The sequence below is a fragment of the Hydra viridissima genome, unplaced genomic scaffold (assembly GCF_058129835.1).
Source record: "Hydra viridissima isolate aposymbiotic clone 2 unplaced genomic scaffold, HvirCarnegie_v1 scaffold_9, whole genome shotgun sequence".
NCBI classification, from domain to species: Eukaryota; Metazoa; Cnidaria; class Hydrozoa; order Anthoathecata; family Hydridae; genus Hydra; species Hydra viridissima.
The window spans coordinates 2,766,307-2,886,136 of record NW_028324308.1 but is presented as its reverse complement, the minus strand read 5'-3'; the positions used below and the strand labels follow the sequence as shown (position 1 = coordinate 2,886,136).

Sequence of the window (119,830 nt, the reverse complement as noted above, 5' to 3'; positions counted from 1 at the left end):
TATAAAGCTTCAATGTCAAAGCTTTTGGTCAAATTTGTATGTCGGGATTTACTAAAGATTATTTTTTAAGTTTTTAGTTTTAAGTAATTTTTCACAAAAATATTTTTTTATTATTTTTTTTTTTTGGAAAGAACTTGAAGTTTACTTTTCAAACGTCATTTCTAAAATTTTGAAATTTTTCACTGGAAGTTCAAAATTTGACAATTTCTCCGATGTTAACTAAATTTTAACTGTAATGAAGTTTTTAAAAAAATTATCGAATATTATATCGCCCATTTTTTTGCAGATATTACCTATAATGTGTCTCTAATCAAAATCTCAAACGATATCATCCGGCTTCGTCCACCTTTTTTCACCACATTGAGTTTTATAATACAGTATCTACATCAATGCACAGTGGGAAAGTCGTTGCTAAATCAGCGAGCTTTTGGTACTGAAAATATATATGTTGACATTTTCTCAGCAAAAAATTAGAGCCTTTTTAACTACTTTAGTTCCTCAGAAATTCAGCAACAAATTTTGAAAATTTTAAGAAATCGGCCTCTAAAAAAAACCCTAAGATCGATAACTCGATTAGAGGTTCATCGATTCTGACAATCGACCCCTTGTCGGAAAGATATTAACAGATATTTTTCGAAAATTAAATAGGAAGAAAAAAAATATTTTTTTGAGGTTCGCAGAGGGCGCCACAACGTTTTTTAGTTTTGTCAAAATCAACCGACTTCGGTATCAAATTTTTGGTATGTTAAAAATTACGTGTCCTCTACATGCGGCCGAAAGATCTTTTGGTTCATGCTGCCAAGTAGAAATGAGAGCAATTTTGGTAGACCAAGTCCTAAAATTTTCTGCTAATTCAAAATTACTTCTAAGAAACTGGACAACCGAAATTGGTGCCATTTACTACGGCTTCATGATAAACATATCTTTGTTCTACTTTTTGTGTTAAATTTAGTTTTCTCTTAACTCTACCTCCTAATTTCATGCAACCTAAATATTTTTATCGTTGTAAAGTATTTACAAGTATTATAAAGTAGTAAATGAGTGTGTATTACAATCTCCCTGTTTTGTAGGCGTAGATTACCCATAACCCTTTAAAATAGTAAATGAGTGTGTATTACAATCTCCCTGTTTTGTAGGCGTAGATTACCCATAATCCTTTAACCGTCCAATTTAATTTTCTTTAAGTACTTGTTAATACCTTTCCGACGAGGGGGGTCGATTATCAAAATCAGCCGAGCTCTTCTCAAGTTATCGATTCTAGGTTTTAAAATTTTCTAAGCGTTTTCAAAATTTGGTGCTAAATTTCTGAGGAAGTAAAATAGTTAAAAGCTCTATTTTTTGCTGAGAAAATTTCAACATAAATGCTTTCAAAAAAATATCAAAAGCTCGCTGATTTACAACCTTTTGATTTTTGTCTGCGTAGTTGTATGGGACTTTCCCACTGTGAGCAGGTCATAAATAACCTTGCGCTTTCGCTTGTGATCCGCTGTGCGGATCACTTTTGCGATTTGCAAACGGCTTTATAACGCATTGATACTGTTCTTTACAGATATGGAAAATAGAATAGTAAATACATCACGAACTGAAAAACGTTTGTTAAAATCTTAGTTCAAAAGAATAGCTTTTTTGCATTTCTAATGATTAATGTTTTTAAAACACCGCCATTTTGGATCTACCATTATTGAATTTTGGTACACTTATGTCAAATTCAAAGTTGGGGATTCAAAAAAATGCTTTACAGAAATTTTCCATTAATTATAATCATTTTTTGACTTTTGGCCAGGTTTTTTGAAATTCCGCCCACTGTGCGACGTCTTACTGACGTGTATATAAATTTTTAAATATTTGTTTGTCAGATCAATTGTTTTTCCAAAAGGGGCCAAGTTTGAGAGAGATTCGCTTATTATTATCAATGTGATGTTTTTTTTTTTTTTTTCAAAGGACGGAACTGAATTTTTTTCAAAGGATGGAAATAGTGTGTGAATTGCAAATTTTTTAATGGCATATTTCTGGCTAAAATTTTGATGTATATAAAGTATAGTCGAAGCAAGATAGATGTTTATCAACACAGCAATCTAACAAAAATAATCATAGAAAGTAAAAATTTATTGTTATCATTGACTTTAAAGCTAAAAGAACTTTTAACAATATGCACATCAAAAGTATCAAGAGTAATTGATGACATATCCATTGATCTTAATAACCTCAGTACATCTACGAGGCTTTAAAGTCAAGCCTCGTAGATGTACTGAGGTTATTAGTACATCTACGAGGCTTAACTTTAAAGCCTCGTAGATGTAATGAGGCTTGATTGATAAGCTTGTCAATTTGTACTTTGCTTCATTTGTGACCAGGCAGTTTGAAGTTCGTCTATCGTTGAGGCATATTTTTATCTAGAAATAGTAACATTTGATTCTCCAGAATTGAATTGTATAAGTATTCGTCTATTATACTTCTATGCGATAGAATGGTCCCAATCTAGAAAATCCTGAAAAACTGCTCCCAACCATCTAGCCTTTACCAATCCCCTTTGTTACACTTTAATAGTGTACTCTTGTTTTAATCGTTTTGCCGACTGGTCTTCTCACTTTTCATTTACCGTCTGAACCTTTCAGGTTAAATTGACTCTTCTGATAACATTCGTCTCCACTGTTCTACCGTCCAATTTCTGAGTCTATGCAAACTTCAAAATTAATGGGTTTTTTTATGATGCATGATAGCTATACAACCCTGCATTTGAAATATCGATTTCTTATTCGCGAATTGCATCTCTGGTAAAGCAAAGGGATTATTTTTGCACTTATCTAATAGTTTTATGATCAGTACGTTAATTTTAGCCACAAACAGCAATGCAAATAAGTATGTTCATTGATTTTTATACTTTTATGCTATGCTAATAGGGAGGTATTTGTTAAGCTACGCATTTTACTACTTTTTAATTGTTTTTGTTTGTTTGTTTATCGTATTTTATATTAATTACAGATAATGATTATGTAAGAATGCATGAAATCTTGAAGTTAACATTGACGTCACCTACCAAAACAGCAGAGATTCTACAAAACAGTTAACATAACTCTGATGAATTAAATTCTACTTATGCTGTACCACCAAACAATTGAAAAAAATTACCTGCTAGTATTCACTTTCAGTTGTTCAAAAAAAGAAATTGTTTAGTTAGCTTGGGCCCAACTAGATCTCTGGGGCCTGATTACAATATTTAAAATGGATGTTAAATGCATTCTGTTGCGAAATTAAAAAAATCTTCGTTATTCAAACTGTGAAAAAAAATTTTGCAATGTTTCTTGATTTACAACAAAAAGCTCTGTGTTGATTTTCAATCAGTGGCCGTAAAGTTGATACGACGTAAAATTTGGAAAATGTGCGTCATTTGCGAAATCCTTTTAGGTTAAACTCCACCGTTACATCAAGCGTTATAGATGCGTGCGTGTACGAGGCATTCTCGAGAGAAAGAACCAACGGTGTTATTAGAGTACACAGTAGCAAATAGTATAACTAATATAATAAAGATTTTTAAGTTAAAAACGTTTTATATTTTAAATGTTTCTCTTTACATGGAAAAGCATTTTATTTTAAAGTTCCCTTCGTTTATGAGGACATTGTAGCAGAATCGAAAAATAAAAATCGCAAATTAAATGTCGATTCTGAGCTAGCATTAATTGTCATACAAGAGACTGTGGTTACTGAGATTTTATTACAATTTGTTGAAAAGCTTTTGGTATTTCATCGGAGAACACAATTATCATCAAATCATAGATTAAATCAAAGATAGTGTTGAATCACGAATTTCGCTAATTCATTGAGATTAATTAAAACATTAGATCCGGTTGAGTGGTTTTTTAAAATTTTTAATTAATTTTCCTAAATAAAGGAAGATCAGATGGATTTGACAGAAATAGAAAAAGTTTTACCTTTTGGAGGATGTCCTTTTTCATACATGAAAATAAATATTTTCTCACCAAATGCTTCGTTGTTTTAAATGCATGAAGAGTTCCATTTTGATAAGCTTCAGAAAATTTGATTGATTTTAAGAGGATAGAATTCGATTTACCTTTAAAAGTTTGTTATTACTCGCTATTATTCGTTAAAAACCGAAAAACCGAACGTCGATGCTTATTATATATGATTTAATACTGAGTTTTTTTTATTTGTTTGTTTATTTTTGTTTTTCTTCTTCTTCTAATTAGCAGGAAATAAAGGAGATTTGAGAGGCGAAGCTAAAAAAAAGCTAAACTTTTTTCATAAAACATGATACTAGATTTTAAAAGGTCAGACTTTTTAAAAGGCTGAACTTCAAAAAAACTGCATAACCATTTTTTTTTTGGTAGAACATGTAATATTTGTTCTGAACATAAATGTGATAGAAATGTCGTCATATGAAAAAATAAAAACCAGATTTGTTATTGGGGATTGTTGTTATTTGTAAGATGGTGCTCTTAAACGATGCTTTATAAAGATTTTATCATGTGTTTTTGACATATTTCAGAAGATTGTTTATTAAGGGAGAATTATCAAAAGGGCGCCGTTTAAAGACGCAGCAATTTGCAAAACAGTTTCATTATCGAACTTTATAAAATCTGGAAAAAGACAAATTGTTGCATGTCATTACAATAATATTAAATACACATACAATTGTTGCTGAAAAATCTCTACTTAAAAAAAAAAAAATATTTAAAATCACATCAACTGAAAACTTCATTCAACCCGTAAGAAAAAAAAAAAACAACGTAAAACTAAAAACTTTGAAAACGTGTTGAACAAAATAAAACAGATTGATTAGCTGTAAAACTTCTTAAAAATACTTCCACTGACTAAAAAGAGCTTAATTCAGTAAAGATAACTCGCAGACAGACAAAATCGTATTAAACAATGTTGATATTTTTTTTTTTAGAAAAAAAAAAAAAAAAAAGGGTTATTTTCGTTGCGGATCCTCAAGTAATAAATACGTTACGAGTTTAGTTATGCAATAAGAGAAAAGCTTTTTGAGATAAATTTTGTTCGATAGCAGTTTTATGAAATTGTACAAAACAACTTTAGCTAATAAATAAAAATCGGTTAATCAAGTCAATACAACGCATAAAGAACGAATAATAAAAAATATTATAAATATTATACATAATTTAAATTCATTAATTTGATTTAAAAAAAAAAGCAAGCAGAATCTAAATCAGGGCACCATTGCAAATGCAACGTATATATGGCCATTGATCGTTAAAATTACATTAAATGCTTAAATTTCATGGAAACAATAGGGTATGATCGAGACGAATGTTTTGCATCCAATGAGACAAATGACAATAACATGCTGCGTGTCAGGTAATACAATTAAAATTAAAAAATAGTTAAAAGTAGAAAATTTTCAGTAAACACAAGTTTTGTATAAAAAAAAAAAACCTAACTTCACGCTTTACTTGTTACGCTCGGAATTTTTTACAGAATTCATTTCAATTCGATTTTAAGTATTTATATTTACATCAACATCAGCGAATAAAAACCATGCTACGCAGACGCTTTCGTGAGTTTCCTTTCGAAATTTTTAATTCTTTTCTTTGATTATTTTTAGGCTTCGAGTCTTTTCGTTTTGCCTATACAAATTTTTCGTTAAATGGGTTTTTGCTCATCGGTGGCTGTGCCCTAAAGGGTTGGTTAGGTGGTGAAAATGGGTTAGCATCTTGTATCAAATTTACAGGCAGTGGTTGATTTACCGTTAGAAGTAGGTCTTTTTCTGGAATATAGCCTGGAGAAAATGGATCAGATGAAACAGGCAACTGTGGAGGATGTGAATCTTCAGTAAGAGCTTGATAAGTAGAAGACCCAGCTTGAGTCTTTTTCGCTCTGTATGGCAATGATGCATGTCGAGTAAAATTAGATGGATCAAGAGTAACACTAGGGCGTGGACGAGCATGCGAAGGGTCAGCTTGTTTAGATGTTGGAGAAGACTTTTGAGCAGTTACTACCGCATTTGATTGTTTGGCATCAATTTCTAATGATTGATTGGCTTGGTTTACACGACCATTGTACTCTTCTTGATTAAGTTTTTGCAGTGTTTCAATACTTTGCTGAGGTAGCACAACACCATTGGCTCTTTTCTCAAATGTTTTACGAGTAGAAGTGTTTCTCTTAAAGAAAAACATCAAATTATTCTGCTCTGAAAATATTTTTAAAATAATCAGATAAAAATCATAATAAAAATTATTATACCTGCAAACTTTGGTTTTGTTGATTTTGTTGTTGTTTTTTGGCAAGACATGCAGCAAATGCGCAACCGACAGCATGGCTTATTCTTTCACCCTGAATTAAACATATTAGTTAACAAAATTGTTTGCCAATAAATGTTTAAAAATGTAATAGTGTTTGAAAAAGAATAAAACTAATTCTAAAAATTATTTTTCTTATAGAACACTTTTTTTTTTCTTCCCAACTATAATATAATAGGCATCCAACATCAAAAAATATTAACTAGCTTTATCATAAAGTTAACAAAAATAAAATTAAATTACTCATTAAATAAAAATATAACTTCAGGGCAAAAAAGTCAAGAAGATAGAGTTGATCAAATAAGTTATTTAAGTTATTATAAAAAATATTTCAACCTACAACATTGATTATATATTTTATATTGTTTTAACAATTATGCTTAAAAATTCAAAACTTTTCTTGTAATAAGTTCTTTAATCATCACAGATTTTGAAGGAGTCAAAAATCTCCATAGGTCATGCGCCTCTAGATATACATCAGATGGGAAGGGAAAAAATTATGACATCCATAAGACCAAATCAGATTACTTTGAAAAACAAAAACAAAGTTTAAAAAGCAAAATAGCAAAAAGAAAATAAACTCACTGAGTCTTTAATTCCTTTAAATGAATGACATAACCATCTTCTTGAAGTTCCATCACGACAAATGTAGGAAAATAGTTTATCATCATGAGGATCAGGAGTACAAAACGAAACTTTTTCAATGACTTGATCAACAACTAGTGACTAAATATAATACTGAGATGTTAGGTGAGCATTTTGATATGCAGCTTATACAGTGATATTCTTTGAAAAAGACATTGGCACATTTTATTTCATATTTCTTGAAATAAAAAACCATTAGTAAATAAGCTAGTACCTCTTAGTATCTAATTTGTTTAATGAACTTTAAACCACAGCCTAAAAATCTTGTGTCAACCAATAATCCACAGTATCCCAATTACATGTATTTATAAAAATGTTATCTAGTCTTACAATACACTCAGCTTTAATGAAATCTGCAATGCACTGCACAGAGGAGATTAGCTTATCTAAGTGTTACTGAATCAAATATTTGTAAAAATCCTGAAATAAAATGCAGTGTCTTTAGCGTTTCATCCTGATAATTGAAACCATCTATTGCAATACTGTTTTCAACATGAAAACCATTTTCTCGCCCATGAAATCTTTGAATTATTTTGATTATTTGGTCAAGACAATTTTTGTTATTACTTTATCTGAAAGGATTTAAACAAGATCATTGGTTATTAACATGCTTGAATAGATCTATAATTCATTTTATGAGAAAACATTACGTTTATTATTTGGGTGTTAAATGAGCTCATCTTATATCATATTTCTGTTGGAGGGAGAATAGTTGTCAACAACCAATGTTATTTTTTTCCCAGAAATAGTCTGTATATATGTTTCATTTCATATAAATACAGTATATAATTGTTGAGATGTTAATATGCAATATAGGAGGAAAAAAAATGTAACAATATAATATATTTAGGTTTATGAATGTATTTATTACTTTAATTATCCTGTGGAATAGTTTCTGGCCACTTTGTACTACAAGAAAAATTATTAGGGCACATGTTCTATAACAGAATTAAAAAAAAAAAAAAAAATTAATGTTAACATTTTTAGTCATACCCTTTGCATTAACAACAGCTACACAATAATGTGGCATTGACTCAATTGATACACGCAAGTGGAATCTTATCCCATTCTTGCTTTAATGATTTAAATAATACAATTTTATTTGAAAATCTATGCTTTCAAACTTGACGATCTAGAATTTCTTATAAGTGTTCTATTGAGTTTAAATATGATGTTGAGATGGCCAGCTTAAAACTCTCACATTTGAAGCAGAAAACTATTTTGTTTAATAACTTGGATGTGTGTTTGGGATCATTGTCCTGCTGGAATCTTCAAATCTGCAGCATTATTTCTTCAGTATAAGATAAAAAACTGTTTTCTAAAATATCCTTGTAAAATATCAGCATACTTTTATCAATCTCAACCAATTGACTGACTCCTTGTGAAGTGAAAATTTCCTAAACCATCACATTTCCTCAACCACATGACATTATTGTACCAATAGGACCATGCACAAAGATTTTCCAATCTTTTTTGAATTTAGCTGACCTTTGGCAAAATTTAATCAGACCTTCTTATTCTTTTTACTGCTTAATGGTTTTTTAATACCTATATGACCGAAAAGTCCCATGTCATCTAGTCTTCTTGTCACAGTGCTATGACTAACATTAGCTAGGTTTTTATTCTATAGCTTGCTTGCTATTTCAGCAGTAGTTTTCTTGACATTTGCAGTTGATTTGTGTTTAATAATCTATCAATTTTCTACTACATTCTAACTAGATGTAAACATTCAACAATCTATTTTTCATAAATGTGCTTTTGAACATCCTACTGTGCCAATCTATATTATGTGCCCAGAAACTTTTGCACATATAAATATAACAATGACAATAATAAATACATTCACAGACATAAAAAATATTATTTTGTTAGATTATTGTTTCCTTTTTATTGGATACCAAGATCTCATAATGATTATAAATCATCAGTTTTTTTTAAAAATAATTTAGATTACAAAATGTCACTGGCCAGAAAATTTTGCATTCCACAGTACACTAAATATCATTTAAATAGCGATAAAGATAGTGAAGCAAGATGTTTGAATATGTGTTGCATTTGATGCATAATGTTCAGGTAAATAAGTTTATATATATAAATATGTATATATAAATATATATATATATATATATATATATATATATATATATATATATATATATATATATATATATATATATATATATATATATTTATATATATATATATTTATATATATATATATTTATATATATATGTTGTGTCAGTCCAATTGCTAGTATAAACTTGACTTTTACAAAATAAAAAAGATATCAATATAGTCATATTAAGGAAGAGAATCATGTAAAAATCCTGTTCACCAAACATACACACCTCATTGAGTATGTGTTGTTAATTAATTTAAGTGAACTTGATGAAAAATCATTAAGCTTTAATAGAGAATCATGTTTGATTGGCAACACAAATTTAAGCTTGAAAAAGTAGAACTTGTGAGCAATTAAAAGATTGATACTTTTTAGAGTGATATACAGTCTATTTGTTTACTTTTCACATGAATTTCTTAACATTTTTAAATTTGAAGTTCAAATTCTAAGTAAAAAAAAAAATTATTTAAAAAAATATTTTGTTAGAATCTTGAAGCATGTATATTAAATCTTTATTAGTTTTAGTTGAAAAAGGTAATAAAAAAAAAAAAAAAAAAAAATCAAGAAAAATAACAAAAACATGTTGATTGACAATTTTAAAAATAGATAATTATATATATTAATAAATATATACATTCAAACAAGCATGTGCATGTATATATATATACACACACAAAATACAGATTAATATACCTTAGTTTCATCATCAGTAACACGCAATGTATCTTCAGTTACCCAGAGCGTAACTCTCTGTTTCTTTTTTCCAGCAGAACTCTACAAAGCAATAATGAAAAACTTTTTTATAATTTCTGCTTAAAAGATTTTCTCCACTATGCCTCTGGAAATATAGCTTTAGCTTTTATTTCAGATATATTTGCTTTGTCCAAAGCAAATGCAAATAGACATTTTTGATTACAAGGAACTCACCAGAAAACCTTTTTTTTTAAATTAATTGTTAAGCTTCAGAATAAAATAGCTTCTTATTTAGACTTAATTAAAAATTAAAGACCTATTGAAAGACTAAAATTAAAACTTAGACTCAGTTAAGACCATTTAATTAATTAAGATAAGACAATTTAATTGATAAAAAATTTGTTTGTATTAAGCAGGGAATAAGTGAACTTAAAATAGTTACAAGAAAAAATAAAATTTTTATTTTTTGTTTTGTGCTTACAAATGTCTAAGATTAATAAGGTGTAAAATGTTTATGAAATGTAAAAAAAAAAAAAAAAAAAAAAAAAAAAAATGAATATAAATATAAATTAAATAATAACATAAATATAAATGTATGTACAATGTTTTAATTACAAAACTCTATACCAAAATATTAATATTGATTTTATCAATATTGCTTTTTTGGTAGAGAGTTTTGTAATTAAAACATTTTTTAATAAAAACATTTTTTTAAAAAACACATTAATACTTCTCTTTAAATCAGTCATTTATGAATGTTATTTGATCATTATTTTTATTATATATTACATTATTACTATTATCATTATCATTATTATATATTGTAATAAAATTGTTCTTTATAGGTATTAGGAAAACAGATTACATAAATCCAAAGTGTAGCTTTAGCAATTAAAAAAATCAAAATCTTGCCAAAAAACAACAACAAAATCAACAAAACCAAAGTTTGCAGGTATAATAAGATTTCTTTTTAAGTACTATATACCAAATCAGAAAATAATATTACTAACAATAAAAAAGTACCATTTTCATTTGATGAGCTGCTTGTGAACAAACTTGTGTTCCTCGAGATTCTGATACCTCCAAGCATCCTAAATACTGATAAAAACAAAACAAAAAATGTTGAGAAAAGTATTTACCATTATGAAATGAAAAAACTTTTATAGTCTCCATAGTTTTGGTCAGACTTTTACATAGGTACTATCAACCATGTAGGTGAATAAAACTGCATAGCCTAGCTGTGCATTTAAAGAAAGTGTTTTTACCTTGTTATTTATCAACTTAGGTTTTAGGCTTGTTACAAGTAAGAAATTTAGGTGAATATGAAACTGACATACAAAAGATGAAAGGTGTCTTGTTTGAGGCTCATAGATTATGATATGGTACTTTGCAGTCACAGCCATTTTTGTCACATTTAATTTAATAGCAAAAAAAATTAAGTATACTATTGCTTTTAATTTTATAGTCACAAGTGCATAATGAGGATTGTATTGAACTTTTTTAAGCAGTAGATGTTTATAAGAAAGCAGACTAAAGAAATGAATTTTTTTAGAGGAAGCAAATTGAGATCTTTGTATGATCTTACTATGAGATAATTTTATTACTATATTTGTAAGGGATTAAGAACGCAAGCCATGCTCTAATACTGAAGAGGTAAATTTCAAATATTTTTGAAGCTGGCTAAAAAATATGCAAAATTTTATCAATCTTTATTATAGCATAAAGTTAATCACTAATAACACCATGAAGTGTTTGATAGTGTTAAGTAGCTGTAGTGTTGTATCTCATCTTGTGCTCTTGTATATGCATGTTACGAGCATGAGAAGAGATAAGTAAAAAGCAAAAAAATAATGAGTAATTCCCATTTTTATTCAAGATATTTTTTATAATAGCAAAAGATTACTAAACATTTATGTTTAGCTATGAGTCACAAGTAATTGAAAATTTTGCTATTTACTTTTTTTCAATTGTAATATATTATGAAGTGTATTTTTTTCAGTCTTTTTTTTTAATAAATTATTTTAGTTATAAGAAAAATTGAACATAGTGCAATTATGTGAGCAGAATACAATTATAAATGTACTGTGTTTATTTTCTTGATTTGCTTATACCAAACATGGTTGACTTTGATATCAAAAATTGTAACCTCCTTAAATTGTTAAAAATACCTTTACAGCAAAACTACAGCCGCCTTGCTGCTTAATTGTAACAGAGTCTTGTTCCCATGTCTGTTGAGATCCTGATTTGGAATCAGCACTTTTCTTACTTTTTCGTTTTCGAAAGCTTAAAGTTCGTCTAATGGCACGAAAAGAACTTCTAAGCATCCTCCTAATATCTATTCTATTGAATCTTTGATCAATTAAATGTTAAAATCTAAAATAAAAGTGCTTGATCACACTTGTCTTAAGTCACTTTTACGCCAAACGTCCATTTTAATAATAAATCTGTGATCCTTAAAGTTAGACGGCAGCTCTGAGGTGAAGTTTTCGGATGTAAGCCAATCAGGATAGGAAACCCATATTATTTAGCTACTTCAAATCTACACGCATAAAAAACTTTAGGTTTATAAAAATATTTGAAGACGGCTTTAAAGTTTTATTTATTTTGCGTTACAGCATATGACATATTTGAAATTAAAAACTAAGTTCCCATTCTTTGTATTTGGACAACAAATAAATTGGATTGCTAACAAACAAGACATAAAAACGATGAGTTTCGATTTCAAAAATTCTTTATGTTTATTTACATGTACGAACGATTTGAGCTACTTACAACCTACTTTGTTTTATTGACCAAATCTATTAAAGTATTAGCATAATTTAAACGAATTAAATCAAAAAATTTAAAACTTCAAAAGAAACTTTTTTTTAGAGACAAATATGAGAGAATTCGCAAAAGGTGATAAAATCGTCAAATACAATTTAAACGGGTTAGGTTTCATGTACGAGTTAGGGTATGGAGGAGATTTTTGTCTACGGATGCGGAGTAAGAGCTGAATGAGTTTGTTTGTTTTTTGTTTTTTGTTTTCTACTATTTCGCATTTTTTTGTCGGAAAGTATAAGTTGTATAGGGAAAAAAAATTTTTCTCGCAAAAAAAAATTAACTAGATTGTAATATTTACAAATTTTATCCATAAAACGTATCATTTTTTTTTTTCATTTATAATATCTATATCAAAATGCAAATTTAATTGCATTTTGTTATAATCATTGACACATTTGTCTCTTACTTTTTCATGTTTTAGGTTTTCCAAAAACTGTAGATAAGTCAGATTATTCAAAGATTATTTCAACAATGTTACCATCAACTGTGCTTTAAAGGCTGCACTCATCAATTCACTGCTTGCAGTGAATCAGTGTGTTGAGCAAGTTTCGGCCGATGGTATACATTTTCAGAACAGGTAAGTAACAGGTCACATTTGGACTCTCTGTGCGTCCTGTCTAGACCATTGTTTGTTAACTATTCAGTAAGAGAGCTGACGTAATACAGTGAAGTTACCAATCTTTGAAAACAAAAAATAAAAAAACAGGGAGAAAAAAAGATATGAAAAAACATCTTTTGCAAAAAAACGGTTTTTTTTTTCACAACAAGGAGTTAAAATCATTAGAAAATGTTTTAAAAATAAAAAACTTAGGACAATATTTCCATTTCTTTGCGGATAAATTGCTTCTAATAGTCGCATGGAATTTAATTATATTTGTTATGGAGTCAAGAAAATGGGAATAGTTGCGTGCTTTAGATTCGAGCCACAGGAATAGTAATTTTATTACATACATATGTTGTAAAATTGTGAAACTCTGGCCCACAGTCCATCCAGTTGAATTGCTGCACTTAACTGTCTGATAGAGGAGGGAGGGAAAGAGAAGCTTCCATTCATCCCAATTTTTACATCTCAATTCTCGTATTAAAAGATAACTAAGATAAAAAAGATGCGCGTTTTTTGGCCATTTAGAAGTTATAACGCGTTTGTAATCATCGTGGTTTTTTCATGGTGATATTTATTCCTAGAACTAAAAATGTATTTCAACTCATAATTTTTTCAAAAACGTTTTCCACTTACTGTTAATGATCATACATAATATTTATGAGAGTTTTGTTTTGTTTGAAGAGATATTTGTTTATCAAGAAATTAGGCCTGGATTAACCATTAGGCAAGTAATGCACGTGCTTTGGGCACCAAGCGTTTGGGGGCACCACAAGCCCTCAAAAAATATTTTTTTTGTGAACAAATTTAAGACCAGAAACAATTGAAACTTGAAGAAGTGCTATGAAAATGAAGAAATACATTGATAAAAATTCATATTCAAGTTTGGTACAATCTTGATTGCTTAAAAATTAAACGCAGAAAAAATTTAAAAACTGCTGATGAATGGACATGATTAAAATGCGGACCATGCGGACTCACCATTCATTCACATTTAAGTAGTTTAATCTTACTCGAACCCTAATCTTGACCCTAATACAATAAAAACCTTTGCTGGTGCTGCTCATTCATTAAATCTTGTCGGTAGAAGTGCCGTTAACTCCTGTTTAGAGGCAGTAAACTTCTTCCTAACAGAGCAACTAATCTATCCTTTTTTCTCAGCTTCAAACAATAGATGGAAGATTCTGAAAGGATGCCCTATGAATGAAATGCTGGAAAAGTCTCTTTCCGATACCAGACGGGAAGCACACGCTGTTGAAACTAAAGCTATTCTAAAGTCTTATCCTCAGATTTTAAAAGCATCAGAATGCATAAAAGAAGATCAGTCACAGAGACAACATCAAGTGTGCCTTTCCAAATGTTGAAATCGCCGTACGCATTTTTTTAAATATTTATGTTTACTAACTGTTCAACTGAGCGCTCTTTTTCTCAGCTGAAACGTACAAAAAATTGAAATAGATCAACAATCAAACAAGAAAGGCTCGATTCCTTATGCCTGCTCATGATTGAGGCAGATATGTTGCGCAAAATTTAACTTTGACGATTCAAAAACTTTTTTTGATGTAAGTCTTGAAAAAAAAAAAAAGTTTTATCGTAAATGACAATATCTTTTTGATTTTTTCATCTCATCAAAAAGTATTTTTGTCTATTATTTTTTCAAAATTTATTAACTATTAATTTTAATACAGAAATACTTTATTGTAGGTTTTATATGAGTGTTAGTAGTACATGCTACAAACATATTTGTTAACAACTGTTTTCTTTGCATGTGAAGGCGGCTTTTTTTAAATAAATAAATTACTTAATGTTTAAGTTCGTTAGTGGTAGTGTGATGATGAGGTAAGGGATTAGGGAGGTTTGGATTCTAGCTTAATGAGGAAGGGTATATGGAGTTTGGGAACAAGGTTGATCGCGTGGGGATTACTTGGTTAGGAAAGAGCGATGTTTAATTGTTAAAGGATTAACTTGTGCTTATGTTTCATTAGTATATTCTATTATACAATATAACTCAATAAAGGTTCTATTAGTGTGTAATGGTTAGCACTCTTTTATTCATTACGTTTGTAAAATTTTTTAAACTTTTTTTTTAAACTTTTTTTTTGGGGACTTTTAAAGTTTTTGGTTGTTTTTCGGTTGCGATACCTATTCATCATTTGTTTATGTAGCAGGTTGATGAGTCTTCGTGTTTACTTCTTTTCCCAGTTGTGTTTTTAAATTAATTCTGCCTCCTCACAACAGTATTGAACATACCGGTGGTCACGGCCTGTGAAAGATCAGGGGTCCCGGATAGAAAAGGTCATCCAAGTAGGTTTGTACCTTAGGCACTAAAATGGTTTAATCTAGTTTTTAATTACATAACTATAACAAAAATACCCACTTTTATTAATTATAATTGCTGAAAGTGAAAATATTGATAAAATAAGTGATAAATTTTTTCCTAAAATCTGTTTATAAGATATTTTGAGATTCTACCAAAACAAATCTGTTTAAATTGATTTAAACTACATAATTTAGCATTATCTCATGGCTCTTTGATTCCCGTTGACTGAGTCTGATTCCCCGTTGATTGAGTTTTGATTCCGTTTAAAAAAATGAAAGCTTATGTTGCTTTTAAATTTACTTTTACTCGCCAGAAAATTATTTTTAAATTGATCTATAAAGTGAAAAATTAGCAGTTAAAACATTAAAAATAGGTTATAAAATAGGTATATACACGCTGGGATAGGTATATTACACGCTAAACCTGAAATCGTGCGCCACGTTAAGAAAAATTCTTAACATTCAGAAAAAGTTTGCAAGATTTTCTCAATTTTTTTTTTATAGTTCAAATGCTATTAAAACTATTCTATCTCCAGTGGAATTTTTTTAGTTTAAAAAACGTTAAAAAACACAAGTAAGCAAAATAAATCAAATGCAACGAAAAATTTCCAGCCTAAATATTTTTGCATTTACTTTTGACTCTTAATAGTAAAATTTACTATTTGACCCCGTTGCTGTTGTTAGTATTTGATCTCCTTGACCCTTGTTGTTGTTGTCAGTATTTGACCCTTTTGACCCTTGTTGTTTTCAGTATTTTGTTTGTATTTCTACTATTTATTTACATTAAAAGCGTACTCTTTTTTTTTTAATTTTTTACTTGTTTGGTTTTAAATGTTTTAGCACTTTGAATTTTTCCAGTAGGTTAGTTCATATGCATTTATATATTAAGTTTTTTTTCTCCTTTTAGAGCTTTGTTATCAAAATTAAAAATACAGACTAGGATTGATACTAGCACAATTTTAGCTCAAAAAAATCGAAGAAGCCATTTTAAATTGTTTCAGAGTTTGAAAGTTTTCCAAACTTCAGAATATTTTTAATAGATGTTTGTTACTTCGACTTTTAGCTCCTACCATGGCCGCCGAGAGGGGGGGGGGGTGGACGGGGAAGATTCCCGGGGCCCCGCGTGTGTACAAACAATTTTTTAAAGTAATTTTTAAAATATTTAAATAGTTTTGACTTTTAAAAGATTTAATTAACTTTTATTTTTCATTTACAATGACCAGAGCATGCTTCTTTTGGTCCTGAGTATGTAATTGATCATAATGAGGGCCCCTTAAGAAAACTTCCCCGGGGCCCGAAATTTCTCTCGGCGGCCATGGCTCCTACTTTCTAAAACAAAAGTTTTTTATTCTTGGCTTTTCAATGGAAAATATTTTAAAAGACATCTGAGAAACCTTAGAAAGGTTCTACTCGAACAAGTTGAGAAAATATTTTGTAATTTTTTTAAACTTTAAAGTTCTTTCAAGTATTTTCAGCTATGTCATTTGAATCAAAAAATTAAAATATGCTTTAAAACTATTTGATACATTACTGGTGCATTGTTTGTTGTTTGAGATTTTTAAAAAATGGTCACCATATTCATATTTGATTTTTCTACATTAATTAGGTAGCTGTTTTGTAGCCTAGAATACCAGAGAACAGCATCAGATTAAGGGTTTTTATTTGGTGTATCTGAATGAAAAGAATTAGTCAACACATTCCAGGACAACAGGTTTACTAGCATGCTTAACAATAACATGCCAAGCTATGATTATTAGAGTCCTTTATCCATGGACATATTTACCAAATATAAGTGTGCTAGAACAATTAGAGCTGGTGCACTTGACAAATTACTATTTTACAAATTTACCTAAGACACTTTTCCTACAGCAAGATTTAAAATTATGATTAAACAAATCTTTTGGATTATCTTGGTCACAAGAAACATTTAAGGAAAAGGGGTAAAAGTTACCCTGAGAAAATAATGAACAAAATTAAATTAGCAGCCAGCTGGTATTTAAAGTAACAGCTGCTAGGAAAAAGTTACCTTCTTAGATTGCTTATAAAGATTGGAAGCTTTGGAACACAGACTGAATATGATCTATTGGGGAAGGGGGGGGGGCTTGCCACAACCATCCTTGGTTGTGGCAAGCCCCCAACTGGTTTTAAAAAATTAGTTCTGCAAAAACAAAACAGTTTTGCTTTTGGGGAACATTCTCCGCTCCCATTTTTCTACTGAAATAATTTAGATATATATGTAGATAATGACATCAGATTTTTTGTTACCTCCCCCTCTCCCCACCCTTCTATGGAGTATCTGTTGGTAAACCACTTGAGGCATACGCTTTTAAAAAATTTTTTATTCAATTTATTATTGCCTATAATCTTAGTCTTCATATATGGGCTTCAAATTAAGCTAAGTTTGTTATATGCAAATATTTAAACCAAAGTAACTCTTTGTGGGGGTAACTTAACCCGCCCCTCTAAACACTCTAATATTTAATCTAATATCTAATATCTAATATTTAATCTCTTAAAAAATTGTCTTTTAACTATTTGTTACTCATTATTTTAAGTTATCAATTCAGAGAAATTATATCACCTGGAATGTTGCTATAAAACAAAAAACTAACAAAACCCCGTCACCTTTCAATGACTAAATGCCCAACATGATGCTCATCGTACAACAGTCTATGCCTGTAGTTTAGTCTGACCTTAATTCAAATTTGCCAAAAAGTCTGACTTTGATTGAAACTTGCCAAAAAGTTAATACCAAGTCATATTAAATTATAGTCATATTAAATTATAGTCATATTAAAAAAATTTGCTTAAACAAATCAAATAATTTTTAACTTTAAACATTTCAAAACATTTAGAACCTTGGATCGTCATTAAAACGCAATACAAGTTACTTACTATTTATTTAGTATAGCAATGGTACAACTTATTGTAAACTAGTTCTAAAGTAATTCTAAAAGTTCATTGGAACGAGCATAACTTCAAAGTATTTTGCTACGATGACTTAAATTTACGTAGGCCATAGAGATAATCTTGAAAGAAAATAGATGTCTGGGGTTATTGCGTTTCCACTTAAATAATATCCGCCTAATGATGAAGATTTTAGGAAAAATTTTGTTGGTAAATAATTAAAGTTTCATAAAATGACTACAGATACATAGATCACACAAAAAAAAATTCAATAGAAGTCAAAACAATTGTTTAAAAGATTAATGATGCTAGTTTTAAAGACGCGGAATGAATAAATAGCTAGCTAAACTTGGCCCTTACTTGTCTGGTCCAGCAAAGTGGGCTTCTAAAGCCATCCCATTCTGCCTGTCTAAATCTTCATTGTTAACTTCGTCCTTCTCCTCTGGGTCTTTAAGCTTCAGAGAAAACCTCTAGTTCTCCAATAAAACCCAACCACAGACAATTCGACAGCATTTACTAGGCTCATACCAAAGAGAAAATAAAAACAAAACCTATGACTCTTCTCCATGATTGCTTCTCCAATGACTCTATGATCACTTCTCGGCCTAATGGCAAGATCAAGTGTAGTATCATAAAGCTTATCCGAAAAAATGACGCATCCAATGTGGTGAATCAATAGGGTGGGCGGCTGGTACTCGCTCGATCAAAAAGCTGCTAAAGTTGGGCAGAGTATTCGGGTCTTATATGATTTCTTTCGCTTTTTCGTTCGTTTTTTGAACACTCGGGGGCCTCGAGGCAGATCTGTTGGGAGATAGACTATCTGTCGCCAAGACGTTAAACGGGGTGACGTAGGCAAGCGTCGAACATCCCACTCGTTGCTTTGGCATTCTAGCCGAATAGAAGTAAAACAAAACAAACAAACAAAACCTATGACTCTAGAGTTATCCTATTGGTGGTATCAAGACCAATATTACCCATAGGACAACTCTAGAGTCCTAGGTTTTGTGCAATAATACTTTAGGACCTTGACAATATGGATATGTGATAAATGTTGGCAACATGAACAAATGTTTAGCGAAACTTGTGAAGGATTTGGCTTAGGCTTTATCTGACCTCTGCTGTGACTCCTTGAAAAAGTTACTTATTTCAGTTCTGATAAATTAATTCAATTGAAGAAGGAAATTTTAAGTCAGAAAAAAACAAATACCAAGTTAAACAAATTTAGAAAAAAACTTTTTGCGAGCAAGAAATTGTAGTTTGATCATAATCACATAGTTGCCAACTATTTTCTTTAGAGATTACTAAAGTAAGTATAAATCATTTGTCTTTGGCTTGGTGAGTATATTTATAAGGTTTAGATCAAGCTTTAATTTGCATAAAAAATTGAGGTCCGTTAATTCATAAACATGCTTCGACTTTTCCTTAACTGGGGTATTCCCGGGTTATATTTTCAATCCCAAATCGGAACAGGAACCGAAATAGGAGCCGAAAATAAGAACTTTTTTTTAAAAAAGTTATCTCTAATTTAAACAAAACATCGAATTTAATATAAATAATTAAAAACGGAATCCAACAACTGGAAGATTTTCTCGACGAAAAAAGTTTTTCCACATTTTCTCAAAGGAGTCTGTTTATTTTTTTTGAGAGAATCTCCAGCTACAGAAAACAGTCTTTCAACATCTGATGTTGGAGATGATGTTAGGTACTTTTTTGCCGCCTTAGCCAATTCTAGCTTGATTTTGGTATTTGCGTTTTTTCATAGTTGTTTTAAAACCCAAGGTTTTGACAATCCAAAAATCATTTAATTCTTCTTTCATTTTGGAATATGAATATGCATTTGACCCTGATTGAGATTGCGCAAAAACCTTTGACAATGTGCGAAAAAGATGGGTTTTTTTTAATTGTCACTAGACAAAATATGATTAGTTTTCAAACAAAGACAAGTCTTATTTTCATTAATTCTCAAGCTTAACATCTAGTTAAAAAAAGAATTTTTAATTATTTTTATTAAAATGATAGTAACGCTATAACGCTAAATAAAGCTTCTTAATATCTATTTTCGGCAATATTTTAAACAGGAAATCCGGTCGGATACGGAATCTTAAATAAATCCAAAACCGGAATTTCGGTTCCGGTCAATATTTTGGCCGGAACAGGAACCGAGCCGAATTTAGGTTGATCACTATTCTTCAAAGATATATACGTATTAATGTAGTAAACTTTTAAGATTCGCAATAAAATAACACATTCGAATAAAATTTATAAAAACTATTTATTAAGTATTAGAGAGTTTGTCGTTTTTATAGATATAATAAAAGTATGTAATTATTCTTTTTTAGTTTTAATAAAATAAGTTTTAAGGAAACAGAGTGGATCCAAAGTTTCATCTCCCAAACGAATTCTATTTTTAGTTGTAAAAAGTCCAGCTGTAGAAAAAGCGCGTTCACACTCAACACTGGTAGTTTTAATAGTAATGAAAAAATCATACGCTCTTTGAAAAAAGTCACCTCGTGTTAGTCCATTTTTTTGCTAACAGCGTCTCATATCGAATTCGATCTTAGAAGTTCTTTTTATGACGTTATTGAGCTTGTCTGAAATACAAAAAGGTTTTTTAAGAGGAAAAGATATAGATTTAGATGGAAGCTCAGGAGAATCAGATACAATTCTGAGATGTGCCTCGTTTGAAGCAGAAAGTTCGACTTCGAACTCCTAAGCTGTTTGTGATTTAGCTGGATTTGAAGCGTCTAGCCTAATGATTAACGCTAGAATGTAAAATAAATTCTTTAATTCGGTTATTTAGTTGTAATTATATGTTTAAAACGCGATATATCACTATTCCACTACCTGTAGTTTTGTAACAATTTTTACACAAACATCAAATAAAAGACATTTACATAACTATTTAAACATAAAATCATAAAAGTTTTTGTAAAATTATCATGACACTTCCAATAAAGCAGATATAATTTACTATCTTTTAAGTTCTTGAACGCCCTAAAATCTCTGGCGCCCCTGAATTTTAATGCATTGAGCTAAAATATAAACATAATCGTTAATGCTGTTTATAGAGAACCAGACTGCAATTTGAAAATGTTAGAAATTTTCTTACGTTTGCTGAAAAACAAAATTTGGAAAAGGGGGGGGGGGGGGAGGATTAGTTTTTTATTTACATCAAAAAATTTACATATAAATATACCTTAGATTTTCAACATAACATAGCGACTAAAAATTCATCCTAGATTACTTTCATTCTTTTAAAAATGTAATTTTTTTACCATCCCTTTTTTTTACTTTGGTGAAAGAAAAGAATGGCGAGAAAGGAGTATATTACTAAATTTTAGTCATTTCTTTCAACACAAAATAAAGTTTGTTTCTTTCGGTCAACGTAAATATAGTAAACAATTTTATGTGCGAAGTTTCCTACAAAATTGAGACAAATCTGGAAATACATTTGAAGAGAATCTGATTTTGAGAGGACTCTAGTATGATCTTCATAGTTGTACCTGTATAAGTTTCTTAGGTTTGAAGAAATTATTAGAATATGACAGAATTACTTTAAAGATATTTAAAAAATATATTAATTAAAAATTGTCCTTATCAAGTTAGCTACAAAATATGAGTTTTTGTTTCAATCCGTTACTATTTATCCTTTGGTTGTGCTGCTCATTTAAATTAAAATCAGCTTTGATTGAACCAGGTTTTCAAAAATTCACATTTCAATTGAGTCCAGATGAAAATAAAAAGGTAAATATTTACTGTTTTGTTTTCTGCATACTTACAGAAGGGGTTATATCCATTCACAAAGTTGTCTCGATTTTACTACACTATATATTACCACCTTCCTTAATCACATAAGACAATTTCACTATTAAAATAATTTTAAAACTCTTCTAGGTTTTTAAATAAAGTTACAAAATACAGTTCAAGCTATAATGAATAATATATGACTCTGTTTTGTGAAGAAAATAATTTTAGAATGTGTTCTTAATATCTATGCAGTTTTCAAAGTTAATACCTTAAGTACAATGCTTGTTTCTTTAAAAATGACTTCATCTTTGGTCTACAAGTTATTTGAAAAAGCTTTTGCACTCAAATTATAATCAAGTAATTTTTATAAAAAGGAAACTTATTTTTCTCCTTTTTGTTATTATTTTGTAGTATATCCTTAAAAAGCATTTAAAGAGATGTAAACTTATACACTTTTTGTGAACAATACAAGTGCTATTAGTTTTTTACTCGTGAAGTCTCAGAGCATCTGTCTTTTTCTCTTAAAACTTTTCTTAAGAACAAAATATTCTTTTGTACAAATCTCTCCTTATATATAGGATTACAATGTTCTTAGTACATATGATATAGCAGAGAACTTATAAAATAAAATTTGCTTTTACTATTATTGTTGAAGTGAAGCTTAAAATAATCAGACTTTGATTTACTAGGTCTTTTTAATACAAATTTTTTACTTCATACAAAGTTTTGCTAATTTAATACTTTATTATAATCATCATCTCAGATTTAACAAAGGTTTTGTCTGACCTCAAATCTTATTGCCCAAATAGTTATTAAGTAAATTATTTGTTAACTTTGTTAGTCTAGATATTTTAGTGTATAGAGGAAAGTTATTAAAATGATAATTTTAATGAAGTTCACTTAATTGCACTTCACTTTGTTGCATTTCACTTTGTTGCATTTCACTTTGTTGCATTTCACATTGTTCCTTCACTTAATTATTTAGTTAATTGCACTTCACTTTATTAACTGAAATTTTTTTTCTAAGGGTGGGAAAAAATGATGAAACAAATTAAAATGAATCTATAAAGATATTTAACTTCTGTTTGGCAATAGTTTTAAAAATATTTTTCAGAATCTCATAAAACAGATGGTATTGTTAAAAAGTAGATAAATTTCAAAAATATTGAAGCCTTAATATTATTCAGAAAATTTCAGTTTGCTATAAAATTAACATCCTTAAAAATATGTTTTATTGTTATCAAAATCTTAACAAAACAAGCTAAATTGTTTTAGCCTACAATGGGAGCCCTAGCACTAATTGAATCTGTTTACTTACTGCAATCACAAAATTATTGAAATCTTTCTCTGGTGTTTCAAAGTTAATTAGAAAAGAATGGCAAAAAAGGAGTATTATGTTTGCAAGACAAAAGTTTGGTTTGAAATAACTGAATTAACTTTGCATTCACTTTTGAAGAGCACAATGAGAAACAAAAATCTAAAATAATTTTGGGTCAAATAAATTTTCAATCAAAAGATAAAGTGCTTGTAATCCTTATGGAAAAGCATGATGCACATTTGTCTGATTTTTACCTACAGGTGGGAAGGTCTAATTATAAGCCACAAATGTGCAAGTGAATTTAGGTGGTCTAAAATTGTTGGTAAAAAGTTCATTATATTCACTATATTTTGATCTATTTTACTTTTTGGAGTGCAGAACTAAATGAAGGAACTCAGTTGTTTTATCTATGTAATACAACGTTATCCTTAGGATGATTCTTTTGATCTACTATCAGGTGTGATAGTATTGTCACTCAGTAGATAGAGGTTAGTATAAAAGATTTCAGAAAATCCACATTCTTAGCAAGTAGTAGTTGGTTCTATCAATTCATATCAGCTTTTGATGATCAAACTTGAATCTTCTTTATTTATCTTCTAAAACCAATCAAATTTGTAAAACAAAATGACATGCTCAACACCAACATTGTTGTAAGTTCCAGATCCATTCTATGTTGTTTGTCAGAAGTTGGTTTATGCAGTTTGATGACTAAAGGAGATCTTTGGAAGGTCTTGGGCTGTCAAGCAACACCTGCTCAGAATGTCTATTTCTTTTTGTTTTATATAGTAAAGTGATGAGTGTATTTTCAAATCCTGGCTCAAATAAAAGCAATAAGACAGTTTTGTAGATTCTCTTTTATATGAATTTCAATAAACTTTTAACTAAACAGAAATAATTTACTTTTGTATTAGAAGCCTTTTGATAGCTTTTCCCATTCAATACTTAGTGATTAAATGAGCTGAGCCATTCTTAGGTGCATAGAAAATAATCTTACAGGTTCACCTTTTCACATTTGTAAAACAGGATTTTTCAAATTGTTTTTAGGTTTAATTGAAATTTTTCAAATGAACAAAATATGAGCAAAAGCCATTAAAAAGCAAAGTATTGCAAAAACTTTAGAATTGCAAAGCATGAGAGGATAGAGCAAGATAAGAGCAAGATAATATTGTTAAAAATTTTGCAAGTTTATTTCATAAAAATTTCCAAAAATCTTTTCGAAGTTTTAAGGATGAAATAAACAATGTCTGGTTTTTAGGCTCACAAAGCAACATTATTTAAAGTATATATATATATTTTTTTAAATGTTGCATAATTTTTACCTTTTGGCTTTTCTACTCTTAATAAATTTTTTTTTTTATATTTGCTTTTATACATAATTTTTTTTTTATTATTTAAGTTGCTTTGTGTGTTAGTGAGATGTATAAAAAATTATTATTTTTTTCTTTAGAATGTTTCATTCAGCAAGTCCATGTTTAATCAAACAGATATTTCATTTAAAAGTACTATTTTAAATATTTTTTTTATAAGTGTGTAATATAAGTTGTATTTATATGAGTGTAATACTAGTTGTGTTTTTTCACTCACTATGTCATTCTATTTTAGTTGTTTGTAATGATCTAAGTGGCAACTCTGGTAACTTTACCCTTGGGATGGTTATATATATGAATAAATGTCATTTACCTGAAATTAATGTTAGTGTTTTTAAGTAAAATTTTATTTCTGTAATACAATGATAATTATACCAAATATGGTTGTGGCTTTTTATAGGGGTTTAAAAATTTGTAAGTAGCAAAAAAAAAAAATAATAATAATAATGAAAGGTTGATAAAAATTGAAATTTGATAAATAACTTATGTTAATGTTTTTTGGGAAAATACATGATTCTAATATAATTTTCTATATTTTAAGGGCTTCGTAAAAGGTTTTCTTAAAAAAACTAAATTAAAGAAGTTAACCTCTTGGCTTTTATTTAACTACTTTGTGTTTTATTATTTGACTACTTTGTGTTTTATTATTTGACTACTAGTGTTTTCTTTCAAAAAGAATCTAAAGTAACTCAGTTGTTATGTAGAAATGGAATTTAATTATCAATAAACAATCCCTTTGTAACTTTTTCTAAAACTTCCTGTTAAGTTTTTCATTATCTTAATTTCTCTTCTTTTTCTAGTTGGACAATAAAGTCGTATCAGAAAACCTTCCCTGTCATAATTATGTTTCAGTGCCTGAAAAAAGTTTATCCAAAGTTGTTGTAAGGAAAATAGTAAATATTTTGTGTTTATAAATACATGTTTAAAAAGTTTTATGAGGATAAAACAGATGATGGCAATTGTAAGCATTAGATGATTAAAGTGATTTTAAGTTGAATAAATATTAAAAAAAAAACATATGTATAAACATAAAACATTTTTCAAAGCCACTTCAAAGCAATCAAGATGATATGTCTAGTGAAGAAAGCAATGAAATATCTTCAAATCAATCTTTGGCAATAAGAAGTTTAAATGTAACCAAGAATCGAATGGTAAGACTTATAAAAGTTATGTTAAAAAAATTAGTTATTTCCCAATCATCTATTATAAAGGAAGGCCAGAAAATATGTTTGTTACCAATCACATGACTCAAATAACCAATTGTTTTTCTAAAATTTTTCCAAAGTTATTTTTTTATTATCTTTTTTTATAATTATTTTATATGCCAGAAACTAAAGCTGTTAAGTTTTAAAAACTTAATTTATATAAAAAAGGCGACAGGAGAAAAAACAGCCACATTTGAAATTGTTAAAATATTGTCTCTGCTTAATAGATTCCAAAAAGTTTTTTCTGAATCAAGTTTTAAGTGAAAAAAAAAAAAAAATGTAGAAAACATTAAAAAAATTAACCATATACATTGAAAAATAATTGGTGAAACTTCCAACATTGATTACCACAAACTGTGTGAAGTTTTTTCCCCTCTGACCTTCATATACTCTTTTATTATCATGTTAATTGATATTATGTAATAGGTTTTATCATTAAAAAAAATTTATTTAGGGTGAGAACAAATTACCAAAAACTCGTCAAAAAGGTCTTTATACAGTATTGTTGTTTTTTGAAGGAAAAGACATGACTTTCGAAGGTGCCATGATATTTTAAAATAAATTTTTCCTGGTTTTCACATCATAAACTTAAAACGTCAGGCTTTTTTTCAAGTAAATAAGCTCATTCAACTTCCTTTTGTCAATCTTTACTTATATGTAAAATTCAAAATTAGTTATAATTTTTCAGTTACAATTAGCGCTAAGCATGATGGGTCCTATCTTTCTTCTATGAACTGGCCCCTATTACCAGTAAGTTGTGTTGAATTTTGATTTTTACAGTCATTTAATTTGTACGTAGAATTCCAAATAAATTTCTTTGTTTTTTGTTAATGAATTTTTTTACTTTTATTGTTTAAATAGTTTTTCATTTTTCTCTGTTAGATGGCTCACTAATGTTGTTATATTTTAAGTTTTTGATTTGCTCCTTAAACTTTATTTAGCAGCATTAATCAGGTTCATATTTTATTTATTTTTCTCTTTGCCTTTCTATTTAGTTTTATGGTGTAATGTCATTAGTTTATCTGACTTTTGCAATTGCTTGGTTCATAGCTTCATGTTGTAATTGGAGAGACTTACTAAGAGTGCAGGTTTTTAGTTTATTTAGTTTTTTGAGTTTTTTAATTTAGCACTCAATTGTTTTCAAAAGTTGATCTCACTGCAAATCAGTTTTAAAAATCAATAGTAAATAATTAAAAGGGATAAATTTTCTATAGGGAATGAGATTAGCCATGCAGTCCATGAAATTTACTATCATCTTTTATTGTTAAGAAACTTTACTTGTAACCTTTGTTTCATTTAAATATTTATGTGGAAAAAGGCAGATGTTATCTTTTCTTGGTCTTGGACTGTGTATTGGTGTCTGTGATAATGATGATTCTTTGGTAATTTTCCTTTTGTGTTTGTTCATCAGGTTTTCAGATCAGGTCAAATTCAATTTCTTTTAAGCAAATCCTTTCTCAGGTCTTTCAGCAGCTCAAACTGCAACTCAAAGATTAAATTACATCACACATTAATTACACTTTGTAAAAATCAGTCCAGATACTTTTTTTGCCATATTTATTTGATCTCTTACTTCCACCTTCTTAGAATATTGAGTTTTTCTGGTTTTAACTTTTATACAGCATCAGCTTAGAATTTTAGATTATAATGTTATCCTTTAAACAACAAGACAAAGCCTTTGTGTTTTTTTTTACAAATACTTTACATAATTGTAGTTTTTTTACATAAAATTACAAATACTTTACATAATTGTATTTTTTATTTATATTTATTTTATTTTCTAATCACTTTTTTTTTATTAATATTTATATTGTTTTTATTTATATTTTCAGTTTTGGATTGGAGCTGTTATTGGCATAGGTATTATAATTATAAAAGATTTCAATAAAATTTTAAAATTTTTTAGTCTAATTTTTTTTTTAACGTTTCTAATAATTATCTCGTATTTATTTAACCAGCATAGTTTTTTTTTAATTAGGAATGCTAGAAAATGCTTTATTTTACACTGAGTACAGAAATATAAGCAGTTATGGAGAGAGTAAGTTTTTTGTTGCAACTTGTTGTATTTAACAAATTTTCAAGAGGAATTTTCTTCTACAAGTTCACATTATGTTTAATTTATTTTTAAATATTTTTATAAAAATTTAGCAAATGGGCTACTATATTTTGCTGAGTTTGTGTCTTGTGTAAAGAGGACATTAGCAAGAGTTCTCGTGATCATTGTTAGTCTTGGCTTTGGGATTGTCAAGTAAACTTTTTTTGTTACTTTTGTATATGTTATTATATACTTTTATTTTTTTTAGTGAAAGTGTTAGAATGTAAAATTTTTTAGACCTCGCCTCGGTCAGATGTTTCACAGAGTGCTCGCAGTTGGATCTTTGTATTTGGTTCTGTCAACTATTGAAGGATGCATTCGCGTTCGCGATGATGTAAGGCTTTTTTTTTTGTTTTTTAAAGATCTTAGTTTCTAATGTATTGCCTGTAAAGGTATTGCCCGATTGTTGCTATTTTACTTTTGTGTCAATTGATTATGGAAAATTTTATGGGTTAGCTCTGTGTAATGGCTCATGATGTTTTTATGGCAGTTAATTTGACTCAAACCAAGTTTATGTTAGTTTGTGTTTGATGATCTATAACTTAAAACTAGTTTCAGTCTTTGATGTAAGTCTTTGTGTTTTGAATAAGATTTGCTAACATAAGAATTAAACTTGTAGTAGTTATGTATATATTGATATGCTCATAATTAATTGTAGTTAATGAGACTGCAAGTCAATTGGTCAAATGTTTAAAATTTTTGTTATTAAATAATGTTACAAATATTTAAATGAATGCAATAATATTTGTTTAAATTATATTGATAATTATTTACTGAAAATATTTATATTTAAAAGTTTAGATTTTATTTAAAAGTTTAGATTTTTTTTAATACAATTTTTTAACCAGTGTTAATGTTTCTTTAAATGACTTTATGATTTTTATGATTTTTTATGCTTAAAAGTTATAAATGTCAGCTAATCATATTATTTAGAGCAAGATTGTTTCAAAAACTCAAATGTATGCATTAATTCCATTGACAATACTAGATGTCTCCATTTGTTGGTGGGTTTTCACTTCTCTTGTTCAAACAACTAGAACATTAAGAATTAGAAAAAACCTGGTCAAGCTGACACTGTATCGCCACTTTACCAATACACTTATATTTGCTGTTCTGGGTAATTAAAAATCTGTTCGTGTGGAATGAATAATCTTTAAGTGAAGAAGTAACTGATTTAAAAAAAGTCCACAACAAAAGCAACTAGCTTTTCAGGCAGTGCTGTTTTATGATTTTTTTTAGTGTTTTTTTTTTTTGTTAATTTCTGGTTTAAATTTCCTTCAATGTTAGAAGATCAAAGAATTTTTTTGCATGAGTTTTACTTCTTTATGTTAAGTTGATGTTCATTATCAAAGATTTTAATTGTGCTAAACATGCTTATATAAATTTGTCGTAGCATCACTTGCTTACATGATTTGGATGATCAAGCAATCAAAACTGACTGAGTGTGTTGTAAGTTTTCTAAATGTTTCTTGCTGACTTTTCTACTTTTTTTGAAATCTAACTTTCTGAAACTTCATAACCTAAGTCCATAAAATTAATGCCCTTAAAAGTCCTAAAATTTAAGGATTAATTATCAAATTTCTAGAATTATAAGTTTTCTTTTAACTATAACTATAAATTTGAACATTTTTCAGTTCATGTCAGTAAGTTTCATTTCTTTATATATGCAAAGCATTCCAAGCACTTTTTTAAAATACAACTGCACTCTTCTGTATCTATCATATTCAAAACAAAGCATTTTTATAAGTACACATTAGAAATAAATACAATAATATTGGAATAGGAAATCGGAATAAAAGTTTTAATATGGATGGGTATTTGTATTATAATTGTTATGACAATGTGAGGGAATGAGACAAAAAGTGTTATTTCCATAAAGCTCTTATAGGCATGTTGATATTGTAAATATCAACATGCCTGTTTGACCTTTGGAAATTGGAGCCAGTTTGATATATTTGGCTCCTAAAAAAACTTGAGGCTTGAAGAAAGAAGATTATAAAAAAAATGTATAAAAATAAAATCTTTGCAAATCTGATCTTGCTGCTTGTTTTTACGATTTTAAACATTTTTTAGGATATTGGAAATATTTGGTTAAGTGAGGCTTTATGGCCATTCCTGTTTAGTGTAATATTAGCTGTAATAATGATACTCTGGCGGCCAAATATAAACAATCAACGCTATGCTTTCACGCCATTAGATCTTGGTGGTAGTGATGATGAAGATGATGATATGACATTATCAGATGCGTTTTGTAAGCTAAATAATTTCTAGCGATTTTTTTTTTTTTTTTTTTCAACATAACGTTTATTGAAAAAAATAAAGAGCTTATTGGGTCTCGTTCTAATTTCGTTCAACAGATTCGAAGTTTTGATTGTGATCCTTTAAAATCTGTTTCAAAAATTGCTAATTTTCGAAGTTCTTACTTCTACTCTGTGACTGTTCGAATTCATTTTATTAGTAACACTTACCTGATATTTTTTTATTTTTAGCTGGAATGAAAATGAGAAACAAAGACAATAGCGGAGTGAAAAACAGAAATCGTGCGGTAAGTGGACTTGAATTTTTAAAAGACTTTGAAAGAAATAAGCATAAAAAATGGAAAAAACAAAACAATGTAGAACAATTTTAAAAATTGATTCTCTTGAAACCACAAAAGAAGTGTCTCGTTTTTTCCTTTGAGGCGTTCAGTTTTTTAACGAAGCTTATGATAAAAAAAACTCGATTCGATTCAATCGAAGCCAAAATTATAACAAAAAAGGCTTTCTGTCAGTTAAACCAACTCCTCACGTAATTCATTGGTTGTTTAGGAAGATGATTTGAAGTGGGTTGAAGAAAATATTCCATCAGTTCCTTCTACGTGAGTCATTGCCAGCCATTTTTGTTTCTTAAAAATTAATTTATAAATAATATCGCTGTTGCTATTTCAGAATATAAATATTTTAATATTCTTAAATGCGTTTTTTTAATTTTTAAGGTTTCTTATTTTATATCACACTTCTGTCCTTTTTTTTAGATTGCTTCCAACAATTGACTCAGACGAAGTATATTATAATGATTTTTTTTTTACTCTTTATAACTTTATTATTTATTATCATTATTAGTGGAACTAGTAGTAGAGGCATTAGTTGATTAAATTGACAGTCGTAATGCATTCGTCGTAATGTATTGAGGTCAAATGAACATCGCGCACTAATTTATACTTTAATAAAAATGAAATATTTCTATTTAGGAAATATTGACGACGAAGTTTGAAATGTCGAAAATGAACTAAATTTCAGGTTTTTATTTTTCGCTAAAAATTTGTAGTGAAACTTGCTGTTAGCATTTTCAATATCTCAGTTTTACTTAGTCGTCTTTTTTTTTTTTAGACCCTTTCGTTTCAAGATGATATCGAATCAGTGAGATGATATCAAATCAGTCAAGAGGGACATTTTGCAATCGCAAAATCTTTTGCTGTTGCATAGTTTACCAAGATGATGATAAACCATAAATGCTAAATTCTTTTGTGTATTGTCTTTTTTTTTTGTTTGACAATTTGAGATCGTTAAATTAATGTTATAACTCATATGTTAATTAAGGAGTCTGGATCTATAAAAGTACCGACGTACTTTTTTAAACATTGATCTCACGTTGTCTGATTTTAAAAACCCGTTTTACTAGTAGATAATTTAAATTAAGTTGGCGAATATACTTAAATCTGACTAAATATAAGCTATCGAGCTATAAATTTATTTAAATATATTTTTCTCGCGGAAGTTTCTTAAGTATATGTAGATTTTGTAGCTTATTTATTATGGAAGTTTGAAAATAATCAATTTTATTCCCAAACAACAACAAAAAAAATTTATTAGAAAGGTTTATCGTGATCTTGTCAATTTTTACTTCTTGTGAACGCCTTCCAGATTTGATTTTTTCAAATTGGTTTAGCCGAAGTTTCTTAACGCAATTCGATTTTTTTCTTTATTTGAATACTGTTTAAGTTATTGTTTTATCTGTTTGTTTTTTGAACTGGAGATCCCCAGGTTTCTCCTTTTATCGACTTTTCTTTTATTCTTTTGTATTTTTAATTTAACTTTCAGTAATTTTCTTGTTTTTGTTTTTGTTTTTGTTTGTTTCTTTTCTTGTTTGAAATCTGAAATAAAAATTTGTCATACATATTTTTAAAATATGTTTAAGGTTCTCATCATTTTTTGCGAATATCTTTTTGCTTTCGGCTACATTGATGGAAAAAAAAAACATTTGTGACGACACAATCTTCAAGTGTCACGCTGCTGTTTGAAATGTTTTTTTTTTGTTTTTTATATCTACTTGTTTTATTTAATATTTATATATTTATAGTTCATATATGTATATATTGTATAATATATGCATATATTGTATAATATATGCATATGTAAAATATAAATAACCCTAAAAGTCTTTACCCAAAAAACGTTTATGTTAACTTCGGTCTTGTGTTGAGAGTCATTTATGAGATCGTAGCTTAGAAAAAAAAACCTTTAAAGCGTTTTACAAAAAGTGAAATAAGTAAACAGAATAGAATTTCGGTTTAAATTCTAACTTGAGTTTTCTTATGTAAATGCTGCCTAAATATCCAGTCAATCGTCGATGCCGAACTTCATTATGACGCACGCGTTTGTCTGCCTAAGTTTACCCCCTGGATCCCCCATCAATGTTAAAATTTAAAACTTTAAGAGTAACTGTTTGTACGTGAATATTTTTGTTATGGGAATTTAAAGTTAGATGTTTATTTAATAGTTTTAACAAAACCGTAATTAAATTCAATCTAGCTACCAAAAGCTAGATTCTGAAAATTTCTTATTTTCATTTTATTAACAAATCGTTTTTGAAACACCCTGTCGTATTTTTCGTAGTTCTTCGTTTGACGTATCTTCTCTTCATTCTTCTTTTCGACTTAGCAACAATTAATTGTAAAGATAAAATAACCGATTATCCTTTTTAAATGTACGTCACTAAAATAGCTCACACTAAGCAGCTTTTTGGAAATGAATTACGTTTTAAAAAAATAATCTTTTAAAATTCATTACTTGTATAGACTACAATTAAAATATATTCTTTAACAGCACCTAGTATTTAAAACCTTAAAACCAAATAGTACATAATTTTTGCCCACAAAGCAAAATCATTTCAGTTTTTTTTTTCTTGCACTTTTGAGACAATGCCCTGTTCAACTTTTTAGCATACAAAAATAAACTGGTACAGTATAACTTTATTTGCAACGCAACCAAAGCATTTAGACTCCAGTTAAATGTACGAAGCACAAGTTTTGGAAATCTCATGCCGTCAGATGCAATTATCCTAAGATATCACTCAGCTCTAAAATCTGTTTTTTATTATATTTAATTTTGTAATCTCTATTTTTACGTTTGGAAAACTAAGTTACATTTTTAAAATAATTGGTTTCGGCTTTGTCATATAAGCGAAACAGAAAGCTAAATTTTCTTGGAGTCATTAATTTTCATTATCAAACTTACAAAGAATTTTTAACCTTAAAATTTTGCAGATTTTTTTTGGTGGTATGAATCTTATAAGATGTATGAGTATAGACAGTGGCGTATCTAGGGTAGGGCAGGCAGGGCACGTGCCATGGGCGCCAGCCTGAAAGGGACGCAAATAGGCTTGGTTGCGATACAATAAGCGAGAATTATATAAAATAAATTAAGAAATAATATATCATATAAAATGAATATATTATATAAAATAAAGTTTGTGTCATCATTTGTTAAAAAATTGTAATTAAGCACTTTATGTGGGGGAAGAGGGGCGCGAGATCGGTGTTTGCCCCAGGCGCTATTTACCCTAGGTACGCCACTGAGTATAGATATTCTTTTTACTCGATTTTTATTGCGTTTTAGTGGAATATTTTATTTAAATTTTATCCAATATTTACAGACGAGATTATGTTTATTAATAATAGCTGAAGCAATAGATTTTAGTAATAACGAATCAAGTCAATTGTCAATTTCTTGAAGCCTTAAAAGAAAGATTTATTAAATTAGATTTATTTAATGAAAATCTACAAAAGATGTAAACAATTTGGGCTCGAATTTTCGAACTTTCCTTTCGAATTAAGAACGCTTAGATAAGTAAAAGATTTTATGTTATATATTTGCTAACCCTAAATTTTGTCTGTGACGAGAGAGTATATGAGATTAAAGAATAGCTTTTCAAGTTTTATAGTTTGTGTTTTTTATTATTATGGTATCCTATTGCCTGAAACTATTGACTCATGCCAGACACTGGCGACAGGCTGTTTCTCAATAAAACATTAGTAAACGTTGCTCATTCAGGTTTTGCTTTTATCTTAATAAATTATCAATTGCTCCAAATCGTCGATCAATAATTAAACTTGTTTTGCATCGTTTTACAGTAAAAACAAGAAATTTCAGAGAGGATGAGAAAAAAGTATGAAGTAGAACTGAGAAGAAAATAAAGAAAAGTAACAAAGTTTTGCTGGTAATAACTTTTTTTTTTTGCATTTTTTTACTTTTTAAGTTATAAATTCTTGCTTGTTTTTCAACTTTCGGTGCTATGATCTGAGAAAAGAAATTACAACAAAAACTCCACGCACAATCAGAAATGCAACTTTTAAAAAACTCCTCTTGTTTATCGAACGTATCGTTTCACCATACAGGTGGCAACATGGTAACTTTTTGTTGAATAAAAACCTTTAATCGAAATCTGTTGACGAGGTTTTATTAAAGGTGAAACATCGATGACCATAGAATAATTATAATTCATCATTCGTAATGAACGCCGTATATAAAATTTTTGATTGATAAGAATCAATACATATCACGCTAGCAAAATTTATTATGACGTAAGTTATATGAATAAATATATCCACATACAGAGAAATCAAGCTAGTTGAACGTTATCTTGTTATTCTGAACTTGACCCTTGTTATGAAGTAAGAGAATATACTTAAAACTTCGTGGGGGGCTTTCATTTAATTTTCGATAGGTATGAACAATTTCTTACTTTTATTTCAAATTTTTTTATACATTACTGTTTTAATATACGTTATAATCCACTTTAATCCATCCAAGTGATGAACTTCAAAAAATTTTTTTTGAATATTTATGTTTTGATGGCAAATAAACTTTAAGAAAAATTAATTTAAAAAAAAAAAGCGTTTTCCACGAAGAAAAAGACCCTCAATATTAAATTTTATTGAAATCATTAAGATGGTAGGGTATTAAAACACAAAATGAGAATTGAATTTGGTTAAAATAATTTTTACTTTAGGGATGAAAAATAAAATAATATGCGGAGCATAATTACCGATTTTTTTTAGATACAAAATAATGAACTCATGATGCAAAAATAGTTCAATGTTCAAGAAAATAAAAAATAAAAAAAATTTCATTTTATTTTTTAAGAGAACTTTAAATCCTTCAAACATTTGACGATACGAGCTTTTTTTATTTTGATTCGCAGATATTAACTTGATTTTAGCCACAAAATGTTAAACCTGGAAAAAAATTACAAGTTTCTGATTTTATGGATATTATTTATTCTGATTTTATGGATATTTAAAAATTGACTGATATTGAGACTGTAGATGTTGAAAATTTTTTCGTCCGAGGTTTTGCTCAAAATGACAAATGTTGTTAATAATTTACGAGCAATAAAACTTATCTTCATGTAAGCATCTTCTGATCAACTGAGTAATCAGAAATTTCTTTATAACAACATCTATTCATTCTCCGTAGCATTTGTCAATTTTGTGGAATTAAAAAAAACTTCTCAAGTCAAAATATAATTGAAGAAGATTGCTGCTTTATAGTAATTTCTTCTTTCTCTCTAAAAACTGATAATAAAAATCAACGCATTAAGCGCGGCAGAGCGATAAAGAGGATATTGAGCATGATTATTCAAAAAGTGAAAACTTTTCTCAAGATCAATAAAAGAATGTTAACTTTGAATTTTCAGTGAAAATGAAGAAATTGATATTTGTGGTTTTTATCATATCGTGCAAATGCCAAAACTTTATGCAAGACTTTGAAGCAGAGGGACTACATAACTTCACTGTCCAAAGTCCTGTTAGAAGCAAGACTTTGTAAGTTGATGGTTAAAAATACAAATTAAAAAAGTAAATTTTTTTTTGAAAAATTGCAGCTTATTTAAATACCATGATGAAGGTTGACGATGAAAGTTGACGATGAAAGTTGCTAATGATTGATAATTGATTATGATTGATGATAATGACGACGGCGACGACGACGACGATGATGATGATGATTTTGATGATGACGATGATGATGATGATGATGATGATGATGATGATGATGATGATGATGATGATGATGATGATGATGATGATGATGATGATGATGATGATGACGATGACGATGATGATGATGATGACAACGACGACGACAACGAAGACGACGTAGTAGTAGTAGTAGTAGTAGTAGTAGTAGTAGTAGTAGTAGTAGTAGTAGTAGTAGTAGTAGTAGTAGTAGTAGTAGTAGTAGTAGTAGTAGTAGTAGTAGTAGTAGTAGTAGTAGTAGTAGTCTTTAAAAAATACGATGAAGAATTTAAAGTATGCGGCGTTTGCGGCACCTACTTTAAATTCATTATCGTATCACCTATTTTTTTTTGACCATTTGATTATTGTTTAGGGAAATGACAATGATGAATTTTTTTTCAATTCCTTCTTCTATTTTGAAAAGTCATCCCGATGTTACCGCTTTGTAAGTAAAAATAATATGCTATTTTAATATTTTTTTTCAACTATTAGAAACATAAAAATTCACCATCTTACATGAAAGAATACTAAATTTTTTTTTTTTTTAGACAACTTCCATACAACAAAATTCGCTACATTGGAAATCACGATTTTCCAAAAAATGCTTGCCGGGAAATCCGATACATGTAAGAAAATAATTTGTTTTTAAATAAACTATAAAGTTGAAGAACTTGTTAAATAAAAGAATTTACGTGCTTCGTAGAAATCTCAATGGCAACTATATCACTCATATTGAAGAGGATGCTTTTTCTAACATGCCGTGGTTGCTAGAAATGTAAGTCAATTTATCGCCTTGATTAAAGATTTGGTAATTTAGTTTTTTTACAAGATTACTTTTAATTTATTTTCAAAGTTATTATTAATATTATATTTGTTTATTGTGATTGTGTTAAAACATCTTCCGTGTTTCTTAAGTCGTAAGCCGAATTTTTCTGCTCGAACAAGCGCCGACAAAAAGACGCCAATTGGCAATTTTATCGGTAAAAAAAAAAAAAAATTGAGTAACCAAAGAATGTTAAAATAAATTTTTAGTTTCATACGCAATTTATTTGAATTCCACAACTATTTTTTTTTTCCCCAACGTCAATAAAAGTGTTAAATAGAAACAAAGCATTTACGTCGGACGCTTTAAAGATAATTTTTAACCAAACGATTAATGAAGCAAACAATTAAGCAAAAGTGCAATTCTGAATGTGATTTTTGTTTATTGAAAAAACCCGCACGAAGTTGCGTAATAAATTTTAAAAGCCTTCTTTGGCGCGTTATTTAATAAGCATCTGAAAAATCTTTTTTACAACTTTGAACATAAAATAATTCAAATAAACCTAGAAGTTGAAAACCCATAAATTGATCATAAAACCCATAAATTGATTAACAATAAGCCACAAAGTTTTAAAACACTTTCATTAATTCTCTTTCAGTCTTGATTGAAGTTTCTATTCTTTTCAAAACAAAATGATTGGTTCTAAAAGAACCAATCATTTTATTTAGTTCTAAAAGAACCAATTTAATGTTCTAAAAGAATCAATTTTTTAATTTATTTTGTTCTAAAAGAACCAATCATTTTATTTTGACTTATTTATTTAGTGATTTATCAAACAATTTACTTACCGAAGTTCCGAAGATCAAAGCTCCGAAACTCCGAAAAATGTATAGAATTTTTATTACTCAATATTATACTGGTTTTTTAAAATTTTTGTAATTTTGTAATCTTTGTAATTAATTAACTTGTAATTTAATTTTTTTTTTTAATAAAGTCACATGGATAAGAACAAAATTAAAACTGTAAGCGCTGAATCCATGAGCCACTACAAAAGTTTGGAGCACCTGTAAGTTCTTAGATCAGTTTAATATCTTCATAAATTGTGGGTGTATGCATGTACAAAAGCGTAATGAAGGAATGCATTTGTACCCATCCATCCCCATAAAATAAAACAACAGTTTAAAAAAGCAATCAGAAGAGTCATAGTTGTTTACACATACTTTTGCGCGTGCGCGCTAAATTTCACGTTGTTAGAAATTTACTTTTTGTTAGAAAAAAAATTTTTTTTTTGTTTTTAATATCCTTATCCGTTTTTATGCCAACTTCAAAAACTTGTTTTTTTGAATCCTTTTTATCTTGGATCCTTTTCTTATGAAACACATAGAGATCTTTTGCATTTTATTGATTGTGGGGGTATTTTAGAACCAGAATCAGTTTATTTTGGTAAGTGAATTAGCGCTTGAATGCCTTCTCAAGGTTTTAAAATATCCTTCTGAGTGTCGCATTAAACTGCCTTCAAGATGATGACCTCTCCGTGCTGTCACGGGTAATTGTAGTGACTGATTTTTCGATTACTGCCTTATCAATATGTTTATGCCACAGGTAGATGGACTACGCAATTGTGTAGATTCTTGCTTTGGAATAATTTTATAGACGATGTTGTGACTCATAGGTCTGATTCTAGCATGCCTTACAGATAGCGCAGAAAGTTTGAAACCAATGAGATGTATTCAGGAATACGTGAAGTGCGTAGTTCACAATTTCGAAACACAAATAGACTAGCTTAGATAGACCAGCACTCGATAAAAAAGTGGAGTTCAAATTTTGTTCCTGATTTTAGATTGAAGAATTGTCTTAACTAACTGAGCGTAAATGTTGCACAACCCCACCTACCCTGGTTACACCTATTTTCTATATATGTATGTATGTATTCTGACTGTAATATAAAAGCTCGTTTTAGGGATCTGGGATACAATGAAATTGAATCTATTGATGCAAACACTTTTGCTGAAAATAAAGAGCTTTACTGGCTGTATGTTTTTTTTATTGTATCACTAAATATGTTTATATTTTGACAGGCATGAATAGAAAATTTTCCTTGGCGCAATTAACTTTCTAATTTTTGATTGTTAATAGCTTCAATTATATTACAACGAATGAAGCCGAATTTCAAAATGTTCCAAAAAAATTTTAATCACTCACTCTAAACTCATAAACTTTGTTTGAATTTTTTAGCGTTCTCAAAAACAATCCATTGAAAAGTATTGCTGACAATGCATTTAAAGGTGCAAAGCGACTCAATACTTTGTAAGTGTTCTTTGAATTCAGTTAAAAAAGAAAAAAAAAATGTAAAACCAAAAAATATTTATGTAAATTTTTTTAAACAAAATTAGATTGCTTCAAAATACTCTCATCTCTCAACTCCCACCACGATATGGTATCAGCACGTTAGAGATGCTTAATATAATGAACGTTCCAAGTTTATTTACGATTCCAGATCCTGCAAATTTTGAGAAGTTGAAAAAGATATTTGTTACATATAGCATGCATTGTTGTGCTTTTAGAATAGAAAGAGAATTACCAAAACTTAACAATACAAAACCTTGTCCTACAGAAACTCTTGAACCGCAAAACGATAAAACAAAACGTTCTCAGGAGAAAAATTCAACTGGCTTCAACGATAAAATTGCAGGAAATTCTTCCTTTGGTGGATTTGGAGATATTTTAAATAATGTATTTGGAGAAATATTTGATGCATTTAATGCCGAACCTCAAAATTATTCTCTATGCTCCGGTTTAGGGGAGCTGGTCGGTGGAAAACCTTTTGATACACACATAAAAATTGAGTGCACACCTGAGCCTGATGCGTTCAATCCCTGTCAAGATGTGATGGGTAGCAACGAGTTGAGAGGTTTTTCTTGGATCATTGCCGTCTGCGCCATAATTGGAAATGTTTTTCAGTTAGTAATTTTATTTTATAGTAAACAAGAATTAACTGTGTATAAACTACTCATGTATAACCTTGGTGTGTCTAATCTTCTCATGGGAATATATCTTATTGTTCTGTGTTGCGTTGATGCGTATACCTTCGGCAAGTATTATAACTACGTGCAGAGTTGGCAGTTTAAAGGAGGTTGTCAGGTCTTCGGATTTCTTGCGTTATTTGCTACCAGTCTTTCTGTGTGCAACCTCGTGCTCATTACTTTGGAAAGGTGAAAGCTTTTTTAACAAAATTTTTTTTTTGAAAAAAGTTCTAATATTTAATTTATAAAAAAACTGTATAAACTCATCTGTGTTCTTTTCAGATATTTGCTGATAATATTCGCATTATCTGTTGGAAATCAAATGAAGCTCCATCATGCAAAAATAGCAGTTGTTATTTCATGGTTGTACTCATTCTTAATAGCAAGTTTGCCAGTCGCTAACACTGTTAGCTCGTACTCTAAAACTGCCATCTGCTTACCAATGGATACGGCAACCAAAGTTGCTGAAGGATACCTATTATGGTTACTTCTTGTTTATATTCTAGCGTTTTTGTTTATTGTCGTATGTTACGTGCGCATTTACTACAGTATAAGCGATGTACGACCTGGTGTTCCTAACACACATAACATCGATATAAAAGTAGCTAAAAGAATGGCCATGATTATTTTTTCTAACTTTTTCTGTTGGCTGCCAATCAGTATAGTTGGCCTAATTGCAATGTATAGTGGCAAAATGCTCGATGTACGCGTCGCAAAATTTCTTATTGTTTTCATTTTCCCACTAAATGCTTGCACAAATCCGTTCCTTTACGCAATATTCACAAAGGTGTTTCGGGCTGATACTATTCGTTTATTAAATTCTTGTGGCTTATTCAGGCAAGCAGAATCAGAAGAGCGTCAGAGAGCTCCCTCTTACTTTAAGTCGAAAAATCGCTCAGGAACTAATATCAGTCATTTTATGCATTTTCAATCACCTGATCAAAATAGGTTTAATTCTCAAAGTTGTAATGAAGATATAGAACAACAGACGGAGTTTGGTAGTCTAGACGCGCCTTTGAATGGTATTGTAGACTGCTCGGTAAACAAACCTCAATCTGTTTTACTTGACGATGGGAACGGTATCAACAATAAATCCTACAGGGAAAGTAATCAAAAAAGATCAAATAGTTATTCGTATGAAGGCAAAAAGAAGGCCGACTTGAGATATAGAAGCGAATCAAACGAAACATCTTCCACCAGAATGTCTCTTCATTCAAATAAAGAGTCTGATGAGGACGAATTCACTAAACTAGGGTGCAGTGTACAAGAAGCCTCTGTATTATTATCATGAATATATTATTCATTTGCGATTTTTTTAAAATACTAAAGTGTAAATAATGTATAAACGTGTTTATAGTTCATTTTGATGTATATAAATAGGTGTGTGACATTGATACTCAACTGTAAAAACTGTATGAAATAAATACAAGAATTCACATTACGTCAGACAACTCAACTTTGTCAAATAAAACATCTTTTAAAGATAAGTGAGAAATTTTTTTCTACAGAGATGTGTGGTTTTTTCCATTTCAATTAGAAATTATTTTCCGTTAAGTAAAATATAAAAAATTCTTTGCGTGATTTTTTTGTTTTTTTCTTGTTCAACTTTGTTGATGTTCGTGGATTTTTTTACTTTTGATGCACAGAAATATTTTTTACTTTTAAAATCGCACTTTTTATTTCAATTCTAATATATTTTAATGAATAAGGAGAGTATGATATATATTTTGCTATATTAGCTATCGTTTATATGAGTAGATCGATTGATCAGTAGACAGATCGATCAGTATATTAATATATATCAGTAGGTGAAGATTGTGAATGGCAAATATTAGAAACATGTAACTTGGAATATTTTAAAAAGTTTTTTGATAATTATCTCATCTATAACAACGATGAATATTAAATGTAACCAATGAAAGGCAATAAATGATTGTTAAATGTAACCAGTAAAAGATAATAAATGATTATTAAATGTAACCAATGAAAGAACTTTGTTATAATGATTTCTTTCAATTGTAAAATATCGTTTTACATTTTGTTTGAGGATGATTAGGTAAACAATCATGCCATTAGTAGCCAAGGTCTATACTTAAACATCCAATCGTGACAGCATCTACTGTACACGTTGCTGTGTGTTGATACAAAGCAAACATGAGACTTTTTTAGGACGTTGACGTAATGCTCCAAGTTCACTTCTTTGATTTTTTTATATATATGAATCAAATCGCGATAAATAGTTGTTTTTAAAGGATCAAGCGAGCAAGGGATGTTCATATCTGCAATTTGATGTCCCATTCTACAGCAAACTTTCCTTCCTAAAAAAAAAAAAACCCGGCGTGGTCCAACTTTTTACATTAAACTCAGAGAAATCATTGACATATTCGAGTTTTAAAAAATTTAATAAATAAGGAAATGCTTCTTCACTTTTTTTAGTTCAAATTTTGAAAAATGTTTAAAATTTTGATTTAAAACATTTTTTTAATTCTTTTTTCTTTAAATATAAAACTTAATAAGAGATTAATCACAAAATCCTCTCTGCGTATTTGACATATTTGTTTAACAAATTCATTCGTATATTTATTTGTAAGAAAGTCTCCATCCATAGTAAATTACCATTTTAACATGTCATTTTACCGCGTTCGATTTCCTTAATTGAATTCGTGTTACTTTTTATCGATATTAATGATAATATTCATACATTTAAGAAGTAGATAGGTGTTCCATAAACAAAACTCTTGTTTTTTAAATTAGAGTTAACACACACACACAATTAAGTGACTAAATATATTAAACATACCACTTTTTGCGTTTTTTGCTGCGTTAGCATCCCGTTTAATTTCTGTTTTTTTAACATTCCGTTTAGTTTCTGTTAAATTCATCATATTGTTTTTCCAGTTATCTTCATTTTTATTGCTTGCTTTAAGAGTCTTGTTAAAAGTCATTAAACAAAGCGAAGCAAACAAAATATTATATGCCAAAATACTATGCATTGCTTGGAGAAATCAAATAAAAGAGAAAGATAGCTCATAAATGGCCCTTTAAGTGTTAAGACCAATATTGACTGATAGTCAAAATGTCAACATCCTTAGGTATTATTGCACCTTTAAAAACCTGGTTTCTTCCTAAAGAACTTTTTCCTAAAACTTATAAAAAGGTATTTGCAATGATCATGATAATCTTGAAGATCAAGGTTGTTAGTTATCTAGAAAAATAACACAGCGCCATTACACGTGATGGGCAGATCACCACAATCAGCTGGTAACAATGATAACGATGATTATGGCAGCTTCAAGAACTTAAAAAAAAAAACCAGATCTAAAAGCGTATTTTTAAATGACAGAGAGTTGGTATCCGTAAATATATTTATAAGAAATGAATAATTCTAATGATTTACGTCTTATTTAAAAATTCGATATTCAAAAAATAAAAAAAAATGCACAGTGACGTTTTTGTGTCAGTAATGTGTCTGTATAAGTAAGGCTAGGGGATGCGGTTGCATAATGTAAATATTTACTCGATGAAAAAATCTAATTAAAAGTTGATTAATAAAATACTAAAAATTTGCTGCTTAAAATTTCATACATTTGAGCTGGAAATGTTAGTTTTGTTTTTAGAAAAACAATGGTCATAAAATATATTTGAAGTTCTTACGAAAGAGGTATTGACTATTTAGTGTAAAAGAACTGCTGCATTTATTTCCTGATATCAAAGAATGTCATTACATGTTATTAAATATCGTAAAACACAGGGTTCTAGTTGCTAAAATATGATTATTAAAGTAGAGGGTAATAAAACGAACGTTCACGGTTTGTTCTTTCTTTTACAGTCTTTTTCTAGCCCTCAAATGTTTCATAAAACTATTGCATTTCATGGCTGCAACTAATCCAATTTGTAATTTTCATTTCTAAAACAAATCAATATTTTTCAAAGAGGAAAAACGTGGCGATAAATCAAAACTTACCAAGTTGTTCATGCGCATAAGAAGTCAACTAATAAAATCAACTTAACATAAGTTGTAAATCAATTCGTGAAATACCAAATAACTTACAGAATAATCTAGTTGTAGCAGTTTTTACTGTGATGTAACTTTAAAAATTAGAAAAATAGTTTTGTTTCTTTGACGCTCAATATAGACAAAGATTTAAAGATATTTGAATGTTAAATTGTCAAATTTTGCAGGATCCAAACTGTACAATATTCAGAAAAGAAATTAAAAAAATGCGTGTTTCATTTAAGAGAGCGTAAATGAAAGCAAAATGAGAAAAGGGATCGTCTGGATTCGATGAAAAACAAAGAGAAGAAACATTTGTAAGGACTAGCAAGCAAACGAAAACACATTTATTAAACCTAATTCTATTTTTGTGCAACCAATTTCCGGTTTTTAAAAGGTTTTACCGACAAAAAAGGAAATTTAATTTCTTTGTATACTCAGCTTTATATTTGATATATCGTGTTTTCTCGCAATAGGAACACACTATTACTTATTTTAATCGATTGTCTTGCTCATTAAGCGTCTTGCTTTCCATTGAAGCACGTCAGTAACTTTCATTTTTTATTTAAATATGCAATAAAACTTCTCACTGAAGTTTGTAAGTTAAAATTTTTACTTTTTGGATCTTTGCCTAATTTTGGGAGGGTTTCCAAAATAGCGGTAAAAAACTCGTTGCAGTATAATAGTAATTATCCATTATCCAAATAACTTTCTTCTGTCTTAACATCGTCATAAATTGATTGCGTATCGTACTTATGAAAAAACTGATTATCGTCTTTTGGAAAAACCCGGGTATGTTTTTGAGTTAAGCTTTCGTTTGTTTTTGCATTAGAACTACGAGTGTAAAAAATCGAATCACTAGTCAGAGGAGCTTTGAGAGATACACTTCGCTGTTTATTGGACATATGAAACAATGTACTTTTATCAAAATCGTCGCTCCTCGTTCTATATTCACTTCCTGCATTTATGTTGAGTTCGGAACCAGCCTTCGAAGGCTGAACTTTATTGTTCTGCTGGTATATACTAATACTCTCATAGTTATGGTCTTCTCGAGCCAAATCGTTGTTATTGTTTTCTTGGGCGTATTCACGATCCTCTTGAACGCTATTGAATGTTCTGACGCTGATGCCGCTGTCGGATCGACGGGGGGAAACGCCTTCATTTTTTTTCCTGCTTTTTTGCAAAGGAAGATTTTCAGTTTCAATTTCTACATGTTGATTTTTCTCGTTATTTTTATTTTTATCATCCCCCTGAAAAATTTTAGAAAAACTTTCATTTTTTAAACAATTTTTTTCCAGTAATAAAGCTTCATGATTTGTACCGGTCCAAGACATTGACCTTGAAGATTCAATTTGTTTGGTCGTATAAGATTCAGGTGGAGTGGAGACAGATCGAGTGTTTTTTAATTTTTTGCTTCTGTTTTCATTGTTTGTGTCCACTTGTAAATCAGATTCATACTTGACATTAGTTTTTAATAAGGTTAGTATTTTTAAATCTGGTATATTATTTACGTTGTAGTCGTCTTTAAAGAAGTCTAGTGTTGAACCTTGACCAGCTTTCGCATTTTGATAACGGATCTAAATACAAGAAAAAAAGAAAATTTTTTTTTCTAAACAAAATTTTTCGTAACTAAACAGTAAAAATGATTTTAATATTTTTAAAAAAACAATTTTTAAACCAACTTATACTTTTTTTAGCGATAACCAATATAACCCTGCTAAATTCCGTTGACACTTCCGCTTTAACCCAGTGGTCAGCAAAATATTTATCAAAGGAGCCAAATAAATATCAGTAGTCAAACGACTCATAAATATTTAGAGGGCCAAGTTTTTTTAAAATTCACTAGTTTTTGAAGTCAGTTAAAACTGAAAAAAAAACACTAAATTTTGTGATGATCTTTTGAGATTATTATATATTTTGAACAATCTAAAATTTGTAGAAATAAAATTTTTAAGAATTATATCTCGCATTGAAGGCTTTGCCATGCTTACCCAGCTTACCTTAGCTCTTTCAATTGCATTTATCCAAACGTCTCTTTCTGTGCACTCGAAGAGAAAAGCGGTCGCTAACAACCCACACTCATCAAGATAAATGAACACTATCGTCTGATTTTGAACCTCTGACTTCATTAATTTTACTTTGTCAAGATAAAACAGTTGCTTGATAACTTGAAGTTTATTAGTCGATTTTTTCATTTTAGCGACAACTACAACGTCAGTGAACAATAGAACCTCCACATTCAACTCTTTCTGCAAGAGGTAAAAATAAGAGGTTTAAACAGAAACACAATAAAAAATTCGAACAAAGCAGTAATAAAAATTTTTGAAAAAAATATAGAGTTACCTTTCCTTTCTTTTCTAGTATCTTCATTGTTCCTCTTTTTAAAAAACATCTTTGTTCTTCAAAAGGTAACGTTGTAATATTCTGCTGCAAAAACTCAACGCTACTCTAAATATTTTTATTATAAATTTATTCATATACGTAAATGTAAAAGAATTCATTCATAGTCATATATCTAATTATTAACGCAATAATTTCGCATACCCATTTAATTTTTTCATTTGCTGCCTTCATATTATTGTAATAGTCAAATTGTTGAAGACAGCGATCTAATTTCTCTTTTTCGTACCTTTTTCGTAGCTTGCAATTGATGTCTGAGATAAACATTTCGGATTGAGAAATCTGTTGTGAAAATTTGTAAAAATTGTTTTACAAGTTTTTCAATTACAGAGTTAAAAAAAAAAGAAAAAAAAAAAAAATTTTAGGATTACAAAATTGTCTAGAATTTCGATTTCTTTCGCATCCTCGCTTTCTTCTCTTATCTTCTTTAACAACAACGGATATCGAGTCAACCGTTGCATAGGTTCCGTTAATAGATCTCTTAACTTCAAGCGGTTGCACTGAGGAAGGTTTTCACACCACTAGAAACAAATAAATCCGAATCAACAAATGCCAAACAATCAGTTTGAGTCCTTTCACGTTTATATAAATCTGAGTTTCACAGAGTCATAGAGATCCTTTTAAACTTCTATTATTTTAAAAAGTTTAATTGAAAGTTACTTCTAAATACTCGTTGAAATTTTTCTGTATTTCATTTCTTTTTGCGACGTTCACGTCTGTGAGACTTCGCAGATAATGTAGAGCGCCATCTTGATAAAGTGAAAACTCTATGTATTGTTTGAATAGAATCTGAAACTGCAAAAAAGAAAAATTGTAAAAATAGCTAAATATGAACTTATGGATGCTGTAAAAATGTGCAAAAATCTTAACATTCAAAAGTGATTGTGAACATCTTTAAGTTTATAACGTTGTTAAAGGCGAAATTAAAGTAGTGACGTTAATCTTTTCAAATTTATCAGCTTGAATGATCCGACATGATGGATTACATATACAACATACATAGCCGCCGAGAGAAACTTCGGGCCCTGGGGAAGTTTTCTTAATGGGCCCTCATTATGATCAATCGTATATCCATGACCTCTAGTAGCGTGCTCTGGCCATTGAAAATTGAAATTTATTAAATTCTTTAAAAGTCATAACTATTTGAATCTTTTGAAAGTTAAACTTAGGAAAAAGTGCACAAAAAATAGTGTTAAACACTGTTTCATAATAGAGCTTTGCGAGCCTTCCGACTCGTAAACAAATTAACAACTTCTTCAAAAATAGTTTTCATAGCCATTTCGGCTTCAATAGATAAAAGTCCTAAGTCATTTAAATGATCTTGTGTCATTGTTGATACAAATGCGTTTTTTATTCTTTTCAACACACTAAAAGATCTTTCAGCTTGAGCAACTGTCACTGGAATTGTGCAAAATAGTGTTATTGCAATGATAATGTTTGAAAACAGCACGTCCAGTTTGTTTCTTTTAATTTCATTTAACAATTCAACGTACTCTGCTTTTGGTTTTGTGTCTGCTTTACGTTTTTTAAATGTTCTTCTAAAAGCGAATCGTAATGACTTAAAAGTTCTAATAATCCTCGAAAATTTCGATTGTTCGAATCTCCAACCAGATGAGTAACACCCTTAAAGGCCAATCCACGCTCAGAAAGAAACGAAATTACATCTAATAATCGTTTTAATAAATATAATCGATTGATAAAAAATTCTAATTTTAGTAATCGATTGATAAAAAATTCTAATTTTAGTTTTACATAGAAAAATAGAAAGATTGAAAGAAGCATATTATGTTATAAACTCATATACTTTTTGTCTTAAAGATTTTTCGTAAGCGCTAAATAAGATTTAATAAGTGATAAATAAGACTTCATGAAAAAAAAAATTAGTTGTATAAACGTGGGGCCCCGGGAATCTTCCCCGTCCACCCACCCCCCTCTCTCGGCGGCCATACATATAACTTTAATATGATAATGTAATATAACTTTAAATATATATAATGCAATTTTAAATACAGATGATATAACTTTAAATTAAGAAAGTAGTTTTGTAAAAAGCTTTTTCTTTATTTGGGAGGGATGTGTTACCTGGCCGATTCCTTCTGGGTGCCCAGTTCTAATTTTATTCAAGTGTTCTATAATCACATGTTCTTAAAGTACACCTAAATTAAATTGGTACTGGATACCAAGAAGGACTTGGCCAATCAACTTTTGACAAAAACGCTGGTATTTTGAAAATTGATAATGATTGATGATTAAAACATGTGTTTTCTATTTATGTTAATGAAAACTTTTATTTCAAACAGGTACTTCCAAAAGAAGCGGGGATTACCTGCGTAAATGAAGCGAGAAGTTCAGTTGCTTTAATCGGTTGCTTTGTCTCTCTAGCTTTGTTAATAACATCTTGCAAGTTCCTGGACCAAAAAAGTTCATTGGCTAAAAGAACGTCCTTGATATTAGCAAAAAGTGTGTGTTGGTTGACGTCAGTTAAGTCTCCTTGGCTTTGTATTATCTTCATGACGTGTTGAAAGACCTGAAAGAATGGGGAGATAATGACAAACGCTAAATAAAAATTGCAGAAAAAATACAAATGGATGCCAGATATGTTGATTAGGGATACTGGCAAAAATTTATATCAAAATATTCTCAAGATAATGTTTAAACAGTATTTAGCATTTTAGAATATTTTGACGAATATTTTAAATATTTTTAGTATTAATATAATATTATGCTAACCTTATAACATCTTCTAACTAACAAGTAATCTTTATAACAGTATACCTCAACAACAATTCTTAGCTTTAAGATATAATTCCTCTCCGTGGTGAGAAACTCCCATAACGCCTGTTGTTGTAACCGTGTTTTTTTAGTTAAATAGAAATGATCGGAGATAACTTCCGACCAGGAATGTTCTAAAAAGTAGCGAAGTTCAGCTTTTTCACTTGTACCTTGGGAATTTTTATCAAACGCCATCGTACCGTAAAACGGAAGACGTTCAGCAAAGTTTGATGCAACCTGAAAAATAAATAGATAACTAATACAAAGCTGTTTTTAACTAGCCAAGTTGATCCTTAACTTCAAAAGTAGTTAACAAAATAAACACCAGAATAAATTATGATTACCTTAGTTTTCTTTCGCTGAATCTGAAACAAAATTAAAAAGAAAAAATTGGTATTTTTTAAATCCATTTAAAAAAGAATTTTTTATTTACAAGGGGACAAAAAGGTTGGTGTGGATTTTATTCGCGTAGCTTAGTTCTAAGTAGGAATATCTTTCACAAAAACATAAAAAAAAACTTTTTTTTTCAAATTGAAGAGAAAATGTAAAGCAGTATAATGGTACACATATTGTTATGAATGTCTCCATAGTAACCTACAAGTTGTCCTATTGCGTTGTTTAACTTAAAGTTAATTTTTATGAGCAGTCGAGTACTCGGAAAATATCGGAAAGTCTTAAGGTGAGCCTTCACTCATCCATTTTAGCTACGGGAAAGGGAAATGGATGGGAAAATTAATCACGTGAGCATGCGCAATGATTCATTTTCAAATTAAATTACAAACTGCGCATGCTCATGTGATTAATTTTCCCATCCCTTTCCCTTTCCCGTAGCTAAAACGGATGAGTGGAAACTCGCCTTAAAGTACTTCAAATCGGAATTTGGATTTCTTGTTGATAAATAAAATGATTAGTTAAAAGTTTTCAAACAACTCCGCGTTAAATAAATTTTTTATCTGTATTTTTTTTAGTTATATAAATAACCTGAAATGGTAAGAGGTAAATTAAAAATGAGTAAAATATGTTGTTAAAAAAAAAATTTCCAGGAAAAAAATGTTTTAACAGTAAAAAAATTGAGGAAGGGCGGGAAATGTAGCTTGGGTGTATCTGAGACTTTTGCCAGATCCAGATTCGACAAATCGTACATAGTGAGTAGCACCTTATACAAAAAAGTATACTGTTGTTGGTGTACAAGTCCGCTGACAAAACGTTACAAAGATAAAGGAATAAAATGGAGGCTTTCAAAGATATTCGTAAAATTTATGTCATTGTTAAATTATACTATATTACATATACTTATGGCCGACGAGAGGGGGCCATGAGTATATGTAATATTTTAAATACTTTTAAGTCATTACGATCCGCCTTTAGAAGAACATTTAAAAAACGTAAAGCAGCCACAAAACCAAAACCAGAGTTTGCAAGTACATTACTTATCGGTAGACATTTAAAATGAATTCATATCATGCTGTGCTGATTACTTAAGAACTTGTATTTTAAAGGAAAGAGAAACTGTGAAATATTATTCCCTTATTGTAGACGCAATACCCGATTCTACGCATATAGAGCAAACTAGGTTCATCTTACAGTTCGTTACAATTAAGTCCAACAAATTCGAAATTATGGAAAGATTTCTTGCATTTGTTGACTGCAATAAAAGGACTGGAGAAGATATTGCTAATTTAATTCTTGAAACGCTACAAAGGTATAATATCCCTATAAATGACTGTCGCGCACAAGGATATGATAATGATATATAGACACAACACCCGATTCTGCGCATATAGAACAAACTCCATTCATTTTACTATGAAATACTACATTTAAAATCAATTTATGATGCTAATATACAAAATATTTCTCTTCGGTACGTTGAATTACTAAATGAAAATAAAAGAAACAAACTGGACGTGCTGTTTTCAAACATTATCATTGCAATAACACTATTTTGCACAATTCCAGTGACAGTTGCTCAAGCTGAAAGATCTTTTAGTGTGTTGAAAAGAATAAAAAACGCATTTGTATCAACAATGACACAAGATCATTTAAATGACTTAGGACTTTTATCTATTGAAGCCGAAATGGCTATGAAAACTATTTTTGAAGAAGTTGTTAATTTGTTTACGAGTCGGAAGGCTCGCAAAGCTCTATTATGAAACAGTGTTTAACACTATTTTTTGTGCACTTTTTCCTAAGTTTAACTTTCAAAAGATTCAAATAGTTATGACTTTTAAAGAATTTAATAAATTTCAATTTTCAATGGCCAGAGCACGCTTTTAGCGGTCCTATATATACGATTGATCATAATGAGGGCCCATTAAGAAAACTTCCCCAGGGCCCGAAGTTTCTATCGGCGGCTATGCATATACTATATATGTGTATAAACCTATGTAAAAACATGCAATCTTTATACTTATATACTATGTAAGTTTATCACATATATTATATACAATATATTATAGCAGTCTGCAAGTGCAACACGTCTGTAAGAACTACTGAACAATTTTGAGAAGAACTTTCCGGACACTATTTGATTTCTATTGTAAAAAGAATCCGACGAGTACGTCATATCTACTAAAAATAATCTTTATAATTCAATAACGTTTGATCGAACTAAACAAGCACCTTTAATTTATTTATTTTTATTACTAAAAATTTAGTTTTATGCTAAAAGTTTTATGCTTTAATTTCAGAATTAGAATATTAAATTTTTTTAATTAAAAAAAAAAAAAGACTTCAGATTGTATTAAGAGATATTCTCTTGAGACAACAAACAAGTAATTATTATTTGGCCATATTGAATGCATAAGTGTAATATTTGAAAGCACTTCATTATTAGGATTAAAAATTTCCGTTATAAAGCTGCCGACCTATTTGTATAAACATTTTTCATTAAGTATTTGTAAATTTTACTTCTCTCAAGTAGCTAGAAGTTTTTCCTTATCAGAGAAACAAAAATATTTAGTTTTATTTTTTGGCATTAAAATGGTTCTTTGAAAACCCTAGTTTTTTCAAAATAGTAGTTCGTTCAAAAACAGTTCTTTCCAAAGTTTCTTCTATATAGTTTGCTTTACTATTACTTGCGTTTATAGGTAACAAAAAATAATTGAGTTTTCTCATTTTTTGAATTTTTTGAAAGTTAAATTATAAACTGTTAACCGAACCACATTCAGTTCGCTCACAAATTGAGCGAATTGAATGTGGTTTGGTTTACAATTTATGATTGGTTGTCTCACTCGGTTCATGAGAGCCAATAATGAGATTCACCCTATCAGTGATCGATACAAATCCTCACTGAAATAAACCAATGTTTTTCCGGCTGATGAGTTTACAAAGACAAATTTAATGGTGAGGATAACGTTGAGCACTGGGATCAGATTGAGTGCGACAAAGAGCTAAGAATTGGTCGGAAGAGTAAGTACACGTTTTGTTTTTTTTTTAAATAAGAAACTAGAAGCCCCAAATTCTTAAGAAACTAATAGTTCTAATTTACTTTTCAATAAGAAACTTTTCCAAATTTCCAAATTTGTGCTCTGTTCAGGGACAAATCTGAGGATTATATTACATTGAATGATCGGAATTCAAATAATTTTAGTTGACTGTAAAACATTTAAATTGTTAACATGTTTTCAAATTGCATTTTATTTACTTTTTCTCTCTTTTGATAATCTGAAACTTAAGAAGCTCTTAAGAAACTTTTATTACTAAAGTTGTGAAAAAGTACCCTTAAAATGAGAAACTTTCTAGTACTAGCCCATTTTCTTGGTTTCTTACTTAAAAAAACATGTATTTGACCTGCATTTAAGCCCAATACGAACGTCACGTAAAACCAGTTTTATACTATTTGTAAAAGCAATTTTAAAATGAACTAAATTAGATAACAAATAGCATCTAAAGATGTTTCCGAGTATTTTGAAAACGAATTAATATGAAGGGAAATGAAAATTATTTGTTGCATCAAAAATTTATGCTATAACGAAAAAATTTTTGTATTTAAAAGTGGAAAAAGTGAGTTTAGTTTGTTTGATCGAAATATTTTTTTTTGGAGGAGTCGTTCTATTGAGATGTTCGTTTTTTGAGAGGTCGTTATGTCAAGATTATACTTTATAATATTTACTATGAGATCAACCAGGTACCAAACATCATCTGATAACAAGAAATATTAGTTTCTTATCATCAGATGATATGTTTGGTACCTGCAGCTCCTAAAGGATGAACATTAGAATGGTGCTTTGCAGTATGATGGATAAAACTATAGTTTATAAGTAATAAAATGACGTAATCTGTTTTTATATTAAAAAGTAATTCCGATTACATATAATTTTTCGCTGAAAAAATACTATACCTTAACACCATTTCTTACAAACATTTCTTATAAATTTTACTTTTTAAATATCATTTCTTATAAGCATTGTTTCTTATATTTTAATAAGCATTTTTTAATATAAAAATTATTTACTATAAATATTGTTTTTTTTATATAACTATTGCATATCATAAATATTGTTTATTATTGTGTTATTTATCATTATATCATTTATAATGAATTTTAGTTAAGTTTTTGTAATTTCGTGCTTTTAAAGATCTTAAACATAAAAAAAAAATTTTGTTAACCAAAGTAAATAAAATTAGATAACGATTGCTTAAACTAAGTTTAAACTAAATAGTTTTAAACGGTTTATTTTTATGACTAAATAATCTTTTCTGTTCTAATTATCCCGGATCCTCACCCCTAAAGAGTCATAACGTCATACAGAGATGCCGTTTTATGTCGCATTTCACTGGTTAATGTATCAGTACTTAACGTACAGCTGATTATCGCATAAATTAACACGCAACAAAACTTATAAAAAAATTCCTTACATCACCAGTTTAAGTGACGAAGCTACGGGTATAACAAAATACTGAACTCGCAGGTATTTGAATCAAACTGTGTATTTGGGAACGTTCTACATTATCGTTGAGCAAAAAACATTTTTATTGGAAACTACATTAAAAGGCGGAGTAGCTTCTATTTTTAAAAAAGTAATTAGAAAAATTATTTTGAAACTTCGGCTTTTGAAAAATACATCTAAGCAATCTAACAGCGATTTGACATTTTAAGTCTTTGTGGGGTTTAATTAAAATCTTTTGGAATAACTTACTTTATTTGAAGATTTATTAGATTCTGTCGGAGTGTTTGTTTGCCTGGGGGCAACAGGGATTGGTGGTGGTCTTGTTGTATCCACAAGTAAAGGAGACTCCCTTCGCTTTGGGGGAAGTGGAGGAGGCGTTGTGAGATTTAGCGATTGAGATCTGGATGCCATTTGAACACTTACAGCTGCCATTTATTTCATATTTTTATTCTGCTAAACTAAAGTAAAAATAAGAACGTTCAATAAATGTACACTATCTTTATTCAACAAATAATATTACGAACAATTTAAAAACTGTTGAGTGACGTAAATACAAGTTTTTTGAGTTTAGAAAACAACTTTTTTATTTAAAAAAACACACAAACAACAGAGTCTGTTTTGATCAAAGAATATTTGTCGTCATCATTTTAAATTTTTAAATAGGTAAAAAGAAAAACAGAGACGACGCAAATAGAAATAAACTTAAATAAAGGGGTTGCTAACTTTGGCCTCGGTAAATATAATTAACAGAGTTTTCAAAATTTCTCTAAGATTTTTGAAAATTTCTAAGATTTTGATAGAATGATTTTAAAACTAAAAGCATTTTTACAAAACGAATAATGAAGCAGCTAGAAAAAAGTTCCGATACTATTAAAATCTAAGTAACACTGACAACACTGTCAGCAAACCTCAATCATTCCGTAAGATTTTCAAAATATTTAAGGTTTGAAATTTCTGCAACATTCTTCTTGCGTGTTTACGCTTTACAAATAAATTTGAAAAACCGGTGTCAGCTATCCCTGAAGCAATTGGTAAAGAGTTTTTTAACGTAGATTTTAGCTATGGGATTTGTCTTTTTCAGTTCCAATTTTTAAAAATATTTCATCTATCGAGATTATTCTTTAAACAAACATCCTTCGCTCTATAAAAAAATCTTTTATGTTTACTTTGCAGTTAAAACCGTTCGAGTGATTTTACATTAACGATGTGTATCACTTAACATAAGATCACTCGAACAGTAATACCTGCACAGTTATCACCGTTCAAGTGATTTTCCCTCTGAAGCAATCCAAAGGTTTCTAAAATACTTAGCAATCCAAAGGTTTCTTGTTCTATGCACATGCTAACTCATTTAAGTCGAGTATTAATTTTGATAAATTTGTAATTATAATATGATCAAAAAATAGAGTCAAATAACAGAAACGATAGCGCCGAAACGATAACACAGCAGGGTAGTGGATTTTTATCATTATATTTAGTGTTTTAACTACAAAAACAAAATTTAACAGTAATATAAATAAAAAGGTAAACAAATTTTTATATGTAATATAAACTTTAAAACTTATATTAATTTTCATAACGTTTCAATTTTAAAAATACGATTTTCCTTTAATTTCAACAATAAAATTTGTTCTTACAAATTCTTCTTAAAAATTTTTTCTGTACCCACAAATTATTTTCTTCTAAGAAAATGGATGCATTTTTTAACTACCATTAATGTAATAATCGCAAAAAAAAAAAAAAAAAAATGGCGTGAAATTATCTGAGCGAAAAACGTATTCGATTGATTAAAACCAGATGTCTAATTTTCTGAAAGCTGAACTTGCTCAGTAGTTAAGTTGTATCCTTTCATGACAATTTTGTAAATGTCGCTAAATAATTGAATTATATCTTCGCATTTCCGAGTTTTATTTTATTGCAAAGTCTGATTATATGAAAAAGCCGCGAGTTGAATAAGAAATCTACAAACATACCAGTGAGAAGCATGCAAGTGGAAACGTGCAACTAATAATTAAGATTGACCGACGATTTAAACTTTGCACGCTAAACTTTGCAAACTGACATAACAGACTAGATATAGCTTGATATTAATCTAATTAGCTCAATCAGATTCAACGGCTAAAAAGGTTCTAATATGCTAAGCAATTTATCTGCAAATGTTGATTAAAAAAAAAAAATTACCCATTAACTATAGTGTTAATAAAGAACTTCCAATCAAAAGTTATATTCTTTGCTTTCTCTCTAAATAGCAAAAAAATGTAACTTTTTTTATTATTCACCTTTGAACGTCAATTAATTATTTGAACCTTGAAATAATAATTATGTTGGTGCGAAAGTTCGAAACGTTCTTTTGTACAAAATAGAAGCAAACGCATAAGTAATTCATTCTAACAAACTCAGCATGATGAAAGGTTTTGGGCTGTTTGCAATCATTTTTCGTATAACAGAGGGGGTGCTTACTTTGCACTTAGCTACTTGACTTTGTTATTTTCAATTCAGCAAAAGGCACGATTTTTGTTTTGCAATTAAAATCTAAGACTGATTGAAATAATGGGTTCGCTCAGTTTCGTGATGTCATGCGAAATTTTTGTAAGCTCAGTTAATAGGCTCCAACCGTGCAATAAAGATCCGTAATTAAATTCTTGCTAATATAAAAAAATATACACAAAGGGCCGTCGGAACGTTTTACGGATTGGAGTGGCAGTAAAAAAGACATTTAAAAAGTGGCAACTTTACGGTCGGAGCTACATTTTTTCTTTAAACATCGAATAGAAAGAAACAAAATTTAAAAGCAAGTGATTCCTTAATTCAAAATTCTCAAACCCAAATGATTTTTACATACTATTTGGCATTGAATCAATTCTTCATGACAAAAATGAGTAGATGATGAAAAAATGAAAAAGAAGCATGTAAACATTTAAGAGACTTGTTAAAACTGTTGAAATCTAAGAATGTCAACATTTTAAAATCCGTTTTTTTTCCTTGTTTATTCTCTATTTATATCGCTAGTTAATGCCTTTTTAACATCGTTTTGTTGACTTTAAAAAAAAGACGGTGGTTTTTGTAATTAATCTGAGAAACAAAAGTCAATTTACATGAATCAACCCGATATATGAATTTTTTAAAACCTTGTTACTTTTCTAATTGAGTTAAAGTGATGTAATGAATACATGAATATGAATTATATACGAATATATATGAATTTTTGTATATGAATTTTTTTTTAATCTTGTTACTTTTCTAATTGAGTTCTAAGTGATGTTTAGGCAAGAGAGATAATGAAGCCTAAAGAAAATTTATTTCAGAAAATACTTGAATTAAAATACTTATAAAGTTCTGAACGCATAAATCATCCTGTTGATGGAACTAAATATTTATATTACATAAAAAACTGTTAAGAGGATGAGTGAGGCGCAGCTCCACATACTTTGAGGGGCTCAGCCTAGGGACTGCCGCAAAAGAGGAGGCAGTTCTCCATTCGCAACCCATCTCTTAAAATATTTTTTTTAGCTTAATATTTTTTTTCAGTTTTTGGGAGTGTCTAAGAAAAAGTTTATAAAAATTTTCTTTCCGATTTAAAAAAAGTTTTACGATTTCATCTGTTTATAAAAAAAAACAAAAGTAAGCAACAGTTCAAGAAGCAAAAACTAAAAAAAATTTTTTTAATTACTCAAGTTCAATGAGCCCTTACCCAGCCTAGGTCCAGGGAAAAATCCCCACCAACTCCAACAATCTCTCAAGAGGCCTGGTAGTATATTCTAAAGCCAGATTTTACCTAAATTTCTATAGATATAAAAATGTTGCTAGGGGAAAAAAATGGAAGCAAATTTCAGGCTGCAAATTTTACAATGATAAATGATTGTATGTTCAAAATTCTTATATTTTAAAATATTAGATTTAAAAATATTCAAAAATGTAGGACGTGTCAGAAGACATAGGGAAGAATTAAATGGACATGAGTGTTGCTTCTTGAGATTTAAAGATTTAATACCAAAGCAAGAACATTTTAAACGAGTTATGCTAGAAAATGTGAGGCTAATTGCAAACTTTTGCAAGCTATTTTTTTTCTCTACCAAGAAGAACCGGCTTAAGTTTTTGTGTATAAATTAGAATTTGCTGCCCTGTTCAGCTTGTCATAAACTGAAATTACTTCAACTCAAACAAAACAAGACGTGCAATTTCAATAAACTTTAGAGATAGCAAAACTAACCCAATAACCAATCAATGCGCTTCTTTTTTATGACGTCTTTCTCTCATTTTTTTTTTTTTTTTTTTTTTTTTTTTTACCACAAAAATACTTTTAACTCATTCGTAGATCTTATTTGCATTAAAAACGCAGCACAACAAATTGCTTTTACTTATTTCTAGCTCTTCACTATAAAAAATAGAAGAATTATACTTCCATGGACTGTTTTACTTAGAAAGGGTTTTATATAATTTCATATTGTAAAAATAATATTTTTTTACCATAATTTCTCCGAAGAACAATGCACAGAAGGTCTGAAAGAAAAAAGAAAAAAAACATTTAACAAAATGAGAAAACTATATTGAACAATAACATATAACAATTACATAAATATTATATTAATAGTATATTTTTGTAATTTGAAAAATTATGGAAGTACACTAAAATAAATTCACTGAAATAAAAAAGAAGTTTTTCAAAAAATTATCTTTTGTAATACTCCACAAAGTTTGTATAAAGGAAAGAAAATATCTAAAAAACAAAAAGGCTTGGGATTTGCCTTTTTTCAAAAAAGATGACAACTTGTCCTGAAACAAATCTTTGGTAAATAATTCTGTTTCCACTCAGAAACGAAATCATTTTTCGCACAAAATGGTATAAATGTTCTTGATCCTTTTTTGTAAATTTAAACTTTTCTAATTTTTTGTTTATTGTCCCGCAAAATATTGTCGATTTTGTTAATATTGATAATATTTGTAAATTCTTTTTATTACCACCGAAAAAAACCGGCTAAAGAACGTTGCAATTCTGTAGCACGTGTTGGATCTCTTGAGAGGCTTTTTTTTTTTTTACTTAATGCACATTTTTTACTTAAGAGACTGTGCTACTTAAAAAGACAGATGTAGATATTTATTAACCTTTGAATACAACTCATTTTGTTTGCGTCATGAATATTTCTTAGGTAAGATGAAACACTTGTTTTTAAACATTTTTGTTGTAACCAGTTTCAGTTTACTGTAACAATTCTTATTTTCTAAACATATTTTCTAAATATTTTAAATTCTTAAAAAAGTTGTCGAGTTAAACTTGATTTCGTTTGAACTTTTGAACAATGACAGCGGCAGATTTTTCTATGGTTTAAATTATCCTCTTTTTACCCATGTTTTATTAGTTTTTACGGTTCATCACAATCGTAGAGAAAAAAAAATTCCTTTTTTTAAAAAACGGCAAACTTTAGGCAACAAAAGTTGATAATTTATGCAACATAAGTTGATAAACGATAGTTTCAATATAATATTTTTAAAATGAATGGGAAAATTTTTCACTCAATAGCAACATAATTGAACGTTAAAAGGTTGAGATTATTTTTTCTGCAATCAAACAAAAACATAACAGAAATTATACAATGAGATATATATATATATATATTTCTTGTCCCGTTGCTGTTAGCAGTGCCGTTAATTTTAGCATCGGTGCCGTTAATTTTAGTACCGGTGTTGTCTCATTTCTATTCGTCACCTTAAACAAATGAAACTGCGAACGTCACTAAGCAAATGAATCATATTTAAAAGGATTTCCTGTTATGTAAGTATTTTTCGGTGATCTTTAAACGTAGTCAAACTATTTTATTTTTTTTATTATTTTTTTTTTATTTCTTATTTTTTTGCTTTTAACTATTAATTGGTAAAAGTAAAAGTTGCCTGTCAATTAAATTCGTGCTGTTTTACTACTGACAAATATTAAAAAATATGATATATTACAATACAATATATCGTATACTATTGCTTTTGATACATTAAAAGGTTTATTTTGACATAGTTCATTATTATATGTTGTATAATGATATATATATATATATATATATATATATATATATATATATATATATATATATATATATATATATATATATATATATATATATATATATATATATAATCATATGTGTTAAAAAATGATTTAAAGGTTTATTTTCATTTTGTTCTTGGTGGATTTTTTTTTTTGTTTTGACAACAGAAGGATTAAACAATTATAAGTAAGCAAATCAAATAAAAATAATTTTAATAAATGATGTCATATCATACAATTGATTGATAAATTTCTCATGAAAATAAGGCGATTAAAATATTCTTATGCTTAAGGAATTTTTAATTTTCTATTAGTGTTTTTTTAGGTGTATCCCGTTGACCAGAACAGTAGCCGGCTAATGTTATTAGTAAATCGTGATGATGGCGATTATCTTGGAAATTTTATTTTTAAAAAATAAAAACATCGTTAGGGAGAATTTTTTGAAGAAATTCTGATCGTATTTTTAGAACCTTGAGAGCAGGAAATCCGTTTTTTTTTTTTTTATCCGTTTCAAGAAGAAAAAAAAAACTTTTTTTTACCTTTTTTTTTTTATTCACAAAAATGATTTTCGTTTGTGTCGCCCACCAACACGAAACACTCAAAATGCAATTCCATAATTATTACATATACCTGGAAAACCAAAGCAAGAAATCTTTTTGTCACTGTGTTTAACAACTGCACTTGAAATAAAAATTGAATTTTTAAAGGTAAACAAACAAAAAGCCAAAACCGGTTCAATTTTCTATTCAAACATCGCGAATCAAATTTCAACCGTAGTTTCTACTTTTTCTAAAGTTTGCTTTGTTTAAAATATCATAAAACAAACTTTTCACAAATATTCGTTGCTGTCACACTCTGTACTTTAAACGAATACAACGTTTATATAAAAAGGATTAAATAAATTGCAGCTACGCATGCGTGAAGAAAATCCTTTTATAATGCTGCATACAATATACATCATAACAAAGTATATAAATTTCTATGTTAAAGACATCCACTTTATAAGTACTTAATATCTTGTCATTATATAAAATGCAAATATGACAAATCCGAAAAAACCTCAATTACAAAACACAGACAACCGGTTTATTTACCTTTGAGGAAAAATTCAAGAATGTTTCATGCGGCAATACTTCTATGGTATTAAGGTTTTTAGATTATGCATCAAACTTTTATTAACTCACAAGCTGATGACGAAATCCATTTTCCTTTTACCTCGATGTCCAGAGAATTTAGGTTCAATCGAATGCGAAGAGATTCGGAAAATACACCAACCCTAAACTTTACTGGTGAAAAGTAAACTTTACTTGTGAAAAGCGATAATCATTGAAAAAATATTTGTTTTTAACTATTTTAAATCAGGCTTCATGCCTAAATTATAAAAATTGCAGAATTTTGTTTTCAATATTTACTATCAATATTGATGAATTTCATTTTAAAATTATGCTTGTTGAACTAAATTTTAATCATGTTACAACAATCATCGTTAACCTGAAGAAAAATATACCTACCTTTTTGTCATCCTAATGCACTGCCATTATCTATCATCCTTGAGCCTTATTCATTTAGTCACTTAGCGAAGAATTTCTTCTTTTCTTTTTCTCCAATAAGTGAATTTCTCCAGCGTCTTCAGTCACGTTAAAATTGCCAGTCATTAAAACCTCATACTATGATGGTTCAGAAAATTGGAGATAAAAAAAAATTATCCGTATTGGTATATGACTGATACTACGATCAATAAAGATACATGAAACAAAAGTAAAAGAAGAAGGATTTAGAAGGAGAATAAAGAAATATAAAGTAAAAAGGAAGAATGAAAGAGAAAAAAAGTAAATTTTTTGTTTGCCTTCACTACTATTTAACATCAGCGTTTAGTTTTTCGGTTTTTGACGAATAACAACGAATAAAAACCAACTTCTATATCAGTCTTTTAAGATAAAAAGAGTTTTCTAAAGTTTTTTGAAATAGACCTCTTTGCATTTATGCATTTGAAACAGCAATACTTTTTAGTAAGACAACTTTATTTTCAAAACATAAAGTTATTAAAACTTGTCATGAAAACAAGTCTAACGGTTTTCGTCAAGTAGCAACTCTGCGTAATATTTTGAAGGGTTAAAGCTACATTTGCATCAGGTATGCGAGACATCGCAAGTTTTTTCTGGAACCTTACAGCTTTGTATGTCTCTTTGTATTAATTGTTTTAAATTCAATTTCAACTCCAAGTAACTGATGTAGAAGCTTGTACTTTATTCGTTACAGTTTGTTAAAAAATCGAAAAACAAAACGCCAATGCTTAGTGTAATCAATTCTTTTAATGCATTCGTTGAATGCTAATTAAAAATTACTCCTCAGTAAAAGCTGTTCATTAATATTATAGCGTAAAACTTATTTTGAAAAACAATACAATTGGTGAATGGTTGTAAAACTGATAGAGACAAACTGATTGAGACAAACAGATTGAGCTCAATTATAAAACGATTAAAATTGTTCAGTGAAAAAAATCGTGAATAAAATATGACAACGGTGAAAGGAAGACGCAGTTTTGAAACGTTAATTATACATGATTTTGAATAAACTTACCTCATTTAAAATAAGTTTAGGCCAGCAATATTATCATAAATATGATAGTTTGTGTTTTATCACGTTCAAAATAATTGTGATACGTTATTTAGTATTGTATTTTAAGAAAAAAATGTTTGACAGAACAGAAATAAAAATAATCCTCGACAAATCCTGTGCAGAAATATACTAAAGTGTAGTTTAATAAAGGTTAGTTTTAGCATACTTTTTTTTGGTATTTGATTTGAAATAATTTTCACATGAGGTGCTGTCACCTTTAAAAAATGTTTGCGACATTTTTTCAATAGTTCTGCAACAAGGTGCAATCTTTTTTTTTAATATATGTTTTCATCCCACTAGAGGTGAATTAATCAATTTAGAAAACTTATTGGTATTTCAATATTCTAATGCTTCTAATAATGTTACAAAAAGAAAGGTTATAGAACCAGGTTTTTAGACAAACTTTAAAATTGAATGACACGAAATTTGCCTAATAGTTATACAACTTCAAAACTTAATACAAACGAATAAATGGGCTTTTCTGTTTACTGATTCTTTTTAGAGTTGCCATAGCAATTAGACCGCTTTATATAAAAATAATGATAAAGATTATGTGTTTGATGAGTTGTTAAAGTTTTGCAGTTTTTTCCATTTTTAATGAAAAAAGTATAAGAACAGTGGCGTCATTAGGGTGCGGCCTGGATCGGGTGACACCTACGCAAAGAGTAAGGCCAAAATTCAAAGGATGATTGTCTATTTAAAAAACTATACGCAAATTATTGCCCAACTACAATGGTGTTTTAAGCCACCAAAATTTAAAAGTATTTCTAAGAGTTTAGAGAAAAAAATTATGAGAATTTCTCAAAGTTTCTTAGAAATCGTTGCAATGGCATTTCCATTAGATGTTGAAAGAGGGGATGGGTGGGTTATGGAGGCGTTATCTCCACCCCTTTTTAGGGATGTTCCCCACCAGATGCCCTCTTCCAGTATGCACATATGATAAACTTGTTTTGAAGATTTCATCAAGATTCCTCTCTTTCTTGGCATGTGAAGCCTACCCCTTCCCTCGATGACGACCCTAAAAACGCCTAAAGTTGGTAGGGAAGACGTGAAGATGCAAACTATTGATGCTTCTTTATAAGAAAATCTTTTATTATTACATTTTATCCGTGATATTGTCAAACTACCTAAACATAAAGTCATTTATGACTAATATTGACATTAATAACCTGGAGCTTCCAATCATAATCACTACAGGCCTCAGATTACGTGATAGTTTGTTGGGTTTGATGACTCACACCCATCGTGCACTTGGTGTGATGCAGGTAAACTTTCACTTTTGTTTCCAACAATCGAAAGCAAAAGTATTTGGCCTTCCACAATTCAGAGTCCTCCATTAAAATGCAAGTCCTCCATTTCAATACATTGTTGCTCTACTTTTTACTGAAAAAAAAATTTAGAATGATTTATATTCTTAAGTTCTTTGTACTCGATTACAACATCACTAATTGTTTACAATATACAGCGTCCATTCCTTACTAGCGATTGATTCGAATGCACGAAGTTCAACATGAGGATAAGCATTATCATGGTGGAAAAAGAAATGGTTCTTTTTTCGTGGTCGTTTCGCTTCGATTGCTGCAAGACGGCAATCAAGCTGAGCTAGATAGAAGTCACTGTTCATCTTGATGAGTTCTTTATATATACTCGCTTGCAATATTACTTCTTGCTTACAATATTGCTATATGCCAAATGTTAAGAACTTGTTTAAAAACTACATAATGGATTTTCTAAACCTTAAAATGCCTTTACCTAGGAAACTGCACAAAAAAATTTGGCATGGGACTTGTCAGTTATGAATAATGGTGGTGAATGATATACTAATTTTATTTTAAATTCAGTAATTAGGAAACAAAAGCTGTGAACTGTGAGCAAAACTTATAGTTTGTATTTTTAATTATTCTTTTAAGTATATATATATATATATATATATATATATATATATATATATAGTTCGAGAAAAGTATTCTGTTTTTTGTAGGACTTTTTGTAAGAAGCAAATTATAATAATAAAAATAAGTGAGAACTTTTTAAAAGAAGAACGTTTTTTGAATATTTTAGATTTCAACATTTATCATTTTATTTATTTTATATATATAAACATTTCTGATGTTTCAACATTCGTGATCGTGTTACTCAATAAAATTATTAAATGTTATGTTAACTGTTGAACTATTATTAAATTTTATGTTAATTATCTAATTATTATTACATAAACTTATGTTTTTATTTTTTAAGATTCTTATCTATTGCTGATTTATGAGGTAAAATGAGTATGAGGGGCGGCAGAGAGTTTTTAGATGATCTTATCAACACTTTTTTTTTGCTGCAGCAGTCAAAATTTAATGATTTTTTTAATTTCTGCTATTTATTACAAATACAAATACAATAATATAAAATTTATCATTCTGGTACTGTTACTAGCATTGGGTTTGTTGCAGCTGTTGTTGCTGTTGATGTTGTTGTTGGTGTTGTTGGTGTTAGCGATGCTGATGTTGTAGGTGCTGACTTTAATGTGTATAGAAAATTATAATATTGGTTATTGGTAAAGATATATTAAAATTTAGTATATCGTTTAGATGTTGTTAAATAAAGGTTAATTGAAAAATTAAAAAGAAATTGAATGCACTTCAGGAAGAAAATAAAATTATATCTGTTGCTGCTAACGTGCTTCGCATTGTATTTTTTGTCAACTCTTGTACAAGACAAAGAGTCTTTGAATTCCTTTCACTACGCTTCGCTTACAAACCGTCTTCTATTTCCTCAAGATTCGGACAAACAATTTTTTCACACTCCAAGTCAAGTGAATATCTTAGCTAGTGCTAAGTTTTTGGAACATCAGCACGTTAAAGAGGCTGAAAAATACAGATTTCATACATTAGAGGATGTTCATAGAGTCATTTTTGAACAAATAACTTCTTTACAAGAGAATGGTCCTTGCGAAAACAAAAAGATACTGTTATGCCGTAACGTGGAGGGATTTGCTGGTTTCGGAGCGATGGTATCGCGTTTTGGGGTTTGCATGCAAGTAGCTTATGGCCTTGGGAGGCTTTTTTTTATCAGTCAGCCAGAATATGCTCATTTTGGCGATATTTTCCATTGGTTAAAGCCGGAATCTGAAAACTGCGCACATCTTAAAGCAAAGTATATGAATGAAGCTTTTACCGATAAATGCAATATGCACGATAGAAGATGCTATTTAGAAAATGGATATGACATCAACAATACGCATAAAGTAATTGAGCTAAATACAAAAGCTATGTTTCCTGCTCCAAGGCACATACCTGGTACATTACCGCTTGAAATTGAAACAGCTTTACTTTCATTCAATATTAAACACCCTTGGTTATGGTTTACCTCTCAATTTTTAGGTTATCTCCTTCTTCGCCCAAACACGATGTTTAACAAATCGTTTCATGAAATGATAAAACGGATAGGATATTCCCGCCATGCTGTTGCATTTCACATTCGGCATGGCGATAAGATTTCTAATGGCGAAGCAAAGTACATAGACGAAAGTGTGTACTTAGAAATCGCAAACCAACATTTCCGTTCGCTTAATGAAACTAAAAAACTTATTTATTTAGCCTCTGATGACTTGAACGTTTACAATATAATCAAATCCAAGGGTGCTGGTTTTGAAATAATCAGGCTTCCACAAGATTATATCTCAAAAGGTTTAGTATCATATTTTGACCATGGATTTCCTAAAGAAGTTATTGAAACCACATTGATGGATATATACTTTATGACTTACTCAAGCTTCTTGGTGTGCGACTTAGCATCGAACCTTGCTCGATTAGCCTTTGAGCTAAAGCAAGCATTGCCACCATATAAACAACAAAACATAATACATTCTGTTGATAGTCAAAGAATTTTTTATATATGGAATGGCTATCCTTTTTCATTTGAAACATTTTGGGTGACCAGTAGAGCGAACAAAAAAGATGAGCAGTTATTCGGCTATGACGTATTGAAATACGAAAAAGGAGAATTATTTGAACACGACTATCAAGGACAGAGAATATTTGGTCAAAATACCTCGCGTCCTTTAATATATATGTACAGCAAATACGTCAGACGAATAGGTCTTACGAAAGGATTAGTATACGCTGATGATGTCACAAAATGGCCTGGAGAACCCGATTATTATTTCTTTCCGAAGAAAATTACTTGAGCTTCTACCAAATAGATTCCAATGTATATTGAAGTTACATAAACAAATAAGTGTTAGAAGTTTTTTAACTTTTTTAAACATCTGTTCAGTTGTGTAACATGTGCAAAGGTTACATACGTGTAGATCCTATACGCAAGTTCGCATGTCTGATGCATAACTATTGCTAATATAACTTTTTTCAACAATTTTTACTTAACAAAAACAATAATAATATTTAACAACCAGAATATTAAATGATTATTCCGGAGCGTAGTCACCATTCACTTCAAGAATAGCTTCCCATTTGCTTTACGGACGGTCGATTCCATTAGTAAAAAATTCACGGTTCTTGGATGCAATTCATACTTTAACATCAGTTACTTAGTCATACAAATTGCCTTTCATTTTGTTTGTTTTCTGGTATTTCAACGAGGGATTGACGAGGGTTGGTGAATATGACGGATATGAGAGCAGCTCCCTTTCCTTATTGGTATTGATTTGATTACATTAGGTTCAGTATGAGAACGGGGACAATCGTGTTGGAAAACGATTTGGCTTTTTTTTCGAGAAGATTATCCAGTGGATGATTCGACTTCTGTCCCAACATACACTTCGCATAGCCTTTGACATCTTTTGCTGTTTCTTTTGGAGAAATACCCGGCCTTTTTTTCATTTTTTTGAAAATTAACCATGACTCGTCACCCGAGACGATATTCTTCAGAAACAGAGCTTGCTAATTAAATGCAGAAACGTTCCGTTTTGTTGTTTCGGAGAGTTCATTAAAAACCCATCTATTAGTCACCACACCTTAGGATTGGTTGACATTGAAGTCGCGGTCTAGCATACGTGTTGCCAGGTTTTCGTCCTCTTCCATGTGAGCTAGAAAAGCCTAGCCGTCGAAATCCGACGGTAGTCCACTTCTTTCCTCATCTGCAAGATTTGTGTCGTCTGTTTTAAACCTCTTGAACGATCTTTTAACGTCTGCTGTTTGTTCTTTTACCAAAAAGTTCGTTGAGATTGCGAAATCTCAACGAACTCTGCCACCTTTCAATCTTTCTCACATCAGTACAGCAGAATATGCCGAACATGAGTATGAGTTTTGATGCGCGTTTTCATTAACTACAACCAAGAAAAATATATAAAAATGATTTTCGCTCTTTTTTTGTTGAAAATGTTTATTAAAAAAAAAAAAAAAAAATGGGAGCGAAAAAAGACGCAACAATTGTGCATCAACCCAATAATTGCTCGCTGTTTTTTTTTTTTTTATCAGCTTCCTATGCACTTTGTGAAACTAAAATTATTGCAAAGATTTTAAGAAAAGTACTAAATAGTAGATTTCAGAAAAGAATAAAAACATTTCCAAAAAATAAAAGAAGCCATACTGGTGCGAAGATGGAATTAAATAGAGCACTGGGCATCTCTGAAACAAAGCGAACGTTTTCTTTTTCTAAAGAAAATAGCTTTACGGTTTTACCAAGAAACATTATTAAAACAGTTTTTTTATTCATTTCGATGAATGATCGTTTACAAAAAAAAAAAAAATCAATTATAATCCGTTTATTTCCTTCTGCTCAAGTAATAGGTATTTAACAAATACTAGAATTTAAGGAAGAAAAAAAAAAAAAAAAAAAAAAATTCATTTTGGAGATGTTTAACATATTGTAGTGCACTCCCATCACTGCGTCGCATCATAGAAGTCACATGTTTTTGACACGTTACATCCTGCACGTTCCTCCAAAGCTCAGCCCTAAAAATATTTCTTTAGCATAATATTTCCCCCAGTTATGTATAATATTTTTTGTTGTATAACGAGCGTTGTATTTTTCGCCTTTGATTTTTCAAACATTTTGATTCGAGTAATTTGATAATTTTAGTTTCATTAGTCCGCAATATCTTCCTGAATTTTGTTTCGGGTCGATTCGTGCGCTCTTTATCAAATTTTTTTTTCTCGAATAGTTTTTTTTACAGTAACAATAGTACTTTATTTGATATACTAGCTTTAAATTGATGCCCAACAAGTCGTTTGCAAGTTGTTAATGCACCACTTTTTAGATTTAGGTCTTTTTTAATGTTGCTTGTGGCTGCAAACGGATTTTTTTTGACTTTAGCGCATAATTTGCACATCTGTTTTTTTTGAATGGTTTTTATTTTCCGCCACAAATCGTCACTGCAGTTTGACATCACCATGACAACAGGTGCGCAATTAAAAAACTGAAGAAGTTACTTTTATTAATTTAACGATGAAGGAAGATTTTATTTGATTCTTCTCCAAACTTTTTTACCAAGACTTTATCATGAAGAGTAACCTGACTGTTCACTATATAACTTGGATAAACAAGCGCAAGTTGCTGAACAGCAAATAATTTTTCTGTTTTGACAACATCTTTTCCAATTTGAAATGAAACTAAATCGTGAACTGAGCTTTTGATTTTTCATTCGATGTTCCAAGACATGTAATAATAAAGACATATAGGGGAAAGGTGCCTATGATGGCATAGCGCCTATGATGGCATACTGGTCATATTTCCAAAAATATTACTTTTGGTGCATAAGTGATTAGACCAACATGTGTATATTAGTAATTCATTACTTCTGGTAAAAATTCATCCCTCCGTCATAAATAATGCTTTTGTAATCAACAGACATAAATTTTCGCATGTGGTGTTGTAGATTTAATGCCCTCATATATTTAGGATTAACATACAGAAGTGAAATTTTCATGCATTTCATCTGAAAGCTTTGTACATTTATTAGAATACTTATTTTAATGCTTTGTGTAGAATAAGGTAGACACAGCTTGTTTTAATAAATATGGTGACTCTTTCCTATGATGGCATACCGAGGAGTTGCCATCATAGGAAAGTCTGCAAAATGAATTTAAAAAAATGCCTGAAATAAATTTTAATGCTCATAAAAAGGTGATCAGGCTAAGAACAAAGATAAAATACAAGAGTTTGAGAAACCAACACATTTGGAAATGAAATCTCCCCCATCAGAAGCTTCCATATGCATTGGATCTTCTGTTTCAACGAAAGGATAAGATCTAGTATACAAAAGTTGTGTCCGGTGCCTTTAGCACCCTCTAAAATTGAATTGAAAACGTGGAAAAAGTGGACCTCCTAATACCACACCGGATATCCAAGAATTAAAAGATAAGGCAAAAGAAAAAGATACCAAAGAAAAAGGAAAAATTTGTTAGAAAAACAAAAAGAAAGACAACTGTTGAAGAAAAATACTGCAGTGAGGAGATTAAAAGAAGTAATAATAAAATGGATTTCGAATCTGATACAGCATTTTTGTATTGTTATGAACTTTATTCGCTGTCTTGCTCTAAAGAACCATGGATTTGTTGTCAAAAATACGGATCTTAGTGTCTTTGTTTATCTGCAAGAATAAAGAGAAGTAGAAAAAAATTTATATGTGAACTATGCTCATAGACCAAATATTTATTTTTAATTTTGTTTTTTTGATAAGTTGTGTTTCCATTAGTAAAAAACAAAAAAAATTCTTGTTTGTCTATTTTCTTTAAAGTGTGCCATCATAGGAGCAGTTAGTTGCCTATTATGGCATACTTGTATTTTTTTTTTTAACGGTATATACTTATAAAAAAGCAAAATAGTAAAAATTCTGAGCTTCATTATTATTCTGCATGCTAGAGGGAACACACCCATGTCAAAAATTATTTTTTAAGTTTTCAGGTAATGACTCAGAGAAACGTTAAAGTTAAGTATGCCATCATAGGCACCTTTCCCCTAACAATAACAGCTATTATCGAGAATTGTTCTAACTTTTAATTCGCAAGAACAAATTTTCTTACCCGTGAACTAAAACCATTCACAAAACGTAACTTTTTAAAAACCACTATCATGGATTTTAAACATTGGTCTCAAAATGTTTTCTATTGGTAAACCGACTACCAGTAAAATTTTAAATTACGGAGAAATATTTTTGTTTATAGGTGTAGCAAATATTTTATTGCAATAAACTTTCCATTTTGAGGAAAATTTTATTGCAGCTTGCAATAAAATATTTGCCATTAAAGTATGGAAGTTTTAAAGCATCAAAAACTAAGTCCTAATACTACTTAAAAACATCCTTAAAGTTTATTCGTCCGGGTCACGTGTTACGTAAGCTTCTTAATCAAATTAGTTAAGGAAGGATTTTCAGATGAGCACCATATCCTCTCTAATGATTTTTTTAATACTATATCATAAATCATTTTAACCAGGTAAGAATGAAAAGTACATGTAGCTGAATTTGCACACAATTACATAAACAACATGAGGAATATTCTTAACCTCAACTCTGAACATGAGTATTTGGAAATCCTTTGGATCAGTATAAAACAAGAATGTGCCGAATATACTAAAATAATACTAAATAATACTAAATTAACTCAGCGTAAAAACATTTCAAAACTTTTTACGTTTGAAGTGCCACTTGTTGGAGCTTGAAAGCGATTCACTCAAAGGCTCTAACACAAATCACACATAAATAAAATAAAATTTAACCAAATCCCCGCCCTCACATTATTCATATCAATAGCTAAAAAAATCTGGTGAAATTCTTTGGAGTATTATAAGCCAGATGGTGATGGTGATGGTGGTGGTGATGGTGATGGTGAGTAGTTAGATGGAGGAGTTACTCAGGAGAGGAAACGTTAACTTTTTAAGATTTTGATGAAACTATTTGAAGATATTAAAAACTAGACACGAAGGATGAAGCTAAACTGGTACGGTTCAAATTCTAATCTGCTTATTGTAAGGAGGGAAGATGAAGAAAATTGTAAACATTATCTTTAAGTTTTACCCGACTCAAACACGTTACATTCGAACGAAGAAAAGAACAAGTCAACCAAAAACACCAGGTGGACACACATATCTAATGACATGAAAAATGAATAAGTCCCACCATTACTGATTAAAAATGTTTTCGCAAACACGACTTGAAACACAATGATATGATTTTAATTAGTAAAGCAGTAGAAAGTTCTGTAGCCACTCTGATGTAAAGACTAATAAAAAGAAAACTAGTAAAATTGTTTTAAAGAATAACATGACAGCAGTTGAAACTAAAGTACTGAACAAACTTGAAGAAAAAAAAGAAATCTATTGTATGGCCGAGAATTCAAAATAACACCTGCGGACAGATAGAAAAGGAACGGTTGAGAAAATCTTTTGGATATTTTTTTAGATTTTTTTTTGGGGAGATTTTTTTACGCCCTCTCTTTGGAGAGATGTTTTCGGGGAGATTTTGAGGAAGTTTTTTAAAGAGAGTTTTGAAGATGTATTAAGAATGAGTTATGAAAGATTTTAAAAAAGATTTTAAGAGAAAGAAAAAGTTTTAAGAAATTTTAAGAGATTATATGAGAAAAGAATTTAAAAGAACTTTAAGAGATTTTGAAAGAGGATTTTATGAGAAAAGAATTGAAAGAGATTTTAAAAGAAGATTTTATGAGAAAAGAATTTAAAGAGATTTTAAAAGAGGATTTTATGAGAAAAGGATTTTTGAAGATTTAAAGAGAATTTAATGAAAATAATTTATGGACAATTTAAAGAAGAACTTATGAGAAGGATTTGGTAAGGAAATGTATTTGAGTAACTTTCAATATGCGTTATTATAATCTATTGTTATTTGTATGAGTTAATATTAAGAGAATATATATATTGATGAGAAATAATTGAGAATATTTATTAAGAAAAATAAGTAAGAGAAGAAAAATCAGTCGTAAGTTTTTTTTATTTTTGCTTTCATTTTGAGTAAGGCAATATTATTATTATTAATATTTTTATTATTGCTTTATGCGTTAAAAATTTTTGTTAAAATGTCTGATGCTCCTATCGCGCTTCTACCATCTCTGAGTTACACACTGATAGTCCTACCTCACATTCTATCACACTCTATATTTGCGCTACCATTACACTTACATAGAACCAACCGCTTTGTCATATCTGCGCCGTACAATTACACACAACCATAATATAAATTTAAACAAAATCCTCACTCTCGCACTCACATCGATGTTGTCACTATCACTGTACAACACTTTTACATCACTCTATAATACTCTGAGCACCAAATCACACATAAATAAAATAAAATTTAACAAAATCCCCGCCCTCACATTATTCATATCAATAGCTAAAAAAGTCTGGTGAAATTCTTTGGAGTAATTAAAAGCCAGAAAAGAAGGTTTAAGTAAAATAATTGCTGACAAAAGAAAGACAATCAACAGAAAATGCTAAAAACTAATGGGTTAGTGTTACTCGTGTGATGGTATTTTTCTTTTTTGACGTAAATCGCACTTACTGGAGGCCTTTACAAGATAAATACTGTTATGTAAGTGCAAAAGATTTTTTTATTAAAACTTTGTATCCCCTGGGAAAAATTTTCTCGTCATGATTTTAGCCCATTTCTCCATTAACAAAAATGATAGAAATGTAGTCTTTAGCAAATTACTTGCATCAAAGTCAGAAACGATCAAGTTTCGTTAGGTTTTTTTACTTTGTCTCTACTATTGTATTTTATGTGTCCTCCTTGCGCTTCTATGACACTCTGCCCACGATTCGACATGGAATCTTCTAAGGTTTCACAAATATTCAAGATTTCTGCGTCCTGAAACCAGATCTAAGGGATAGCTATATTAGGCTCAGTTTTAGGTGTGCAATCATGTTTTCACAGTCTCTTCTTCACAATTCCCCAGAGATTCTCAGTCGGATTGATATCTAGAGAGTTGCTAGGCATTGTAAGTACAGTGATTTTGTTGTTTAACATGAATTTTTTCATTTTTCGGGAGCATGGATCCAAATCTTGGTGAAATGTTCCGTTCCCGTTTTTAAATATATTTAATTTTTCAAACTAATTATGTTCGTTGAAACACTCTATGAGTGTTAAAACTCATCATGCCATTTACTGGGCAGAGTGTACCTAATCCAGCAGCAGAGAAACATCCCTAAAACATCTTCTTTTCAAGTTGCTTGACATGTTGCATTTATTACTTGCAACTTATAAACAACTTAGTTGACAATTAATAAGTGCATTTTCAACTCTTTACTTTATTTAGAGTCATAGTACTTTAGTGAGTGTCGTTAAAATAAGTCCAAAATTTCATATACGATAGGCCTACAAGTAAGAACCATACAATAACAAAATTATATTTAAATCAAAGGAAATTTTCCTATACCACCCACATGTACACAAATTTAAAAAGTTGCTAAAAAATTCAAGACTATCATAAAAATATAAAGCAAATAAAATCACAACCAATATTTAGTAATCCAGGATTTTAAATCAATTAAAATTTTCATATATTGCTAGTTTCTTAAAGAACTTTTTAAAAAAACTGATTACAATCTCACAAGATAAATAGTGCTAAAAGTAAAATCATGAGAAAAAATACTCTTGACATGATGCAAAAGCTTATCATGCTAAAAGAAGCACAAATCTTTAAAGTTATGACATAATAACCAGCATTCTTATTTTCAAAGAAAAAGTTCTCTTGATATTGAGATAATTTTAAGAAACAAACGTTTAAAAAGCATTACTTGTACATTTTCAGGTAACTAATTGTTTTGAATCATTTTTTAGCACATTTTAAGTAGAAAATAAAAATTCTTGGTGTTATTTATATATTTCTATTCAATCCTTCTTCGTTTGCGAAGTAATCCTAGATCTCTAATTACATCATTTCTCCGAATTCTCTGTAGTGCTTCAATTAAATCACCTAAAGTCGCTGTTAAATTTGAATTCGACCAACTTAGCAACATTTTAAGAGATCTTTCATACACAGTATTTTTATCTACCTCAATAGCATCAAGTTCGTTTTCTAAAATGCCTAAAGCACGCCCCAATCTTCTCCAATCAACGCTTACTTTCTCACTTATCGCAATTAGAAGACTACCATCCATTGCACTTTTCTTTCAAACTGTCTAAAAATAGTTTCATTATTCATTGAAAGTGGAAACACCAGCAACTTTGCAAGGAACGCTCACTAAAAAACCATACATGTTATATTATAACAGTACTGTAACCTTAATGTTAACATACACTTGATTTGAAAACAAACAAAAAACAATCAAATGACTGCTTTAATTGAAATTAGTTGATTCTAAGGAGCTTCTGAAATTTCAGGTGATTAGAGAATCAAAAAAATCTGAATATCTTCTTGGAATTCCTGCTAATTCTAAGACTTGTTGTGGGAAAAATGGTTAAAGTGACTCCTATAACAGGTATTCAAAAATGCATTTTTCCATAAGTTTATTGAATAAATAATTCTAGCATTGTCTAAAATCCAAAAAAAACAGCAACAAAATAAACCTCCAAGCGTAACAAGAACGTCACCTAAAGATAAGAGCTACTAAGTAATTAGCATCATTTAGTAATATATCTAAAGAACCATCAGCTAGAACTAATTCAGTTAGTCCTCCCAATGTAAATAAAAATAAACGACCTTTGGATCATAGCATGCGGAAGGGAAGTTTTCTCTTTCCTTAAAAGATGGTTACTAATTAACGGAAAAGTTTTATGCCTGTAGACACTGCAATAATCATAGTAGCTGCTGTTAAATATATCAAGTGTCAATATCCATTCCGATTGTAAATATATGGTATGCTCATAATATAAACCCTAAAAGTAGTAAGGTTAGTTGTGCATAGATCATTTCAAGATAGCCGAAAAATTGACTTTTTGAACTAAACATGGGAATATATTGTGATGTTATTCCAAAGCCAGGAATTATAACAACATATACTTCTGGGTATCCAAAAATTCAAAAAAATGTCCAAAAATCAAAATAGATGATACAGTACAAGATATCCTGCTCCAGAGCTCAGTCAAAGAAAATAGTGTTAAAGTTTCTATATTTTAATAACATTGTTTTAGCGCCTGCTAACACAGGTAAGAACAGTAAAAGTATGAATGCAGTGATTAAGACGGATCAAACAAGTTAAGGTAATTTATCAAAAGATAGTATAACTGCATTCATACTAAGTCATAGATGTGTTTTTTAAAAGTGTAATATCCTATATGATAAAATGATACGTTGTTGCCAAGAATCATCCAGGCAAGTGACACTTTTGATCGGATGTTTGCGGGGCTTAATACAATGCTGTTAATATAAACAGCACATCTCTCATACTATCGTAGCAATGAGACAAATAGCACTTAAATAAGATTTAAAGTTGCTATGTCTACTAAACCTCCAGAATGAGCTAGTGGTTCTGATAAAGGTAAGCATACAGTTCGTCAAGTACCAGCTCCTTGTTCTATAAATAAGAGCCTGAAAACAAAACAAAGCGAAGGAGGGGGTGGGGGTGGGGTGGGGTGGGAGGTGGGGGTTTAATCAAAAACTTAGATTTTTAGTTTAAGAAAGATCAAGTCTGGTGCTCCTATATATCAATAGGAATAAATCATTTGCCTCCTATAAGTACAAGCAAGACACTATTGAGATCATCTCCAATTAAAACAAAGTCTTTTGTTAAATCCTGTTAAATCATTTCAAAACAAAACAATTTCAAAAGATGTATTTTTTCATAACTTTAAAACAATACATGGGTGTCAAAATGTGGAAAAGTTCAATCGTTTTCATTATGTATTAGTAGCTTATAGTGAAGATTTCAGCCTTTCAAATCAACTCTAAGGTAAAGAAGGTAGTTTAGTCAATTTCTATTCAATAGAATATTATATTGCAAATTTATTATTTTGTAATAGCTTTTTTTATGTTCGGAGAATTTAACAAATACATTTTTTTATTTATGTAAATATTTTAATAAAATTATTAGCATAATAATTTTTTAGTTATTTATAAATTTTTATTTATAATGCATAACAAAAATAATTAAAAAATAAAAAATAATTATCAAATAATCTCAAATAATTTGTTAAGTGTAACTATAATAAAAAACAACACGTGTATGGTATGTATGATACGTTTTTTTGTGCTTGGCAAAAAAAGTAACGGGTGGCCCAAGATAAATGTCATAGGTAGTATCTTTATTATAACTTTGTTATTTTTTTAGCTAGAACAGTGAATTTTTTTTAAAAAGATTTATTATTAAATTCTCTATAAATCTGTCTTAATGGGTTTGTTTTATGGTTTTTAACTTTATTTTTAGATAATTAAATCTAAAGATTTGCAAAATCTTGTACTTTCAAATACCAAAATGGTAATGGTCCATCAAAAATATTTGCTGATATTAAGGGTGTCATTGGGTTTCGTACAATAAATCGGTGGTGTCAAATGACAAGAGAGACAGGCTCTATCGAGTTGAAATATCCATCAGGTGGTCCAAGATCAGTTCGAACAAATACAAACATTCAAAAAATCAGAAGTCGTCTGAAAGGTAAAAAGAGGATTTCATCTCGAAAATTAGCTAATGAACTCAATATCTCCAGAACCAGTGTTCAAAGAATACTTCAAAAGGATCTCAATTTGCAGGCATACAAACACAGAGTTGAACCACTGCTTACAAATGTTCAAAGAGTCAAGAGAATTAAATTTGCAAATTGGATATGAAGCCATTTTCGAAAAGAACAAACACTGAAAATTCTGTTTTCAGATGAAAAAATTTTTGATTTAAATAGTATGCACAATGCCCAAAACGATCACATATGGTCCACTAATCGTAATGAAGCTGATAAAGATGGTGGTATTAAACAGAAACAAAAAGTACCTCAAAAGGTAATGCTTTAGTTGGGAGCTTGTTCAAAAGGTGTTACACCACTGGTTATTTTGGACAAAGATTCAGTAAATCATGACTGGTATATAAAAAAAGTGTTGCCAGTGGCCTTGAAATATGGAAACGAGATGTTTGATGATTATTGGACATTTCAACAAGATGGAGCAATCTCACATACGCATCATTTAACTCAACAATGGTGTCATGATAATTTTCCTGCTTTTATTGACAAAAACGACTGGCCTCCAAATTCCCCCGATCTCAATCATTTAGATTACTCAATATGGGATGAACTCGTTCACCAAATGAAATGGAATAAAATTAAATCAAAATTAACATTAATTCAAGTACTTAAACGAGCTGTAAAAAACATTAGAGTAAATGTAGCTTTAGAAAGTTGTACTAGTTGGACCAATCGATTATATCGTATGTCAAAAAATAATGGAGACTATTAACATTGAATAAATCATGTCATTTTGTAGAGAATTTAAAAATAAATCTTTTAAAAAAGAATTCACTTTTCTAGCTTAAAAAATAACAAAGCTATAATAAAAATACTACCTATGCCTTTTATCTTGGGCCACCCGTTATTTTTTAATAGTATTATTTGCTGTTACGAAAAAAACTACTGTACTGTAAGCTATATTTTATACTATAAATTTATAAATATATATAAATTTATAAACTGTACTGTAAGCTATATTTTCAGACAATTGCTAGAGCCAGCTGAAGATTTTAGACAGGCTGCAAGAAAGCGTAGACAGTTTTATTTGTTAGGCTTTCTACTGCAAAGCTTTTCTCCAAATCGACTTCCAACGACTGGAGAAATGCTCAGAAGCTTTTACTGGCTCAACGCTAGAAAAGAAACTAGGTAACGTCTGAAAAATTTCTGAATATATTATCTGTTTATTTTTACTTAACCATTTGGCATTTTTTTAGCACTACCAAGATGAACTGTAAAGTTAGATGTGCCCTTGCTTCTGGAAAAAGTTATGTAAAATGCAGCAAGTTAGCTGAAGGAATGTGTAAAGAGAATTAGCGACAGACAATCAGAGGTGTTTGCATTTTGAGAGAACTAGTAAACTTGTGGGGCAAAGCTGGATTCGAAAACATTTTCATACTCACAGAGCAGCGAATCCAAAACAAAATTACCAGCAAGATCAATAAATACCAATCTCTAAAAAGACTCAAGGTTCTAAGTCTACCAGAAGGAAGCTACTGCAAGAAAGTAAACAACTTTCAGAATGAAAGTAACTTTTTATTCCCTATTCATAAGGCCAACATCTTTTACTTGATAAATAATGATCTAATGAGGAACAGAGAGGCTCCAAAAGAGGACATTGAATTTCTAAAGCCCTGTATCATAAGACGCATGGTCGAGATGGCGGGTATTGATAACACATTTCAAAAAAATGCTTGTATGGCTGTGGAGAAAATAAGAATAATAGAAGAAAAAATATACTCGCTAGATGAAAAGCTCAGAAATCAAGAAGAAAAGAATAAAAGGAAGGTAGAAGAACTAGAACAAAGAGAGTTTGAAGTTTCCTGGTACACAGACAGTGATAGCCTTGCAGAATCTAACGAAGCTTTTATACCTCCTACAAGACCCAAAAGATTTCAGGGGAAGTAAAAGTTAGTCTTATGTTAAGTATGGATGAACTCCGAAACAGTTGGATCCCGATCATGACAAGATATGGTATTGGTGTTCGACCAGGAACCTGCTCATTGACATCTCTTTAAAAAGCTGGCGGCATTAACATTGAGGAGTTGAAGATCTCAAGATCAACTCTGACTAGGAAAGCGAACACTGTAGTAGAGTCAGAAGCCCAGATCATCCGAGAGCAGAACATGGACAAAGTAAGAGGCTTAAAGCTAGTGATTCACTTTGATACTAAAATTGTAAGTCAGTACAACAGTGAAGAAGCAATTTTCACAAGTCATGAAAGGATAGCTATAAGCGTTTCTTCTCCTAAAGCTGACCCTTTAGATTTTTTGTTTGGTATTTTAAAAATTAAAAGCTCCAAGGGAAGCGACCAGGCTGTAGCCATTCAAAGTATCCTCGAACACTATGAGCTATCAGATCAAACCATTGGGGTGTGTGCTGACACAACAGCTAGCAACACAAGAAAGAACAATGGAGCTATTAGAAATGTTATTGTTCATGCTTTGGGGAGGCCTGTTCTTTGGCTAATGTGTAGACATCACATATATGAGAGACACGTGTCTAATGTTATGGAACTTGTTTTTGGTACAACAAAAAGTCCAAGCAAACACCTCTATGTTTTACTTCAGAGCTATGGCCGCAAATACATAGAGAAGTTAATAAACTTGAAAGAATTGTCAAATTTGAACGGTCAAAATCAGGATGCATTTAGACCAGATACTCTTTTGCACCAACTTGCAGTTGAAACTAAAGATTTTTGCACCAATGCACTTCAGAGAAACACTTTCCAAAGAGGAGACTAAAAGTATCTTTGCCAGCTACTGGCTTACTTCCTGGGTGCAGATATGCCTAATTTCTTCTTTAAGCAGCCGAGAGCTCACCATGAGGCCAGGTCTATGAGTGACTGTCTTTACCTTTTTGTTCAGCAGATGACACGAAACTATCATCCGAATGATTCAAAAACAGTAGAGCCTGCTACTTTCAAGAACATAAACACTGCTACAAATTATATTGTGTTTTTCCATGGTCTATTCTTTCTGAAGAGTCCTATGGCAATTCAAGCTCCTTCAAATGACCTAAGAGCTTTTAAGATAGCTTGCCAGCTCCAAATGTCAGATAATTAAAAAGGCTATGCAGAGATTGGGAAAGTTCTCAACAAAAGCCCTTTATGGCCCACTTGGCATCTAGCTCCCCAGCTTGTAGTTTTGTCTCTTGCTGACAGGGATCTAGATGCCGAAGTTAAGAATAACATCCTTAACAAATTGTTTCATTTTGCCGTTCCAGAAAAAGAATATATCGTGCTTGAGAAACCTGAAATCCAGCCAGTTGATGTTCCAATGTCATCTCTTGATGATTTTGTCACTGAGCAAAGTTATCTTCTCTTTTTTCTCCTGGAAATCACTAAGGAAGAGCTTTTGCTGTGGAGGGAGAAAGGTATAGCTGCTTGCGAAAGTGAGAGAGCCCCTAAGTCATTTGTCAAGTTCTCTGCTTGTGCAAATCAGCTTGAAGTAGTAAATGATAGGGCAGAACGTCACATAAAGTTAATCCAAGATTTTATTGGAAGGACATATAACGAGGATAGACTTCAGGATACTCTTCAGGTAGTTACTAAACATTATTATACAGACCTGTAGCGTGTAAATTTTTAGGGGGAGGGGGTCATATTTTAAAAATTAGGCAATTTAGGAGAGCAAACACATATCATGCTCATTTTTAATAACAAAAAAAGGAAGTCAATTGTTCCTAACAATTTACACCTAACAACCACTTACCCCACCCAATGTATGCGCATGCTATACAATAATGTCTGCAAAACTTTTTAAAGTATTTCTATACCATTTTATTTAATAAACTAAACTATTAGTTTCAAATAATAGGAATTATATTACTTGGAATATTTAACTATTTTACAAAATAACTTTTTAATTTTATTTATTATTTTCTAGATTATCCATAAAAACAGATAGCAAGTATCCAAGAACGTTACAAAGAAGTACCTGCAGAACATCTAACAAGTATTGCAACTGTCTTCACGTTTTTGTTCTTTTCAACTCAATTTAGAACTAGTATCTGAAATAAAATGATCACACAAAATCTGTATCTTCCTTATTCTATTAGATATATTTTAAATCAAAACCAGTGTTTTGTGAGTGTTTTAAATTTAAAGCTATTTATATTTAGAACTTTAAAATACAATGCAGGAAAAATTCTATAACATAGAAATTGTCTAAAACCACCTTCTTTACCTTAGAGTTGATTTTGGAGGCTGAAATTTTCACTATAAGCTACTAATACATAATGATAAAGATTGAACCTTTTCACATTTTGATTTTCGAAAAAAATTTTTTTTTGAGAAACCCCAATCTCCAATTACTGTTCCTGGACCTAAAAACTCTATTCTTATTGACATACTTAAAACAGTTCTACCTACTGCTCCAAAGAAAAGCTCTTAAAACTATGTATAAAGTTCCTATATCACAATGGTTTGTTGAAAGTACTAAATATGTGACTCAGATGCTCATTTAATTTTTTAAAAAATAATTCTTTGATTTTTCCAAAAATGAGGATAAAGATTAAAAAATATTAAAAATAATACAATTGTGGAGATAATTTTCCGTTTAAGATATAGGGTTCTAGTACTGCTTCTGACCCAACTTAAGTTTATTAACAGAAATTTAAGTTTATAAACAGAAATTTTAGCTGCGATCAATAAAATGCTTTTCCTTAACATTGAAAACTTAATGATAAAAATTTATGCAAAATTATTATTAAGAAGAAAACCAAAATAATAATATTGCCCTTTAAAATTACAAATAGAAAATATCATTTTGGGATTATAAGAAATGGAGTTATTATGGAATTAGCATTATAAATATTTTCTGGATAAAGTAAAAAAAATTGGAAAAAAATAAAAATAATAATGATAAAAAAAATACACACACACACATACTTCAACTAATAATATTATTGTTAAAGTAAAAAAACCATTTGCCATTTTGATAAAATACAATTGAAATGTAACATTATCAAAGGTAAACTCCTATCAACTCCTAGTGAATTGCAACAATGTAACATTTTCAAAGGTAGTATCAACTCCTAGTGAGTTATTAGATCCTTTGTTATGAAGTAAAATGGTATTAGTAATAAACCTAAAGTTTGTGATAACAGTTGCTGCTCTAAACAACATTTGACCTCATTGCAGAGCAGTTATGATCATTGTAACAAAAGTTATGATTCCTGAAAATCAAAAAAAAAAAATTTTTTTTGTAACTTCAATAACAATATGCTTTTCCTGTATGAAAAAATAAAAATTAAAAAAAAACAAACAAAACACTGAAGCTCCAATAGCATGTAATAATTTTGTAAACTGACATCTCTAGTTATGTGAATTATAGAATTAAAAGGTGTGGCTATATTTCCCTAGTAATTCCTAGCTAAAATAATTCCAGTAATAATCCGAATTACCAAGCATAAGCCTAATAACGAACCTAATTTCATAAGTAACATATGGTTGATGATGAGGGAAAGTCAATTAAAGTAAAATTTATATTATTGACTATAGGACTAATTCTCATAAGTAAGAAACTTGAATGTAAGAACTAAAGATTATTGAACTGATTGTTAAATTTGGATTTATTTCTTAAAAAAAAAATTAAAATAACTGTGAATAACAAATTTTGAAACTCAAAGTTTTCAATATCTCTAATAGGTTTTAAATATACTTAGGTCGTTAGGAAAGTTTGTAGAACTCCCCTATAAAAAAAAAAAAAGAAGAGTTTTTTTAATTTTATTTTATCAAATGTTCAAAATAATGTCCATCGTTATCTATACAAAGTTGCAAACAATTTGTCAAACGTTTTTTTATACTCTTCTTTGGGTATACTTTGAAGTAGCTTCGTTATGCGAGTTTTTTGACTTTCAACGTCAATATCGTCATGAATATTTTTTTTATCAAGTCGAATAGCCAATAATTGGATGGAGCTAAGTCTGGTGAGTATGGTGGGTGACGAATTATTGTAATTCAAAGTTTGGTTTAGACAGTTTGTGACGGTTTCAGTCTCATGGGGTTGAGCATTATCATGGAGAAATTTGAAATTTTGAGTGCCTGTTTTAGGTCTTTGCTTATTTATTTCGCATATAAGAGGTTTCAAACAACTTTTTATATAATATTCGCTAGTAATGTTGTCTCCCTTTTCAATATAACCCAAATGAACAACACCTGTTGTTTTGAAGAAGATATAGAACATGTTTTTTGGCTGAAACCTGTTGCATCTTACTATAGTTCTTGGACTTTCACCTTCACCGACCCAACTAGCGTTGGCCGACTTCTGTCCAACATGTCTTAAATAAAACCACGACTCATCTCCTGTAATAATATCACATAGTCTCCATGGGTCGTTTCTGAAAAGGGCTAAATTTTCCTTACATGCCTCAACTCTATTCTTGCGATTTTGATCGGTTAACTCGTGGGGTATCCAACGTGAATTAGTTTTCTTTTTTTAAGTGCTATGTGAATGATTTCGTTGATTGTAAAACGATTAATCGATATCAGGGCTTCAATTATATCATGTGTTGCATGCGAATTTTCTTCAATAATGGCTCGCACACGTTTAATATTCTCAGCTGTATACATGGTTTGAAGGTGCCCTGAGCGAAGATCATCTTCGAGACTCTCTCTCTACCATCTTTAAATAAAGTAGCCCACTTAGCAACTGTACCTTATTTTGGAGCTTGGTCACCATGAACTAAAACCAACTGATCGGTTATGGATTGTGCTGAAACTCCAAGTAGAGCACGAGTTTTAATATATGCTCGATATTCAAATTTTTCCATTTTTAAATTTTTTCTTTTAAACTTATATAATAAAATTTAAATAACTTTTTTAATAAACATTCAAAATATTTCAACAAGTACTTAAAATGTTCATAATTAAACACGGTTTAAAATGATATATAAATGTATTTAAATATTTCCTATCTCATTGTATCTTTATAGATGAAGTTCTACGAACTTTCCTAACAACCTAAGTATAAAACTGTGATCAAAAAATATTAAACTATAAGCATATATGGAGTATAAAAAACTCATAAATATTCCTAATAAAACAAAAAACTGTTATAACAGAGGAATATAGAATTGATGATGTAATTGAAAATAATTCCGCTATAAAACTAAAAGTTAATGGAAACAATATATTTGCTAATACAATGATAAAAGACATGATGTTTAATAATGAAGTATTTAATTACTCTAGAATGAAATTTTTAGTAGATAATAGATGAAATAATAAACATTTCTGAACTAGATAAACCATTAACTATCATCATTAGCAATGCTCCTATCAGTCCTTCAATACGATTAGAAAAAAATCTCTATAACTAGGCCCACAGTAGAAGGTAGCACAATCTTATCAAACCATGTCCCTCCTTGATTACCAAGAAACTAAATTTTGAAACATATAGTCATAAAAGTTATATGAAAATATTCTGCTAAAAAAAATAATGCAAAGGATCCTGCTGAATAACCAAGCCAAAGCTCACAAATCAAAAAAAATTAAAGTTGTTTACATTAACTGACAGTTGGAAGTGTGTTGTTGAGGTAATGGCTCCAGGGGACGATATTACAGGTGAATGCTACTGCTAATGTGAAGAAGAAACTAATGAAGCTGCGCTGCAGTGGTTCAGGTCACTGCCAGGTGATCAATTTGAAATGGTGCTAAAATATTTGTATGATTGTTTTAAAGATGTCATACTACATTACATGAAAATAACTATAACCTACAGTAAGAAAATCCACATGTAACTATCATATAACCTAATGACTACAACTTGAATATGCTATAAATTTTTAAATCGTTTTGAACATTTCTTAAAGTTGATGAAAAAAACAAAGTCCAACTATATTCAGTTAGACAACGAAGTTAGTTAAAAAATATTAGTTACGCTAAAATGTCAGTCGACTAACTTTAGTTATACTGAAGATGTCAGTCGACTAATTTTAGTTACACTAAAAAGTTAGTCGACTAACTTTAGTTAGACTAAAATGTCAAACGATTAACTTTAGTTACGCTAAAATATTAGTCGACTAAATTTAGTTAGACTAAAAAGTTAGTCGACTAATTTTAGTTACACTAAAGAGTTAGTCGACTAATTTTAGTTAGACTAAAACTAACCTTAACTCCTACCCCTACTTAAGATTGAACAACACCGGTCAGTTTTTAACTTAAATATTTAGCTTATAAAATATATAATTCATATACTTATTATATATGTTAATTATAATTTGTGTAATAAAAAGAATGAATATTACTTTTTTGTTTCTTTCAAAATCAAGCTTTTCTGAATCTTGTTTTTTTTTTTTTTTTTGTTTAACTCCTTTTACGTTACATATTTTTTACTTTCAGATTGTTTTCTTCTGTTTAGAAATTAGAAAAACCTGTTTTAATAGTTTTTAAATAACTAATAATTAAAGGGTGCTGAGTTTTTGTCGTGATCAGCTGATAAATTATTGTTTTAACAATTAAAGTTCAGGTAAAAAAGAAGGTAATATATATAAAAATAATTAAAAAAAAGCTTACTTCTAAACCAAGCAATACAAAAGCAAAGTTTTTAGTTTCACTATAAGCAATTAATCTTTTAACTTCTGCTTGATTAAATCCTACTATTGTTCCAAGCATAATAGATAAAATAAAACAAGTATAGTAGATAAAATAAAACAAGCATAATAGATAAAATAAAATAAATAGAAAGTAATTCAAAAAAGGCTTTTAAATTTTAGAATAACAAAGTGTAGATAGTTTAGAAATTGAAGCTAATAATCTTACTTATTTTAAGTTACAGCCTCTGTTTACATCTGCTATTCAATAATGAAAAGAATTAAGACCATTTTTAAATAATAAAAGTGATATAATTAAAATAGGACCGATTGAATAAAGATTACTATGACCAACCGAATAAAGAAGTTTAAATTCAATAGAGGAAAAATTCAGAATAAAAATATTTTCCCTAATAAAAACACATTAGACGAAATACTGCCTAAAATGAGATATTCTAGACTTGATTCTAAACTTTTTCTATAAAAAAAAAGATTATACAAACAGAAAAGCTTTAAATATCATATAACATAACAATGTCTAATTTATTGTTTTATATTGAAAACTTTTATAAATTAAGACAACATAAAAATAATAAGAAAGCTTATAGATTAGATATTTTGATTAAGTATAAAGTCAATGTAATGAAAACTATAATTGTGTTTAACAGTAAATAGTTAATCATTATAACATTGTAACAGTAAAAGTAGTCAAACTTTTTCTTATACCAATCTGTCTTTTTCACAAACCTTATCAGTATAAGCTAATATACAGAAATATTCAAACTGCATATCCAAAACATATCAAGAAGCTCAAAAGAAAAATGCTGAGAATTAATAAAATGAGAATTATCAATCTTAAAAAAACAACTTTTCAAAAATATTGCTGATATAGCTACATACAAACCACGAAAACCTGAGGCTGCAAAGAAAGTAGAACCATAAGTTGAATCAGAAAAGTAAAATGATAATTCAAAATATTCTTAGGTTTGAAGGATTTTTAAGATTAACCCTAGTAATATTGATAAGAAAAGTGTAAAAGTAAGTGAGATTGTTTCTTATCTTCTTTCTATTAAATTATGATGAGCTCATATAATACTAACACTTGAAGATAAAAGTGTTACCATAAAAGTGACTTCCTTCGCACAAAAACTTGGCTTATTTGTAATTTTCATCTATAAAAATCTGCTTTAAACTTCTATTATATGGATGTAAACTTGCAAATCATTTATTTAAGATATCTAAATTCTATTTTAATTGTTAAATTTGTTTTTACAAATTAAGTAGTTTTTCAAGATTGTTTAAAAAATGTGCAAAGTTAACCAGAGGGCTGGGTAACTGTACATCATTATCAAAATTACAAAAGCTTTATGATATGTGTGCAAAATTAGTGAATTTTATCGTTTTCAACCGATAGTTACATCAGGTTTAAAAATAGGTTTTACTTTACTTATTTTGTATTATTTTTCTTTCATCTATTTTAACTTTTTTTTATAGTAATTTTTCTCCTTCTGTTGAAATAGGAGTTACTTGACCCTTTTCTATTCCTTTTTTAAATACTGCACCGTAAAAGTGCCTTAAAACCTTGTAAACTGTTGGTAACTTGCACAACAGTATTTCAAAGATGTTTTACTCTCTAGCAACTAAAAATTTGAACAATAAATGCAATTCACTTTAAAATCTAACAGTTTGTTCTTGTGTCAATAGAAAACTCATGTAAAATAGTTTTATAAACACTATTTCTGGTAACACAAGCTGTGTTTTCTAAACAGAGTATTAAAAACAAAGACTATTTCTTGCAACTTTTATCAGTGCAGTACATCAGAATTGAATTCAAAAGTTCATAAACTGTTTGAAGTGTTTATTACAGTATTGAAAGAAAAGCATGATTGAAAGCCTGGTAAACCATATATTTTTCCAAACTAGAGGAGTCTGACTTTTTTAAATGTACCATTCAACTAAGTCGTTTTGGATTTCTAATCTGTAAAGAAGATTTACATCATATAACATATATTTATCTCCAAAGTTCTGGTAGAAAAGTAAAAGTTTGTAAAGTCTTTCTTGGCCTGATTTAATCAAGTCATTTTTACAAAGATACCTAAAGCTAACAAATTTGTGCCGAGCATAAGAAATCACGACCAAATGTTAATGAAGAATTTCCAAGAGAATATTTTCAATATCTTTTCAAAACCATACAAAAAGCTTCACTTGGCAACATATACAACTATGATGAAGCAAATCTAAATGATTACTTGACCATGACTCAAAAATATGCTTGGTAAAAAAGAGACAGTAAATACCCTTACAAATAAAAGAAGTACTTCCAAGACCAGTATTTTCATAATGATATCAGGCTACTCAGCAGGTGAAATTTTACCAGCTTTTGTTCTTTACAAGGCTACAAACCTTTGATCAACTTGGGGTGAAGGAGATCCTAAAGCTGCTAGATACCTCTTTGATTTGAACTAGGAGCTTTTAATGAGTAGTTTTTTTTATACAATTTTACCTTCTTTAAAAAAGAAGATAGGAGTTAAAGTTCTGTGAGTCAATAACTTATCCTCTCAAATCTCTCCATTGTTATTAAAGGCTGTGAAGAAAATAAAAAAGCGCCCAAATTAGATTTTTAATGAGCTTTGAACATTGTTGCGTTAATTTTGATTTTTTATTTTAAAAAAGGAAGTCTTTAATTGTTTTTGTTCAAAATTTACCCACATACAAGGGAACTTTTTTTACTAAGGTGAGGTCTTTGTGGAGCGTTAAAGTGCCACTTGATTCCTTTATAAGCTGTAGAGTTGCTTATTTTATTTTTATTTAAGCCGTTGGCAAATTCTTTTAGTTCAAGAGATCCACCAACAAAATTTGTTCCATTGTCCGTCAAGGCTTCCAGTGGTAATCCTCTTCTATTAACCATTCGAAAAAAGGTATTGAGGAATGAAGTTGTATCTAAATTTTAATCTCGAGATGTACTACTCGTGATAGTAAACAGGTAAACAAGCATAAGTATCTTTTTGTCTTGTACCTTGCATAATCAGAAACGGCCCAGCGAAATAAATGCCGATTCTAGCAAACGCACGTAGTGGTTCTTTTAAGCGAATTGCTGGCAGAGGGGCCATCAGTTGTTGAGCAGGTTTACATTTTCTTCTTCTACATTTGTTGCATTCAGTATCTTCTTCTACATTTTTGCTTTTGTATCGCGGATTTCTTCTCGTCCTCGTATAATCCAATATCGTTCTGATAATTTTGTTAGTAACTGATTTGTTCCCATTACATGATTTCCTTCTTCATGGTAATGTTTAACAACTAATTTTGTAACCGCATGATCTCTCGGCAAAATGGTTGGATACTTAACATCGTAAGGCAAGTAATAAGTATTTTGTAATCAACTACATGAGCGTGATAAGCCATCTTCATCAATTTGTGGATTTAAAGAAATAATTTTGCTTGATACTGATATTGTTTTTCTTTTTTTAAGGTTGTTTTACTCTTCTTTGAAGCTTTCCTGTTGAGCTTTAACAATAATTTCCTTTTCACTTTCATGATATTCATCAGCTGTTATATTACCTATCGTACGCAAATCAATTTTACATCAATAGTTATTTATAAATCGATACGTCCATCCGTTAACTCTGACCACTCTTTTCCAACATGAGAATTGATTTATATCAAGCAATTAATTTTCTACTTCAGAAGATAACACGAAATTCATTAACACAGCGTTTTTCTTTACTTCAGTTGAAGCTTCTTGTGCGATTTCAACGTGATTCTGAGGCAATTTTTCCTCTAAAGAATTAAGGAAACTTGGTCCATGCCACCATACATTATTGTTTTTTAACTCATTCACTGATGTTCCTCGGGATAACAAATCGGCTATATTAGTTTTTGTAGGTAAGTACCTCCATTGTTTTAGTTCAGTCTTTGGTTGAATGAGTCCGACGCGATTAGCATTAAATGGCTTTAGCTTTCGACTGTGATTCCTTATCCTTCATAAAACGTTAAGACTATCACACCATATAGTTACGTTTTTAATTTCAAGCTTCAAGGCCTCAACAATCTTTTCTGCAAGTCGTAAACCGAAGACAGCTCCAAGGAACTCAAGTCTTGGTATACTGATAGATTGCAATGGGCTTACTCGGGCCTTTGACATTATGATCACACAGGTCACTTCTCCTGTATCATACAAACAATGTTGATAAGCAACAACACCGTATGCTTTATAAGACACATCCTTAAAAACTTGTATGGATCGATTTAACTGTTGAAGTCGTTTGTAAACATTTAGGAAGATATTTTAGTTCTTGAAACCATTGATCGACATTTTTTAAAATCCTATCCGGAATTCGATCATCCCACTCAATTCCGTCAATCCACAACTATTGCATAATTATTTTTATGCGAATGATGAATGGTGATAAAAAAAACTCAATGGATCGAACAAAGTTGCCATATTTTTTAGCAAAAATCTTTTTGTATACACCGCATTTTCTTCAGTAGCGACAGAATGAAAAGTAAATCAGGTTTTGCTTTCCAGACAACTCCAAGCGTTTTCATGACAGGTAATTCTCCAGAATCTAAATTTATATGTTCTGCACGATCATTTTTGGGTGTTACTTTAAGAACTTCGACCGAGTTTGAAAGCCATTTTCCTGCAAACATTCCTGCTGAACTCCATAGTAGCGTAAGTTCTTTGTATAATTGAATTCCGGTTTTTTCATCAACTACAGAAATTATTGTATGGTCCATGTAAGTTGCTTCAAGAATAGCTTCAGAAGCTAAAGGAAATGTTTGTGCATACTTTCTTGCGTTTTCTTGTGTTACAAATTGAGCAATGAAAGGCGCTGAGTTGATCCCAAATACTGGTCGATTAAACTGAAACACATTAGGCTCAGCAGTTGGATCCAAATTTCTCCATAGAATTCGTTGGTACCTTCGATCATTTTTATGTATTCCGCTTCTTAAATACATTTCTGCTATATTACAAATTAAAGCGACTGGATATTTTCGAAATCGAAGTAAAACCGTTACAAAATCTTGTTAAAGTTTTGGTCCTTGAAAGATAAAGTCGTTAAGAGATTTACCATTGTATTTTGCAAATCCATCGAACATCCTTCTGACTTTTGTGGTTGATTTCTCGGAACGTAGAATTGGAAAATGTGGTAAGTATCAACAATCTCTTAGATTCTTTTTATCGATTTTCTCCAAGTATCCCTTTTCTAGATACTGCTTAATAATATTATTATACTCATCTCCGAGACTTCGGTTTTTCATTAGACGTTTTTCCGTGTTTTGTAATCTGCCAATGTATGATTATCATCCAGCTGTCTATTTTCTTTCCATGGCAAGAAAATAGACAGCTGGATGATATTTGCATCTTCTATTTCCTTTGCACTAGGTATCATTTTTGTAAAGTGTGTTTGAATAGACTCCAGCACCGCCAATACATGTCCATCCAAGCGTTGTTAGCCGGGCCACTGGTTCATTAAATTCTCCTCTGACTTCCTTAATCGCACAATGCAACTCGGTATAGTCCACACCAATTAGAATGTCAATTTTAGGTCCAATATTTGGGAATTCGATGTTTCTTAGATGTCTCCAACTGTTTGACATTTTTCTCCATATAACTGCTTTTAAGTTTCCAGTTACATTATTTATTGCAAACGTTTCCATGTTTTAATTGTTTTTCCATTGAATGATTCCAGCTGGAATTCTACCGGCATCGTTTCGAATGAATCAATTTTTCCATTTATTATGTTTACAGTTACTTTTTCTGTTTTACCCAGCAGTAACAACTCAGCCGCTACATCAGAATTCAGATACATCTAAGTACTTCCATTGTCAAGCAATGCGTTAACTACAACTTTTTTATTTCCATTACGAAAAATAACGGGCACCGTTCGCAGCGATATACAGTTCATACATGCATAAGAGTTTTCAAATACCAGGTCTTTTTTCTTGGGTTCTACAGAAATTCTGTCATTTTGACGTTTCTTCTTGTGAAGCAAACGATTATGAGTATCTGTACAGCCGTCATCCCACAAATTCTTGTGTTCGTGCATTCCTTTTACAAATGATTAGGATTCAAACATCTGAAGCAGAGTTTACATTTCTCAGCTGTTTCCCATCTTTCTTCAACAACTTGATTTTTAAATGCTGGGCACTCCCATATTTTATGATCGTTTTTGCAAACAGTACATTTCTTTATCCAATTCGTTTTCTTTTTTTCAGTCGTTGTCAGTATAGTATGAATTTCCTTTAGACAGTTTGCTACCAGTGCCTTTTTTTAAGCCATGAAGAGCATCTTTTGTTATAATTTGAAAATCTGCTTCTTCAACAAAAAACTTTTTTAGAGTTTTAATATTTTTGTTTAATCTGTATTCATGCATCCACTGTTTATATCTTATTAAGATCATCTCTGGAACCTTTTTTTGCAGTTAGTGGTAAATAGTTCCGTCACCAAGTTCTTCAGTTCTTTTCGCTTCTTTTAAGTTTGTTACTGCTACATCCAACAAGTCGGCAAAATTTTCCACATCTCTTGGTTGGTTTTCCCTTATAGGTTTGAAGTTGTTCAATTCATCCAAATACATGAGGACCTTTCTCCTCGTTCCGCCATATTTTCTTTCAACTCTTTCTTTCGCAGCGGCATAGGCTAACGATGAATGCCCATGTCCTTCAATTGCTTTTAATGCATTGTCGCATAAATATTGACGTTACTGAAGTAATTTATATTCAGTTATCGCTGGAGCTTGATTGATACATGCGTTGAATTAAGCTTTCCAATTTTCGTAGCTCTTTTTATCGATATTGAACGTTGGTAAAGAGACGCGTTTTAGTTGTTTCCATAAATCCTGTCCAATATTTATAGTCTTTTCATTTAAATCATTTGTTAAATTTTTTTTGTGGTACGCAGGCTATGGTCGATTTGATTGATTCATATTCGCTATGATTTTTTTCTTCGTCCTTTAATTTTTGAATACTCGACCATTGATCACGTTGGTGCTTCTTCGTTGTCAGTGTAGGTTATCGATCCAACCTTTCGTCAAAATTATATATTTCACTTCCATAGCACAATATCCATCTATTTACATGTTCTATCGCTTCCGTGAACTCGCCATTTATTCTTTCAATTTCTTGGTTGAGTTTTTCTAGATATTCTTTTGATTCCAGAAACTCGTATTTGTTTGATAAATCAACCATCACGTCAAGAATTTCGTTTTGTGTCTTTGTTAATTGACGTGTCATATTGCGTAACTCGTTTTTACATGTGGGATCGTCCAAAAAGCTGAATAATTTGATGTTTAGTTTGCGTAAACGTAGATTTAAAAATCGTTTTCTTCTTGTTTAATGCCGATACTTTGGACGGTTAATTGATCTTCCAACTGGTTCGTTAATTTCTGATTTCTTCTTTTTACCATTCTTCCGTTATGAAGAAAACTACTCTCTGCTACCAACTATATTCCGAAGTAGATCACGAATAATCCCGATTGTGTATTGTGAGAAGGGAAGATGAGAAAATTGTAAACATTATCTTTAAGTTTTTACCCGATTCAAACACGCTACATTCGAACGAAGAAAAGAGCGAGTCAACCAAAAACACCAGCTGGACACACATGTCTAATGACATGAAAAATGAATAAGTCCCACCATTACTGATTAAAACTGTTTTCGCAAACACGACTTGAAATGCAATTATATGATTTTAATTAGTAAAGTTCTAGAAAGTTCTCTAGCCACTCCGATATAAAGACTAATAAAAAGAAAACTAGTAAAACTTGTTTTAAAGAATACCATGACTCAGCAGTTTAAGCAAAAGAACTAAACGAACTTGAAAAATAAGAAATCTATTGTCTGGCCGAGAATTCAAAATAACACCTGCGGACAAATAGAAGAGGAACGCTCGAGAAAATCTTTTTGAGATTTTTTTTTTGGGCTCTTTTCTTGGGGAGATTTTCTTTGGGAGATTTTGATGAAGTGTTTTATTTTAAAGAGAGTTTTTGAAGATGTGTTAAGAAAAAGATTTTAATAAAGATTTCAAAGAGAAACTTTAAAATGGAAAAAAAAGCTTTAAGAGATTTTAAGGAGATTATATGAGAAAAGAATTTAAAAGAATTTTAAGAGATTTTAAAGAGATTTTAATGAAAAGAATTTATGGAGATTTTAAAGAGAAACTTATGAGGAGGGTTGGTAAGGAAACATATTTGAGTAACTTTCAATATGCGTTATTATGAGTATTAATGTATTGCAATATGTATGAGTTAATATTAAGAGAATATATTTGAGGATATTTATTAAGAAAAATAACTAAAGAGAAGAAAAACCAGTCGTAAGTATTTTATTTGTATTTTGATTAAGGTTACATTGTTATTAATATTATTATCATTACTTTATGCGTTAAAAAAAAAATTATGATTAAAAGTCTAATGCTCCTATCGCGCTTCTACCATATCTGAGTTACACACTGACAGTCCTACCTCACATTCTATCACATTCTATATTGCCCATTATTACGCAATGGATATGCCCTGGGACAGAAATTTGGTGCGATATGTAGGGAGCATATAGAGGCTTAGCTGTACAAGGTTTCCAACACAGTATAGTAAACCATACTCACAACTTCGTTGATTCAGCTACAGGGGTGATTACTAATAGAATCGAAGCAATGTGGCAACGAAGAAAATTAAAATTCAAAGCTATGTTTGGACCCACAAATCATGACATGATACTAGATTATTTTTTCAGTGTTCATGTGGGCACAGCCTTTTAAAAAACAGTCTCACTTTCATTTTTGGGATCAAGTTGCACATAATTATATAGTTTGATAACAGGAAGAAATACTCATAAATATAATACATTTATGAAAAGGAAAATTTATTTACTCTAACTTAACGTAAAGGAAGTAACGGAGAAATAAAAATTCTTGAATTGTTAATTTCTCCACTATTTCCTTAACAACCACTTCAGCAGTGGTTATATTAAATTTAAAGATAAAAAAAACTTAAAAAACGGTAAAAACCATGTTCAGTTTATAAACTAATTACATTTACTTTTTAATTATGCCATCGCGTTGAAAAAATGGCGAGTATTAGCGTTTTCGTTTGAGTTATTGATTTTTTCAGATTGAAATTAGAGTACGTTAAGTTGGTCTAAAATTACTGTTTCTTATACGTTTTCTTAGTTTTAAACGATAATCTTTCATAATCTGCAAAAAAAAAATAGTATGTATGGGTAGGGTGTGGAGGTGCGAAAGTAAAGTAGCGCCAGAACCCATATGTGCTGAAACTAAAACTTGTGTATTCCCATATCTGTTAGTGAAGATTTCAATTGCCTCTATATAATTTTCTGAACTAAGTGAAAGTCCTAAAATACTAACCAATTCTTGGCCAGATAAATATTTTTTAGAAAATTAAATTGATCTGCAAACCCTCAAGCCTACGAATTGATAAATTAAATTGGTCCCAGAAACTCTGCCAATCTACGGGGTTCCGATTAAAAACTTGCAATTCTAACTTTGGTAAAACACACTTAGATTGATTTAAACTTTTAACAGAACCTTTTTCTGATTCATTTATCTTTATACTTTTTAATTTTAGTGTCACTACAGCCATCAACACATGATAAAACTCAACTACTCTTGCACGCTCCGAAACCTCATTTTCAATTTCCTCTTGATCTAAATTATTTAATTTTTCCGTATCAATATTGTTTAATCTCTCGTAACTCTCGCTTAAATTACTTTTTAAACCAATAAATTTGGCATGGTTAAACTCCTCACTCTCTGATTCCTCTCTTAAATCGCTCAACAAATTTCAAAAACTTACTCGTAATGCTCTCCTTCTCGCTACTTTCCTTCCTAATGCGGCTGCCATTTTTAAATAAATATGCACAACAGCTCAGAATAAAATCGAATTTTCGTCCCAATCAACACTTCAACAACTAAATGCTAATTCTATCAAATCTTTCCAAACAAATCACAAAAAATATTCTCAACTTACTCCAATGTTCAACAACTCAAACTTTTCTTAACTTTTGATAAACTTCTTTCTTTAATCTTTAAATTCGATATCTCTTTATAGTTTTTTATCATGCGCCATGTAGAATCTCGAGGGTTGAAAAAATGATCACTTTACTTTGGAGAGACTCTTTCACTGGTACAAAATAGAAGAGACCTAAGCTGCTCCACCAACAGAATATATGATAAAAAGAGGTCTGTGGAGAGCACGCACGAATAAACTAACCATTAACAATAATTAAGTTACAAATGTCACTTTTAACAAAACCTGTTTACAATTATAAATGTCACTTTCAACATGCTCCTTTACAATAATTAAATTATTAATGTCACTTTTAACATCTCGTACAGAATATAGATTTCTTTTTCTTCAAGTTCGTTCAGTACTTTTGTTTCAACTTCTGAGTCATGGTATTCTAAAACAGGTTTTGCTAGTTTTCTTTTTGATTAGTCTTTGTCTCAGAATGGCTACAGAACTTTCAAGAACTTTACTCATTAAACTCATATCATTTTATTTCTAGTCGTGTTTGCGAAAACAGTTTTAAACAGTTTTAACGGTGGGACTTATTCATTTTTTTATGTAATTGAACATGTGTGTCCACCTCAGTGTTTTGGTCGACTCGCTCATTTCTTTTTTCGAATGTTTACGTTTGAGTCGGGTAAAAACTTAAAGATAATGTTCATAACTTTCTCATTTGAGTAGACATTGATTCGCGTTTTCAATAAATGTTTTAAACCGTGTAAATATATTCTGAAATACTCCAACAATATAATGTCATGCATATACCTTCATTTACATATTCTTTTAATAAATTTCTTAATAATACAAATAAAATATATTACCCCTCACAGATAGTTTAATATAAACCTTGAAAACGTAAGGTGAAAAATGGAAAAACAAAATAAACAAATCATCTCAAAAATAAGATGCGTAGGCACTGAGTAGCTAGGGCTAAAACCTTAAAAAGTGCCTTGAGAAAATTTAAATCTTAAAAGGTGAAATGCAAAACTCCATTAACTAATTTAAAATCTCAATATTGCATTTCACAAAAAAAATATTGCTAATCATTGTAATTGATATCGATATTGGTGTCATCGTGTCACCATCATCATCATCATCATCATCATCATCATCATCATCATCATCATCATCATCATCATCATCATCATCATCATCATCATCATCATCATCATCATCATCATCATCATCATCATCATCATCATCATCATCATCATCATCACCATCATTATTTCGATGACACTTCTTTTTTCCGCTATCATATTGGAATGATAAGAATACGGAAATGAAACGATACTAGGCACCGCCGATTCGGCTCGTAAAATCCGCAAAAAACTAATCCGGCTTATTTTGAGGATTAAAACAGTCAGTTCGTAAAAATTTTTCGGATTGATAATCCGAAAACTAATTTACGAACCACTAGCGAATTTTTTTTTCTTTGCGGATTCACTTCGCTGTTCGGATTATTAATCCGAAAATTTTTACGAATCAGTTTAACTTTAATTCGCTTAACGAATTATACGAATCGCTTTCCGTTCGCGTCACCATTAAATGGTGTGGTCCAAAAAAATTACATTTTTATTATGTGCGCGTCCTTTAAATAGTGAATTTCTTTTTTATTTTCAATCAGTCCTTTTTGGAAATCTTAACCTACAACAATTCGTTCAACAGATCAAGTCTACTATTCTTCACCTACATTTATTACGGTAAGCCATTGTTATATTATTTTGATTTAAAAGTTAAGAATATTTCAAACTGAATTTTTGGGTTTTTTTTTTTTTTTTTTTTTTTGTGGATCGAATTCCTTTGCGAAATATTTCGCATTGCGGATTGCTTCAATTAGTGGATTGGTCCGATAAAATTTATATTGTTATATTTCTTCCACTTAAATATTAACAGAAATAAAAATAGAAATAGAAATAAAAACTAGTTTGAAAAATTGTTACGTTCATTTCAATAATTAAGGCAAATAATTAGTTCTTTTATTGAAAACTTTATGCATGCCTCTAAAATATCATTTCTTGTTAAGACTAATATTAAGGAAAATTTTCAAATAACATAATAAATAATTAGTTCTTTTTTCTTAATCACGTTTTATTAAGGCAAATATTAAGGAAATATTGAGGCAAATATTTCAATAAAAAGTTCGTAAACCGAAAATGTGATTTGATCCGTGTTTTCGAATTTTTAATCCGAAAAGTAATCCTTATTAATAATCTGATCCATTTTTGTGGATTTTAAATTCAATAAATAATCCGAAATATTCGTCCGATCCGATATGGCAAACTTAATCCGATTCGTTTCCTTTTTTTTATTTCACTTTCTTTTTTCTTTTCAGATGCCTAAGCTATCTAGTATTTGGGAATTCTCCAACAATGTGGAGGAAAACAAGGCAAATTGCAAGGCCTGTGGGAAAATATACTTAATCAATAAAAGCACCACAAATCCTTTAAGGAACCATTTGAAAAGAGTCCACTTGAATTTATATAAAAAATTAGAAAGGAAAGACAAGCAAAAATTAACAATACCAGACATTTTTGATGAGGTTGCCTCTGAAGACTCAGATTTTGAACAAACAAAAGAAAGAGGAAAAAAGAGGAGATGTCCACAGACACAAAAAGATACACCAGCATCGTCACAGCCTGGACCAAGTGGAACTTGTGGAACTTCCAACACACAGACACGGCAAGGCAGAAAACAGGCTACCAAACCTGAATAGGAAGTTACTGACATCAATCAAATAAGAACTGTTGTTGACATTACTAAATGGGTGATTGAGGACACTCAACCATTTTCTATTGTAGAAACTAACGCATTCACCCGGATGATGAAAACTGCAACCAACGGTCAATTCAGAGCCATTACAGCAAAGAATATATCTACAAAATACATTCCTCTCCTTTTTAAATTCATCAAGAAACAAGTAAAAAATATTTTCAATACAGACAAGTCAAATCTTTACGGAGTGGCCTTTACATCCGACGTGTGGACCACTGATCACACCAATTTGTCTTTCATGAGCCTTACACTCCACTATATAGATTCAAAGTTCCAATTAAAGCGCTTCTTGGTGGAAATGTCCTACTTCCCCGAACAACATACTGGCGACAATATTGCCAAGAAGCTCAATAAATCTATCAACAAACTTGAACTTGATTTTGGAGTCAAAACCTGGATAACAGTCGACGGTGCAGCTAATGTCCAAGCAGGTGTTAGGATTTGGGGTTCAAACAGCAATTTGGTGTGTCAACCACCGTCTAAATCTAGTTGTCAATGGTGCTGTCAATGATAAAAGATGTCCAAAATGGTCAATTCTCAACCACAAAATAACAAAATTAGTCGGTCACTTCAACCAGTCCTCTCAAAAAGCTATGACTTTAGTTAATGCTGCCAAAGCCTCAAATAACTCCAGAACGAAGTTAGTACAGAGATGCCCCACAAGATGGAACTCTGACCTCCATCAAATGGAGTCTGTGGTGGATCTTCTTCCGGCGATGCATTCTTTAAAGAATCCGAACCCTACTGTTTCTGGAGGTTGTAAGTTGACAGATCATTCAATCTGTCACCCAATAATGTCAAGGCTGGCCAGAAAAACCTCTGTATACCTACTGCATCATCAACATCTGAAAGAGTTTTCTCAGCAGCAGGGAATATATACAGCTCTAGAAGAACCAATCTTTCAATCTCAAAGGTTGAGATGTTGGTATATATAAAAGAAAAACACTAAGCAACTCAGTAAAATTCAAGAGCGTGTGAGGCCAGGAAATGAATTTGGAAAATGATTAACTTTCAGTGTGATTTTGACTTTTTTTTATTTCTTAACAAGATAATCATTTCGTTTCATTCTATATTTGAATATTATAAATAAATAAAAATGAATCTTATTTCAAAAGGATTTTTTATTCTGAGTCCGTATAAATCCGTAAAAATAATATCGGTTCGGATTCCAATTCGAAAAAAATTTTTCGAATTGCAATTCGATCCGAAAGTATCGAATATAATCCGAAAAAATTTTCACGAATTTTTTTCCGATACATTATTTTCGGATCAAATCAATCCGTAAGTAATTTGAACCGTTTAGCATAGATAATTCGGTGCACAATCCGCAAACCGATAAACAGTAATGAATCGGCGGTCTCTACTTTTATTTACTTTCCTTAAATTTCCTTAAAGTTTGGTAAACCTGGAACAAAATAACAAAACGAATAATTTATTTGTTATTAAACCTATATTGTTTAATTTCTGATCGTATTCTTGTGTTTTAACTATTCTTCCGTTTTCTGCTACTTTACTTAATACAGTATAGTCTTTCATGAAACATTGTGTTTTTATAGTCGAGTACAGCTTAGTTAATGGTGACTCTAAAATGCTATTCTCCTGACAAGAGTTAGAAATTATATTTCCTTATACTTGGTATTTTGTAAGGGTCTGCGTATCGTTTCATTTCTGTATTGTTATCTTTCCGATATGATAGCGGAAAAAAAGTGTCATCGGATTGACGAGTTCCGGTGTATACCGAGATTTAAACTAACTACAATACCGAATAAAATATTTTTACCGATGTTTTGTCGTAATTATTACGATGACACTTTTTTTTTTCCGCCATCATATTGGAATGATAACAATATGGAAATGAAACGATACGCAGACCCTTTGTATTTTGATAAAGATTGTGAGTATTAAAATGCTTGGGGGATACGATGTTTAGATTTCAAGTAAAGTTTTAAACTGATTTTCTATTTTGTTTACAAGTTCACTGACAAGTGCTTTAGCTATATTAAAATTATCAATATCGGTTCATGATCGGTATTTTTCCTTCAAAGAAGAACTATTGGAATGAACAAAAGGAGTTGCAAAAGTAGAGCAGTCATAGCTAGGCTTCTACCCAGACAGCACACGACACTGGGCCAGAATTCAACACGCCGTGTTGACTATTTTATTAACGGGCCAGTACTGGCGCGAGTCTGGCAACCTTCTGGCGAGCAATCGTATGCCATCGTAATGGCATTTCTTATTGGGCCAACACTGGCCCGATTGTGGCGGCTACAGAGTTTCGGCCGAATGTCGTTTTGCCGCAATCATCTTAATTTTGAATGTTCTCTACGTTATCCATGATGATATAATGGAAGCGAAACTAAAGGTTTACAAAGTGTATTTCGCAAACTTTTTGCTTTTGCTGTGTTTAAACTTTGACGTCTAAAACTAGGCTTTTGCAAAAAGGCAATTTATGGTTTACTAGAATGGATAGAGTAAAGTGAAACAAACTTTCTTTGTTAAATTGAAATTGCTATGATATAGTTTAAAGTTCGAATAAGAGGTTTTCAGTGTTCTTTTTACCCCACTCTCAGATTATGCTTCCCACTTTAAGGCTCAAATCAGAGAGTATTTCTTATTTTTGTCGGAAATGTCGAACTTATTTGCCTCGCTTTTTTTTTTCTCTTGAATTTGTGATTATTTTTTTTTTCGCGAACGTCCTAGTTATAAATTCTCTTGTTTTTGATACCTAAATCGCATTTTGTTTAAAGGTATTATAAATAAAAGCATCTTAAAGTTCATGAAAAACTATTGATTTCAGAAGTTGGAAAGAAATATTAAGTGTGTAGTTTTAATGAGCATTTTTGAGAAAGCATTTTTAAACAGTCAGTTATGTAAAGCTACTTTAACTTATATTCATCTTATTATTTTTATTATTGTTGTTGTTACAAATAGTAACAACATATGATAATAAAAATAATAAGACCATACCTTTAGTTGACCATACCCAAGTGATATACAATCTTATTTTAAACCTTTTCTAGATATATCAAAAGAAGTAAACTTATATTCCTAACTATTATCTCATTACTGGATAAATAATGAGTCTTCATGAGGAGTATTTAAAACACTTATGTAGAAAGTGTGGCTTCATAATAAAACTGGATAGTCACTATCAATTAAAACCTGTTGTTATCTTTAAACAAGCAACTCTTAGTTTTTACAAGCTGGATGTAACCTTAGACAACTAAAAAGTTCATCCTGAATATTTATGCAAATCATGTTATATGGTCTTACACAGGTTAGATTTAAAATCAAAAAAAGGCTTTGAAGTTGAGAGGAATGATAAATTCTTCACTTTTTCTGAACACACAGAAAACTGTTATGTATGTAACACACTCACAAGAGTCGGAAGAAATAAAAATGTACATGTGATAAGTATTCATCAACAGTTAAAAGCATTTGCATCAAAACATAGTTTTGACTGTTTCAATGAAAATAACAAAAATTATTTTGTAATAATTAAAATCTTTAGTTATCGCCAATCAAATGGCATGTGGAGACTAACTATTTTAAATCACGAAGTGCCATTATCCATTAATATAAACAAATCTCTTCCAGATCAACTAAATCTTCAATCTGCTAATTTTATATTCTCCAACATCTCATGTATCTGTAAAGATAATAATGACTTCCACTAACTTTTTTTCTAATCATAAATAAATTTTCTGATTTTAAAAATTTCAGAAGTGCATCAAATGAGGATGTTGAATCATAGGCGCCGAGTTCACGGAGCAATAGGGGCAGTGGCCCCCCTGGAAATTTACACTAATAATATATTATCACAGATTATCATGAGGGCGAGAGCATTTATTCGCCCCCGTAATAATCCGTGATTATATATTATTTGTATAAATTTCTGGGAGGGGAGGCACTGCCCCTGTTGCCCCCGTGAACTTGGCGCCTATGGTTGGAATAATTGAAACAAAAGAAGGCAATACAGTTGAAAACTTTAAACCCAGCTAGCACGTAACGTTATTTCAACGTTACGATTTGGTTGAAATATGATTGAAAAATAACGATCTAAGTTTCAACGTTATTTCAACGTAAATTTAACAGTAAAAACAAACGTTGAAAATTTCCACGGCTTTTCAACGTTTATTTTCAGTTATTTTCTGACATAGATGCTTTGTAATAAAAGCAATTAAAAATTTACCGACACAAATGTAATTCAAGTTTCAAATTATGGTAAATATACACTGTACTATGAATAAGTTTTAGCCCACTTATTAAAACTCGTGTTTTTTTTAACAGATTTTGAATAATAGTTTCCGATTATTTTTTTATATAAAATAATGTCTAACTTCAAACAATACTAAACACTATTTTAACAAGGAAAAGCAATATTTTTCAAAATTTTACATAGATTTTTGTATTTAGATATCTAATGTGTTTATTTTTATTGTATGCTGATCTAAACCCAATTCGTATCAGCTCGTTTGTTTTTAGTTTGCTCTTGCATTTTTGTTTATTTATTGCTGCGAAGGCTTCATATCAGATGATAGTGCAGTTTACAAAGATATTTCATAGATACTGTGTGTTTAATATTATTTTTTGTTTTTCTAAGAGCGAAACTTCTTCTAATTTACGGTGTTTTTTTTGTTTTTTTTTCCTTTTGTATTATTACTTTTATTGCTATTTAAGTAATAAAATGGGTAAAAATCCACTACTGGAACATAAAAAAATGAAGAAGGTTATTCTCAACGATAAATTGTCCAAAAAACAAAATATTCAAGGACAGCCATTAGAGAAATTGTAAAAAAGTTTAAAAACACGGGATCTCTTGAGGATAAAAATCAAAGTGGAAGACCTCCAAAGCTTACAAAACATGACATAAAGTATTTGAAAAATTTGTCTCTGCGAAATCAGAAAAAAACCTCCAGTGAACTAGCCCAAGACATTCAGGCTGCGACTGGGACAAATGTTTCCTCATCTTGCATTCGATAACATTTGCTAAAAGCTGGGTTAAGAGGGTGTGTTGCAGTTCGAAAGCCTTTACTACATCATGACAATAAAGAAAAAAGACTTAAATATGCAAAACAGCATAATAATTGGACGCAAGGAATGTTAAACCGTGTACTATACACAGATGAATCAAAACTTGAATTGTTCAGTAGCAGAAGATGACAGTATGTAAGAAGAAGGGTAGGAGAGGCTTATCGCCCTGATTGTCTACATCCAACAATCAAGCATGGGGGAGGTTCTGTTTTAGTTTGGGGTTGTATTTCATCATCTGAATTAGGTGATTTAATCAGAATTGATGGCAAACTGACAGGAGAACAGTATAATGAAATTTTAAGACACCATGCAATACCATCTGGAATGAAACTAATTGGTAATAATTTCATTCTACAGCAAGACAATGATCCCAAACATTGTTCCCGAGTGGCCAAAAAATATTTATAGGACATGTGTGAGGAGGGAGTTCTCGAAGTAATGAACTGGCCTCCTCAAAGTCCAGAGTTGAACATTATTGAACATGTTTGGGATTATTTGGATAAAAAAAAGGCTGAATATAACCCCAAAAATGTCGAAGAATGTTCTCGAATACTAAAAAGAGAGTGGGACAATATTCCATAAAATTTCGTTACAAATTTATATGAATCAATTCTCAGGAGATTCGCTTCAGTAATCAACGCAAAAGGCGGACATACGAAGTATTAATTGTTCTTTCTTTTTGTATCATATTTTATCAAATTATTTCTAGATATTTTTGTTTGTAATATATGTGTCTATAAACCTGATTTTTTTTTTACTTCATAAGTCCTTTATATTTTTAAGATAAAATCAAAAATAATTATAAACTTATGGTAGGCTAAAACTTATTCACAGTACTGTGTATATATATATATATATATATATATATATATATATATATATATATATATATATATATATATATATATATATATATATATATATATATATATATATGTATATGTATATGTATACACATACATATATGTTTTATTTGTGTGATGTATGCTTTATCGAAAGAGTTGCTATCTTGGACAATAACGAAGTAAATTGGTTCAATAATAAGTTGTTTTTTCCCCACTATTTATTGTTAAATGTTTACACTCGCTTGTAAACAATGTGAAGGTTAAAATGCACGAATATCTTACTGTAACGTTTTGAGATCTCTGTCTGACAAATTCATCCATGTTTATCTGCATTCTCATGTCATGTTTCACACAACTTATACAGGTTATTTTGGAAAACTTAGGTTATCAAGTCAGAAAAAAGTTTTTTTTGTTGAATTTTTTGTTCAATTTAGAACACCGTTTATAGTTGTTAAAAGCTAATAAGTTGTTTTCATTTAGATGCAGTTACCCAATGTTTTAAGATAAAAAAACGATGTACGACGGTATATTGCAGATTGTTTGAAGTTTGCACCATATCGTTTGGATGTTGGAAAGCGAGCATCAAATCAAGAGGAGAGTGTGGTGACAGAAGGTGATACAGAAGATGTTGATATTTATGATCAAGAATGATTTTATCAAGATCGTTTTCCAAAATATTTTTATTTTGTATAATTTTTTGTTTTAAAAATGTTTAAATTATCTTTGTGGTTTTATTTGCTTTCATTTACAGTTTAGTTATCTGCATTTGCAAAATGACAAATGGGCAGATCATTTGTGAAACTATAATAAGATATATAAAATCAACTATTGCAGTCTTTATATTGTATTGAAATTTGATAGGATTTGTTAATGGTCACAATTTAGCTTGAATTAGTAAAGACTTGGATAAACTTTGAAAAAATAGCACATACAATGATTCTTATCACCCGCACATTATTTCTTATCTATGCAATATTGTTATTAAGAGTAGAATATTCTACTCACAATAACATTATTGTACATATAAGAAATGTTCATTGAACCAACGCTAAATCAACGTTAATACAGCTATTCATGAAACGATAACAGAATTTTAAACGATTACAGAATTTTAAGATCTAATCTTCAGTTTTTCTTGAATAAAAATCTAACGGAAAAAGATTTCAAAATAGTTTTTTTTCTAATTTGGTATATAGGTTATTTGTTAATAAAATTAAAAAAAGTAGGTTTCGACTCATCACTGTTTACTCAGAAATTTCATGAAAAGGTAGGTGATACAAATTAAGAGGTGTCAAAAAAGTTTAAACGATTTCTTTTAGGATCAATTATTTGCTAATTAATTGATAAATCCGGGGCGAAAATTTTTTTTATTTTTAAATGAAGTCAAAATGAGTCAATTACAATCAAAAAGTTTATCGCAACATCATCAGGCAGCTTTTAAGTTTTAAAAAATCAACTTGAAATATTGTAAATTTCAAATTATTTTCAATTGCGTGCAAATGGGTTACAAAGCAGTTTCTAGTGAGATCAAGTGGCAAGTTATCGGTATGGCGAGGACCAAAAATCACACAAACGTTCAAATAGGCAAAATACTTCGCGCTTCTGAATCTTGCGTTCGAAAAACCATCAAAACCTGGGAACTTACCAAGGGCATCTCCGACATGCAGCGTACTGGGAGACTATCCAAACTCAACAACCGTGACAAAAGTGGTATATTCAGAATGAGCAGAGAAAACCCCAGACTCAGCTACAAAAAGCTTGCACAAATCTTCAACGACTCAAAAAATAATCCAAATGTTAGCAGAGAGCTCGTTAGACGAACATTGTTGGACAATGGTAATGGAACGTAAACAGCTGCTAGAAAACCTATTCTTTCAATCATGGATAAACGTAAACAACGAGTGTGGTCCAAAGAAAGGCCGGACTGGTCTGTAGAACAGTGGGCAAATGTTATTTGGAGTGATGAAGCTAATTTTCAAGTCGTAAACCGCAAGGGAAGAATGTGAAAAGATTTGCAACTGAGAAATATTCAGACAGGTTTTTGCAACATCGTCGACTAGGCGGTGGAGGTTCGGTTGGCATCTGGGGATGTTTTTCTCACAAAGGTATAGGCTTCTGTGAGCTGTACAAAGGCCGAATTAATCAATACAACTACAAAAACACATTGGAAACGTGTTTAAATCCATAATCAGACACTTGTATGGCAAAAGCAAGCAATTCATCTTTCAACAAGACGGGGCTTTAGCTCTCACAGCTCACTCAATCAAAGAATATTTTTAAAAAAAAAGTTCAATGTGATGCCCTGGTGCCCTAGATCACCAGATCTCAACCCAATTGAAAATATTTGGTCTTGGATCAACAATCAACTGACATACTATGAAGTTCAATCAACTCAGCATTTAAAGCAACTTTTGAATGAGTACTGGCTGAAGGTACCTCGCGTGATGTGCATGAAATTAGTTGAATCAATGCATAAACGAGTTTATCTTTGGTATAAAAACAAAGGAGGACACTTTAAATATTAATTTTGCTTTTTTTTTAAATTTTTTGTTCGAATGTTGCAATTCGTTTAAACTTTTGTGCTTCTTATTTTTCCTATATGATTTTTTGTAATTGTTTTTTTCTAACTAAATATTAAAATTTTTATAATATGTTGATACTCATTTTAAAGCTAATTACTTTTTCTTTAATAAATAAAAAAATTAATTCGATATCATTTTACAGTTTTTTTTAATTAAATAAAAACCAAACATACTTGATAAAAATTCTGCAATCGTGTAAACTTTCGTGAATAGCTGTATAACGTTGATCTGTGGTTTGTTTTCAACGTTTATCTAACGTTTGGTTTCAACGTAGATTTGCGTTTCCATTTTAACCAAAAATTAACCGTTTTTCATCCTTAAATTTCAACATTTTTTCGACGTTTTTTCAACGTTGATGTGCTTGCTGGGTAATAATGATCAGTTTTTGGAACTGTAGTTAATATATTTTCTGATAATAATGTTAATGTTAAAACTGAACTTGATCGTATTTAAAATCTTAGTAATGATAATGATGAAATATTCTCATTAGATTTGACTGCCCTATTATCTGATTGGGCTGTTCAGTTTAGTGTTAATCTGACTGCTTTGTCATCTTTACTGTGGTTCTCTGTTTGTTTCATCCTGATTTGCCTATTTAAAAAACTCAACACAATTTTATAGTTGCATATCGAGCAGGTGGTGATAATTTTTATTTTGGTTCAGCAATTAGTTTAACAAATATTAAATCATGTTTATGATAAAATTTAAAAATTTTCAGCTCTTTATGTGCAGTTGATTATCGATGGTTTGCCTTCGTTTAAAAGTAGCAAAATATCATTTTAGCCAGGTTTGTGTCTTTTTCAAAGGTTTTAATTTTAAAAAAACCTGTGTGATTCAAGTCTGTTAAGAATCATATTTAGTATCACACTTAGATAAAGTTAAACACATTGCAATTTTAGATGACAGAATTCTCAAGTATGTATTTAAGACGACTTACAGAGTTTCATTTTAGACCAGTTTAAGACAACTTTAAGATGTCTTAAATAAGCCAACTTTAAGAGGTCTTAAATAAGACGACTTATTGTGTTTCATTTGAGACCAGTTTAAGATATCTTTAAGATCAATTTCAAGACATCTTCAATTTGTCTATAAGACGATTTGTTGCTGGGTGGGATCAGTTTAAACTAATTACAACTGCACAAAACATAATCCTATTGTACAAATATGTAAAAGATTTAATGAAATGAACAATTTTATGAAGTTGTCTTCAACCATTTCTAATGAAGTAAAGGCAAATGTGAAAGACGGTTGTTTTTTAACCAATCATGGTGTGGTTTTAGTAAAAGAATATTTAGGAGGAGGAAAATATTGTTGCTTCTATACATAATTATAAATTAAATGAATTAAATAAAATAAATAAATTAAATAAATTAAATAAATTAAATAAACTAAATAAATTAAATAAATTAAATAAATTAAATAAATTAAATAAATTAAATAAATTAAATAAATTAAATAAATTAAATAAATTAAATAAATTAAATAAATTAAATAAATTAAATAAATTAAATTATACGTTAGTATTACAGTAAAAAGGCTTTTAATACTTACTTTGACATTTTTCTAAATTCAAAATCCATTGATGTTTACGTTTTGAGAAATGATTGAAAGAGTATTATTTGTATCAAAGATATAAAAACTTCAGTGATAAAGTGTTCATGTTTTCCTGTTGATAAAGGATTTGTTATTTTACGATTGCAAAATAATTTTTACTTGCACTTTACTGGAAAACCTTTGCATTTCCTTAGGATTAGAAATTCTAGATGACATTAACTTTGAGGACAATGTTGAAGATGATGTACATGGTGTTCAACCTAAATTAACTGAAACCAACCAAATTCAAAGAAGAACACAAATCAAAAACTATATGTTTGCAAGTCGAAGGCGATGATATATTTTTAAAATGTTGCATGGGTGCCCGCAGGATATTTTGTTTTAGATATGACACTTTTAGGCATATAAGCTTAAGTATGTTCATGTTTATGTCAAATAAGATTGATTTGCAAATATAAAGAAGTGATTGGAGTCTGAGAACAAGAATACACCAAAAGGTTTATAGAAAAATATGCTTTGATAAAGATTTGTAATTAAGAAAACTTGGTTTATTAAAAAAAAAAAATCAACTCGGTTGTTTTTTTTGCGTAAGTTCAGCGCAACTTATGCGCAACCCTAACTTTACGGAAATGCTGCGAAACATTGGTGAATACTAAGCTTAGGCATCTCGAAACGTTTCCGGAATTTTCAATCAAGATTTTTATTTCGAGATGATACGAGAAGTTACGAGATTGGGTATTGAAAATTCATCAAAAAATCTCGAAAATTTCGAGATTTTTTTGAGTTTTTTTTCGAGAGTTACGAGATTCTTTTCGAGATTAGTTACTAGAATGTCGTATTTACTTCATTTCGAGATAGAGCGAGAATTTCGAGATATTACGAGTTTCTCGTAATGACTCGTCAAAAAAAAGGGATAAACTAGTTAATCCGTACAAAGTACGCATTTTTGGGACAATTGACGCGACAGCTGAATTATTGTTTAATTGTTTTTTTTGCAATGTAAACAGAGCTTAAAATTAAAAAACTTTAAAAGTTTAATGAAATTAGTTAAAATTTTATTAAACATATAATATCTTTGTTATTCAACAATATTATCATCTTTTTTACAAAGAATCAGGTTAGAAAACACTTTATTACTATATATTTTTATAATTTTTTGTTTATTTTGTTGTCTTTTTACTTTAGTTCATTACTTAAAAACTTTTTTTAGGTTTTTAACAAGATGACAAAGTTAAAAGTTAAAAGTGAATGATGTCAGTGAAATAAACATATTATATTTACACATACAAGTTTGCATTGTCATGTAGATGAAATGTCGTATTGAAGTAAATGTCCTATTGAAGTAATTGGAATACAAATTTTGGTAATCATTTTCCGGGAAAGTGCAAGTTTTCTTTTGTAGTTCCTGGAACTTTTTAACGATCGGACGTATTTAATTATTGTCATGGAAAATTTTTTTTTGAATTTTTTTTTTGACTTTGATAGTGATATTTGATTTACATACTTTTAGTCTGACAAAATTGTTCGTCCAAGGACATAAATATGGAAGCACTTTACTGAGGAAAGAGTCATCGAGAATGGCAGTGAGAAAGTTTTTGCGAAGTGCAACATTGACAATTGTGGCCATGTCTCCAAGCTTACAGATGGAAACACCAGTGGTATGAGGCGTCACATGATTAGTTCTCACTCAGTGATCTGGCTAGCTTTGGAAAAAGAAACGGCAGAGAAAAAGCGTCAAGGAGATGTTGCCTATCAGAATTCTAGAGCAGGCGAATTGGTGTTTTAAATCATTTTTATTAATCTTTATTAAACTACTTTTATTGAATATTAATTATTTGTTTTGTTGGTTTAAGATTTTTTGTTGATTTGTTGTTTTTGTTGAATTGTTGATTTAAGATTTTTGAATCATTTTTCTTTTGTTTATTTACGAATCCAAAACCTTTATAGTTTTTACAAAAAAAGGTACTTATTATTACTTTTTTTAATTTTTAGTTATACGACGAAGATGAGCGATACGAGCAAGAGCAAAGAGGACATACACCTAAAGTCTTAGATAAAGGCATTAAAAAGAGGAAGCTGGTAGGACCATCAACACCTGAGAAAGCCAAAAACATTGATGCATTCATGAAGAATAAGCCGCAGGACAAAAAGCAGCTACGAGGAGACATAGAAACTTCCAAGATCTTGGCCAGATGCAACCTTATCTTAAATCTGGTAGAAACTGAAAAAAGAGTCGAATTTTTCACAATGAGGACTGCCAATGGCTGCTTAGGTGGGCATAGAAATAGTGTTTTGTTATTTTAATCAAAATTTAGGTACAAAAACGAACAAAAAACCTTTTGTTCCAATAGTTTTCAATATATTTGGAAAATTAGAAAACTTGTCTCGTAATATCTCGAAAAACATTGAAAAAATATTTTATATCTCGTTAATTTCTCGTTATTCTCGTAATATTATCATGTTTCGAGAGGGGAAATTTTGTGGCCGATTCTCAATCGAGAATCTCGTTACTTCTCGTAACCTCTCGAAGCAAATTCTCGAAACTTGTGAAAACCATGATCTCGATCGAAACTATTTTCGAAACTCAGTGTCATTTCGAGATCTTGTATCGTAATGTCTGGTAACAAAAATAGTTTCGAGACGCCCGAGCTTAGTGAATACCAAATAGTAACATGAACTTACGATTTCCGTAACCTTAGTTGAGCTGCGCAAAAGTTACGAAAATTTGGTGAATAAGCACCCTGGGCCGCGGTTTATTGCTCCAAGATTATTTATCGGAAGCGATAGACCGAGACGAAAGAGCAATTTTCTGAAAAATCGTTAAAAAGGTTAACTAAATAGAAGGACAACACAGAAGGGTCTCATTTAAATTAATTAAAAAGAGTACTGGGAGAAATTGGCAGATATGATGTCGCGAGAGAAATAAATGCACATTTACTTGGCAAATAGACCACTGATACAAATAGCATTGATTTTTCTTTTACTTGTAATTAAATGTAACTAATACTAAAAACTAAAACTAATCCGTTTTACTCAAATGAGCTTTTTTAAACTTTATAAAACTAATTTTTGAAACTATTCTTAACTTTTATCGTACTGATTAATTTTCAACTTGTTTACATATAATTACTAATCTTATAAACTGCTAAAAATATTTTACGTAAATACTTTATAATTTTTTTAAAATAAGTATAATAAGCAAAATAATATTAATATTTTTAATGACGCCATATCGCGAGGTTAGAATTATTTTGTTCTATCTCCAAGTTTAAATGTTGGGAGAAAGTTTTTGATTTTTCTAAAAGTAAAAATTGTTTAAAGCTTTAGCTTTTATTTTTAAAGAAATGATAACTTATGCTTTAATCAATTATGTTTAAGCAAATTATTTAGAAAAAAAATTATAAAATAATGCGTATTTTAAAAGTTATTATTACTAACTAAAATTAATAACTCATTTTCTCCCAGCTTTTAAAATTGGAGATAGAACAAAATAATTCTAACCTCGCGATACGTCGTCTTTCGTCGGGCTAAGTATACCTGCAATGACGCTATGTCGCCAAGCACACAAACTTTCAATTTTCATCATGAATCTTTACTTGATTGGCATTGTGTTAATTCACTAAATCTAACTTTACTAAAACAATTGGCATTGTGTTAATTTACTAAATCTAACTTTACTAAAGCATAAGCCAAGCCAAACCACACTTTAAATAGCAAACTAATCTTTTGTTCTATAAAATGAAAATGGTAGATGTAGCAATTAAACAATTATAATGAAAATTGTTGATTTGACATAGAAGAACACTCATGTAACCATAATTTTGAAAATAGTGACCGAATATCATATTAATTGGTAACGTTTTGTAGTGTTGTGACCAAAACTAAAAATTGTAACTAACTTAAATAAAAAAACCGTAACTAATTTTTTAGCGTAACTAATATTAGTCGATTAACTTTTTAGTCTAAATTTAGTCGAGTAACTTTTTAGTCTAAATTTAGTCGAGTAACTTTTTAGTCTAAATTTAGTCGAGTAACTTTTTAGTCTAAATTTAGTCGAGTAACTTTTTAGTCTAAATTTAGTCGAGTAACTTTTTAGTCTAACTAAATTTAGTCGACTAATTTTTTAATTTGCGAAAAATATATTGTTACTTTTACCCAAAAAATACTTTTTTAAAATCTTGTTATGTGTTAGTTGTGAAGTGGTTTGAGCGCCATTCTTTTAATAACAAATTGCTGTAAGTTACAATTTACATCTCCAGGGCATCTTTTTCAAGGTCGATTTTCAGAGTTTTTCAAGTTTTTGGAGAAAGGTTTGCGAGATATACACTTAGAGCTTTGTAATAAAACTGTATCATGCCATGATGCAGATAATTTAAAAGAGCCTTTGCTAAAAATTGTAGAAAATTTAAAGTGGATGATAAAATAATGAGTAACGTGTGCAACTGTCTAAATTCTTTAAAAGTTTGTTTAAACATTCAATCAATAAGATGCACGGGACATGTTTTGCAATTAGTTGCTAAAAATGTCATAGATTTAGTTGAAGAAGGTGAAAGAGATAGTTCTTCTAAATTCTTTTTAATTGCTAGAACATTAACTAAGTGCAGGAAAATTGTTACATCTTTCAATCTTTCTTCTCAACTTAATGATTTATTAGATGAAAGTTAAATGCGACAAGGTGTCGAAAAAAATCACTTATTTCATTTGATTTAAGATGTGAAAACTCGTTGGCACTCTTCGTTTCTCATGGCAGAGCGAATCCTTAAGCTGCACTGCTACGTAAAAGATATTTTGTAATTCGAAACAACAATACAAAGACATGAGAAAATATTTATTCGATGAAGATGAAATTGTTAACTTAAAAGAAACGGTAAATGCTTTATTAAGCTTTAATTAAGTGTTTTACTGTCTGGCGATAGGTATGCAACGTGTTCTTTAATAATTCCATGTATAAAGTACCTTGAGAAGCAGCTAAATAAAAATAAAAGTGAAACTCCTCCTTTAATTCTAATATTGAAATCGCATTTGTTAGAATCTTTACAAACATAGAAAGATTCATATGAATTAGAGAATAATTCCTTTTTATTGTGTGCCACTTTTTTGGATCCAAACTATAAAAGTTTTCAATTCTTTGAAAAGTACGAAAAAAGAAATATTTAAAAAGCGTAAAAGAATTTTTATATTTTTATCTCGCAAAAAGAGTTTTGAAATAATTCCAATTAAAAGGTGACAAAGGAATTTAAAAAATTTAAGTTGTCTTTCGACGATGAAGAAGATGATTCCGGAAGTGATGGTGGCAAAAATGTAACTTTAGATTTAAAAAAAGAAATCAGTGAATATATAAAATTGTCAGTGCACGAACAAAATATTTTAGAATTTTGGCATCAAAATCAATATATTTTTCCAATATTGTATTGTATTCCAACGATGATTTTATGTACACCTGCTACCAGTGCACCAAGTGAGCGCCTTTTTTCTGACGCATTAAACAATTTGTATGTTAAGCGAAACAGGATGACGGCTGAATGTTTTCAAATGTTGATGTTTTTGTACGAAAATTTGGAATTTTTTAATTTGGTTTAAAATTAGTGCAATTTAATAAATGTAATACGGAAGTATCTTGTTGTGGGAATTACTTTTGAATTTATTTTATTGTTCTTAAATAAAAAATATTTTTATTGCTCTTAAATTTAGAACTTGAACTGCTTTGTTTTAAAAACAATTAAATAAGGTTGCAACATGTTTAAAAAATGATTTTATAAACTTGTTGCTTTTATGTTTGGGGCGGGGGGGATCCCAGAAACATGAGGGCTTTTATTTTTCCAGGCTCAAATCATCGCAATTTTTTGCAAAGCACCCTTATCCAATTTTCAATTTTTTTAAGAAAAACTAATTTTTTAATTAGACTATAAAACTAAGTGCTAAATATGAACGCTGCAAGTCTTCCCGATTCTATGTTATTTAAATTTAAATTTTTTTACATTTGTAAATGTATTTCACATTTTAATGTATTAATCATGACCCACTCAAGTTTATATTTCATAATGAATTAATTCATTAACCTTACGTTTTCTTTATAATTCTACAAAAAATGGCGTCTCAAATGCGGTTTATTTAAGTTGATATTTCAAACGTTTTAGTTAGAGTATCTATCTTTTAACATCAAATTGAGGTGGCATTCAATTGACAATGAATGCATTTCTTTTCCCACTATTTTAATTCCAAATATAAAAGTGGGATTAGAGTTTTCCATCTTTTCATGATACTATTATTTAGGGGGAGGGGAGGAGAGGGGAAGGGCGGTTGGGGTGTTTCTATGACTTAGCGCGGGAGTAAGGTCTATATTTAGAGTAAATTCTTACTAATTTCATCAATAGTAATGCAAGACATTAACCCATTTACGCCGGCCGTCCTCATTTGGGAACGCTTAAAAAAATAAACATGCAACGACGTGGGAAGAATTTTTTCATACCACACATCTGCCTAACGTCCTCATTTGAGGACGCATCATTATTTCAATACTTGGTTAAAAAAAAATTTTTTTTTTTAAATAAATGTAATAAATATAATCTAAACTTCATGTTTTTGTTTCATTTTACATTATATCCTTCCTAGTTTCTTTTCAGGCGTTAATGGGTTAATAGTAATTCATAATAGTAAAAGCATAATGGTATGCAATAATTAATTAAAGTACAAAACAGAGTGTGAGATATTCTCTATACAGGCGTATAAGCGGGACATTGAGAATTATGATTTAGGTAGTGGAATACCAGATTATATTCAGGAGAAGGTGAGCGTATACGCCTATAGGAAGGACAGAATACCCTGGTATTTGACGTTTCAAATGTTCTGTCGACTCGTATCTGAACCCCCGTCAGGGAGTTGTCATCGAAATCGGCGAGCAAAACCCATCCCTAAGTTCAGGTCGAGTCTTCAATTGTTGCGCAACATTGACGACATACTACCAAAAGCCAATTACCCCAACCTACTCCCGTTTTTGTTATGTAAGAACCGCAAGTACCACAATATAGAAAATGGGGATATATGTATGTGGATGGAATAAAAATTAAAGGGAAGCTATGATGGCGCGCTGAAGGTGATTGCAATGAGTATAATAATCTTATCTAAAAAAAACAAACTAGAAAACGCGCAGAATCACTATGACAATAGGCTCACAATTTCTAAGGAATTGTAATAGTGACCGTAGTTTGTATAACGATATTATTACTCGCCTCTATGGAGTGCTCCATATGTCTAAGAGTTCCTTCGAGGTGCAGCAGTATAAAAATTATAAATTTGATAAGGAGAGCGAGTGTAAGCATAAAAATTATAAATTAATAATTCTGAGAGCGAGTGTAAGTCAGAATAAGGTGTATAAAAAAGAAAAGTACCTTGGATTATCAGATGCTGTGTGTAAAAGTAGAATCTGATGCTCTAACATAAACCATATTAAAAACTATATATAAAGAACCAGCAATTACAAATATAAGCTAAATATCGAGAATTAAGAAATTGCAAGCGTAAACTAAATAATGTCAAGACCAATATTACTTCTATAAGTCTAATGTAGATAATGTGTTGAAGTATTTTACATAGTTATTTATGCAAAAAGAAAGGTATGAAAAAAAGGTGTGAAAAAAAGGAAGTAATTGTTGTGTATGTACAGGATGTTGGAAGCTGTTGTTAGGCAATACATGTTTAGCCAGGATATAAAATTGGTATTTGCGAAAGGATGGTATGATGTGTAGGAGTAATGCGCGTAATTTTATTTTATTCTTTTACATTTGATCTTTTGTTATTCTAGTGTATTAGTATTCCTAAAGAATTTTTGTTTAGATTTTTTATCCTATTATTTTTTTTCTATTTTAATATTTTTTGTTTTTTTATTTTTTATTTTTTATTTTTTTATTATCGCCGTGCGCTTGTACATGTTTATAGGTAATGGATGTTTAGTTAGAGTAAAAGTATGGTATGTTCGGAAGTGGTAGGATGTGTAGGAGTAATGCGTGTGATTTTTATTTTTATTCTTTTTTTTTTTTTTTCATTATGGTGTGTTATTAATCCTAATTTTTTTGTTTAGATTTTATTGTGTAAAGGTTGAATGATGGCAAACCAAAAGGCAAAGACACTGTTGTTAAAAATCAGTCCGAGCAATCTGCTGAAGCGGTGAAGAGGATTGATAGGAGGGAGGTTATTAGGGGGTGTTAGTGAATTCCAACATTTTCTGATGAGCCGTTCTACTGCACCAATACCATCCTTGTGGGGAGTGTTGGTGTAAAGAAAAACAACTTCAGCTGTTATTAGTAGGTATTCTTTGGATAGGTGGGGGGGGGGAGGTGTGTTTAGCATTCTTAACAGATCAGTAGAGTCTCTGAAGAAGGGTGGTAGTGATTCGGCTAGAGGCGCTCATCCAACCTAAAAATATTATTAACTTGATTATTCACTCTACAGAAACTGGAATAAAACAAATATAAGTTTTAGTAAAAAAGACTAAAATAAGTCCATAATCTTCACATTGTTATCTTAAACCTTAAGTAACCTTATACCTGCATGCTTTAGTAATCAGATCTCTATGATTTTTTCCATTTAACTGTGATGATGCAATTGAGTTTCTAAAAAAAAAGAGAATTTTGGGGAAATTATAATTTTACTGGATATTGTTGTTTAATTTGGCAGGATTATTCTTTATATATATTCTTATATATATCTTATTCTTTATATATATTCTTTATACTTAAAAGAAAAAATGGGAACGTTAGACTGTAAAACTGTCAAAAAAAACAATTTTATAAAATGTTATTAAAACTATTTAATAGCATCTTCATTGAAAATCAAAAAAATGAAGCATGATCATGTTTTTTAACCATTTAAATCACAAATATTGTTGTGAAAAATATAACTTTAAAAATACTTTTAAACTGTTTTACACTAAAACTCAACAAATGACTAACTACCACCTCAATTGAAAGTGATCCCATAACAGACGAGTATAGTCAACTTGTCCAGGAAGACATTGTGTAACATGATACTAAAGAAATATTTTATACACTACATTATACACTTATATGTTAAAAAGTTTTTTGATTTTACTTAAAAAAACTTTAACAAAAGTTTAAGGTACCTTTTTTTGCCCCTAAAAGTTCAATCTGCTTTCTTTTTCATTCCTTTACAAGTGAATCACTAACAATAATTTCAGCTGTCAAGAGAAAAATTGTTATGTGTAAATTCACAGCCAACCACTCATTCTCTATCCAACCTCACTCATTTCTATAGTAATTAGATAGCAGGTGAGGATTTCTATAGTATATATAAAAATTATTTTTTTTATATATAAAATAGTTTAAAACAAAAGTTACATGGTAGTTGCTCAAACTATTCTTGCAGTTCTGCTAAAGATTTTTTTTTTTTAATTTTTGTCTTTTTGAAATTATATTCTACATACATGGCTGAAAATAAAAACTATTTTGATATGCAAAAAAAAAAAAAAAGTAGTAAAATAAAATAAAACAAAAAAACATTTACTGATCTTTAATAGAGATTTCATTATAAAAAGTCAATCTTAACAACATCAAAAAAAAGAACCATAAACAATACCTTGATTTTGACTCACTCTTTGTGCATAATGTAATAAAGCTTCTGTTAGTAAATCAGTTCTTCTACTAGCTGTCATTTCTTTTGTCATGTAACAAAACTTTTGGCGCTACTTACAGTTTCTCCCCCTTTCCCCCTCCCCCTCCCCCCCCCCCCCGTTTGTTTTTTATAATATTCGTCATTTTTTAAAATCTTTTTCAAAACGCATCAATTTTTTTACAAAAATAAATTACCGTTAAATTGCTCAATAAACAGAGCTGATTTCCGTCTGCATTAGCATTATTGTTTTAAAATGCTATACCGAAATGAAATTAATTGAAAATTTCAAATAAAGGTTGAATGTAGAATGTGAGAATGTAGGCTAATCGATGAATAATTATTACGGTATTGTACGCTGTTTTTTTTTTATTAAGAAAATAGTAGAGGATTATATTTTTTAAATTTTATATGTGATAAAACGGTTATAAACTAAATTTCAAAAGCTCTTCTTTTAGGAAACAAAACTGTTGAATTCTTTTTTAAAATTTATTACAAAAGTACTTTACTTGTATTATAGTTTATTCTCTAATAACCCAAAAAATTGAGCAAGATAAACATACTTTACCGACTTTTTTAACCAAAGTAAAACTAGATATAGAACTAAGATCTCAAAAATTGATAATATTGATCCATAATTCTATCCTAAAATCTCCCATGCTGATATTGTTACATATTTATTGTTTGCACAAAGCCCTGCCACCAAAGAAGAACTTAAATGCTTTAAAAGATTAGAATTGTATAAATACTTTAACTATATAAAGACAATATCAAAATAAAAAAAATCCCCAATAACACCAGAAAGAGGCCATAAAGAGGTGTGTTGAATGCATGGTAAACAACAACCTCGATTTAGAAGCTGGTGACGATGAACAGTTGGAAAACGAAGTGGAGTACCGCGATAAAGATGATTAAATCAGGAACGTTTTTGAGGATCTGTTTCAATAAATGGATCATGTTTATATATTTTTTAAATGTTGATATTAAAACCTGTTTTAAAAGTTGTTCATTTTCTTCTAGGAAATCCTTTTTATACGCTGTAGGGATTCATCCCTCCCTCCGTTTATTAGAACTCGAGAGGTCCCTTTCTTAAAGAAACCCCCGCCTATTACATTTTGAAACAAAATCTTTCGTTCCGCATCTTTTAAATGGGTTGTATTCATTATTCTAAATTTTAGAAAATGGGTTGTATCCACACCAGATAATGCTTTTTTCATCAGATGATTAAGATTAATGGGTTTTTACACAAATTCTTAACTGGTCCTGATTCCTTTAAAAATTCAAACTTGATGCATTTGCTTAAAACAAAATGGCACCTAGTAAACGATTTCACAGCTTTAAAAAAACAAACAAAATGAGAGGAATATCAAAAAGCAAAAAATTTTTTTTTTTTTAGTTTGTTAAGCCCAGCTTTAGCT

At 29.9% G+C, this 119,830-nt stretch overlaps 7 protein-coding genes, 2 long non-coding RNA genes and 1 pseudogene across 25 annotated transcripts; 6 read left to right on the top strand and 4 right to left on the bottom strand.

The window, feature by feature from the left end:
- Nucleotides 1-5,486: 5,486 nt before the first annotated feature.
- LOC145185979 (numb-related protein 1-like) lies at nt 5,487-12,207 on the bottom strand. Its single transcript, XM_090098549.1, has 6 exons — nt 11,902-12,207; nt 10,757-10,831; nt 9,734-9,814; nt 6,861-7,001; nt 6,220-6,309; nt 5,487-6,137 (listed from the first exon to the last, which is right to left on the bottom strand). Exons 1-6 carry the CDS (start codon nt 12,055-12,057, stop codon nt 5,604-5,606), a joined length of 1,077 nt encoding a protein of 358 aa, XP_089954675.1. The 5' UTR covers nt 12,058-12,207; the 3' UTR covers nt 5,487-5,603.
- On the top strand, nt 8,870-14,763 carry LOC149883606 (uncharacterized). Of its 2 annotated transcripts, XR_016455895.1 has the most exons (4): nt 8,870-8,993; nt 10,579-10,685; nt 12,605-12,718; nt 12,978-14,763. It is a non-coding gene; the product is annotated as an uncharacterized LOC149883606 (long non-coding RNA). The 2 variants fall into 2 exon arrangements; XR_016455896.1 differs by lacking the exons at nt 8,870-8,993; nt 10,579-10,685 and adding an exon at nt 12,387-12,481.
- Nucleotides 14,764-21,784: 7,021 nt separating this feature from the next.
- LOC149883605 (Golgi-pH regulating cation channel-like) lies at nt 21,785-32,281 on the top strand. 2 transcript variants are annotated; one of them, XM_090098578.1, is made up of 20 exons: nt 21,785-22,127; nt 24,896-24,947; nt 25,051-25,139; nt 25,616-25,696; nt 25,862-25,966; nt 26,475-26,559; nt 26,709-26,770; nt 27,016-27,108; nt 27,853-27,880; nt 27,999-28,058; nt 28,169-28,268; nt 28,353-28,449; nt 29,049-29,232; nt 29,509-29,564; nt 30,189-30,366; nt 30,605-30,660; nt 30,923-30,972; nt 31,129-31,156; nt 31,345-31,393; nt 31,484-32,281. In XM_090098578.1, the coding sequence occupies exons 1-19, from the start codon at nt 21,999-22,001 to the stop codon at nt 31,384-31,386; spliced, it is 1,575 nt and encodes a 524-aa protein (XP_089954704.1). In that variant the 5' UTR covers nt 21,785-21,998; the 3' UTR covers nt 31,387-31,393; nt 31,484-32,281. The 2 variants fall into 2 exon arrangements, with proteins under 2 accessions (XP_089954704.1, XP_089954703.1); XM_090098577.1 differs by having other exon boundaries at nt 25,616-25,708.
- Nucleotides 32,282-34,453: 2,172 nt separating this feature from the next.
- Nucleotides 34,454-42,165, top strand: LOC149883604 (follicle-stimulating hormone receptor-like). 2 transcript variants are annotated; one of them, XM_090098314.1, is made up of 11 exons: nt 34,454-34,592; nt 36,072-36,198; nt 36,764-36,835; nt 36,939-37,016; nt 37,094-37,165; nt 37,978-38,040; nt 38,148-38,219; nt 39,114-39,185; nt 39,389-39,460; nt 39,547-40,365; nt 40,459-42,165. In XM_090098314.1, the coding sequence occupies exons 2-11, from the start codon at nt 36,077-36,079 to the stop codon at nt 41,465-41,467; spliced, it is 2,451 nt and encodes an 816-aa protein (XP_089954440.1). In that variant the 5' UTR covers nt 34,454-34,592; nt 36,072-36,076; the 3' UTR covers nt 41,468-42,165. The 2 variants fall into 2 exon arrangements, with proteins under 2 accessions (XP_089954440.1, XP_089954439.1); XM_090098313.1 differs by having other exon boundaries at nt 34,524-35,099.
- Nucleotides 42,166-42,169: 4 nt separating this feature from the next.
- On the bottom strand, nt 42,170-43,183 carry LOC149883603 (uncharacterized). The gene is made up of 2 exons (XR_016455804.1): nt 42,977-43,183; nt 42,170-42,494 (listed from the first exon to the last, which is right to left on the bottom strand). It is a non-coding gene; the product is annotated as an uncharacterized LOC149883603 (long non-coding RNA).
- A 1,333-nt stretch (nt 43,184-44,516) lies between these two features.
- Nucleotides 44,517-62,547, bottom strand: LOC145185722 (pleckstrin homology domain-containing family G member 6-like). Of its 6 annotated transcripts, XM_090098312.1 has the most exons (15): nt 61,780-62,534; nt 61,363-61,554; nt 60,808-60,898; nt 58,702-58,734; nt 56,416-56,475; nt 54,484-54,692; nt 49,687-49,707; nt 49,346-49,579; nt 48,897-49,097; nt 47,231-47,365; nt 46,942-47,091; nt 46,715-46,852; nt 46,514-46,618; nt 46,171-46,419; nt 44,517-45,747 (listed from the first exon to the last, which is right to left on the bottom strand). In XM_090098312.1, exons 6-15 carry the CDS (start codon nt 54,664-54,666, stop codon nt 44,860-44,862), a joined length of 2,304 nt encoding a protein of 767 aa, XP_089954438.1. In that variant the 5' UTR covers nt 54,667-54,692; nt 56,416-56,475; nt 58,702-58,734; nt 60,808-60,898; nt 61,363-61,554; nt 61,780-62,534; the 3' UTR covers nt 44,517-44,859. The 6 variants fall into 6 exon arrangements, with proteins under 6 accessions (XP_089954438.1, XP_089954437.1, XP_089954434.1 ...); XM_090098311.1 differs by lacking the exon at nt 56,416-56,475 and having other exon boundaries at nt 58,702-58,736; nt 60,809-60,898; XM_090098308.1 differs by lacking the exon at nt 56,416-56,475 and having other exon boundaries at nt 61,363-61,549; nt 61,780-61,953.
- A 224-nt stretch (nt 62,548-62,771) lies between these two features.
- LOC145185982 (alpha-(1,6)-fucosyltransferase-like) lies at nt 62,772-67,291 on the top strand. 3 transcript variants are annotated; one of them, XM_090098306.1, is made up of 3 exons: nt 62,772-63,037; nt 65,312-65,388; nt 65,467-67,291. In XM_090098306.1, the coding sequence occupies exon 3, from the start codon at nt 65,511-65,513 to the stop codon at nt 67,062-67,064; it is 1,554 nt and encodes a 517-aa protein (XP_089954432.1). In that variant the 5' UTR covers nt 62,772-63,037; nt 65,312-65,388; nt 65,467-65,510; the 3' UTR covers nt 67,065-67,291. The 3 variants fall into 3 exon arrangements, 2 of the variants coding, with proteins under 2 accessions (XP_089954432.1, XP_089954431.1); XR_016455802.1 differs by lacking the exons at nt 65,312-65,388; nt 65,467-67,291 and adding an exon at nt 64,353-65,299 and having other exon boundaries at nt 62,780-63,037; XM_090098305.1 differs by lacking the exon at nt 65,312-65,388 and having other exon boundaries at nt 62,781-63,037.
- Nucleotides 67,292-74,530: 7,239 nt separating this feature from the next.
- Nucleotides 74,531-86,003, bottom strand: LOC149883602 (myeloid differentiation primary response protein MyD88-A-like). Of its 7 annotated transcripts, XM_090098320.1 has the most exons (3): nt 85,960-85,987; nt 81,380-81,452; nt 74,532-74,971 (listed from the first exon to the last, which is right to left on the bottom strand). In XM_090098320.1, the coding sequence occupies exon 3, from the start codon at nt 74,948-74,950 to the stop codon at nt 74,678-74,680; it is 273 nt and encodes a 90-aa protein (XP_089954446.1). In that variant the 5' UTR covers nt 74,951-74,971; nt 81,380-81,452; nt 85,960-85,987; the 3' UTR covers nt 74,532-74,677. The 7 variants fall into 7 exon arrangements, with proteins under 7 accessions (XP_089954447.1, XP_089954448.1, XP_089954450.1 ...); XM_090098321.1 differs by lacking the exons at nt 81,380-81,452; nt 85,960-85,987 and adding an exon at nt 82,532-82,619 and having other exon boundaries at nt 74,531-74,971; XM_090098322.1 differs by lacking the exons at nt 81,380-81,452; nt 85,960-85,987 and adding an exon at nt 75,493-75,911 and having other exon boundaries at nt 74,531-74,971.
- On the top strand, nt 75,740-81,394 carry LOC145200895 (uncharacterized; annotated as a pseudogene).
- A 24,197-nt stretch (nt 86,004-110,200) lies between the features above and the next one.
- On the top strand, nt 110,201-116,886 carry LOC149883601 (uncharacterized). Its single transcript, XM_090097630.1, has 4 exons — nt 110,201-110,565; nt 110,781-111,002; nt 115,477-115,575; nt 116,866-116,886. The coding sequence occupies exons 1-4, from the start codon at nt 110,449-110,451 to the stop codon at nt 116,884-116,886; spliced, it is 459 nt and encodes a 152-aa protein (XP_089953756.1). The 5' UTR covers nt 110,201-110,448.
- Nucleotides 116,887-119,830: the final 2,944 nt, after the last annotated feature.

What these genes read in the sequence shown, in the direction of transcription:
- LOC145185979 (XM_090098549.1), bottom strand. Translation starts at nt 12,057, where the DNA reads ATGCTTAGAAGTTCTTTTCGTGCCATTAGACGAACTTTAAGCTTTCGA. An exon ending in GCTGTAGTTTTGCTGTAAAG is followed by an intron (nt 10,832 to 11,901) that starts GTATTTTTAACA and finishes TGTTTTTATCAG; the next exon opens with TATTTAGGATGCTTGGAGGT. An exon ending in TTACTGATGATGAAACTAAG is followed by an intron (nt 7,002 to 9,733) that starts GTATATTAATCT and finishes TATTATATTTAG; the next exon opens with TCACTAGTTGTTGATCAAGT.
- LOC149883605 (XM_090098577.1), top strand. Translation starts at nt 21,999, where the DNA reads ATGAGTTTTTGTTTCAATCCGTTACTATTTATCCTTTGGTTGTGCTGC. An exon ending in GACATTATCAGATGCGTTTT is followed by an intron (nt 30,367 to 30,604) that starts GTAAGCTAAATA and finishes TTTTATTTTTAG; the next exon opens with CTGGAATGAAAATGAGAAAC. An exon ending in ATTCCATCAGTTCCTTCTAC is followed by an intron (nt 30,973 to 31,128) that starts GTGAGTCATTGC and finishes CCTTTTTTTTAG; the next exon opens with ATTGCTTCCAACAATTGACT.
- LOC149883604 (XM_090098314.1), top strand. Translation starts at nt 36,077, where the DNA reads ATGAAGAAATTGATATTTGTGGTTTTTATCATATCGTGCAAATGCCAA. An exon ending in CCTGTTAGAAGCAAGACTTT is followed by an intron (nt 36,199 to 36,763) that starts GTAAGTTGATGG and finishes ATTATTGTTTAG; the next exon opens with GGAAATGACAATGATGAATT. An exon ending in CATCCCGATGTTACCGCTTT is followed by an intron (nt 36,836 to 36,938) that starts GTAAGTAAAAAT and finishes TTTTTTTTTTAG; the next exon opens with ACAACTTCCATACAACAAAA.
- LOC145185722 (XM_090098309.1), bottom strand. Translation starts at nt 54,666, where the DNA reads ATGGCAGCTGTAAGTGTTCAAATGGCATCCAGATCTCAATCGCTAAAT. An exon ending in CTAATAAATCTTCAAATAAA is followed by an intron (nt 49,708 to 54,483) that starts GTAAGTTATTCC and finishes ATTTTGTTTCAG; the next exon opens with ATTCAGCGAAAGAAAACTAA. An exon ending in TACTAGAAAAGAAAGGAAAG is followed by an intron (nt 46,420 to 46,513) that starts GTAACTCTATAT and finishes TACCTCTTGCAG; the next exon opens with AAAGAGTTGAATGTGGAGGT.
- LOC145185982 (XM_090098306.1), top strand. Translation starts at nt 65,511, where the DNA reads ATGCACTTCAGGAAGAAAATAAAATTATATCTGTTGCTGCTAACGTGC.
- LOC149883602 (XM_090098323.1), bottom strand. Translation starts at nt 74,950, where the DNA reads ATGGATGGTAGTCTTCTAATTGCGATAAGTGAGAAAGTAAGCGTTGAT.
- LOC149883601 (XM_090097630.1), top strand. Translation starts at nt 110,449, where the DNA reads ATGAGGCGTCACATGATTAGTTCTCACTCAGTGATCTGGCTAGCTTTG. An exon ending in ATTCTAGAGCAGGCGAATTG is followed by an intron (nt 110,566 to 110,780) that starts GTGTTTTAAATC and finishes TTTAATTTTTAG; the next exon opens with TTATACGACGAAGATGAGCG. An exon ending in CAGATTATATTCAGGAGAAG is followed by an intron (nt 115,576 to 116,865) that starts GTGAGCGTATAC and finishes TTTTTTGTTTAG; the next exon opens with ATTTTATTGTGTAAAGGTTG.